The sequence below is a fragment of the Battus philenor genome, unplaced genomic scaffold (genome assembly GCF_028537555.1).
Source record: "Battus philenor isolate CCGP_79_NKW_IND1 unplaced genomic scaffold, ilBatPhil1.0.hap1 SCAF_19, whole genome shotgun sequence".
Classification (NCBI taxonomy): domain Eukaryota; kingdom Metazoa; phylum Arthropoda; class Insecta; order Lepidoptera; family Papilionidae; genus Battus; species Battus philenor.
Window position 1 is genome coordinate 2,888,999 of NW_027181681.1, and position 144,179 is coordinate 3,033,177.

Sequence of the window (144,179 nt, forward strand, 5' to 3'; positions counted from 1 at the left end):
TTTTGCAAAGCAATGTCGCTTCACAGTATGAAACTTTACATTCCCGCCCATAAGAGATTAATGCATTTTTTCATTTATCAACCCTATGCTATACACCAGGTATAGTCAAGGTCCTTGATAGTTTCATTGTTCGAAATTTGAAATTTTTCGCAAGCCTACGCATTTAAAACACGCAAACGAATATGTTTCAACAAAAAATATTCATTAAGATTATATGACAAAAGTACATAATTTGTATATTGAAGTTACATATAATAGCACATGTATATGACAGCGCTTATAAAAATACTTAAGATGCCGGTTAGTTAATTATGATCGGTGTTTGGATTTAGCTAATTTTATAGTGGAATAATAATTATAATTATTCACAACAGTAATTTATTTGGATTTCCCAGAAGCTGACATATGTTATATAAATTTAAATATTGAAATAATTCGACAATCAATCGGTGCCAAAAATAATCGTTCAAAGAGCCGCATTTGTCTCGCGAGCCAAAGTTTGGCCGCCCCTGGTATATACTTAACAAATGTAATACATAACAACACGGTATACATCATAATAAATCACTTTTAACCTGACAGGAAATGACTGATTATTTTACTTTTAAAACTAGTAAGAGTGACATGCTTAGATATCTTGTGGGAATACATTAAATAATTATATTGCAAATAAATTTAGAAATCGTATCTAAAAGTTTTATATATCTAACTATAAATTTTGAAACATCAGAACCTTGAACATGTGATAATTTTGTGTTTATGTATTAGAATGTTTATAAGTGTAAGACAAATACATATAAACTTGTTATGCCACAAGACATCCTTGCTCAAGTTCAAAAGACAACGTTCTTTAGGTCCTCAGAATACTTTTTCATTCTCCCCCAAATATATCCGAAAGATATCTCTGGGGGATATATCACAATCCTGTCCGTTAGCGAAAGATTTTACCTCGAAAGATGAAGATAGATCCATGTCGCGTATTTTAAAAAATGATTTGCGACGTGCAGTCTATATGAGACGCATTGGTCATTTCTAAACATATTATTTAAAAAAATAATATAGTGATGAAATAAAAAAAAACTACTTTAGCGGTACGCAAAGGGAAGTCACAAAAAATTATTTTACTTAATAATTTTTTTACAAACAAAATGGTCGTATTTATGCTGAAAGCATAAAAGAAGCTTGGTAATTAGTCTTTCCAATAAAGTGAAACTTGGGTATTATCGGAGTTTAGTGATAGTTTGTGGGGGTTTTAGCTATGAAGGAGTGACTGAATCATATTTTATTCTGAAAAAGATATCACAGCACCGGTATAACCACATCAAGATACCATTTTCAGGAAGGTAGTTAAGCCTCTTAACAACACCATGTTCACCAATAGTTCTTTCAGCAAGACTCGGTGCCGGGTCATAAATCTTAATCCACCCAATCTTAGGAAGAAACGTTACCGACTTCATCAGAGCTGTAGACTGGTCACCATGAAGTCCTGATCTTAATCCGCTGGATTATGATTTAGGGTCAGTTTTAGAGAGTAAGGTTCTCTATAAATACGGTGATAATTTGGAGTCCATAAAACAACCCGTGCGATTGACGGTGAAGTATTTTTTTTCATATAAACAGTGCGTGCTGCTATTGATAACTGGACTCAAAGTTTAAATTACTGTATTGCAGTCAATATATACCACTTCGCATAACCTTTATATATGCTTTAATGATTTTATACTAATAAATTAAACTAACATACTGTAATAGTAATATGTGTTACATACAATAAAAATGCTGTTATTATTTTTAACAATATTTACGGCAAGTAACTAATTATTTTTATTAAGTTATTATTTCTGGAACTGTTGATTTTTTGGCAAGCAGTGTAATATGGTAATTAATAGCAATTGAGCTATTTATTCTTCCCTTGAGAGCTTGTATGAATATAAGCAATCATACTGTATATATTTTAAATCGATACTTGTTCACAATATTTCTAATCTATCATTAATTCATATCTAGTTTTCAATGTATTACTACATTCTAAATATACCAATCGACATTGTATTCAGAAACAAGCACTATACTGAATAATCTCATTTAATCTAACAAAAAAAAACCTCGTATTAATATAACAGAGCTACCATTGTTAGCTCTGCGCCAGTAAACGATTGTACAGAGTAAGTTTAAAATAGAGATTGATTGCACCGCTCTACCACAAGTCGGCGGCTCGCTCTCTCCGCAATGCTCCCATCTATTATCGTCATGGTACATATATACGTATATAGAAATAAATTGTTTAGTCTCTACTTTTATATTATACGTTAATACAGCTTTCAACCGGTTCTATTATAAATATGTGGAAGAAGCATATATCCAGCAGTTGACGTTTTGTGACTGAAATAGTGATAGAGATGATGATATCTCTATTTTTATAAGTCATCTTACAAAAGGAACTTGTTTTTTAAATCAAAATTGTCATTTTTTGCCACGGAAATCGTGTAGTACATTTAGTGATTGTAAATTATCATAATAGACAACTTTTTTAGAGTCGTTTCTACCCATAGATACCCACTGTAAGGTAAAAGCGCTTCCCAGGGGGTGAATAACATCTATTGGGATATATCGTAACCACCACGTTTGGCATGAGGCTTGACAATGGAAGTGTGGTATTATGATACACAAAGAACGTAGTTGACCATCCTCTGGAACATGTTTGTAAGCAGTGGCAATCCTATATAATTAATGCACAGTGTGAATTATATAAGATATCCTGAGAAGCGAACCTGCGATCTATGATCAGTCTATAAGTATGCTTTGTTATCGCTTCAAAAATACACACTTTAATGTCATTTTTAAGAAGGTTTTTTTTAAAGAGCCTCTTAAGTATATACAAGATAATTTACATAGAAGTGTATTGTAATATATTAATCTTTATCACTTATTTCTTAAGCCAATTAAAGTTCCTATCGATATAGCAAAACGTGAATAACAAAACACTGTATTTCGGGAATCGAACGAGCGACCTACGATCACGTGTTTTGATATTATTGGCTGGATTTCTTGTAAAACATAGAAAAGAAACATATGAACGTATTTCCATTCATTATCGTAAATCGCAAAAGATTTTTTAGCTATTTGTAGACAACTAAATATCTCCACAGAGAATTGGCAAAGCCATCATCATTCTTTATGAATTCATTTAGTCGTAAATTTTTAATAAATACTTATTTCATATTTCCTATTTATTATTAATGTGTTATGAAAAACAAAAAGGTTCTCCCATATCCGTATAAATTATAATATATTACAAACAATCTTCGTCGTTCAACAATATCAAACCCAATATGGGGTTTGGAGCATGTTTGAAATTCAAATTTATTCGGACCTGTCACGCTGCGTCTTCTAGGGTTGATGAGTCTATCTATAGTATTATGTAACAAGTTTTCTAAGCTTATTATGTTTATCATATTCTATATATTATCAATTTTTTAAACTAATAGATCTTGTAATATAATAACTTTATTAACCATCACTAATAAAACTCAAAATAAGAGTACTATTTTCATTGATTGGTCGAATACTGAATCGGGATCATAGCAGATTAACAAAACGCGCAATGCAATTCAAAATACATTTGTAATCGATCGACTAGTGAGTTTCATAACTGTAATACCTTTACTTAGTACTGAACGATTTAGTTTAGAAACCTATAACTAAAGGTACATATAAAGCATTAGACAGTTTTTCCATCTCTGATTAAAAAACGCTCTTTCCTAGCCTGCTTTTCCTAAATTTTTATCTTTTTTCGTAATTTATAAATGTGTGATTTCCAGTATTTTTATTTTTTTAAATTTACCAAATCCGTATGCATTGATTTGTTTCAAAAAATTTCCATTGGTAGTAAATCGCATCACGAAAATAATGATTTTTATGTCAATAGAATAGATCGTTTTTGACTCAAGGCAGCACAAATGTTTTTCTTTCTATGAAATTATAATATTAACTACTTTTCTTTATATAAATTTCTTTCGTTTAATCATACGACGCCTTCAATGATAACATAGTCCGAAACTAACTCATATCAAAGTTTATATTTGAAAAGGAAACTTACAAAGTGTATTAAATTTTGTCACGATGCCAAGACAAACGCATATATGCATATCTCATGCATAATAATTTGCTCACATAAATTTTTTTCTTGTAAATTTCATCTGCAAAGTGGTTCTTACAAGTACATAAATTTTAAATAGCTTTAACGGCTTCATAGTAGTTGAATCTTGGAATTATGTGCTTTACCCTTGCTGCGCCAATAAAATAATATATTTTCATCTGGTGCGGTGGCGATCCAAATATGCATTTAATAAACTCTTAGGCGGTACGTGGTGGAACTTTTCAGACTATCTCCACTACATGACCTTATATTTTTGCAAATGTGCGTTGTGCTTTATTTTTTACATTGTTAGAATGTTCGAGAATATCTCTACTTGACTCTAGCTTTGCTCCGGGATCTGTCTCTTCAAAAGTGAGTAACCGGCAAATAAAAATGTCTCGTCGATTTGGACTGTTATCGCACTAGATTTTATTTCTAATAGTGATGGGATACAGATGGAAGGTGCTTATATATAGCTGTCATATTTTATGTAATTTAAAATATGTATACTTTGCAAATAACCATCGCTGCAATTGTAAATCATTTGATTTTACACCCTGTCGTCATCACTGTTAGTTCTATATTTAAACATGTTCCATATTTTCAACAGATAAATCTTAAATCACTCTCTGTTCCTTATGGTCACAGTAACTACTGAAATAAGTCATTTTTTTACTTCTCCGCTTAGACTAAATGAATTAGTCTAAGGATTAGAATTTGACATTTTTAGTGTCAATTCATATGCATAATGTTCATTATATTTGTGCTTACAAATACATAAACGATTTCTTTAATTCTCGAATTTAAAATAAGAACTTGTTTTATTATTTATTTATATTTTGCATGCATATGTGTTTGTATATATGAATGTGCATGTGAGTATATATGTATCTTGCAAGACTGTTACATATTCTGTATATGCTATAAAAATAAAATGAAATAAAAATAAAATGAAATACAATAAAAATAACATTTTAACCTCAGGACGTCACGTCTTGGGCATCTCTCATAGATCTCTTAAAAGATCTGTTGGAAGCGACCTACACGCAGCTTCTTCGGACGATGGTAACATAATCCTCTGTCCACCTCGCTGGCGTACGTGCACATACATATGGTTGTGTGAAAACGTTAATGCCAAATTATATTCGTTTGTGGGAAGTATAACTTACTCGTATCTAATTTAAACAAAATGGTAATAAGTTTAAAAATGCCATGATTGAATTCATCGCTTTTATATTATATCCATGTAATGTAATTTAATATGTTGTGATGTGACGGCTAAAATGATGTCATTATTTTAGCCGTCATTTTATTTTTATTTGTTGAGAAAACTTAAAACCTAGTTACACTATTACAGGAGATTTATACAACTAGGGATCATTACAAGTTCCCGCCTTTAGCATTATTTAGATTGTAAAGTGCAAAAGGATCATAATCCTACATAGAAGAAAGTTACTCAATAAACTTTATAGCATATACAGAATATGTAACAGTCTTGCAAGATACATATATACTCACATGCACATTCATATATACAAACACATATGCATGCAAAATATAAATAAATAATAAAACAAGATCTTATTTTAAATTCGAGAATTAAAGAAATCGTTTATGTATTTGTAAGCACAAATATAATGAACATTATGCATATGAATTGACACTAAAAATGTCAAATTCTAATCCTTAGACTAATTCATTTAGTCTAAGCGGAGAAGTAAAAAAATGACTTATTTCAGTAGTTACTGTGACCATAAGGAACAGAGAGTGATTTAAGATTTATCTGTTGAAAATATGGAACATGTTTAAATATAGAACTAACAGTGATGACGACAGGGTGTAAAATCAAATGATTTACAATTGCAGCGATGGTTATTTGCAAAGTATACATATTTTAAATTACATAAAATATGACAGCTATATATAAGCACCTTCCATCTGTATCCCATCACTATTAGAAAATTAAAATCACTTAACCGTCAGAGTGGTTTGTTTACCACAGTTCTAAGCTTTGGATATGAAAATCAAAATCGACCATGACTTACTCCTAGAACCATTTACTAAAAAACAAGGAGAATTTAGTCGTCGTCGTTTCACCCTATAGTCCAAAGACATCTATGGCGGGACATACCATAATCGCCATCGCTTTATGGTATGCAGAGGACGCTGCTGCCCATCCTCTAGAACATGGTTGCACAGACTTATTAAGAATAGGGGCCACTCGGGCAAATCACGAACTGATGGCGGGCCGGCCGTCAGAAGTATAGGTAATTAAAATTTGTTTGGTTTTATTCTGGAATAGAATTCAATATTTTTCGAATGTACGAAGTATTATTTTTGCTGTCAGGGGGCCACCAGCATTCGACCGGCGGGCCGCGGTCTGTACATCCATACTTTAGAAACTTGTTTGGGAGCAGTGGCAATCATTAATTATATAATTAATGGTACAAAGTGTAAATTATATGAGATAGTTTTCCGGGAATCCAACCTATGACCTATGATTGCAAGTTTCAGTTCTTTACCGCTTGGCTACCATTGTTCTGATATTGTATAAGCTTTTGCAATAGAATATCGGACATTCACTAAAATATTTGAATAATATACAAACAAGTATAACTACTGTTATCTTGAAGCACCATTCAGGCGAGTTGGCGATTATAGTGTAGTATTATGGTACGCAGTCCGCTACTTTCTTTCCTCAGGGACCTAGTTTGTAAGCAGTGGCAAACCCATGTTATTAATGCGCCAAATATGAATTGTATAGGAATATATACCGGATATCGAACCCGAACCATAACATAGCGAGCCTCAGGTATTGACCGCCGGGGTATCACTGCTCAGAACTTAATTGTGCACCTAGTAAAAAAAAAGTTATTTACCTCTGATCAGAAAAAGGTAGAGAATAGAGGGATGAACCAACAAACCCATGTACGCAATGAGAGCTATAAAACAAATTAGAAATCGTGTTCGTATCTTGTAAATTATACAGCGTGGCCTCACCTGCGAGGACATATGGGAGTTGAGCCAAGCTATAAAGTTACACACGCGCCAAGAGCCAGGTAAAATCTAATTTTGTCCGCACACTTGCGGGCGTTTGTTACAAAATTCTAAGGCTAATTTGTTTTACGGCACGTACGTGATTTTTATAAATCTTTTATTTTAATTGATCTAACCAAAAACTTTATTTTTTCTAAAACCAAATCGGTTTGTTCATCGCTTTACTTCGTCGATTCAACGCCCACTGTAGGGCAAAGGGTCTTCAAAATATATCTATGGGGGGATATACCATAATCACCATGCTTGGTAGGTGGATTGGCGATCGCAGAGTGGTATTATGGTACGCAAAGGACACTACTACCAATCGTTCGGAAACTTATTTATGAACAGTGGAAATCCTATAACATTAATACACAAAGAATGAAACGGAATCGAATACGCGACGATCGCAATTCTCAGTGTGTCACCGCTGCGCTACCACTGCTCTCTCTCCTTTGCAGTCTCTCACGATTGAATTTAGCTTATAACACCGTGAAACTTAAAATGAATACAAATCGTGATGTAATAATCCAGATAAAATGTGTGCACATTTGGTTAACTAAATTATTGTTAACTTTCATAATTAATAGATAATATCTTATTTACGCAATTCTGACAAAAACCGCTATTAATAAGGAACAAGTTTGATTATGGGAGTTGCATCAACAAACAAAAGAAATTTGTTTAACTTCAAAGAGTCATGAATAGACCTATCCAAAAATCAATGGTTCAGATTTAACAAATATTTAAAATATAGTAAGAAAAACTGTTTTAAAAATTTCTATAAATTTATATTAAATTTAATTGCTAACTATCTGCCCTTGTAGACTTTTACTGCCAGAAATTAACAGCCAGTCTCATTCAAATTAAAAAAAAATAATTTAACGTATTTCAGAGTGATGACATTATACAATTTGAAAATCTTTTTGCTGAACATCAGGAATATATTCACTTCATTAAAGTATTTACACCTATAATGTTATACATTACACCTTAAATATTATTACGAGCGATAGACACAGGTATATATATATAGTCAAAAAGTATAAATTTAAAAAAGGAACGAGGTTATCGATTACTTCACAGAGCAAATTGAAGTGACATTAGGTGAGATATATTGGATATAGAAACGGCAACCGTGAGACGAAATGCGCTTTGGTACAGAGATTGCAGATCGGCAAACGCAGTCAAGTGTAAGTACAAACATGTGTAGAGGAAATTCCGGAAATGACTTGAATTAGACTTTATGTCCATGAAAGGCGATATTATTATCTATTAGTTTACACATATTGCTTAACTGGGTCGGAAAATTTATTCTTACCCTTCAATGTAGTAAAAAAAGGTGTTAAAAACAGGACAAAAAGTCTCTGAACTTAATTTTTTTTTTCTTTTTTATATACCCCTATTTATGGTGGGACAGGGACTTTACTTGCAATTTAATTTTTCACATGATTTTTATTTTCTCTTTCTTCTTTCATATTTTACTTTCTCTTTCGGTCTATTATCTATCTTTCATGCTACATTTCTACTTTCTTACCCTTTTGCTGTGTTCATCTATCATTCTTTCCTCTTTTCTTTTTACATTTTTTGATTTTACATTTTTACTTATTTTCTATAATACATTATATGTCACATTTGAGTTTTATTTTATCACATTTTATCACATTTCTTATTGTATATTTGGATTTTTATTTTTTTGTATAACGTTTTTAACTATTTTCTTGCAACAAGCGAGGAATTCTTTCCTACTTTCTTTTTCGCCTATCAGGGAGGCTATTGTCTCCTGCCTGATTTTAACGCCAAACCGGCACTCGAATTCGAGCCGCCCCGAATGCGGGAACACTGAACTTAAATTTGTTTACAAGAAAAACTAATTACATCTATAAAATGATACTAGATATTTTTGTCTTGTAATAAGTAGTAAAATGGTTGTAAAATATTGGATTTCTAATATGATTGGCAACCAGCACTTTCAACAATTAGAAAAGTCGTCTGTTCATCTTGTGGGTGGACGTACTAAGCCGCACCTGACTGTACTTGGTCAACATTCTAGAACCTTTTTTCCTTAACGATTATGTGGTCTGTCCACTGCCACTTCAAGTTGCCAAACTGCTGGGCTTTCTCAGTTACTTTTGTTCATCTACGGCACTCCTCTCTCTATTAAGATCAACCACATGGGAACAAGAGTGAAAAAAGAAAGAATATAATTTCAAAGGACCAAAAGCTTGTAAGATCTGTCGCTTGATTGGAAAACAGTATTCGTTTTACTTACGCAAAACCAGCTAGCATCTGTCGCGTTAAAAGGTTTTTATTTACATTTATATGTAGGACTTACATATATCGATTATCGTCGACTTCTCAAATACGAATCTTCAAGTTCTTTGATCATACCAGCTGCAATGACACTCTCCAACGAAGTTGAAAGATATCATCAAAACTGTCACTGATAAATCAATGGCGATGTCAAGAGTCTACAAAAAAAAAAACTTACATATGTATATAAATCTAATATATAAAATTATCGTGTCACGGTGTTCGAACTTGAACTCCTCCGAAACGGCTTGACCGATTTTTACCAAATTTTATATGCGTATTCAGTAGGTCTGAGAATCGGCTACTATCTATTTTTCATACCCCTAAGTGATAAGGGTGGTCCACCCCTAATTTTTTTATCCTATTTTTTATACAAAATTTTTTGTTGTTAATTTTTTATGATACAGCATACAAACATACATACAACCCTAAATTTTCACCCCTTTACGATCAAACCCTTATTTTTTATTTGTTAATTAAAAACTTTATTTTTTTTGCAAAGCAACGTTTGCGGGATCAGCTAGTTAATTGATACATATTTTACACCACGTCAGACTATAATTTCAGAACGATTTTACCGATTTATGTATCTGACAGTTCGCTTTGAATTTCTAATGTATGAATTTTCAAACGCTTCATCTATGTTTTATACTTTAAAAGCAACAACATGCGTTAATGTTTTACAATTAAAATATTACACATTTAATGACAGTGTAGTGATCATATTTAAATAAATGACATCTATTTAATATTCCTATTCCAATGCGACTATTACTACGCATCATCGTCATCAATATCATCGTGTCAGTGTATAGACGCACTTTGCAAGGTAAAAGCCCCAAGTTAAGATGGCCGATCTTACGCTGGTCGCATCTAGCAACTATGTTGTCGGTCTACCAAGTGGGGAACTTACCGACACTCCGACTACCGGTTCGTTGTCGATCTTCAAAAGCCTTTCCGCCCTAAAGGTCGGCTACACGAGCGATGTGTGTCACCCACTACTACTTCTATCGAGCTTCAAGTTACGTCGCTGATCCGATCTCGCTGTGAAGCTTCGTAGCTTCGTAGCTTAGTAGCACAGCCCTCTGGATTGCTCTCTTGTTACCCTTGAGCCTTATTATTAGGCCTCGTATGATATACTAACAAGGTTTAAATTCAAAACGCCAACCTATCGTAGAATCTAAAAAAAACATTAGAACACTTCAAAACAATACATAAACATATTTTCCCCCGTGTAGTACGAAAGATACGTGTCATTAACTTTACTCCGCTTCAGATGGGATACAGGAGCCTAATTTACCGGGCAAAAGGCAAATTGATGTAATAAAAATGAAAGCAAATTGGCAATCACGGCATTTAATTTTAAAAACTTCGCCGGGAATCGAACGAGGTCTCTTGTTTATTGAGCCACGTTGATTTATCTAATCACTGGTACTTCAATAGAATTTAACGTAATAAAATAAAAAAGGTTTATGTTTTTCCTTTGATTATTTATTTATTAATTTTTCTTATATCAGAAGAATAATGCGGGTTATTAAAGTGCCATGGTCGGAATCACCCTACAAATCTAGAAATGAGGAGTTTCGAAGATGAAAGATAGTAACCCTGGGCATTGCCAGGTTGAAGTTGCAGTAGGCAGGTAACATTGCGCCCAAACTACTTGGCTTTCTAAAGCTTTAAAGTTCTAAAATGAAGGTCACTGACCGGCAAGCGCGGTAAAGCACATCGACTTACAAGACGAACAGACTATCTTGTTAAGGCTGTGTTGACAGACTATCTTGTTAAGGCTGTGCTCAGGATCGCTGATTAATATGTATTTCTTTTTATCCTGTCCTATTGGAAGTCTCTAGGGGTAGTTCATGTCCAGCAGAGGATGTCTTATGGCTAAAATGATGATGACTGATGTCTCAAGAAAAAGAGAAACTCAGGTTATAATTGTGATGACTTTTACAAATGTTCAGTTAAATAAATTCTACCCCCAGTTGTATTATCACTTGAAAAACATTTATATTATAGTAACATGTTTGAGTTATTGTTTTATCAATTTTTTAAAATTTATTGCATGATAATAATTAAGATAATTTATTTACTACATCACTGAAACCAAGAGAAAGGTATCACAGGCTTGTTTTAATTTCTAGCAATTTGAGCTGTGAATTTCTTCTTTTTTGTTTATATTACGAAAACCGGATTATAGTATACATTTTATTTCTTCACTAAGATCTTTCGGAATACACATAAACATGGTTGTCAAGAATGTATTGACAACTCTTCTTTAAAAGGCTTTAGCTCGCATATTACAGAATGGACATTCTTGGACAAGAACGTTCGGTATTGTCAATTACATAAAAGTAATCCGAATGAATACAAAAAATATAAAGTAATCGTTTTGTGCTTTGTCATACCTTTGAACTAAGTCGTCGGACTTTTAAAGTAACGTCTTCTGAAAACAAATATCGATTTCGTTTTATTATCTATAGCTATTTATTAAAATATCAGTTATGTCAATATCGAGTTAACGTAACTTAATGTTTGTGAAATAAATATGTAGTCAAACGAAATATCACGCGACGTATCATGTGGAACGATTGTCATAAATTATTTATTTATTTACGTTCGCTTGTCGTGTTTAACACGCGTGGTAGCAATATTGTGGTTGGAGATAGTTTCCGAACTATTTGACAATGTTGTGGTTTGTATATTTATAAAAACTTCGCATTTAAAATTTTAGCGCATGTGTACAAGAAATAATTGTACGTAAAGTGAGGTTTAAGCGCAAAGGAAAGAAAACTAGTACTGCCTTTGAAGCGTGTGTGAATTTATGACCCCCATAAATATTTTTCACTTTTTTAAACGGTTTTATTTAGTTCGACCCGTACGGAATTTATTTATTTGGGTCATATTAGAAATAGAAATTTAAGCACCTTCCCGTTGTCAGATTGATCAGAAGTTTGGTACAAACATTTAATTTAGATGACAATACAATATAATAAAATCAATAACATTATAAATCTAAGATGGCCGCCGATACAAAATGGCGGATTACATATTTTTCCTTAACCCCCTCAATATGGGTATCAAATGAAAGGGCTACACTAGTAAAACACGAAGATTATGTCAAAATTTAAAATTCAAGATGGACGCCGTTTCAATATGGCGGTCTAGGTACATATTTTTCCACAACCACCACAATATGGGTATCAAAAAACCGTTTAACTTAAAAGTTTTTTAAATGTAATTATTCCTAATGCTAACAATTTCTGACGTGTTAATATAATGACAACCGACCAAAACAAAACTCGGTTCTTTCAGGTGCACTTTAGGAGGAGTGTAAAATACATAATGACTAACAGCTCAAGCTGTGGCTTCGCCTAATATATTTACTAGTCCGGAGGCTTCTCAAGACCAATGCCGAATCTTCTGAAAGAGCTCCCGGGTTTTATTCCTAAAACTAGGTCTACGCTAAGCTTTACCCTCTTATACCTGCGGAATTTTTAAGCCCCAGTAAGGCTAAAATAACCTTACGACAAAAAAGGAATAAGAGATGATGACAAAATAGTTCAGTAATTTTTACAGCCTATAAGCCTCCTCCAAACATCGCCCTGGTGACGAGTCCTGCGCTGCCGCGATCTTAACCTTGTCGTCGATCCAACTAGAAAGAAGGGCCACCCATGCCATCTATCGGCTTCGTCGCTTTTCGTCTCCAGCGATCATTGGTTGCACTAGCAATGTAGCCTACTGCCACGGCATACGAACAATTCTTTCATCTGCGTCACACATTCGTCGTACAGAATTGTATAATTGGTATATATTTTATACCTTTTCTTTGCCTCATATAAATATTAAAATTTATGTAGGTACTGTACGGTATTACAATACTCCCGTGGAATCTCTAAATCATATTGTAAAAAATGAAGTTTACAAAAAAACTTCAAAACAATTTTTAAGTGATAATTTAGTACGAATCAGTTGTTCTACAACTATTATAAGGGCATTCTCTACAAAAAAACGCCTAGTTTTATTATGAGCTCTTATAAGATCGGGGCGCATTTGAAACCCACGTTTAAATTGAAGGATGTCATTATTAAAAAGTTCGTTCTCATTCTAGTTTATGTGGATAGAAATATAAAAAAATAAACTGTTTGAGTTTGCCAGATCGAAGAATAATAAGTAAAGGTACCCAGCGGTAGAGAACTGAAGCTAGTGATCGTAGGTCACGGGTTCGATTCTCAGGATGTAGTCTTACATATAATTGCCACTGTTTGCCAATAAGTTTTCAGAACGTGAGCAGCATAGACCACTGCGTGCCATAATAAAACACTGAGATCACCAATGCCTGCCAAGTGTAGCGATTATGATATTTCTTCCCATAGATATCATTAGCATATGCCTATTACTGTGATAAAACAGCTAAATTAAACAAAGAGCTAATAAAACTGCCTTTAACGTTCACATCTGAACCACAAATTATTTTGGCATGAAATGGAGACTCAGGTGTATATTAAATTATGTGAAACCATTATGAAATAATTGTTTCGAGTATTATACGTAGCTTGAAAGAAAATCCGCCCGATTTGCTTCAACATCTTGTGTAATTTAGGTAAACTGTACATTAAATATTACACGATGACACATTGGCCTTTCTTTGTTATAACAAAATTGTAATAGCAAGAAATATCACGGGAAGAAATCAATTTTATCATAGAAGATGAAATATAGTATGTCATAGACTTTTCTTCAGAAATGTTTTCGATGGCACTACCGATACAATACTTTCGGGATATTTGACTAATAATGTTACAATGGTAAGCGTAACAAGTCACTGTAATCATAGCAGAATTTTAATTCTAATTATGTATTTTTAAGCACAGTCTTGAAGAAGATTGCGGGCCGGAGTAAACATTTTCAAATTAAGAGCTCTTTTGGTGTCGTAAAGTCGTAAGCCAGATATTTCCTCTTACGTGCGACCACTTTGTCTTAAATTTGTTTTTCGTTTGATTTGATCTGATCTTTCTTTCTTTCTACATTGTTGCAGATAGTAAATTTTGAATATTGTGTCACCTATAATGGAACAAAAGAATTATTACACATATAATTATTTACACAATGTCTATTAATGTATTTTTAACTTGCTGGTGTACCTAAATCAATAAATATATGTATAAGTGTGTGTATAAGTCGCCTGATAAAGTGTAACTAGTTTTCTCAACAAGTTAAAAAATCAAAACAGATAAATATATATTTTAAGTTCTTTAATTCTAGCGAAAACTTTTTGTCATGTCGATGTATATTACACCCCCCCCCCACACACACACATATATATATATATATATATGTGTGTGTGTGTGGCAGTAGCCGTATATATATATATATATATATATATATATATATATATATATATATATATATATACGGCTACTGCCAACAATTCGCATATAACTAGATATTTTTTTTGTTTAATTATAAATTTATTTTACTATAAGTATGTTATATCTGTAATTTTACTCCCCCGCAACGTATTTAAGTTTTAAATGTATATTGATGACTTTAGTTCATTTGGAGTAAGTTAAACGGAACTTATTAAAACTGCCGATCCGACGTTGCGCTCTGTCCGATTAAAGATGGGCGATAAAATCTGCTTTTGATACTCACCTCTGTTTACTTAGAGTCGAAATAAGTAATCATCTTCTTCATCAGAAATGATTTGGTCAGGGGTCTCATACTTTAGTGTTACTGAAGTACATTTCTATGAAAAAAGGGTGAAGACCGGTTTATCAAGGGCTTTATTATTGCTATTGTAAAAGACACTGAATACGGAACATCTTTCAAAGGCGGCCATGGGTATTTCAACTGAACTCTTCACCGGATCATAAGAAAAAGACTACTCAATCTTCATCAGACATGAAGATTACCTTCTTTCCAGTTCACACCTTAATCCTTTAGAACAAAAAATATGTCAAGTTTCTGGGCAGAAGTATGTTAGAACTCATAAAATTCTTAAGGACCCTGAATCATTGTTAAAAAGCATTGACCGGAATAAACATTATGGTTTACACAGGTTAAAGGAAATTTTGCGACTCGTACGTGATTTTACTAAATCTATATATAGCTAGGAATGCCGATCGCTTTTTATTTCTCTGAATTTCGCTAGGAAAATTGACGTGTTGTTTTTATGTTCTCTATTTAAATTTGTATCAAAAAGGTTTTATTGCGAACCGTGTAGTATTTTTTATTACATTAGTCCTCCCGGAGACCGGAAAGTTGTAAATATAGCAAACGAATCAAACTTGTCTACTAGATTGTGTTACGTATTTAGGTTTAGAGGGGAATCCCAGGCATCGCAACTGGTAATGCGATTAGAGCTGGTTTCGTTGTCAGAACGACTTTTTCTGACCATATGGCCGTGCGTCCTGGCCAGTGGTGTACCAAGAACTTTTGCCGCCCGGGGCGATCTCCAGTTTGCCGCCCCTTCTATTATAAGTCAATCAAATAGTGGTTTTTTATAAATTAATACACATAAATAAATTATTAAGTTATTTAATCAATATTAATTAATACACAGAGTAAATTTTTTTAGACATATGTGTATGCACTCGTAAACATATTTATATAATATCTACTCTTCTTTCTAGCTTTCATACTAGAAAAATCGTGTATAATTCTCTCAAAATTAAAATTATTTGTAATTTATTGTTCTATTGGCAATATTGCAAGAGTTTTTGGTCTTAATTGACTCATTGTAGAACGAAGATAATTTTTTATCAACTTCAATTTTGAGAAGCTTCTTTCGCAACTACCGACACTGATTGAAATTGTTAAAAAAAATCTTATCAAAATTACAATGTTGGGAACAGAATTTTAATTTATTATTCAAGAAAGAAAATAAATATGAAATGAATATGTTGCTTTTTACAACTATAAGTAAATTTAAAAAATGCCGCCCCAAGGTAAGTGCCGCCCGGTGCGGACCGCACCCACCGCCCCCTCCTAGGTACGCCACTGGTTCTGGCAATAAGAGTTTTTAACGCTGGAACCACTGAAACGGCATGAGATTCGAACAACGGGTAGGTCGCATACAGACGATCGATCGTTACGGCAGTATCATCACCCATGTCGATCTTGAATGTTTTCTGCGGCCGCTCGAGTACCTTGTATATTACGATGTTTGGTGTATCAGAATATTACGAAAATATAGGCAGACATTATGAATAAATTTAATCTTAAGTAGTTACCTTTTATAGTAAAAAAAACATTTGTGACAGTATTTAAGAATCGACTTTTTACTTCCTTTTATTTATTTATGTTATTTTTAATTATAAACTGGTTTTGATTATAATAGCTTATAATTAATCTTCCGCGATTTAATTTTATCAATATATATATAGACATTAAGTCTCGTGAGTGCGCATTTTTAATCTTTTGTATAACTGATATTTGTGTTTGATTGTGTTTGACCAGCGAAATAAGTCTTTACATAAATAAGTCAGAACTCTTTAATACTTATTCTTTAGTGAAACTTCTAAAATTTTTACACCTCTCTCTAATCATCCTTTATTCATAAATTAATCACTCTGAAATGTATTGCGTTTTTTAATTTCCCTTAGGAATGCGACAGACAAATAACTTCTGTCAGTCTGCAGAAAAAGGTGGTGAAAATTTTTAAAAAATTAATTTATGGTAATCCGAATTTTATAAACGTTTTTCTTTCTACATTAATACTACGAAATGGTTCATGTTTCTAGACAGCGTGTACCATATATTAATTTGCAACAAATATGCTATGCATTAATCACTTAAAAGCCTACATCTCTAACTAATCACTTAGTATATTGTCATTCTGTACATGGTTTTTTACACAGCGTTATATTGAAATAGTATTGATAAAGGAATTTGTTTCAATATCCTTTAAATAAGTAATTTAATATTCTTTATTTTATTATCGGTTCGCTGAGCCCACAAAAGAATTCTATTTTCCTCGGGCTACACAGTACTGGCGTAGATTTGATGTTTAATATTCGCCCACGAAGATCAATAGACAGTAAACGGAAAAGAAGTAATTGGATCTTCGCGAATACTTCGCATAACAACAATTTCATTAAGCAAATTACACCTGAAGTCGATTTTATTGAATATTACAGGTGAACTGCAATTGTTGGTCCATTTAAAATTATAAAAGGTGTAAATATTATGACAGTGTTTAAGAATTAATCAGTATGATTGTAATGACCAATAACGGCCTAACTGCTAGAAAAAAGATTCCTCCATTCGAATTCTCTTCGATAGTACGGCGGTGTAATTAGCCCATAAGTCACTTTTATCACACTTTTATTTTGGGTTAATATGTTATAAGAGTGTCACAAGCGTCTAATGGAGGTATATAGTTACAACCTTGTAACACAGTGGATAAAAGGTCATAACGGCTCCAGAGGCAACGATGCTGCAGATGAGCTGGTCTGGAGGCTCCAGTAAGGTGGTTTACATTTCATGCTCCTCATACCACTTCCAATAAGTAAGGCAAGATATTTTGTATCGGAGAGTACTAGGAGTCAACGCACTGAGCTATGGACGAGCCACGAGGAGGGTCGACGAGGAAAAGTTGCAACGCCTACCTCCAACACCCTGCTCCGGCTGTCGCCATCCTGACTGCGACACGTCTTCAACAAACACCTGTTTACATTAGGCGTTACAGACATTCCTTTGTGCTGAACGTGCCTGGAAGAGAATGAAACTGTTGCCCACATACTACTTCGGTTACGGTGGTAGCACCCTTCAGGACTACCCATCTTGAATCACCAAGGTGCCTTCCCGAGATCGCGAGCGACATCAAAGGGTCTGCAGAATTTCTAGGGGAGATGAGGAAACCAGACCGCAAAGACAAACATGATTGTGATGAACAAAGTAGAAATGTATTTTTATTATATCTATTTATATAAATAAAGATGAACCACAAATTGTTTTAAAGCACAAAACTCGATGACGACTCCATCTTGCCAATTTTTTTAATATTTTTTGTCTTTGCAATTTAAAAAATTAAGGCAATTAACGGACTATAATACGGCTCCTTTCGTATATTTGAATTATTTTTACAGCGTTTCCTCTTACAGCATTTTATAATGGGTCAGTGCCGTCGACGTTTATCTTGTATTTATTTTACAGAAAAGACCCGTACAGGCTATTTATAACTTAAGAGCTAAAGATTCCCTGATGAAAGATGTTTTTAAAGAAAATGGTATTCTAACCGTTGTTTCGCAATATAATTTTAATAACATTTTATTCATGCCTCATTATTTTTATGGAAATTAGTGTGAGAAACATGATAAATAAAAGACATAAAAATAAACTCATAATACTATAATTTCAAATGCAATAAGTTAACAAATCCTTCAAGGGTCTAAGTGCACGCATCTAAATTTCTATCTAAATTAATAAGTTTATTTAATAAAAAACCTTGCTATAGCTTTCAAGAATATTTAGTCAATCTAAAATTGTTTTTATAATATACACAAGAAGAGTTGTTAAATTTCATTTAAAAGTTGAGTTTCTTGCCTGCTTATCTCGATAGATCAGGGCCGGTGGCAGATTACTACTTATAATGTTAAAATAATCGACGATTCCAAAGCGCATGTAAACGCATTCTTGAACAAAGGTACTATGATTTTATATCTGAATGGTTTCTTTATGGAAAGTTTTTTTTTTATTTAACCATACAAATCGTAAATAAAAACTTATTGAATTTGATCGAATGACACAACATTTTATTTACGTCAATTTAATTTATCTAAAATAAAAATTGATTGTCTTTTTTCATAATTTAAAAAATAAAATGAAACTATAGTTAAGACCACTTTTACTACTATTAACGTAGTAGTAAAAGTGGCCAATGAATTAATAATAAGAGAATAATATGTTTTATAGACTCAAATGACTAGAATTACATATTTTATTTCAGTAAAGGTTCGGAATAAATCTAGAATCGAATGCATCCTTTTCCGAGATGGAAAACTCGAATCGGATGAGCTAATGTCACATTACATTATTTGAAACGCGAAGCGTATTTACTCTGAGAAATCGAAATAATATAACAGTAATCTATCCAATAAGCAGTGGTAGCTCAGTGGTAGATGAGTGAGACTTTCGATCATAGGTCACGGGTTCGCTTCTGGGTCTTACATGATCCACATTTTGAACATTCATTATATAGAATTTCCGTTGTTGACAAATAAGGTTTCAGAGGATTTGCAGCAGCGTCTTCTGCGCACCATAAAACCTAGACGAGATTAGATCTCTACTACACTTGGACTCTACAATTGGTTTACCAAAAACTCGACTTATTTAACCTAGCTTTAGGTTATTTGAAAATAATAAATGACATAAATAAATATAATAGCTTTTAGAAACATTACTGATGTTGGAGCCTTTGATTTTTTGATAACACTTACGTGAATAGACCTGTTTTAAATATTTCATTGGCACTTAATAAAAAAACTACCCATGTAATTAAAAAAAAAAAAAACGATTTATTCAATCGAGTTTATATTTGTGTTAGTTCGCAATGTCTTGATATTTGTAAATGACGACCGATTTTAAAATTAATTAAAATATATTACAATCTACGTAAGTAAAAATATTATTTTTGATAACCAAATCTAATAGTTATGAGAGACGGATTATTTAATTATGAAATCTTTAATATTTGAAGATGCGTTTTAAAAAAGGAGCTCGCGTGTCAGTGCTGACGTAATATTACCATCACTGTCGTAAATTTGGTGTACTTAAAGATTCTATTTCCAGAAATAATTTGTAATCAAATGTTATTACGTGTGTATATATGTATATACATGTAGAAGCGAACTCTCTAAGTAATTCATCATAAACTCTGTAATTTCATTATTTTAAAGTTACTACACAGGTGTACAAGAGGGATTTCACTTAAGCAAGCCGACTGAATTAGAGTACCGTGGTGTAATTAGAATTTACGTTAAAAACAGACTACGTGCGAATATCAACATAACCGTTACAGATTATAAATATTTTTTTTTTAAATATTATTCGTTATTCGTATAACTGGCCACAATACATTCTTTTAGAAATTAAATGTTTATTACGCGTTTGAATTAAATTTAGAACGCTGATTAGAATTTGGACGCCAGCAATGAGGTAGTTGATGCCGTTGAGTTCAAGTCAGAGTTATTGTTCGTAAATAGTGTCTGTATATATATTATATACATCTGCATAGAATACCACCTGGCTTTCATTTTCCTCGACATCGAATAAGAAACGAAAACAGAATATGCTCGGATGGTCTCTTAACTGCATTGTATATAGGTTAAATGCCGTAAATTTAATAATAATGTAATATAGACTTATGTATTTTATTATAACAACGAAGATATTTTTGATATAATGAACAACTTTATCATCATGCTACATCTATCTTTATGTTTTCAATCGATAAAGGTTCACTGGAAGGATTAGGTCAATCCCAAAGACCGCCACGATGACAGGACTTACACTGCCTGCAACCTTAACTATGTCGTCGACCCAACTAGTGGTGGACCCTACCACGACGCGGTCTTTCGGCCATCGGTTGCACGAACAATGTGCTCTCCCTATTGTCTCTTTAGTAGAGTGTTCTTCGAGTCAGGTCGGTTACCTTGATTTGTCTGTGAATCTTAACTTTTCTGATGTGACCTTGCAGCGAAACTTCAAGTAAAGCTTTCTCCATTGCTCTCTGCATCACCATTAACATTCTTATGATCGCCGGTAACATACACTGGTAAAAAACCTTCGACTTCATATGTTGCAGTATTTTGGACCCGAAAATTATTCGGAGTTTCCCGGACGCTGTCCTTCCGAGTTTGATTTGGCGAGTGATTTCTATCTCGTGATTCATTCCCAAGATGTATTATTGAACGCGATCTAATATCAAGAGGTGTAGTGTGTAAGAAATATTTTAAAAGCTAAAGAGTGACAGAAATTGTGATAGATGAAAAAAATAAAAGAAACCGTGTGAATAAAATAATATGTAAACTTGTTTTAATTAAGTAAAAAACTATAAAATATTAATGTGTAAAAAATATAAACCATATCTCTGTCCCACAGGAGATAGGGGACCGAGACACCCGATAAAAGGACAAAAAAAAACACGAAATCTTTTACACTGTAATAATATTTTATTACAAGTTTTTATTATAATAAAAGTTTATACATTCTGTATATGAACTTGCTGAACGGTGCACGTATCGATATTCGAGTTTTTTGATATAATTTTACTAGTATAATAGACTTTTTTTAAATTATAAGCTTACGTTACAATATTTCAGTTTGTAGTGAAAATTAAAAACTCAGTTTAATTTTCTTTCTTTACGCGAATGCCCGCTATAATACTTATGGAATCAATCTAAGGCGGTGAGAGTAGAGTTAATGTAATATGATACCAAGTCTAAAATTAAAACAAATGTTGTTTACTAATAAGGTTCTCTCTTTTATTTTGGACAATTTCTCTCCTTTGAATGGTCCAACTTCCTATGTTCATATTTAAGATCAGTGTATTCGATTTAACACTTTTTAAAAAATTTAAGTAAAAAAGGCTCATTAGATATTGTCTATCGATACAATAATGTTACATTTATGGAAAAACGCACATGTGTTAAACAATCTCCGTGTGTACATTTAGTACATATGTTTGCATTTGATTGAAGATCAGATTGCAAGGCATATGTCTTACCCCAAGATATCTATGGCGGGACATACCATAATCGCCATGCTTGTCAGGCGGGTTGGAGACCGCAGTGTGGTATTATGGTATGCAGAGGATACCACTGCTTATCCTCTCGCAATTTGTTCGTCAGCAACGGAAATTCGCGTATTAGAGTGATTTTTTTGCTACACGTCTAAGTGTCCGATACGTAAAAATCGACCAACATTTACTCCTGGAACCATTTACTAACAAACAACGATAATTTAGATCGTCGTCGTTTCAGCCCATAGTGTAAAGATGGTGGCGAAATATACCATAATCGCAAGCGGGAAGATGCCCTACTCTGAAAACTTGTTTGTGATCTGTGATAATCATACATAATTAATGCAAAAAGTTTGAATTATATAAAATTGCATACCGGAAATCCAACCCGCGAACTACAATTGCAAGACCTCTATTGTTGTGCTAACAATGCTCTTCTATATACGAGTATATATATATATATATATATATATATATATACGTTGGATGCGGGCGGTGAACGGTCGGTCATCAGGGCGAACTTTGGGAGAGGCCTTTGCGATGCAGAGGTCGTGTATCAGCTGTTATTATTATTAAGTTGTTTATTATTTCTGAAATAATTAATTTTTGGATAAGGTCTACTAATATATATATAAGATACAAGTGATTATAAGAATATGAAAACGCGTCTCTGGTTAATGGATTTTTAAAAAATGCCGCTTGATGTGAAATCGTTCAACCTTCACCGAAATGTGCTTCGATCGGTAACATTAAAATTATAACCGTGTGCGATGAAAAATGTTACAGATCGATCACGAATTTTCATCAGATTCGGTGACACGGGGAATATCAAATAAACGGCAGATAACGGGTCGCGTTATGTTACCTTATTTCAAGCATCGAACACGCATAGGGGTTAAGGGGTTGAAGTAATTTATCAGTCACCCGATAACGTTGCTTAGTTGCGATCGTGTGCGTGTATCAAGTACAGTGCTGTCAGATATTGATTTATCGTATCCTACACCGTGTTGTAATGCTCACGAATTTATATTTACCATGACGATTTGTAATTTATCATGACGTAAACGTAACACCTGGTGTAAATATTGAATGCAATGACACCGCGTTTTTTTTTTAAATATTATGGGTACCGGAAAGTGATGTCGTTTCTATTGAAATATTTTACAGAAAAACCGACAGATTTGTTGCTCCGGCATTTAAAATTTGTATACTAGATAGCAAAAAGTTGTTGATAACGATGGTGAATATATTGTTGATTAGAAATAATAACTTGTTAAAAATGTAGTCTTGTGAACTTAACTTAAGAAAGCGACATTACTTGTCGACCCCCTGCATTCCATGTTATTATCTTAATTAAAAAAATATTTACGTTTGCTGTCGTTTTTTTAATGGAGCAAATTTTTGGAGAGCTTTCGTTCACCTTTGCATATGGGATAGGCTACGTAAACAAAGTTTGTTTACAAAAAAAATATTCTTTTTGTTTCGATGTTTATTCCATTTTCTTTTTTTCTGATTCATCTTCTGTTCATCATCTTCGTTCTTCACAATATCTATTACTTTTTACATTAGTTTTTCCTAACCTTTTTGAGCCATGTGCCTATACCTTTCTAAAATTCCTTCACCCCTTATGTAATTTACATAACTTTTATTTTGACGCCAAAAGGGTTAACTAATATCGAGTTCATTTTCGAATTGTCTTTAAGAACCAAATTGCCCCTGTAGAGCGTGGGCACACACTACTTTACATCCTTTGCGAAACGTAAATAGTATAAACGTTTGTTATTAATTATTCATATTAGTAATTTTCTTTTTACTTAATTTTCTCATACACTTCCTTCTTATATTAAAATTACATTATATAATACAAAAACATATAATTTACAATAATATGTATATAATTGATGCTCTCTCAAGTCCCTTTTTGCTGTTTTAAGATGAAAGCTTCTATTACAGCGGTATACAAATTTGGGTTTTAACGCCGATTTAAAGATATCATCAGACACTCCTTTTAGCTAAAAGTAGGCAGTAAGAGTTTGTAAGAGACGATGTTTCATTATGACACGAAAATTTCGTTATAATTTTTGCGATATAATATCGGGGACAGTTCGATGAATTTTATTTAACTGTTTATTATACACTAGAATAGAAAAGAATTCATATAATAAAGGGAGAAAAGTAAAAGAATTCTTATCACAAACGGTGATTTCTTGTATGCTTTTTTATTATATAATCAATACGTCATTTGATATTTCAAAGACCATAGATTTTTGGATTCTACCATAGATAAAGTATTTACAGCTTTTAGATCAATCACCCTGTATATAATGTTTATGTTACTACAAGACTAAAGAATACTTATTTGATGTCTTTTTATAGGTTTCGTGAACCGCGGTAATAGACGTTTGCACCTACAAATGTGCCACTAAAATGAGCAAAGTGCAGTCAAAATCCATCTCACGTAGCTTCGAGTTTATTGCACTATATTCCGTACCGCATATGTCGGAGTCAACTGTTGGAATGGAAATTCTGCGCAGCAAATAGTATGCGTTATTTATTTAGATTTACGGAACGAGCACTTCGTAAAGCTCGCCCGCCTGTATTTTTTTGGCTAACATATCGCGTGGGAAATAAAAATATTCCTAACATGGTCAACTTGCAGTGCCTATTTTTAGAATATATTGCACCGGATTGTTGTGGCATGATATATGATAAATACGAAATTTGAATAAAAAAACAATATTTGATTTATCAAAAAAAAGGAAGTAGATTTTAATTATTGACTTGGCTTAGTTAATACTAACAAGATAATTTAAAATAACTGACCCCTTAGACTGGTTGTATACACGTTTTTCCGCCGTGAAAATCGACGTTTATTCGTCGTATGTAGGTAAATTTATCATTATGTATGGACAGGGGGAGCTTTTTGACGTAAATAACGGAGAAATTTCAAGGCGCCTTCTTCGCTTACGCCGTGCATATCCTTGAGTTTTTAATACTGATAAATTTTAATGGTATTTTTATATTGATATGATATTATCTTTTCCGCGTAAGAATTTATTATAAGCAGATCTGTAGCTTGGCTGTCTCGGTCGGTAGCTTTGCTATGAGTTAAGTTAATACATTTTCTTAGCCGTACGGCATGTACGTTCCGTACGATAAGAACAGTGATTTTAAAACGTAGCGTAGACATCAAGCCTTACTGCTACGTACTGCAGTACAGCTTAATCCGTAAACGTCGCTGATTTTCAGTAAAACATGCAATTTTTCGTAAATGAAATTTAGATTTATGGAAATAATATTTTAGATTTTATCAAGGGCAAACAATTCACATTATTCAAAAATTGGATCGAATACTAGATGTTTAAGTAAAGCCATATACTGTCTATGTATTAAATAATTGAACGCGTCACATTTATTTAGAGTTAATTGAAAAAATCCACTTATCGAGGACTTGTTACCTAAATATGAGCTGATGAATATTTGATGATAAATACAACATAGAAAGGTTTGACCAAAATGACTTAAGCTTTTTAATTTTATTTAATTTCACTTGCAAGATGGCACCAAGACCACCCATAAAGAATTCGATTCTTACGTTAACATTGTCAATCATATTTTGTCAAAATGATTGTAATCTTTCGTTATCAGATTTTGAATTATAAAGCTGCAATTGATATGATCGTCTCTGTCTAAATTACCTTTGATATAGTTTCACATACAATTTTCAATGATATTAAATCGTGTGGTAAACGCGCACGAGGTGAACTGATGACCTTGTTTTTTTATTAATTCTAATTTGTATCACTAGGGTATTTTGTATACAGTATTAATATTTTTTCCATTTATTGAGCGCAGACAGTTGGGAGAGAGAACTCCGCTATTTGATACGGATCTTTATTCTCCCAGCAGACGACCCTGTGAAAGTCGTCGGAAAACGCTAAATGTAGTCCGCTTCCTAATTCTTGTAGAAAATTCTTCGAGGTCAATTTCAAGTAGTGTACGACTATCGGCTAAAATCATGATGATGGAAACAATGCGTGTTTGGTGTAGTCTATTGACATATGAAGTTCCTGAAATCGCATAGATCATGAAATTGGCCTTCATTTTTAAGGTTGTTGGAGGGAGGTTTTTGTTAGATTACCATATAATAACAGAATGAAATTATGAAATTAATATTTATCTTTGCGAAAAAGTCTTGTATGCATTTTCAGTAAAGGCTTTCATTTTAACCCTTGAAACCCTAAGACTGATCTTTCTGTATGAGAGTCTAGGTCTTTAGAGACCTAAAATTAAGTCTCAAAGAAATGTTGAAACTAAACGTTAATTTAAAAAAAATAGTTTTTTTTTTCATTTAAGAATTTCCTAAAATACAAGTAGCCTAAGTTATTCTTTATAACATCAGCTACCTGCCAATATAAGTTACCTCAAAACCAATCCAGCCATTTTAGAGATAAACTGGAACAAATAGACAAATAGACAAACAAAATTTAAAAAAAAAATCGTATATGTATCTTATGTATGCTCATATGCATGTAGTAAAAAGTGATTATTTTAGTATGACAAACAGACATTCTAATTTTATTTATTCGTATAGATGTTAGATGTACATTGTCTGATGTAAACAAAAAATAATAAGAATTCACTGCATTGCAGAGTATGTCTATTTTCCGTGCATTAAGGCAGAGAAACATTACACAGCGCATTCATACTTCTGTTAAAGAAAAAAAAATGTCAGCCCGGACGAAAAGGTCGCATGGTTTAATGAACCCGTAGAGTTACGTGAAGTTAAAAATATTCGTTTAAAAAATTTCAACAGGCAACGGAGAGTGTTATACCCAGTATTCCCCGGTGAAAAGAACAGGATGTAGAGATCCGTAGATGAGTCCAGAGACTTGGCAAGTCCTGACAGTGGGTTGGTCACAGCGAACAGAACAGAAGGAAATAGAAAAGGAAATATGTAATAAAGAATTAAGAAAGTAAAATAAATGTGTAAATAAAGATAGATTAAATGTAAGATAAAATTAAAGAATAAAAATTAATAAATTGTACCTAGCCACCTTAGAGTAAGAAGATAATGAAAGAAAGGCGAGGAAAGAAAGAAGGTATTATATAAAAGAGCAAAACGAAAGATATTGTGAAGGACAAAAGTAAAGAATGAAAGATATTGTGACGCGTGAAAGAGAGTGATAAATAAAGAAAAGACTGAAAAAAAAAATTGAACAATAAAGTCCATAATCCCAAAAAGTTAGGGGTACGAGAGGCCCCCAATAGTGAAGGCCATTAAAAAAAAACAGAACAGAAGACCACACGAGTCTTAAAATAGAGTAGAGATAGAGAACTGAAGAGAGCAACATAGAACTTTCACCCACAAGGTGGACAAATGATATTGTTAAAATCGTCGAAAAACACTAAATCTAGGCTATTTACAATCCGTCTTATAGTAAATCTATGAAGTAAGTCTAAAGTGTTAGAAGCTCTAGAGCTGAAATAATAATGATAATGAAGTAAAATTATATTTCGAGCGTCCCGACCAAGCTGTATTGTTCGTCATTAGTCGTTACGTTCTTAAACTTAAGCCTTCAAGTGATTACTGTCAGCTTATGCTGTCTTTTTATGATTATGATTTTTTTTAAACGGAAGCGTTCTACAGTCAGCAATTACGTTTTATTTATTTATTTTATTTAAACACATTTACGACTTACTTTACATTTAATGGCAAAATTAATATCAAACGCTTTCTCTACTAGTTCTCCGTTTAGGCGGTGAAGAAATAAATTGATAAAGGTAGGTGATACAAATAAATATCATAAAAGCAAAGCGAAATCATAAATGGGAAGAAAAATAATCACTAAGATAAAAGAAACCTTATATAGATATAATAATAGCTACTACTTACTATAATATACTAATATCAATTATTGCGTTGATTCCGTCAGCTTGTCAAGAAACAGCAGTATCTAATTAATGTTGTAGTCAATTTTATTTTTTATTTTTTGCTCAGCGGATAGGATAGAAGATGGAACACCAGGATATCCACTGGATATTTAACCTCATCTATACGAAATATTTGTCGTGAGTTGCTTTGACGTGGAGCGAAGTAAAGCACGAGGCTCAAGACCGCTCGGGATGGCGACGTACTGTGGATGCCCTCTGCCCCATTTTGGGGACATAGCAATAAATGATGATGCGAGATCTTTGTGGATGGTTTATGTTAACAGCTGAAGTGTTGATGATAATGATTACATGTTTTAATTAATATTTTTTTGTCTGTATTTAAACCATTCTAATCACTTTTTTTAATTTGGAAACATTAATTTTCGTTTTATTATATTCTGCTACTTAAATTAGCAGGATTGTTTTCAGGTAATTTTATGACGAAAAATAAAATAAATATATTTCTATAATGTATATTTAATTAAAGGGATCGAATTATTTTTAGGTCGAACTAAAAACCGGCATTACTAATTAAAATGGGTAAGCAATTAATTATTGTTTCGAAAGCGAGGTAAATTCGACGAAAGCACTCCGTGAATTTATAAAGAGATGAAACAAAAATAAATAACACAAATCCGGCCGCTCTTTCAACAAAAATAAATGTAGTAAAGTATAATAAACAAAAAAGGTAAATAAATTACATAATGGTCATTACACAGCAATTTTTGTTTTTATAAATAATGTTAATTGATTTGTTGGAAGAAAAACAAATCAATCGCAAAATTATTGTAAAATAAAATTCCATAATATTTTATGCAAGAATTTTTTTTTTTGAAGTTATAAATTTTAAATTAAAAAGTATATTGTTAAATAAATTTTATACTAACAATCAAGAGTTTTTAATTGACTGAAACGTTTAGAACTTGATAGGTTGCTTCATTTCCTCGGTTTAGCCCATAGACGCTCACTATAGGCCAGCATAGGCCTCCCCCAAAGATATCTATGGGGGACATACCATAATCGCCATGCTTGGCAGGTGAGTTGACGATCGCAGTTTGGTATTATGGTACGCAGAAGACACTGCTGACCATCCTTGAAACTTGTTTGTTTGTTAGCAGCCTATATAATGAATGCACAAAGTGTGATTTATATATAAGAGTAATACGTGACCCTGGAACTGAATCCTACGACCACAAATCTCAGTTCTCTACCACTAGGCTATCACAGCCCTCTACATTTGAATACTCATTTAATACGTTGATATTATTTTGCGTACATAAACAAACGGCGTTAAATTTCATTTAAAAAAGCAACAGAGCTTCTGTCCGGATTTTCTCAACTGAATAGCACTTCAATTTGTTTGTAGCTTTTACTTATATTAAAATAATTGACATTAAAAAGCCCGAGTAAATACACGAATTAAAACTTTTTGGAATTTTAATGGTTTTAGTTTGAATTTGAAATTAAAAAAATCTCGTAGAACACAAATTTAACATGAAGTATATAGGTAAAGTATGTTCCATTTAATTAAATCAAAAATTGATAGCGCAACACAAATGTCAATAATGTTTTATAAATTTCCTAATCTTGAACTTTTCAGGGTAGAGTAAAATAGAAGATGTTTTTTTTTTAATGGACAGTCATCATAATGTATTTTATGATAAATACAATTTAGATCTTTACATACTTAATAAGTTGTATGATAAAATAATTTAGTCGTTTTATAGGGCGAAAATATTTTTGGCGTTATCTGTTATTTTTTAGCTTGTACCATTCGGGTATTGTGTTCCAGCGTTATAGAAGTTTAAGTAATTCTAAAACACGATCAATTATTCTTAAATAAATTCTAGCCAAATTTTGCAATTTTTAATTCCCTTTTACCGCAGTTTGTTTATAGCCGTACTACTCGAAAGTCTTAAGAGATACGAATTCAACCCACTACAAACTTCCCGGGGAATATTACGGCCTAATTTGAAATTCAAATTCTTACTAAGAGAAGTTCTCGTCGAGAATTGCACGGTTATTCTTCATTTTCGATTCACAGTGCGCCGAATTGAAATACAAGCAGCGCAGGTTGAAGATGTATGCAAAGATTGCAATGAAATGAATAAGCGCTAAATTTTTAAGAAGGAACAAAATCTATGCCAAAACGACGTCGAAAATATCTAGAAGTTTCTGTGGATTTTTGATTGAGTACTCTACATTTATGTACCTTATATTTATACAATAATTCCAGTTACCAGTTTTCTTGTTTTGAAAGATAAATCTTATCTACTATTCACACCTTTCTTTTTCTTACCGCCAAATATAAAATGGCCACCATTTTGTTTTTTTTTTATATGGAAATAAAGGATTCTCATTCTTCTGCGTACGTAGAGTTCCTAGAAACAAAACATATGATGACGTTTTGTAGTTTAACATAATCAGAGTGATCATTTTATTTATAATTTTGAAGAGTATTTTTTTTGTTATCCACTTTTCATTTAACTCTATAATAAAAAATGTATGTAACAAATGTACTTTTTATGATCTACGAACAATAAATTTTTATGAAAAAAATTAAAGTAATTAATTTACTTGTTTTGTTTCACATTACTTGTATAGAAGCTAGCTAATAAGACCTACGTATTATTAGATATCTAAAGGGGAGAGTATTATATTGCGCAGACGCCATACGGTTTATAAATGATGATAATGATGAAAATTCATTTTTTTCTTAACTCATCGCAGTTTCAAAAATAAAGGTTGGTAAATCCCTTCCATATTGCACTTATATAACCCTTAATGTTTCTCTAATGAAATTATACAGATAATAAAATTTAAAAGATTTTAGGCGATCACAAAATTTTTTTATTTAATCAATAAATAATGAGATGACTCTAAAATATGTTTCATACAATAACTTTTGGTATTGGAGTGTTTAATAAATTCTTTCAGTATAAATTCTACCGGGATAGTCTGTACATAATAAATGTGTATATCCTTCTATAAAAACTTTGAAAACTTTAAAACTAATAATTAGTTAGTATTAACTTACCACTCCTCATTGTTTTGGTAATGCGGAATGTAAAGAGTTTCCCAGGATGGACAATCCCGTGCCTTTATATAAACTTTATCAACTTTAATACGGAGCATAAAAGGAGTCCAAATAACTATTCGGCGTCAGCAAGATATTTACAGCTTTTACACTTAGTTTCTTGGTTCGCATAGTTTTAATCGTTTCCGTTTGTTGCAGTCGAGCAACGTTTACCGAAACTCCCGGCAAATACGTATTGCTCTAACGGCTAAAGTCTCCCGGAATATTACAGACCAATTTGAAATTCAAATTTGAACTAAGACAAGTTTCCATCGCAAAATTCCACCGTTATTCTTCATTTTCAATTCCAGCGGTGCCGGTGGGAGCGCACCCCAGGTGTTTAAAAGCTGGATAGAAGGAAATGGAGACGTAATTTCTACATTTTTCAATGTACTTTATTGTAGATGTTGAAAACTTCAATGGCAAGTTAGTAACTTTTCTACTCATCAGCTGATTGAATTTTCTGTCACACTTCTTCATCAACTAGATGATTAGTATAATTAGTCGATCATAACGATCATCATCATTTAAATTAGAAGCTTCACTTGCAAACCTAGACGTGTATTACGTCTTACGTGTAGTCGGTCTTTTTACGTATATCGCTATATTATCCTTTGAATAGTTTTTTTTTAAACGCCGAGTTATCGTCTTTTAGCAGATATTTATTTATTCATGTTGATTTATTCTTTGCTTTATTTATTGTTGACACTTGTGTATATCATGAGAGGTTTATCAAAGTAGCCCATCATAATAGAATTAGTTTTATTTTTTGCATCTTACATACTTAATTAACTATTGTGTTGGACTTAACCACAACGATGTCTTGAGGTTTTTTAGGTCTTTGTTTGGTTTAAGATTAGTATAATTATGGCTCCCCAGGTTTACACATTTCGTACTCATCACTCGGATCCGAGTGAGGCGGAACCAAAGTAACAGTGCCTGTATCGTATCCGAGCGTGCGTCCCATTCATTTTGAGTTAGAGAGTATAGCGCCGGCGTTTTTCGATACTTCATCGAAATTTACCTTAAAAAATGCTGATCCCTGAAAATTATTTTTAATGATTTCGAAAGCATGAAATGTTTTCCCAGTTCGATTATACTTGATAGAAATCGGTGTTCTTTGAAAAACTATTGTTCCTGAAGATGTTTCTGTTACTAGCCCCGAGGGCTTTTACAGCTTCATCGAATCGAAATTTTAAGTTCACGAAACGGCAAGGACCGTCAAGTTCTTTGACAAGGGTTCATCAAATTTAATGTAGTGGCGAGTGTGGTTTAATAAACTGAACACTTATATTAGCGGCAGTTTTTCCTCTGCCTTACGTCTGATAACGACGTTTAACAGCACCCGAAAAGTGTTGGGCATAAAAATAAAAATAAACGGTTGATTACCTTGAAACAAGAGTGAATACGTAACTTTCTAAATTGACTGGTTTCGATCCATGTATTATACACTCTCCTGATTAACAATAGAAGTTATCATGATCATCTTTTTAGTTGCAAGACGTATAATGCTGGATATACGCCTTCCTTATATATAGATACAGGTAAAAATAAAATTTATTAATTCAACTTTGGAACTTTTAACTTGACTCTTGAAATGATAATTACAAAGAAAAAACGTGTTAAATATTTGAACAATAAATAATGTTGCAAAGTAAAGAAACCTAGAATGTAGTGGTTGAGGATGGATGTATGGCTAATGGAATGAAAGAGAAAGACTGGGAAAATTGTAGAATGAAAGAAACAGTACGACAGATAAGATGATATATCAAAGAGAAGAATGATAATAATAAAAAATATGAATAAATTACTAGAATTAAAAAGTCCCTGTCCCACACGAGATAGGGGAACGAGAGATCCCCAACAGCGGGGACCATTAGAAAAAAAAATAACTTGACTCTTATTGATTATCGATTTTTTTTTACTCTACTCTTCTTCTTATCTAACAGATTTATTTTTTATTTATAATCTTATAGATTTTAAATAGGTCCCGATGTAAATGACTTTCTCCCAGCGTCCACCTTGTGGACGTCTTACGCCGTGCTTCGGTTCGAGCCTCTATTCAATACTCTTAAGGCCCTAACGACCATCTGTTGTGTGCGCTGTGTTACCTGCCCACTTCGGCCTACATATTCGCAGGGTTTTGTCGGGAACTTATGCCGGGATGAACTCAGGCATGAGAGAATTAAAATCTTTGTGTACATTTTTCTCAATAAAAAGTATTATTCTTCCTAAAAATATATTTTCCGTATAAAACATTTAAAGGAAACATTTATGAACTCGCTTCCACTTTTGCTATTGTTTCAAAAATTATTTTCCAGCGACGTTGCTTACGCTGTTGTAAGTTGAAAACTTCACAACATGCGCAAAGTCGGCGGGAGTGGGGGATTCAGAACAAACGATGCCACTGGATGCGATATTTATTCAGATTTACGGAAGAGCCACTTCGCTCTTGTGCAGACAGACTCCGTATATCAAAGAGAATGTTCAGATTTACTCGAGCTTACTTTTGTTCGTTTATATTTTTTATCATATAATTATACATGTTTAATTACCCAAAATAGTTGAAAAAATAATAAAAACATGATAATAATTACCGGTGTTTGAAAGAAATTCTAAAATACAAAGAGCTACTCTTGCCTAGCATGAAATTCAAACGGACAGTATTCAATACTTCCAGTGATCACCTTAACATCTGATACCTTGGCAATCAATAAACATCATAGAAATAAGAAAAGGACCAATATTTAGCCACTTCCGCACATGCAGTGGTAGTCGTGCAACAAAGTGCACCGCCCGCCAGCCCGCTGATAAATGCGTATGCGGCAAACAATGCGAATTACACAACATATGTTAACATAACTCCTGAAGATGCCCCATGGAGGGGCGAAAAACGTGTTGAATGATTTGACGGTGGCGGTTGTGTCACTTTGTTGCACGACTACCACTGCATGTGCGGAAGTGGCTAAATATTGGTCCTTTTCTTACTTGGGATGGACTTCCGCAAGGTAAAGCCTGATTCCAATAAATATCATAGAAATAAACTGAAATACTGCCAAAGAGCCTTGAAGAGAAGTTTAGCAGGTATTGAACAACAAGATAAAATAAGAAGTCAAATAAGACAACAAAACTAAAGCTGCCCATATCAATATCCTAGTCGATAAACTAAAGAGGAGATGATCAAATGACATGATCCAAACAAATGGCGCCAAATAGTCACCCACTGATTTATTTCTCTTTTATAGACGAAACATTTGACAACTGTTTCGCCTGATGTTAAGCAATGAAGAGGTTTACGATGATATATGTTTGCCTAAAAGAAACTTATTCACTCTTGATTTGAAGTCTGCTAAGTTATAGTAGGCTAGAAACAACGAGGCCAGTAGGTTGTTCCTTGGCTATTCGCAATACAAAATTAGGAGTGAAACGCTTAGTGCCAATGAAAGTTTTTACAACCATGTAAAGAAGTCGTGAATCCGTGCGTTTTTTTGTCCCATGAAAGAAAGGATATGGGGGAATTAACTTTTTGCCGATGTTCCAAGCGTTGATGCTTAGCATTTACCAAAGCATCGTTACCGTTACCCATCAACCTTTTGACTAGTCTGTATAGATTTTAAAGCTTCGAGTTGGTACATCGATATTTTTACTTCCTTTGAACGTGACATTTCGCAGTTGTATTTTTTTGTTTTTATAAATATTATAATAATCATTTATTATTAAGAAACTTAAAGTAAATACTCTTGAATACGGTTAATATTTGTTAAAGTCGTTGAAAGAACCTGATTATAGGCCATTTCCAACGAGTCCTATTGTAAATTTTCGAAGAAGGTTTATGACCAGCTGTGGACGTTTTGCGGCAGAGATGATGATGAAGAAATACAGTTATTTCATTTATTTTCTTTATTGAAATGTTTGTATATATACACGTCTATAACTACAGAAAAATAAGACTTTTCTGGGTAGCTATTTAAATATTAAATACAGTTTTATAACAATTATATAATAATATTGAACAGTTAACACATAGCAAGGTTGAGAGACGAGAGATCGATAAAAAGGCTGACACTATGGAAAGACTAAACGACAAAGAGAAAGACCGCTTACGAGATGGGCAGACGATATTAGCAAAACGGCAGGTCCGAGCTGGTGACAAACAGCACAGATAAATCTGGGTTTCTTTAGAGGAGGACTTCGACCGCAGGGTTTTGGTAAATTAAAGAAACAAGCTAGTATAATAATAAATTCATTCTTTCTACATGAAATAAAAGGCTTTATTATAAGTATTGAACAATTAAGAGAACCTACATATTTTCATATTGAAATTCATCGTCTTAGTTACACTCTAAACCACACCCGGCGTGTAACAAGGTGTAGCGTGTTATATAAATAGTAGCCATTTGCAAATTATTAATTCTAATTTTATACTGTAAGACTAAATCGAAATACATTACAATTGATTGTGTAATTGGATCATTTATGTATAAGTAATACGAAGACATGAATAATATAAATTAATTTACGTGAAATATGCCTTAATTTTCTACATGCAAAGTGTATTGTTATAAATTATTATTATATATATTGTGCCCCGTTTTCTCATACTTAACTAAAAACAATATCACGTCAGATTGATATGTGAAGGTGTTGTATTGGAATAAAAAACTAAAATACTCGTCTAAAAGGGTGAATCATTAAAATCATCGGCTGAGCCAAAAAAGACATCCAGCGATCATTCGTGACTTCTTAATTGAAACAAGTTATTACTTGTTATTTCAATATTTTGAAACGTTTTTTTATTAACCAATGTCATTTGCGGTGACGGTTCTAGATGTTTGTATTGGTACGTAATCTTGTGTCAAACAGTCCAACCAGATAAATTAGATCTACCAACAATATGTTCTATTTTTTAAATTAAATATTCTTTATTGTACACGCTCGGATACATGTAAATAGTTATATAGTAATAAATAAAAGAGTACAATGGGCTGTTTTACCACACAAGACAATCTCTTACAGACAACTATAGTATAGAAAAGGTAGGAGTATTAATGACGGGTTGTTAACATGTCCAAAACACATATATACACAAACAGAAATAGACACACTCTCATGTGTATATAACATATATATTTATAATAAATATGTCATAATACATTTTACGATGTAATACGTATTACGATGAACATAATACGATAGTAAATAAAAACATCAAACTGATTTGGATCGCACTTGCCTCAGAAAGAATAAAGTAATAGGGAAAGAAAAAAAATTAATTAACGGATAAATAATCACAGGTCTAGTAAATAGTTCTTAAGTAAGAAAAGGACCAATATTTAGCCACCTCCGAACATGCAGTGGTAGTCGTGCAATAAAGTATACCGTCCGTTTAGTGCCAAACACAGAGTGAGCACACTCTGTCTTTTGCCCTAAACGGTGTAACATAACTCCTGAAGATGCCCTATGGAGGGTCGAAACACGTGTAGAGTGATTTAACGGTGGCAATTGTGTAATTCGCATTGTTTGCCGCATACTCATTTATCAGCGGGCTGGCGGGCGGTGCACTTTGTTGCACGACTACCACTGCATGTGCGGAAGTGGCTAAATATTAGTCCTTTTCTTACTAAGGATGGATTTCCGCAAGGTAAAGCCTGATTCCATTAAATAAATTGTTCTTAACCATTTTCTTAAAAATAGCTAGTGAATAAATGTGTGCTGCCAGTGATGCCTTATGACAATAAAACGTAAATTTTACTTAATTTCTCTTTGGCAAACTCACAGTCACTCAACTAGTCATGGATAAGTATTTTTATGACATCTTTTTGTGGCTCTCACGAGAATAGGGTCTTTATTTACATAAACATTTTTTTCACATTTTTTTTTAATTTCCTTAATCATCTTTCTGCCTTCTCGTTGTCTTTCATACTTCCTTCTAATTTCATTCAAAATGTCTTTTATTCCTTTCCATACTTTCCTTCCATTTATTAATTGATGACCGCTGGTACCTTCAGTTTCTGGAGTAGACCAGGAACTGGCAAGCGCAGTATAGGATGCTCACCCACAATGTGAACAGACACCGTTGTTAAGGTGTCGGCAGATGCTGGATGGAAGCCACTTTCAAACAGACCTGTTGAAAATATATGGAGAAGACTTATGTCGAAGAGTCCCATGGTTGAAATTATGGTGATAATAAAAAAATTGTTGCCACGAATAAGTTTTATTAATTTAAAATAGTATAATTATTCTACATAGTAACTATTATAAATGTCGATAGTCTTAAGGAAGCTGGCATATAGTCATAACACACATTGCATAACTAGGCGAGCCGGGACGAGTGCCCTGATGAGATCGTTAGTATGCGTAGTGAGAATAGTGGCAGTATGCTCGCTTATACCGACGTTATTCTAAAACAAACTCACACGGGAACACGTTCAACAATTTCGCAGTTAATCGTATGACACAAAATTACACGAATTTTTTCTTTAATTGAATTTACAGATTAATAATGGTATTTATTTATGGACTCCGTTGCATGGCAACATTGGAGACGGGAGAAACATTTTCATAGATACGAAATCTTTGTTCAAAATAAATATTTTTATTCTTTAATGTGCACATATAAAGATGTTATGTAAATGCCCATGATAATACGTAGAGTTACAAAAAATATTACATTGTGCATTTAAATCTAATTATATCTTATTAAAACAATTATTAACAAAACGAACTAATAATTTTAATGTTAATAATATCTCTATTGGGACGTACGTTGAATACGTCATGCAATTTATCGTTTTATGTTATGTTTGAGTGATTCATGGAGAAAAAGTAAAATCTTTTTTGTTTTTAAATAAAGAGATGAAGTCGCGGGCACAACTAGTAAACTCAATAAAACATAAAAATATTAATTTTATATATACGCACTTAAATTATCAACGTACTCTATCTTAAGACGTCATTCGTTTAAATGTCTTCTTTTTAACAAGCTTTATGTTGAACGATTTTACTTTGCTCGCAAACAAGCCTCGGTTTTTCAATGCTTCTTCATTTTAGTGATTTTTTTCTGGAGCATTTATACTTTCATTAATCCAACAGCTGCTGAGAATCGAACCTACAGAGAACAGCGGAGAGGGAAGTAACTCAATCATGATTTACACAATTTCATTATTGTTTTTATTAATTTATCCTTTCTATTATCCTGATACAAACACAGAAATTTTGTCTTTTGCGCGGTGTAATATTTACTTCTTTAAGATAATAGGTCAGGAGTATTTCCACCCATTAGAAATACCAGAGGCCGTCATTTTGACAGCCTTTAACCTTTTGCTCAAAATTTGATTCAGTTTTTTTTATTTTCTACTTTTCATTATCAGTATGCAAAATAAGTTACAATACTGATTGAATGGATTTTCTTTATTACTCTCTTTTATTGACTTACAAAGTGTTAATATTCCATTAGCGGTAGAAAAAACAATATCTATAACTTAAGGTACAACTCAAACGGTAATATTTTTCTTTTACGCTTGCCAAACAACTTCATAAATAAGTAGCGAAACTAAAAGGAACGATGTGAAATCGTGAGAAACGACCTGAAGCTCTTGGACTGCGTGGTTTCCTTTTTGAAAATTTAATTTGCTTGTTATATAAGGCTGTGAATTTCACAGTTTTATAGTGTAGTAGTCTACAGAGAAATGATTTTTGGAACTTTCTTGATGAATAATAATAATTAAAGGTTAGTGACAGTTTCTACATAAAGGCTTTGTTTGTAGAATAATATTTTATACAATTTTAATAGGTCGAGGATGATCAAAAGTCGTGGCGTCGTACCACCTCAAAAACCGACGAAAACGTTCAAAGAGTAGCAAAAATGGTTTCGTCAAATAGTTAATAAGGCTTACGAAGGCTTAACTAAATTACTCGTAAAGGTCCATGTGAAACATTTTCATCATTGATTTGTAAATAAGACTAATCCACCGTACACATCACAACTGATTTAAAAGTAAAAAATGTGACTTTCCACCCGCCTTACTCTCCAGATTTAGCACGACGTAATTGCAGACTCTTCTCAAAAATAAAAACTGTGCTGTAAGGAAACCTTTTTTACCCAATTCCCGATATTGATAGAGCTACGACAGAGCAGCTAAAGGGTCTTCCGAAAGAAGCATCTCAGAAGTTCTTCTAATCATAGAATCAACGCTGATTTTAGTGCATCGCTAGCTAAGGAGAGTACTTTGAAGGAGATTCGTTTAAATCATTTATTTATATCAACACTTAATAAGCTCGCAAATAAAATTATTCACCACATTTTTTGATTTTTAAATAATTATACAATTCTTTTTGTGTCAAAAGTACGTACAAAAATCAAAGCATACTTTTATTAAAATTATATTGCGATAGTTTGTAAAAACGATGTAAAATCTTTTTACCAATATTCTTAATTTCATCGGGATTCTTTTAGTTATTATATTAAAAATAATATAGTTTACAATACATAAAGTTAATGAGTGTATTTAGCATGATTCTAAGAATTTTTTTTGTCTAATTTCTTGATGTCTACCTATAATTTATGGTTCATTTTTCAACCTATATTTCATAGCTAAACTAATATGTATACAAATCATAATTATCATTATAGTAACTGTCTGTTATAAGGGGATACAAATAGGTTTATCTTCCTCAAAAATTCCAGTAGAATGAAAGTGGCCAGTGTTTTTCGTCGCTTTTAGCAATACTATATAGTAAATAAAACATGAGCTTAAGTAAATCTTAGCTATTACAGAAGTTTAGTTATATATTATTGAAATAATTTTCTAATTCTGTAAATGAGTAATGAAGTTTCCTTATTAATAATTCTCCACGTTGAAGGTACGGCAAAGGACGGACTTACGCTTTTATGAAGAACAAGTTAAGTAACCAGTGAACCGAATTACTTAGTCGCTTTGATCCATTGGAGTCCTAGCTTGAAGATCTTAATGAAACATTGATTATATTGAAATTGAAACGTTTGTTAAATGAATAGATATTTACATTTTATGTTCCAACATTTTATTGTTGCTAAGCTGTATTTGAATTATAACACTGTGTTTCGAAGGTTTTTTTTATTTACACGCCTTCTTCGTTGGAATTTACAACTTCATCGAATTTGAGGTTATAAAAGGTGACAGGTCAAAACCAGAACTTAAGAATCTTGGCCCGGGTCAGTGTATTAAAAATGTCTTCGGAGAAAAAGCTCACACCTTTCTCCAAAAACCAAGTAGATATCAATTAGTCAATACAATACATGAGACAACGCATCTGATGTAGATTTTTTTTAATTAGCTCGCGGATTTCGAATTCGCATGCCTTGAGTCCAAAGAAGCTATAAAAGCCTTCTGGCTAACAGCGTCCAGCAACAAACGAATATAGCCTAGATTTATTTTGTCGAATTCAGTGATCGTCAAGTACTGGCTTTGTCAAGGACCTTTCAAAGGGACATTGACCCTTAAGAATTGCAGCAACCTCTGCTTGGACTTTCATTAGGAATCCATTTTTAGCAACTATTTCGTATTTGCCGGAGAAAAGTTAACCGAAGTTGGACTTTTTACTATTATTACACTATGCATATGATAGTATGACATTACTTATCATGCATGTGTCTTTTCAACCTTGTGTCTTCGTTTTAAAGCATCAATGTCCAATGCAAATCATAGACCTCACCAATAGACAATTTTAAATACCATAATCGCTCCGATGGATTGACGATCGCAATATGATATTATAGTACGCAGAGGACGCTGGTACCCGTGCTCTGTAAGCTTATTTATGAGCAAGTGGAAAGATATATTATTAATACATAAATTGTGAATTATATAAGATTAGATTGTAATCCGAGATTTGAACCTTCTACCTCAAGTCGCAGACTTCTATCGCTGGGCTACCATTGTATACCGTGCATATTTATAATGTTAATTGTTAATTTATTTTAGTTTAATTTATATACGGCCATATATATGTATGTTCTATGTAGATAATAGAGTGGAAACTATTTTATATTAAAAAGTAATTAAAATGTCGAATTGAAATGTTCTAAAAGATTAAGTGCGTTTTAGCTGTTTGTACTGTAAGTACATTGTTCGTTTTTTTTATTTTTAATGTATTAATAATGTCCATTCTTTATTTGCTCGCCCATATCGAAAGATCTACCTTATGTATGTTAAAATATTTTTCTCAGGAAGTGACTATTTTAGTAATGTAATAAACCTAAATGATTCTAAACCACAAGCTTTCCCGAGGACAAGCCGATTCCTACACTCCATTTTAGTTATGCTGCGACCAATCAAGTTAACCTAACCTAACCTTTGATCTAAATACATTGTCATTAACCATTTGATTGCTAAGCAATTATTCCAAAAACGCACGAAAGCTTCGCGGCATATTTTGACTTGATGTTGACAAAGAAGACACTGATTTAGATAGATATCAATCAATTTTAACAATCCTTTCGTACGATTTTTCCTTATGGTGGTTTTAAGCAGTGAAAAAAATTGAATTTAAAATATTTTACGGTTGTAACATCGGGAGGAGGTACACATGTAAGTCAACGAAGACACTAAAACTCACAGCTCAAAAGCGCTGCATCGCAATTTTCGAGATAAAATAACCCAACGCAAAAGGACAAGTCAGTGCAGTGAAACGCCTGAAAATAAATAACTTTAACTGTGAACAAAATATTATATATAAAAAAGTGAATATTAGAAAAGTAACGCATGAATAAAATTCATGTATATTTATATCAGTTGGCAACATCCATTGCTAGTCATTTTTCTTTAGTTCCGGTAACAAGAGGAGACATCGCAGCCGCTCTGACATTTACCGTTACATCGCCTCATTTATAGCGAAGGTTACGAACACTGCTTAACCTTTATCAGACGATCACGTAAGGTTTGAATACACGTGAAGCCTATCGAGGAGTTGAAATGTTTCGTTATATTTAATCATGGCGGAGAGTAAAAGAACAAAAATGGCAGGGACTGTTTTTAATATTATTTATTGAATGGCATCAAAACCATCTGTGTACAAAATAAAAACATTTTAAATAGGTAAAGTAAAATAAATAAGAAACAAAGTAAGAAAAGGACTAATATTTAGCCAATTCCGCGCATGCAGTGGTAGTCGTGCAATAAAGTGCACCGCCCGCTAGCCCGCAAATAAATGCGTATGCGGCAAACAATGCGAATTACACAACCGCCACCGTCAAATCAATCAACACATATTTCACCCCTCCACGGGGCATCTTAAGGAGTAATGTTACACCGATTAGTGTTGCACGACTACCACTGCATGTGCGGAAGTGGCTAAATATTGGTCCTTTTCTTACTTAGGATGGACTTCCGCAAGGCAACGCCCGATTCCATTAAATAAATAAATAAGTGATAAAAATTTTTTTGCCTATCTGTGTGTGCATGTGTATTTGTGCGACTGCCCCGTGACTTCTTCAGCATGGGACAATCATACAGAAGTGGTCAATAATTTTCGAAAGAAAGTATTAAAATTATTTACACATTGATAAAATAAACATAATTGCATAAAACTATTCTCACTTTCTTTTTTTATTTTAAATGTCAAACAATAGCCACGTACAAAAAATTATTCAATTCTCGTTAAGATATTTATAAAAACACCTTAGTCTGGCGAAATTACGCTTCCAAAGGGCGTAATGAAATTATTTACCCGTCAATAAAATAAATGATTGTAATAGAGGGAAACCGTTCTTCATTTTTTGCTACTTTCATTTTAAATTGTCATCAATTTAATGTTCAAACCAGTTACGTATAAAGTTTTTTTTTTTTTAATTTCACAAAATAAAAATTCCTTTAACCTTTGAAATATAACTGTTCGGGCAATGGTAGCCAAGCGGCAGGTGACTGAAACCTGTGATTTAAAGTTGCGAGTTTATAATTATACGATTTCCGTGATGATATGGTGATGTGTAAGCGACTAAAAAAGTGATTAAGTCATATTTTTGTGAAAAATAGCAGCACAAGTATATCTAGATAACATTCTAGAAAAGGTTGTTAGGCCCCTTAATTACACCACCTTCAATAATTAAGAAAGATTCTTTCAGCAAGACTCGGCGCCGAGGAATAAAATTCGATCTTGATTAGAAACGAACGTTCTGGACTTCATCAGAACATGAGACTGACAGACGTCTTGATCTGATCTTAATCCACATGATACGATTTATGGTCAGTTTTAGAGAGTTAGCCTTGCTCTAAAATCCATGATAATTTGTAGTCCCAAAAACAATCCATATGATTGGCAGTGAAGTATGTTTCTATAGAAAGAGTGAAGGCTGCTATTAATAAAGGGTCGTATATATTGGGGTTGTATATATTACATATATATTTATACACACACACACATGTTTATGTATATATATATATATATATATATATATATATATACATAATCTCTATTAATGTGTTGTTAAACTAACACACTGTAATAGTAATAAATATTCAGTGGAATAAAAAAACGTCTTTTTTGTAACAATATTTATGGCAGTCTAAGTATAATTTAGTATACGAAAGATAAGCTTGTTATACTCTACCTTTCTATATTAAATTAGTCAGTTTCGCTAACTTCTTTGGTAAGTGTTTACAATTCTGTGTCAATTTTTTCTTTATTTTGTTTCACAATAAATATACAATATTTCAAATTTTTAAAAAAGTAGTTTTATTTTTCAGAAATGGCAACACTACTCTACCCCGTCATTCCTTTGTGACAACCTTAGGTAAAAGGTTTGAGAGTGGTGGGTTTAAAGCAGCGTTTTGATTATTGAGTCGTAAGCTCGGTCACTCGTTCGATAACCATCGAAGTGATAAGTTGTCTAGAAAAAACTATGCTAGTTGGCCTATAGTACTAAAAGTGGAATAAATGTATTTACTGTGCTGTGAATTGTAGTTTTTATGATAAAACTATTTTTTTGTTTAAATGCTCATATTTATTTATCTTTACTTACATTGAAAAATAAATAAATTAGATATTATTAATACAGTTTCATAATAAGCTAGATTACATTTATAGTTTATATTTTACATATCAGTAAAAAGTTTTCTGTATTTGACTTTGTAATCTCTTTTATTTATTTTGAGTTTAAACTCTTCAGGTATACCTTTTAGTAGGGCGAGTATAATACAAGCTGATGTTCACCTTTCGTAATAGTTATTAACTTTTTTTGCAATTTTCCGTAGGTGACAATCTTTTGTTATGTATAATGACACTTGAACTCTATTTCCGATAGATAAACTGTTGCAGAATTTAAAAATTTCTGAGATATTTTTGCTGTGATATAACTATTAGCCATATAGCAATAAGCTATATAGCTGTTACGTTATTAATATACGTATACGTACAAATAATGCTATATAGATATAGCGTAAATTTTGTTTTAAACAGTGTTACATTATTTTTAAAGGTCCCTTTACGTATTGTACATAACCCTTTATGTTTCACATTTTAGAGCACAACGTGACTTTATTTTTAGATTATTTTCATACCTGTTATTAATATATAAAAATACTTTAAAATATGTATAATACTTAGTTACTTCTTTTGTTAATTTGTAAATAGCATTCTGTGGAAATATCGATCCTATGATTGACATAGTTAAGAAAATATTTCGTAAACTGCACTAAAAATAATGACGGCTAATGCAGCTGCTAACAGTTTGTTTTTAGTAAATATCAGAATTAACTGTGATTGAGAAAGTTGTTAATATGATTAAAAGAGATAATACAATTAAATAATTTCAAATGTTTATTTTCTGTTTTCAGGTGGGTTGTCGTTTGCATATAAGATGTAAGTACTGAAATAAATGCAATAAATAATGACGCAAATGTTTGTTTTTCGGTATGTTTTCTACAATCTCCAACACAGTGGCAGGTTAAGATGATTAGTTATATATGTAAAAATTTTAAAGGAGTGAATCTAAAGCATGTCAACATCATCATCATTATATCGGGCGGAAGACGTCCGCTGCAAGTCTTCGCTCCCCCTCCTTTCTAAGATCGCTTCGATGACCAGTTTTGCGCAACCACGTGACGCTCATTTGAACACCCTCACAAAAAAATCTACGGTTACCAAAATCAAAAAATACGTAATCATAATATAGTAAAAAATAACAATTTTCAAATTTCAGACTATCACATGTTACAATTAATTATTCTATACCATCTGTCCGTGTATACTGCCAGAAACTATCAGGGGGACCGGAAAGTAATGTCGTTTCATGTCTATATTTGATTGTCATTTGGTAGCTCATTACAAACTTGGAAAACTTTGTATACTAGACGGCAAAAGGTTGTTGATAACGAAAGTGAATCGAAATAAAAACTTGTTATAAACGTAGTCTTGTGATTTTAACTTAAGAAAGCGGCATTATTTTCTGGTACCCCTAATATATAGCCTATACAATTTCTATAGAACAAAAAAATAATGTAAATTTTTTCATAGTTATTAATTTTTTTAAGGTCATTGGAAATTGCTTGCTTGTTCCTTAGAAATACCTTACTTTTATTTAATGTTTACTACATCTATAACCAATCATCCTATATTTATTTATAAAGATTTGAACTCTTGAATGTTAAAACTCGTTATGTCATATGACGACCAAATATCCTTCCCATCTTATTCCGTATTCCTATCGTAAAGGTAATCTAAATAAACAAAAGATGCCACGAGAGCATATTGTAATGTAAATGTGTTCCAAACAATCCCTTTAACTGGCAGCCTGTCAGATCGTTCTTGATTGATAACTATCCACAGAGGAACCTGTCCTTTATAACATAGAACCGGGCAGTATATACAGATATGACGTGTAATCTACATAACATAATAACTGCTTTTGTACTGTACCGCAACTGTCTTATGTTCATACGTATTTCTGGTAAATTAAATTTTAAATGATTTTTACTATTTATCACACGTTCAATTTATTTTTTTAAATAATCATACCGTGTGAACAAATCTTTATAATTGGTTTGATTTGTATATAACAATAGCATTACTATAAATTCTAGCCTTTTTGAAAATCTCACGGTCTATCAACTAGCAATATAGAGAAATAGAGATATTCCGGATTTGTCCACGGAATTAAATTAGGGGAATGAGCTAATCTTCGCTCCTGATAAGCCTGACGCAGGTGATAAGCAGAAATTTGCTGTTATACCTCTCGCTTCTTTAACAAACGTTCCATATACAGGATATCAAGAACCTTGGCGATGATGACAAAGTACTTAGGAGGGAGATACCATTTGAGTAATTCAGAGGAATTAGTAAATATGATAAAGTAGTAGGTCGTACAAAAAATAAAACCGGATATCGTTATACAAAATGCACTGTGTATAGTAAACTGCTATATATTATGTATATTTTTATTTATTTAAGCATATATATTTATACAAAGTATTATAAAAAAATTATTAGTATATGAGATATTGTCTTCAGCTTTGGGGTAATGAGACCTAGACAATTGTTGATTTGTATAATGTTATAGGTAAGCTCGAAATTTTATTAAAAATACGAGACGTGTTGTCTAGTAACGTTCGTGTATGAGTGACGTCAGTGAGGTTTAGTTTCGCGTTTGGGAACATTCAATGTTGAGTAGGCAAAAGTCGCCACAAGTTGTACAGGGTGGCGGTAGAACTAATAAAAAACAAGCGTTATATCAAATTTAACAGCTAAAACTGTGAATTTAATATTATTTCGTAGCGTTTGATTAGTTATTAATATATGATATTAAAGATAGTTACAATTATTTTGATGATGTCAAGCATTTCTATTCCTTCGCTTTAAAAGCGTAACGATTCTTGATCATTCCAATATGGAGGAAGTGTGCGAGCGAGAGAAGAATACATTGTATTACAGTCCTGTGAGTAAGGCATTTAAGCGTGTGGTTGCTAAACGAGCAAAGTCTTTCGTTAATTTACTATATATATAAAAGTGATGTTTATATAAAATATAATTCATTTTATTTCAAAAATAAGTTTCCGTTTCCCTCTGTTATAATAAAATATTATCTGAGATCACTTTGTACAAGTCTAGAATTGGAATTTGTTTTGTTTTAAATTTATCGGCGTGTATTGCGCTTCGCAAAGGCAGCTTTAGATGGAAGTTCAGAACAAACGATGCCATCGGCTTCGATGTTTGTTGAGATTTGCGGATAGAAAGCACTTCGTCGAAGTTACACGTCTAAAGCGGACCCTTTGCGAAACTTTAGCTTACTGGATTTGCATTGCATACAATCAATATAATAGATTTATAGAAATTGTTTCTACATGCGTGACTTAGGAATTATGCAGTCATTACAAGACGCTTTTATGAATTTTTGAATAATTCGTTCCAATTGATATAGTTTTTATGCATTCCGAGAGAAAAAAAATTAGCGGTATAAACAAAATAAAGCTATAAACACTTTTGAGCTTTTTGATGATGTAAGCTATACTTTCACCCCTTTGAAGCCCCTTTACACTGGCAAACAGACATCTTGTTTACAGGTTCCTGAAGACAGTTGCAGTAGCGGTGTAAGCCATATCATAAAGTTGATTTTCAGAGATCTAAAGTGTACCATACTTTAATTGACAGTAACCGAGCTATTAATTCTTCCCTTCAAAACGTTTACCTATAAAAAAAATAGTATGTTTATATGACGACTGTTATGAATAAACCGTTTTTATTTCGCCTTTCTTATGTATCGCTCCATACGCTTTGTTTTATTCGATTCTTCACAAAGTCTTTACTAACTAAACATAATATCATAAGCTATTTTCCTTGTTCTTTTAAGCAGATAGACGCCTTCTATAAGGCAAAAGCCTCCCGTATAGATCGCCACGATGACCGATCCTGCGCTGCCCAAACCCAGCGTCTTCTAGCGATGTTAATATTATCATCGTTCCACTTGATGAGGGGCCTACGCGAATCTATCGACTTGTAGTTGCCACTCGAGAATATTTCGACTCAACCGGCAATAGGTTGCACGAGCGATGTGATAATACAGGCTATTATTACACATGAAATGAAATAACACGTTTTATGAATTAAATATTTTTATCGCTTTCAAAATGTTTCTAGATTGCAAACTGACGTTACGAGAGGTACTTTTTTTTAATTGTTAACCAGTCCAGTAGTTTTAACAGTTTAACCCAGAGTTCCCCAAACTTTTTTGTGTCGTAGACCCCTTGCCATTGCAATTGCAATTGCCAATGCAATTTAAATTAAAACTACCCAAAATAAAATTTTGTAATTGTAATTTTGTTTGTTGTGTTTGTGTTGTTTTGTCCTGCATAAACCTTTGCTAACGACGGACATAAATATCTGATAGAATTGGTTAAACCAGTGATTCCCAGAGTGGTCTATATCGACCCCTAGGGGTCTATGACAACCTGCAAGGGATCTGCGTCAGCGAAAAAAATTTGGGGGCCCATGAAATGAAAATGGGGGTTCACGATAGTGGATCTCAACACATACACTGATAGTACCTATTTACTTACATCATACTATCTTACAATATCAAAACATTTACATTATTTATAAAAGTACCTATGAAGTAAAAAAATTGTTTATTTAATGTTACATAACAGTTTTAATTTAAATTGCATTGGCAATTGCAATTGCAATGGCAAGGGGTTTACGACACAAAAAAGTTTGGGGAACTCTGGGTTAAACTGTTAAAACTACTGGACCAATGTCGTACAGTAAGTACATTATAGCGCCGTATTATCATAAGAGCTATTAACAATTAAAAAAAGTACCTCTCGTAACGTCACTTTGCAATCAAGAAACATTTTGAAAGCGATAAAAAATATTTAATTCATAAAACGTGTTAACTAATGGGACGTTATGTATTAATAAACGAGGTAATAATACTGGAGTTAAATACGTTTTGCAAAGATTTATTCAACGTTCAGCGACCAATTATGCTCACACAGTGGAGGCAGTGGAAATACGAGAGTTGAAAAGTCACGCAATACGGCTACGGTCGGATACTCGCTGAACCTATTTAAAGCCTTTTCAACTGTAACTAAATCTCTACCGTTTATTTAATTGCATAAGGCCTAACCGGGCGAAGTAAATAAGGTATAAAAGTAAATAAAACCTTTATAATTAATAAATGATGTAACGACTTACTCTAACACTCACGAGGTGATATTGCAGGTTTTAGAATTTGAGAAGCTAACGAGTTTCAAATCTTTTTAACAGATTCACATTCCGAGACGGTGGTAGCTTAATAACAGACTAAATACGCCATTAAAAAATGTAATGATTCAAAAGTGCGTTTGAAAATCTATATAAATTAATTTATTCATCATTTTTTTAGAATTTGAGTCTCTTTGATGATCTATGCATCGTTGCCTTTTGGAAACTATATAACTGCCAAGACAAATATATATATATATATATATATATATATATATATATTTGTCTACATATAGAAGTGGCAGTGAGCAGGCCACATAGCGCGTAGAACAGAAGACCAATTAAAGTTCTGAAGTAGAGATCCTTGATCACTTTCAAAATGGACAGACGCCTTTTTTTAGGTAGTCAGACACCGCTGGCCGCTTTTAAGTGATCTTACTAGAAATTTATGCGGAAGGTGTCAAACAGTGAACCTCCTGTGGCTAAAATAATGATGACTAACATAGCCCTCAAGTAATAATCTTTAATATTTATTGGAATCAGGCGTTACCTTGCGGAAGTCCATCCTAAGTAAGAAAAGGAACAATATTTAGCCACTTCCGCACATGCAGTGGTAGTCGTGCAACAAAACAAAAACAAAGTGCACCACCACAGAGTCTGTGTTTGCCGCTAATCGGTGTAACATAACTCCTGAAGATGTCCCGTGGAGGGGCGAAACACGTGTTGAATGATTTGACGGTGGCGGTTGTGTAATTCGCATTGCTTGCCGCATACGCATTTATCAGCAGGCTGGGCACAACAAAGTGCACCACTTTGTTGCACGACTACCACTGCATGTGCGGAAGTAGCTAAATATTAATCTTTAATAGTTTTTGATTTTCTGTGATTACAACCATTGGCACAGAGTCGATTCCTTAGAGGCCTCGATTTGGGCCACTATGTATTACTATTTAATCGAATTGGGAGACCGCTAAGCTCTTAAATCCTTGCTGTCACTTGTAAATATCCGACACAAGGGAGCTCGAGAGGGCCGAACTTGTTTACCGAACCAGTAAACCGGCTTAGCCAGTTGATATTGTCTGGCAAATACTACTATCTCTTCGGAAAGCATTAGCGCTAGGAGAAGAAGGAAGGAAGAAACTCTAGCAATGCTTCTATATAGTATGATCGGGAGTTTTCGTCACCTGAGATATACGATCTGGCATCGTTCTCTACAAGATAGGCTGATTATCGAATGTACATCTTTACTAACGAACTAACATTCTATGGACTTACTGAGTTGGATGTTATATTTATTATTACAATTATTATTTAATTTTGGTTCAATACAACACTATATCTTTCTTAGAAAACAGAGCAAATATAAAATATCATAAGCTCTAAGAACTAGAAATAACAAGACTGAAAATAGCATTAAATTTAAATTAATGTACCAATCTGTTGAGAATAATTTTATCTTGGCATTCATATGTTAGGATTACTTTCTCTGTAGGCATAGCAAATTTATAATTACGTTCTGTGTGTATTTTATAATTGAGTTCATTGTACTAAGAGAATTTTGTATTTTAGTTTGTTCAGTATATTGAACGAACATTTTCTTTGTTGAAATAGAATTGGAGCTATGTTTCAATTGTTAAGTTTATATTTGTTTGTAACCTAACAAGTTTCACTGGTCTTTGACAAAAAAGAATTGAGTGTGTGTTGTACAGAGCAGTCGCGTACTTTTTAGTTCTGTAATTATTTTAAATTTAAATCAGTAAAAATTAAAACTGTGTACTTCTTATTCGTGTAAACATCGATTAAAATGTCTACCTGTCGGGTTAATTGATTATCTCCTATTAAATCATCTCCTTAAATTGACCTGTGTTAAACTCACCTTTGCTTCCTTTTTTCTACCAAAATGGAGTCTGGTCCCGAACTGTACTCCTTCTCTCATATATCTCATCTTTAATTCCTCCATAGACCATGTATGTAAGCATGGCTAGCTTTTTGCCGATTCTTTTTCATATCACTACCTAATTTTGCTTATTCATGTCTCTCACCTTCATCCAAAGGTTGTCTGGTAGAGATCGCCTCGTGCAGTAAGACCGCCTCATGTACCATATGAATCGTTTTTTTTTCCACTATATATTGCCTAAGAAAGAAGAAAGAGAAACAATAGCGAAGGTGAAGAAAAATCTGTTGTTCGTGTTTCATATTTTCACTCTATTAAAACGTAATTAATATTGAAATTTGAGTATATCGTAATTATGAAGAATTTAAACCTGGTTATTTACACCGTATCCAAGGGCAAAGTAGAACAGTTGGCGAGCTCGCGTGCCAGAGAATAATTTACCATAAATAATTTGTGTACTTTGCGAAAAAGAGAGCGAAAAATATAGTTTTCTTCGAGTAAAGAATGCCGGATTTCTTTACTGAGGCATTGAAGGAAATTACTGCTTAATTATAATACACTGTTTATTATTAACTGTGAATTTTATAATATAACGACTGATTAGTCGTAGGTTTAAGAGCTTTAAAGGGGAGAATGTACAGCTTATTTGTCAGAAAAAGCTTTGTACATTTTACACCTATTTCCTGTAAAGTTCCCTGTATATATAGGCCTATAAGTTCTGGCAGCATAAAACCTGCAAGGACAGGTAATAAACAGTGATTTATTCTATTTTGTTAACCATATTTTGAATATTCTATATATTATTTATTATTTATATTATATATTCTCCATTACATTATTATTATATCGACAACCACTGATTTTTAGCCAGGCATATCAAAAGTGAATAGATATCTTTTAAACAAGCAAGTACCATCATAGACCTCGTCATTGCTTAACATCAGGTGAGACAGAGGTCAAATACTTTGTATATAAGTAAAAAGGTGTATATACATTAATTGGTCTTAAACATGCTATAAATTTACCTTTTAAATTTTTTTCAATAAAGAAGAAACTTTTCCTTCTATCCTTTTTTAAATCACCTGTGTTTTTTAAATCACTTTGTGATAGAAGAAATGTGTCACGTAATTTTGATGAATGTCACGTTTTAGCCTATAGATTCTAATACAAGGTATAGTCTTTCACTGAAGGTATATAGGAGATATACCAAAATCAAAACGATTTGCCTGCCTAGATTGTAGATCGTAGTGTGGTATAATGAATGACTTTTGAAACTTGTTTGTAAATAGTGGCAATCTATATTTCTATAATATATGTATAATAAATACGCAAAGTGGTATTTAATTAAGATTGTATTCCGGAAATCAAGCCCGCTACGAACGCAAGTTTCAGTCCTCTTCCTCTCTGCTACCGCTGCTCAGGTGGGGTATATACAGATATGCAATTCATATTGAAATTACATTTGCAAAATGTTACTGTTCCATCCTTCTAGCATATGGAACGGAAGGCAATTTGTTTAACTTTATGGAATTCCCGGGAATGCCCGACAGCTGAAAGTAAAATTGTATTGTAATAGTAGACAGACGTAATACGAAATCATGTCACACATGCCCGTGCGTTCTGCTTTCCTTTGTGTTGATTTTTTATTTGAATTTATCTAATGAGTAAATACACGAGTGCTCGCTTTTGTTGATGAACATAATATAATATAGATATGTGACTCAATTAAATTATAATAATGTCTAAATGATTATTTGTTCTTTAATTTTTTTATTTCTCTGTTTATTTTCTCTGAGGCACAGCAATCCAAGTCAGTTTGATATTTTTATTTATAATTGTAATTGTAATTATTATGTATTATATCGTATTTATTATACTATATATATGCTTTATGTATATCTATATATGTTTGTATATATGACTTTTGTCTTTATGCATTCGTTGACTACTCGCACATTTATACTTCTACTGGTTCCATACTATGGTTGTCTAGAATAAATTTCCTCGTGTGCTACAACCGCCCGTTGTCATTTTTTCTTTGCTATTATACACCTATGTATATATTTTAGTATGTACAAAAATGAATATAACTAAATAACTGCCTCGACATGCAGAAATTAGGAAATAAATTATTTACGAGTAATTACTATTTTAATTAATTTAATGTCTAAATCAATAATGACTATTTACAAAATCAGTTTTCTATTTCGTATTCTATAAAACCGACATAAACCAGAAACCAGCTATGCCTTAAAATCCGGGAAAACACCCATAAGGTGGACATCCTGCGCTGAGTTTGCTGACCATCGTTGTCAATATTGCCGGATGGTAGGTACAGACCACTTCCTGTCAATCCTTAATGATGTCTATAGGAAAAAATTTGAGAAGAAATGTAACAGCTGCTTTGGTTTACTCTTTTATTTAGTTTGATAAAAGAAGGATGTTGATCGAAAATGCTTTAGTGGCAAGTGTATAAATTATCATTATATAATAACTCTGAATATATAACGTTATTTTTTTTATAATGCGACACTCTATATGCGTGCTCATAGATATAAAAAATGATTTGAGGTTTGCTTCTTCTTACTATATTATCATTTCGTTATTTATTATTTCTGAAACCATTGATTTTCAAGTGTACCATACACTAATTGAGAGCAAATGAGGTATACATTTATCCTTTTTAAAATATTTAAGTGTTAAATTTTCCACGAGAGCAACGAAAAAATAATCGCTTTCTGGCTAAAATTCCGCGGTTTACTATGCTTTCTAATGAACTTCGGGAACGCTTTCTTACCATATTTTTATGTACGTGTCACCGCATGGAAGATGATTGTACCCAATATGTCTTCACCTTTTACTGCAGAACAGAGGCTTCACCTTTTACTACCACAGCCTTCCTGCTCTACTTTGAAATAAATCGGGTCCAACCAGAGCAGAATGTTAGCATGGGGACAAGATCGAAAAACTATTTTGAAATGTGTATTATGAAACTACTTCAAAAAAACGATATTTTATGTACAACAGACTATTTACAGTTCATTGCGTTTTTCCGACAGAAATCGAGGATAATGATAAAGATAACGAAGTAATGCATTTTTAAGTACAATAAACATCGAATATAAGTTGAATACCTGGTAAAATATAAATAGATTTATATGCCGCAAAATGCTTACACTGAAAAAAGGAGTTTTTAGAATATGTACTATGAAACGATTAGAATTAAGCGATAGTTTATGTATAACAGTCAATGTACAATCCATTGCATTTATTACAACAGAGATCGTGGACAATTATAAAGGTAACGGAGTAATGTATTTTTACATATCGCGAGCATCAGACGCGCAATAAATACCGGTTCAACATTAATCGATTCGATTACGTCGCAAAATATTAGCATCTCTATGCTCTGTAGCCACACTATGAGCACATTGTATGCCGGTTCATACATTTGTTACGTTTGTTAAATAGCATATTATGAAACGATCACTATAAAGCGATGGTTTACGTACAACAATCAGTGTACATTACATTGCATTTTTATAACTAAAATCACGGACAATTGCGAATGCGACGCAGTAATGTATTTTTTCATATCATCGAACACTAAAAGGGCCCACGTTCAATATTATTCGATTCATTTAATACGTAAAATACAAGCATTAAGAGAAAAGTTTAAAAGGTTTTTTTTAGTATTTGTATTATGAAACTATTACACTAAAGTGATATCTTTTATACAACTGTCAATGTATAATCGAATGCCTTTTTTACAACAAAGATTGTGAACAGTATTAATATTGAGGAAGTAATGTAAGCATACACAATAGTTATTACATTCATTTTTAGTTAACACCGCAAAATTTATATCCACGTATACGTCAATAGTACGTTAGTGCCTTTAGATGAGAAAATTCGGTGCTTTTCACTAGAAGCTTTTACTGGTTATTAGTAAGATGGATCGTTGACTGTTCATATTACTGGACCCTTTTATACACGGCGCCGTGTCGGTATTGATGGTTTCACGTCGCGTTTCATATATATTTTCTTATATTCGCATAAGAAATTTCTTTTTCTAATAATAGTAATACAAATTCTGACATTAAAAAAAATATTTACATGTTATGTATATTCAATGAATAACGTATTATATAGAAACCTATTGCTTCGGTAGAATTCTTATATTTGTAAAATATTTTACTGCATTTTACATCCAAAATTTTCTTCCTGGTTTGGAGTTATGGTATAGTAATATAAATAGTAGCTGTCCCCTAGACTTCGTACTAAAGTGCTACCGAAACCGCAGTACCGCGCCTTAGGCGTGTACGCGTCGAGACGGGGGAATATTGGCTTCTCCGTTCCGTCACCCCGCCATCGACGCTTGCGGTGACGGTGCTCGTACTATTTTAACCTCAGTTTATCCCTTTCCACACTTCTTTTAGGCACGATACAGCAAATTCGGCAGCTCTATCTTAAAGACTATTCAAAGTATGAAGGTATGTATATATTATGTTAATAATGAATAATGGTCATTTACAGAAAAAAATATTTAATGAAATCAGGCGTTACCTTGCGGAAGTCCATCCTAAGTAAGAAAAGGACCAATATTTAGCCACTTCCGCACATGCAGTAGTAGTCGTGCAACAAGGGCGGTGCACTGTGACGACTTCTCATTAATTATTTAGGGTTGCCACTGTTAAAAAACAATTTTCCAGAAGGGAGATAGTAACGAACTTTGCGTGCCATAATACCATACCGCGATCGCCAATTCGCGAACCAAGCATGGTGATTATGGTATATTCCTTTATAATTTCTTTGGAAAAGGTGTATGCCTTACAGTGAGTGACTATTAGTTGAAATGACGACGACGATGATTTATTAAAAAAATAAAGTTGTTACTATTATTATTATTTTTCTTTGTTATAAGTAACATACTTATACGTACATAACCAAAGAACTATATGCTTGATAAAGTTACCTTGCATGGTCTGTTTCTTTCTTGAAAACTTATCTCGTCGTTTTAAACGTGGCCTTCACTCCAACATTTTTGGCCATACAGATGTAGCCAATATAAATTTTTTAATACTTATGGTATAGGAAAGCATTTATGAATGCTTATACACATAACTTTTTTGACATTTTTTTATTCAATTCACTAAGCTGATGGTCATAAAAAAATTAATTAGCAAAGATAAGTAACTTAATTTATTTTCACAACTAATGTTATTTTCTAAATGTAAACATTATTTTGCAAGAATTGCGATAAATTCAAACCATTTAAGTATATAAAAGATATCTACTTTTTTTGTCTTATATCAAGCCGCACGACTAAAGATTCATGACATCCATACATGGTTGGAATCCCTTCAACTCGTACTAAGCGTATTGCTACAAATTTTATAGCGCAAACAGCAATGGAATGGTACAACCTACCGGTATCGTTGTTTTTACCTAACTATAACTAGTAATCCTTCAAGTGGAGGGTGAATAGGTATTTTCTAGGCAAAAATACTTTGCCTATAAGCTATTAAAAAACCAAATCACCGCTTCCAATTTGATTCAAGTTTTTGTCGACGAGACCATATAACCGTAAAAAAAGTTGTGATCTCTTTGAGTTTGCTAAGTGGAGCATTCTGTATATGGGCGAGTTTCGATCTAAATTTGCACAAAACTTTGGCGATTCAAATATTTTACAACCAAACATGCAACTACAATTACCTGATGTATCAGGGGGACCGGAAAGTAATGTCGTTTCTGTCGCCATATTTTACAAAAAAAAACGAGTGTTTTTTACCGCTCCGGAACTTAATTTTTTTATAATAGATGGCAAAAGTTTGTTGATAACGAAGGTGAATGTATTGTTGATTATAAATAAAAACTCGTTAAAAATGTAGTCATGTGAATTTAACTAAAGAAAGCGGCATTACTTTTCACTCCCCCTAAGACTTATATTTATTGATCGCTGTAATCAGGGATAAATAAAAATTAAATACATTAGATCATAAATTTTTCTACGGATTTTGATTTTAAAGTTATTCAGATACCTATTTTTATACGAAATAAAAAAAATACGTTCGCGCAAAACAAAATTTTATTACACGAGGGACCGATCTTTAATCCGACCTAAAAGTTAATCTCGTAGAATGGAAGACATTAAAGCATATTTTCATGTAAATCGTCGCTCCAGCCTTTGAATCAACTGACAAGTTGTCAAGTTACTTATGATTGATCACCTCGGATGTAAGTGGGCCTCCGGCGCGGGGGCGCGTCTTTGATTTCGTTTAGAATTTTTCTCACGCCAACGACTTATTCCTAATGCGCGGTGTTCGTGGCTATACTTATGATATCGAAAAACTTCTAAGAAAATATTTTATTTCATTTAAAATGCAAACAAAATATTAATTACAAATAAAATTATCGTATATACAAATTGTTGTACAATACAACAACGAAACATTTTGTCTTTAGATAAGAATCCACCAATGTTTGTTAATAATGTTGAGTTATGACATTAAATTGTGTTCCCTCACTCTGACCTTCAGTAAGCTGACAGTCACTCCATTAGCCACAGAGAACTCTATTCTTGGGATTTCTCTACGAAATGTCATCTGAAATGTGAAAATTCGTAGATGAGTGAATGGATGATATAGCCTAGCGGATTGGAAAGTTGAAGGGTTGGGCCGCTTAGTGGACAAAAAGTAGGCATGAGAATCTACTAAAGTGTTTACTTCTGACCTTCAGTGATAAGCTGACAGTCACTTTATTAGCCATAGAGAAATTCTCGGCATTTCTCAACGCAATGTAATCCGCAACGTGATAGAGCATATAATGTGCAAAAAAATTGGCCGCTGGCTCGTAAGGTACTGTAGTGAAGACTACAGATCAACAAGGGTAGCGTAGGATGTGCATCTCCAAGTTTGACATATGACCTTGTTAAAGTCGTCGAAAGACGCTGGATTCATACCACTTCCATAAAATCCTATTGGAAATCTTTTCGGGAGGCCTATGTCTAGTTGTGTAAGTCCTGCAGCTAAAACTATGATTTATTATAATTGTTTATTTGGTTTTATGTCTAAACTAAAAAGCCAACTACAGCTTTGAAATCGGAATGAAAAATTAATTATTAAATCCATAACTCAGATAATCCACAAAATAACTTAAATTTCTTACCAAGCTTTATTGTAATAAGCCAAGTTTTTTCCGTTATAAAAAAAGTTTAAACTTCTTTTACAAAATTAAAGGGATAAGAATTGAATTTGATAATTACTAAATTTCAATAAAAAAATTAGCATTAAAATAGATCAGTGGTTGAACAGCGGTTGAGGATTGACTCCTAGTATACATTCTTATCTATAATTTCCTTTGTGTATTATTTACACGAAACAAATTATTGTCAAATTAAAGTCCCTGTTATAGTAACACAGGAGCGAACGAGGGTTTCCCGAAAATGAGGTCAAAAAAAGAATGACTAAGATATAGTATTTGCTATACCTTTCATGCTGAAATACATAAATAAATAAACGTTAATTTAGTCAAAACGACTAACTAAAAGAGTCTAAGTATACAGTGTATTTATTAAGATAAATATTGAAGTGATACTTTGATTAATATCCAAAATAAGTGATTATTTATAAAATTATTTAATAAAAATTGTAAATATGAAGACATAAATTCAATTTACTCGTCTAAACATTTCCGCTATCAATATCAAGCTCGGTGTTTGTGTACAGATAACTACGTAAGCGGTTTTAAATTACATCATTAACGCAATCGCACGGATTTAGGATTTCGATATCTCAGGTTGCATTCCACTGTTATAGATAGAAGACTCGTTTTGACTTCGGGCGATTATTTCTTCGACTTTCTTTGTAACATTAAAATTTAAATATAGAATTTAAAGTCCACTGTTTGATCTGACACAGATTTCTAATAGTACGGGTTGGAAGCTACCTACCTCCAGCAACTGTGACGATCTTACCAACGTATCTGGACGTGCTGCGCTTACCAGTCGAGGGTCTCCACTCTAGAACCTTAAGGCTCTGTTCGGTGCCTTTGACTTAATAGAGGAATAAAAGTTACTTTCGTTCGTCACCATCGTTCCTGATTCGATCTCGTATAGAAACCCTGAGCATAGCTCCATTCTAGAACAATCACAGTGAACAATATATATGTATTTTATTATATATATTTTCTATTTAAGATTTGCGATAGTGTGCGTATTGTAACCTTTTATTTGAAGAGAGTACAATAATTCAGATAAATATATTTTAAAACTGTTGAACCCTGTTTAAATTCCACTTGCTCTGAATCCATTTAAAGTCCGCATTTCCACGGCGCCTTCATTATTTCCTTCATTTTATCCCTCTTTCCGCCACTTTGATCGTAGACCTCCCAGTGTCAGTTTCAACTTTATATCGGGACGAGAATTGTTCTTAAAGGATTTTCATCTTTAAACCTCCTATAAGACTATTAAATGATTAGAAATTGATTATACAGAAATGTTCATATAAACCTAAGAAAACTAAAATGTATTGTCCCTTAAGGCTCATCTAGAATTCAATACACTAAACATATAAATAAATGAAAGATACAGAAAAATGTACGAATCTCAACTGTTATATATTTATTAATGTTCATTTGTTCATCTCGCGTCAGTCTACAAACAGTTTTATGATAGTGATAAAATGTAAAAAAGAAAATTGAGTTTTCTGAAATGATTTTGCCGTAAAAATGTTTTAGATTAACATTTAAATTAGTGACGCAAGACATTTGCATGTAATTGATTATTAAATCATTTTTAATAGAATTCAAAATAACATGTATGTATGTATGCTATGTATGTACATATATGAAATGAAAACTAAAAAACAAAGATTTATATTGCGGGGAAGTGTTAATTCATCTCTCATAAACACTTGTAACCCTTAAATTTTGGTATAGTTTGGTCTTTTCTAATTATTTGACGCATCGTTGAAATCAAGGCCTTCTTGAAATGCAATAACCGAAACCTTCTATATACATTATTGATTATCAAATTTTAAATAATCCTACTAATCCTGGTTATGAAGCCGTTTCCTGAAATGAGGAGCTTTTGCTGTTAGAACTTTCGCTATAAGTAAGTTTCATGTAATTCATTGTTGTTCATCTTCACCAAGTAGAGCCCTCTCTCTACTTAACCAAATTTTTAATGATCATCATCTTATGTTTGCTTTTTTAAGTTTAATCATTTAAGGTTACAGAGAGATTTCGCTGTAATGTCTTCCATTACTACCTTTACCGCATATAAAACGAAAAAAAATTGTTGAATTTGCATATAAAATACCCAAAAACTTTTTTCTCGGCCCGTTATAACATGTAGTGTTAAGAGATTTACGCACTCAATGGAAACAAGTTAGCAATGCCCTAAGCGGTCATGTAAGACGGTCCGGAGAGCCTTTTTGTTATTAGTATCCGTCTTAGGAAAATGAAAATATGAAAGGTGGAAAAATGTGAAATCGATTGTTACACATTAGATAGTAATCTGAAGTATGTTAAATTATATTGCTGTTAAAATGAACACGTTACTAATACGAGGGCCAAACTGAAAGTTTTTAGAACTGGCAACTTAAAAGCATCATATTAAAAAAATAAGTTTAAATTTTGAAAATAGAACTATTTACCAATAATATTGAGTATACATTTCATTCATTTGTCATTTGTTTTACGATTTGGCGGCAAATTGAAAATTGTCTGTGCACGTCAGAATGAATTTAAGCCGAGAAAATTTTCGTGCAATGATTTTTTATGACTTTCGATGACATATAAGTCAACAAGAAAGTTATGATATACTTCGATTGGCTTTTCACGATGAAGCCCCATCTCGTACCACAGTTTACAACTGGTTTAATGAATTCAAACGTGGTCGAACTAATCTCACCGATTATTTGCGTGAGGGACGGCCTTCTACAGCGACGACTGAAGACAATATCAGTGTTGTGCGGCGTATGATAGAGACTGACAAAAGAGTGACCTATCAGCAGATTCGGGCAAGTCTAGGCATAGGTATGAGTCAAGTGCACAAAATCCTCCATGAACATTTGGCGGTCAGGAAGCTTTGTGCCCGCTGGATACCGCATAATTTGACCGAGGCTCAAAAACTCCGCCGTGTTGATTGGTGCCGAGAAATGATCCAAAAATTTAACGGAGGTGACTCAAATGCTGTGTTCGACATACTAACGGGTGACGAAAGCTGGATTTACTGTTATGATCCGGAAACCAAAAGACAGTCTGCTCAGTGGGTGTTTCCTTCCGAAGAGTTGCCAACTAAAGTGAAGAGAGGTCGAAGTGTTGGAAAAAAGATGGTGGCCTCGTTCTTCGGAAAGACAGGTCATTACGCGACAGTTGTCTTAGAGGATCAGTAAACGGTTAATGCAGAGTGGTACACTAACAACTGTTTGCCACTTGTCTTGGAAAAAGTTCGAGAGAAACGACCTCGCAGCAGGATCCTCCTTCATCACGACAATGCCTCGTCGCACACCGCCAGGCAAACGATCTACTATTTGGCGACCTCAGACGTGGAATTACTGGGTCACCCGCCGTATAGCCTCGACCTCGCACCCTGCGATGTTTATTTATTCCCGAAAATAAAAGAAAAACTTCGAGGAAAACATTTTATGGACGCCGAAGAAGCAGTGGCTGCGTTTCAAAACGCCGTCGAAGAGACCCCTAAGGCCGAGTGGGCAAGGTGCTTTTCTCAATGGTTCCATCGAATGCAGCGATGTATTGATGTAAATGGACGCTATTTTGAAAAGTTATAATAAAACTAATAACTTGCTAGAATGCTTAGTTTTTGATTTTCTAAGAACTTTCAGTTTGACCCTCGTATAATAGTAAATAGTGTATAGTATATTCAGTGGCTGTCACTCTTAGCCTAGCAGATTTACAGTCAAACAACTGGCTATGAAGAAGATTCTATTTTTCGAGATCTCTACAATGTCTCTAGTGGCGACTACAAGGCGGTAGATGCGGTAAAAGCCGTTTACTACATGGACTGACGGCGTAGTCAAGCTGGCGAAGAAGTCGCAGGATACGGGCGGCGCAAGACTGGTCACCGTTGCGATCTTTAAAAAACATCTGAAAATCTATCACAATATCTGAAAATTTATTTTAAATATTAAGAAAAAACGGCGTTTATGTGGCGTTCAGAACCAACAATACTAATTGGCGTCTAATTTGTGCGATTTTTCTTGATATCACGATCACAAGAAAACATTGTCAGCATGTTTTTGAGGTTTATAGAAAACCGACTAATACGGATCTGGTGATTCCATCCTCTTCCTGTCACCTTTGGCAACATAAACTTTCGGCCTTTAATTCATACATAAGTAGATTAATGACATACCCATTAAATGTAAAAGCTTGTAACAGAGAACTTAATACCATTTATTCAATTGCGGTTGCAAATGGCTACGAGCGGCGAATGGTGGATGGTATAGTTAAGAAGAAGGTAACCCAACAGGTGAGAGGTCTTTTATACCCAGCGACACCTGAACGCGGTATCCATAACTATCGATCTAGTTTATTATATTTAGGACCAATATCGGAAAAATTATCTAAAATATTAAGAAAAAAACGGCGTTTATGTGGCGTTCAGAACCAACAACACTATTCGGCGTGCGATTTGCAACGGTAAAGGAAAAACCGAGGTTGACAGGAAGTCGGGTATCTATAGGTTAAAGTGTGGTGGCTGTGATGGGGTATACGTGGGTCAAACTGGTCGAAGTTTTAACATTCGTTATAAAGAACACATTTCCGCGCATAGGAATGATCGCGCTGAAAGATCTCATTTCTCTAAACATTTATTGGAGTCGGGACATAGTTTACCGCACAGTCATTCCTATGACGTGCTGCATACCTGTAGCAAAGGATTGCGGATGGACGTGTTGGAACGGTTAGAAATAATAAGACACGCGGGTATAGGAACTATATTTAACGAACAGGTCAAAAATGTGCGAAAGTGGCTAAATATTAATCCTTTTCTTATCGTTAGGGAAGTCTATGCCTTCCAGTGAGCTTCTATTAGCCGAGATGATAATGATGGATATGTATATATATATATATATATATATATATATATATATATATTTTTTTTTTTTTTTTTTTGATCGACGTCAACTGTTTGACAAGTTTTTTTTATTTAATAATCATATATTTTTTAAATTGTAAAGAGATAATTCATTTTCATTTTTTTTAATTAATACATTATACCCAGATATAAAGTTGATTTAATTAGCTATTTTGTAAATAAGGTGCAGTGTTTTTTTTCTTTTCAAGAAAAATAATGTCCGTAAAGGGTCCTAAAGTTATATAATTTTTCACGTTTTTTATTTTTTAATTTGTGTAATATGAAGGTTATTAAACGCTTTAATAAAAAAAATGAATGCCAACGTTTAGTGTAATCAAAATCATAAAGTTTAAGGCGTACCCTCTAAATGTTCACTAGTGTACAGAATTTTTTATTCTTTAATTACGTTTTGTAATGAAAAGTGTTTATTGGGCTCGCAATTCATATAAAGTATGTAATAAACGTTATAATATCTTGATAAAGCCTATTTATTTCCCCGGACCGATATTACGAGTGCGACTTGATTAAGAAAATTCAAAGGCTGTCGAATAACAACATTTAACCTAATTAGAAGTCGTTGTGACTTTATTGTTATGAGTAAAATTGTTATCTGATCAAAATACATTTTTCACATAAACTCGGTGAAATGACGGAATGTTAAAGGCGTTCATTTGCTAGTATCAATATAATTTGTCTCGAAAATAGACATAATATCAACAGCCATTCATTCTTGTCTCTAGACAAAAGATACTAAAACAGGTACAAATCCATTTTATAGAAGATTGATCGTCATTATTTCAGCTGTAGGAAATCCACGAGTGAACATAAGCCTTCCCTGTGCAGAGCATTCGCTGCACTTCAAGGTCCAAGAAGACAAAGACACAAGTTTTGTGACTTTAAATTATTTATGTTTATAAGCATGTATTACAAGCATACAAGGAGGTTTTAAACAGAATAAAACGCCGGTAAGACAGTACTTTGTCTGACTAGCGCCATCTAGGAGGTTTTTAGAGAATATATGATAAAACAGTTCAATGTATTTACCACCTAGATATCCAACGGAAGCAACCCGAATTCAGTTTTTTCTGTCTACAATGTAGGTGAATTTTCATGGCTTTTCCTATAAATGAATCAAATTAATATTTTTGTATTGAAATCCAACATGCCAAGCAGGAAAGATAGTGATAAATAACTTATTTTGGTATAAATTTTGAAATCGCTTTTTCTTACTTTATTATTATTGTTATTTATTATTTGTGAAACAATAAAGTTTTGAGTAGGAAAAGGACCAATATTTAGCCACTTCCGCACATGTTCTGCAGTCGTAGTCATGCAAAGTGCACCGCCCGCCAGCCCGCTGATAAATGCGTATGCGGCAAACAATGCGAATTACACAACATATGTTAACATAATTCCTGAAGATGCCCCGTGGAGGGGTGAAACACGTGTTGAGTGATTTAACGGTTAGTTTGTTGCACGACTACCACTGCATGTGCGGAAGTGGCTAAATATTGGTCCTTTTCTTACTTAGGATGGACTTCCGCAAAATAACGCCTGATTTCATTAAATAAAGTTTTGGTTACACATTAATTACACATTAATAGGTTACACATTAATAAAAGGCCACATATTAATTGACGGCAAAAGATTTTGCATTTGCCCTGTTAAAGCTATTTATTATTGTACATTATACATTATTATACACTCTTACTATTTACAACTGTACTCTGTACTATTTACAAGTTCAACCATCCGTGGTTTACTTTTTAGAACCTTAAGGCACTAGACTGTGAGATAGAGTTAGAGAGAAAGGTGGAGAATGATACCATCACCTCCTTAATGGGAGACAGAGTGTCGTCACATTTTGAGGTACTGCCAAAAAATTTTAAAAGAGGTGATAAGTAAAAATAAAACTGAAGTTACGTAAGAATGAGTACAAGATAACATATTGTTAATTAGACTAAAGAAAATATAGAAATAATAAAACAAAGCTGAAAGAGCTCTGAAATGATAATCAAAATTGGAACTGTACTGTGATACCAATAGGGTGTCGCGAAGGAAGAGAGGCGAGGTGTGAGAATGAAAGAAAATATGAAGAATAATAGAACTTGTGACGAACGGAAGAGGAGAGTGATAAAAATACAAACTCGGTATGACAGGGGGTGCGAGAGGCCTTAAATACAGGCCATAAAAAACCTCAAAGCCTCAAAAGCCGTGCTATGTGTCAGCTTTAAAAAAGCATGTTTAACAGACGAACGCGCAACTACCACTTAATATTAGGTAATATCAATTAAGTTATAATAAGTTATTAGCAAGAAAGTTTTTGATTTTTTTATTTGCCAAAGAATATTTGATAAAAATATTTATCTCGTACTTCTATGGCTGCTTCTGTGATCATATATGACGCCGTATGATAAAAATAATAGAAATAGAAAACCACCAAATCGATGGAGGTAGATGTTAGTCGGGAGGCGCTTAGCAATGAAGGAAATGACCAGAGGAAGGGAGATGTTAATCTTACTACTATTATCACAGTAATAATGTTTTGTTTAGAAGCTCTTCTAGCTATTTCAAGTGTTAATACATTACTTAGAAGGTTTTTGTATTTTTTAACAACTATCACTTCAATAATCAGATAAACGCTTTACGTAAAATTTTGTTCTCTGAAATTTTAATAAAGGAAATTTTAAGACATATTGGTTCATTTTTAATGCACGAACAAGATACATGTGAACTTAGATCTTATAACCTATAAAAAAGTAGGTCGACGAGGTCAATATCGAATAAGGTTAGTGAGTTTTTGTTTCAAACAAATGACCCGGGATCTACGAGAACAAACTCGACAAGTACAATTCAATGTTAAAGATAATAAATAATTAAAGCCTATATATTTATTTAGACTTCATTTTATTATCACGTCGTCACTTCAGGTCATAGCCGGCATTCAAGGCATAGGTGTTCCTAAAGATATCTGGCAGGATATACCATAATTGCCATGCTTGGTAGACGAGTTGGACGCTGGCCGCCGCTGCTCATCCTCTGAAACCTTATTTGTAAGAAGTGTAAATTCTTTATCATTCTTCTTCTTCTTGAAGTGCCTCTCCAACTAGTGGACGTTGGCTATCAGCTTCCTGCTCTCTTCCTTATTTTTGGATCTGCGTACTAGCTCAGCAGCACTGGCGATTCCGGTCCACTCTCTAATGTTACGAAGCCACGACTTCTTTCTCCTACCAACCTTCCTTTTACCACCGACCTTTCCCATCATGATAAGTTGAAGGAGATTGTATCGTTGGTGTCGAAGAACGTGTCCCAAGTAAGCGTCTTTATCATTAATTGACGAAATATGAATTATGTAACATTGTATACCGGCAATCGTGCAACCAAAAGGTTCTTAAGTAGCAACCACGAGGCCATAGACGCAGTGCGGATAGGCCTCCCACTAGTGGGAACGACAACATAGTTATGGTCCCGGGAAGACACTAGATGCGGGCAGCGCGAGGCCGTTAATCATGGTGATGATCTTTGAGGGAAGACTATGCCTTACAGTACGTTCATCGGCTGAAAATAAGTAAACTGGGAATTGGACTCACGACCTACAAACGCAAATCAGTCTTTTGCTGCTAGGATAACATTGCTCTAGAATATTTCATTAAAATTTAGTCTTTAAATATAGAACTCTATCAAACATAAATTAATAATCATAAAATAGCCCAGAGTAACAAATAACTTGTTTGAGCACTCACCGAATTAGATTCCAAGGTATTGATAGAGTACCCTATATAAATGATAGCAAATAAAATTTCATTGCAGCATTTTATTGGCGAAAAGACAAATTATGTCAACAGGGTCTTAATAAAATGAGGGTAAAGCGATTGCAACAGACTACGAACTACGTTATGTAATAATTTTATTTTAGTGAAATGAAATTTATGAAATAATAATACGTATTATTAATAATATCAAAGTGTTTTATACATAAATTGGAAATATCACTTATCGTGTAACCTTTATTCTATTTATTTATAAAAATCACAATTGCTGTTCTTGGGCATCTATCAGAGTTTGGAGCAGTTGGAAAAAGCTTGCATCTATACGTTACAGCCAATTTGTACTGGCAGTAGATGGTGTTGGAATCTTAAAGTTCTGGAATGGAAACCACTGTCTGGCAAGCGATCACCCACACGGTAGACAAACGTATAGGTCCTCGGACATGTATGATGGACTATCCTATGTCCAACAGTGGACGTCTTACGGAATAAATGGTGAAGATTGTGATGATAATACCGATAATCTTACAATATAAGTAGAGAATAAATGATATGATGACTATGGTTAAAAAACTGAACTAATGAAGCAAATTTGCTGACGTTTCTTTTCGAAATCTGTACAGCGATGCAATCTAAATTTCATACAGTTTTGGCGGAACTAATCACTGGCCACGAGAACGTCGAGAATAAAGTCACGTTCAAGTATAAAAAGTAAATATCATACATTGTTAATTATAAAAAATAAATCACGGCACCTAGTTTAAATTCTATTCAAAAATGATTCGTTTAAAACGAACGCTTCGAGGTACCTTCATAATTTTCTTTACTTTATCTCCTTTCCTGCGTCTTGGATCGTTGAAACCTGACAGTTCCAGCATTAATTTGCCAAATCTAGACAACGATTTTTATTTCAGAACAGATTTATGTCGGTAATTTTCCAATCTAAATGTTTCACGGACCCTTTTTACGATTTACACGAATCGTGAACTGTAGACTTCTCATTTTAATACATAAATTAATGTTTTATTTCTTATTAAATATTATAGTAGAACGCAGTGGCAATCCTTTATAATTAATTAATAAAGTGTGATTTAATTAAAATTGATTATAACGGGAATCGAAAGAATGCCGAAATCGAGACTTTAGTAGCATAGCCAAATATCATTGGCGAATATAAAGCTCAACGAATCCGCTGGCTTGGTCACTTGGAGCGAATGGGATCGGATCGGAGCGTGAAGGTAGCGTACCTGGAAAAACCGAGGGGTCAAAGACCAGTGGGTAGACCCAGGTATCGCTGGATCGATCGCGTTGAGGCAGACTTGCGCGAATTGAATGTCAACCAATGGCAGACGATGGCGCAAGATAGAGGAAAGTGGAAGTCTCTTGCTTCGGAGGCCAAGACCCACTTTGGGTCACTGAGCTACACGAGGGACCGATCTTTAATCCGACCTAAAAGTTAATCTCGTAGAATGGAAGACATTAAAGCATATTTTCATGTAAATCGTCGCTCCAGCCTTTGAATCAACTGACAAGTTGTCAAGTTACTTATGATTGATCACCTCGGATGTAAGTGGGCCTCCGGCGCGGGGGCGCGTCTTTGATTTCGTTTAGAATTTTTCTCACGCCAACGACTTATTCCTAATGCGCGGTGTTCGTGGCTATACTTATGATATCGAAAAACTTCTAAGAAAATATTTTATTTCAATTAAAATGCAAACAAAATATTAATTACAGATTATCGTAGATACAAATTGTTGTACAATACAACAACGAAAAATTTTGTCTTTAGATAAGAATCCACCAATGTTTGTTAATAGTGTTGAGTTATGACATTAAATTGTGTTCCCTCACTCTGACCTTCAGTAAGCTGACAGTCACTCCATTAGCCACAGAGAACTCTATTCTTGGGATTTCTCTACGAAATGTCACCTGAAATGTGAAGATTCGTAGATGAGTGAATGGATGATATAGCCTAGCGGATTGGAAAGTTCAAGGGTTGGGCCGCTTAGTAAACTAAAAAGTAGGTATGAAAATCTACTAATGTGTGTTAACCTCCGACTCTCAGTGATAAGGTGACAGTCACTCTATTAGCCATAGAGAAATTCTCGGTATTTCTCTACGCAGTGGAATCCGTAATGTGATAGAACACATAATGGGCAAAAAAATTGGCGGCTGGGTCGTAAGGTACTGTAGTGAAGACTTCATCACACATCAACAAGGGTAGCGTAGGATGTGCATCTCCAAGTTTGACATATGACCTTGTTAAAGTCGTCGAAAGACGCTGGAAGCATACCACTTCCAAACAATCCTGTTGGAAATCTTTTCGGGAGGCCTATGTCTAGTTGTGTAAGTCCTGCAGCTAAAACTATGATTTATTATAATTGTTCATTTGGTTTTATGTCTGAACTAAAAAGCCAACTACAGCTTTGAAATCGGAATGAAAAATTAATTATTAAATCCATAACTCAGATAATCCACAAAATATCTTAAATTTCTTAATAAGCTTTATTGTAATAAGCCAAGTATTTCCGCTTTAAAAAAGTTTAAAATTCTTTAACAATATCAAAAGGGAAAAGTAATGAATTTGATAATTACTAAAGTTCAATAAAAAATTTAGCATTAAAATAGATCAGTGGTAGAACAGCGGTTGAGGATTGAGACTTACGATCGTATATCGCGGGTGCAACTCCCGGTATACATTCTTATCTATAATTTACTTTGTGTATTATTTACACGAAACAAATTATTGTGAAATTAAAGTCTCTGTTATTGTAACACAGGAGTGATAGTAATTGTTATATCTTTCATGCTGAAATACATAAATAAATAAACGTTAATTCAATCAAAACGACTAAAGAAAAAAGTCTAAGTATATCTATACTTAGACTTTCTTTAATTAATATCCAAAATAAGTGATTATTTATAAAATTATTTAATAAAAATTGTTAATATAAAAACATAAATTCAATTTACTCGTCTAAACATTTCCGCTATCAATATTAAGCTCGGTGTTTGTGTACAGATAACTACGTAAGCGGTTTTAAATTACATCATTAACGCAATCGCACGGATTTAGGATTTCGATATCTCAGGTTGCATTCCACTGTTATAGATAGAAGACTCGTTTTGACTTCGGGCGATTATTTCTTCAACTTACTTTGTAATATTTGAATTTAAATATAGAATTTATATTGTACAGCTTGTGCTAATCTAGCTGAAAGAAGTTCATTGTTTGATCTGACACAGATTTCTAATAGTACGGGTTGGAAGCTACCTATCTCCAGCAACTGTGACGATCTTACCAACGAATCTGGACGTCCTGCGCTTACCAGTCCAGGGTCTCCACTTCAGAACCTTAAGGCTCTGTTCTGTGCCCTCAGTCATTTTGACTTGCCAAACCCAATAGAGGAACAAAAGTTACTTTTGTTCGTCACCATCGTTCCTGATTTGATCTCGTATAGAAACCCCGAGCATAGCTCCAATCTAGAACATTCACAGTGAACAATATATATGTATATATTTTCTATTTGTGATGGTGTTCGTATTGTAACCTTTTATTTGAAGAGAGTACAATAATTCAGATAAATATATTTTAAAACTGTTGAACCCTGTTTAAATTCCACTTGCTCTGAATCCATTTAAAGTCCGCATTTCCACGGCGCCTTCATTATTTCCTTCATTTTATCCCTCTTTCCGCCACTTTGATCGTAGACCTTCCAGTGTCAGTTTCAACTTTATATCGGGACGAGAATTGTTCTTAAAGGATTTTCATCTTTAAGCCTCCTGTTAGACTATTTAATGATTAGAAATTGATTATATATAATGTTGATATAAACCTAAGAAAACTAAAATGTATTGTCCTTTAAGGCTCATCTATAATACCTCTTCTGTCGTACATAATTTTTTACTGTAAATGATTCAAAATACAAAACAACTTCAATACACTAAACATATAAATAAATAAAAAAATACAGAAAAATGTAGGAGTCTCAACTATTATATATTTATTAATGTTCATTTGTTCATCTCGCATCGGTCTACAAACAGTTTTATAGTATTGATAAAATGTAAAAAAGGAATATTGAGTTTTCCGAAATGATTTTGCCATAAAAATGTTTTAGATTAACATTAAAATAATGTTGTAAATGATGATAAATTTAAATTAGTGACGCAAGACATTTGCATACAATTGATTATTAAATCATTGTTAATAGAATTTAAAATAACATTTATGTATGCTATGTATATACATATATATAATGAAAACTAAAAAACAAAGCTTCATATTGTGGGGAAGTGCTAATTCATCTCTCATAAACACTTTGAATCCTTAAATTTTGATATAGTTTGGTCTTTTCTAATTATTTGACGCATCGTTGAAATCAAGGCCTCCTTGAAATACATTCACCAAGCAGAACCTTCTATATACATTATTAATTATCAAATTTTTAATACTCCTACTAATACTGGTTATGAAGCCGTTTCCTGAAATGAGTTGATGTTCAATTTTGATAGATATAATCCTTCAGCGTATTATAGAGAGTTTTTGCTGTTAGAACTCTCGCTATAAGTAAGTTTCATGTAATTAATTGTTGTTCATCTTCACCAACTAGAGCCTTCTCTTTACTTAACCAAATTTTTAATGATCATCACCTTATATTAGCTTTTTTAAGTTTAATCATTTAAGGTTACAGAGAGATTTCGCTGTAATGTCTTCCATTACCACCTCTATCGCATATAAAACGATAAAAAATTGTTGAATTTGCATATAAAATACCCAAAAACTTTTTTCTCGGCCCGTTATAACATGTAGTGTTAAGAAATTTACGCACTCAATGGAAACAAGTTAGCAATGCCCTAAGCGGTCATGTAAGACGGCCCGGAGAACCTTTTTGTTATTACTATCCAAGGAAAATGAAAATATGAAAGGTGGAAAAATGCGAAATCGATTGTTACACATTAGATAGTAATCTGAAGTATGTTAAATTATATTGCTGTTAAAATGAACACGTTACTAATATAATAGTAAATAGTGTATAGTATATTTAGTGGCTGTCACTCTTAGCCTAGCAGATTTACAGTCAAACAACTGGCTATGAAGAAGATTCTATTTTTCGAGATCTCTACAATGTCTCTAGTGGCGACTACAAGGCGGTAGATGCGGTAGAAGCCGTTTACTACACGGACTGACGGCGTAGTCAAGCTGGCGAAGAAGTCGCAGGATACGGGCAGCGCAAGACTAGTCACCGTTGCGATCTTTAAGAAACATCTGAAAATCTATCACAATATCTGAAAAATTACTTTAAATATTAAGAAAAAACGGCGTTTATGTGGCGTTCAGAACCAACAATACTAATTGGCGTCTAATTTGTGCGATTTTTCTTGATATCACGATCACTAGAAAACAATGTCAGCATGTTTTTGAGGTATATAGAAAACCGACTAATACGGATCTGGTGATTCCATCTTCTTCCTGTCACCCTTGGCAACTTAAACTTTCGGCCTTTAATTCATACATAAGTAGATTAATGACATACCCATTAAATGTAAAAGCTTATAACAGAGAACTTAATACCATTTATTCAATTGCGGTTGCAAATGGCTACGAGCGGCGAATGGTGGATGGTATAATTAAGAAGAAGGTAACCCAACAGGTGAGGGGTCTTTTATACCCAGCGACACCTGAACGCGGTATCCATAACTATAGATCTAGTTTATTATATTTAGGACCAATATCGGAAAAATTATCTAAAATATTAAGAAAAAACGGCGTTTATGTGGCGTTTAGAACCAACAACACTATTCGGAGTGCGATTTGCAACGGCAAAGAAAAAACCGAGGTTGGCAGGAAGTCAGGTATCTATAGGTTGAAGTGTGGTGGCTGTGATGGGGTATACGTGTGTCAAACTGGTCGAAGTTTTAAAATTCGTTATAAAGGAACATATTTCCGCGTATAGGAATGATAGCCCTGAAAGATCTCATTTCTCTAAACATTTATTAGAGTCGGGACATAGTTTACCGCACGGTCATTCCTATGACGTGCTGCATACCTGTAGCAAAGGATTGCGGATGGACGTGTTGGAACGGTTAGAAATAATAAGACACGCGGGTATAGGAACTATATTTAACGAACAGGTCAAAAATGTGCGGAAGTGGCTAAATATTGATCCTTTTCTTATCGTTAGGGAAGTCTCAGGGAAGTCAGTGAGCTTCTATTTGCCGATATGATAATGTATGTAAAATGTTTATTATTTCATACACTGCAAAATATTGTTAATGACGTGATTGTATGTCGTAAAGATTTATGGTACGCGATATTCTTATTTGATTGACATCAACTGTTCGATAGGATTTTTAATCATTTAATAATCATATTTTTAAATAGTTAACATGATTCTCTGATATAGCTATTAAAAGCATAAGTAAAATGAGAGAAATAGATAATTGATTTTCATTTTTTTTAATTAATACATTATACACAGATATAAAGTTGGTGTAATTAGCTATTTTGTAAAAAGGTGCAATGTATTTTTTCTTTTCAAGGAAAAGTATGTCCGTAAAGGGTTCTAAAGTTATATAATTTTTCTCGTTTTTTTTTAATTTGAGTAATATAAAGGTCATTAAACGCTTTAATAAAAGAAATGAATGCCAACATTTAGCATAATCAAAATCATAAAGTTTAAGGCGTACCCTCTAAATGTTCACTAGTGTACAGAATTTTTTATTCTTTAATTACGTTTTGTAATGAAAAGTGTTTATTGGGCTCGCAATTCATATAAAGTATGTAATAAACGTTATAATATCTTGATAAAGCCGATTTATTTCCCCCGACCGATATTACGAGTGCGACTTGATTAAGAAAATTCAAAGGCTGTCGAATAACAACATTTAACCTAATTAGAAGTCGTTGTGACTTTATTGTTATGAGTAAAATTGTTATCTGATCAAAATACATTTTTCACATAAACTCGGTGAAATGACGGAATGTTAAAGGTATATATTTGCTAGTATCAATATGATTTGTCTCGAAAATAGACATAATATCAACAGCCATTCATTCTTGTTTCTAGACAAAAGATACTAACACAGATACAAATACATTTTATACAACATTGATCGTCATTATTTAAGCCGTAAGAAATCCACGAGTGATAAGCCTTCCCAATGCAGAGCGTTCGCTACTCTTCAAGGTCCAAGAAGATATTCAATTATTTATGTTTTTAGCACGTATCACAAGCATACAGGGTGGTTTTAAACATTATAAAACGCCGGTAAGACAGTACTACGTCTGACTAGCGCCATCTAGGAGGTTTTTAGAGAAAATATGATAAAACAGTTTAACGTATTTACCACCTAGATATCCAATAGCAACGGAGCAAACGGAGCCTGTGTTTTTTTGTCCACGTTGTAAGTGAATTTTCTCGACTTATCCTATAAATTAATCAAATTATTATTTTTCTACTGAAATTCAACATGCCAGGCAGGAAAGATAGTGAGAAATAACTTATTTTTATTTAAATGTTGAAATCGCTTTTTCTTACTTTATTATTATTATTATGTTGTTTATTATTTGTGAAACAATAAAGTTTTGAGTAAGAAAAGGACCAATATTTAGCCACTTCCACACATGTTCCGCAGTCATAGTTATGCAACAAAGTGCACCGCCCGCCAGCCCCCTGATAAATGCGCATGTGGCATATAATGCGAATTACACAACTAACCGTTATATCACTCAACACGTGTTTCACCCTTCCATGGGGCATCTTCAGGAGTTATGTTACACCAATTAGTGCTAAACACAGGGGCACGACTACGACTGCATGTGCGGAAGTGGCTAAATATTAGTCCTTTTCTTACTTAGGATGGACTTCCGCAAAATAACGCCTGATTTCATTGAATAAAGTTTTGGTTACACATTAATTAAATAAAGTTTTGCTTAGGTTACACAATAGTAAAAGGCATTATTATACACTCTTACTATTTACAACTGTACTCTGTACTATTTACAGTGAGCTAGAGTTAGGGAGAAGGGTGGAGAATGGTACCATCAACTCCATAATGGGAGACAGAGTGTCGTCACATTTTGAGGTACTACCAAAAAATTATAAAAGAGGTGATAAGTAAAAATGAAAGGGAAGTTACATAACAATGAGTACAATAAATATAAATAAATATAACAATATATAAATATAACAAATTGTTAATTAGACTAAAAAAATATAGAAATAACATAACAAAGCTGAAAGAGCTCTGAAATAAAAATCAAAAATGGAACTGTACTGTGATACAAATAGGGTGTCGCGAAGGAAGAGAGGCGAGGTGTGAATGAAAAAAAATATGAAGAATAATAGAGATTGTGACGAACGGAAGAGGAGAGTGATAAAAATACAAACTCGATATGATAGGGAGTGCGAGAGGCCTTAAAACGGGCCGTAAAAAAACCTCAAAATCCCAAAAGCCATGCTATGTGGTCAGCTTTTAAAAAGCATGTTTAACAGACGAACGCTCAACTACCACTTAATATTAGGTGTGTAGCGATTAAGTTATAAAAAGTTAAGTAAGAAAGTTTTTCATTTTTTATTATTTCAAAGTATTTGCCAAAGAATATTTGATAATAATTTTCATCTCGTACTTCTATGGCTGCTTTTGTGATCATATATGACGCCGTATGATACAAATAATAGAAATAGAAAACAACCAAATCGATGGAGGTAGAATGTTAGTCGGGAGGCGCTTAGCAATGAAGGAAATGACCAGAGGGAGGGAGACGTTAATATTACTACTATGATCACAGTAATAATGTTTTGTTTAGAAGCTCTTCTAGCTATTTCAAGTGTTAATACGTTACTTAGAAGGTTTTTGTGTTTTTTAACAACTATCACTTCAATAATCAGATAAACGCTTTACGTAAAATTTTGTTCTCTGAAATTTTAATAAAGGAAATTTTAAGACATATTGGTTCATTTTTAATGCACGAACAAGATACATGTGAACATAGATCTTATAACCTATAAAAAAGTAGGTCGACGAGGTCAATATCGAATAAGGTTAGTGAGTTTTTGTTTCAAACAAATGACCCGGGATCTACGAGAACTAACTTGACACATAGAATTTGATGTTAAAGATAATAAATAATTAAAGTCTACATATTTATTCAGACTTCATTTCATTATCACGTCGTCGCTTCAGGTCATAGCCGGCTACTGCAAGGCATAGTTGTTCCCAAAGATATCTGGTGGGATATACCATAATTGCCATGCTTGGTAGACGAGTTGGATGCTGGCCGCCGCTGCTCATCCTCTGAAACCTTATTTGAAAGAAGTGTAAATTCTTTATCATTCTTCTTCTTCTTGAAGTGCCTCTCCAGCTAGTGGAGGTTGGCTATCAGCTTCCTGCTCTCTTCCTTATTTTTGGTTCTGCGTAATATCTCAGCAGCGCTGGCGATTCCGGTCCACTCTCTAATGTTTCGAAGCCACGACTTCTTTCTTGTACCAACCTTCCTTTTACCAGCGACCTTTCCCACCATGATAAGTTGAAGGAGATTGTATCGTTGGTGTCGAAGAACTATCCCAAGTAAGCGTCTTTATCATTAATTGACGAAATGTGAATTATGTAACATTATATACCGGCAATCGTGCAACCAAAAGGTTCTTGAGTCGCAACCACGAAGCGATGCACGTGGCGCGGATAGGCCTCCCACTAGTGGGAACGATGACATAGTTATGGTCCCGGGAAGTCAGTGAATGCGGGCATCGTGAGGCCGTTAATCATGGTGATGATCTTTGAGGGAAGACTATGCCTTGCAGTACGTTCATCGGCTGAAAATAAGTAAACTTGGAATTGAACTCACGACCTACGAACGCAAATCAGTCTGAACATTTCATTAATATTTAGTCTTTAAATATAGAACTCTATCAAACGTAAATTAATAATAATAAAATAGCTCAGAGTAACAAATAACTTGTTTGAGCACTCACCGAATTAGATTCTAAGGTATTGATAGAGTACCCTGTATAAATGATAGCGAATAAAATTTCATTGCAGCATTTTATTGGCGAAAAGACAAATTATGTCAACAGGGTCTTAATAAAATGAGGGTAAAGCGATTGCAACAGACTTTGAACTACGTTATGTAATAATTTTATTCTAGTGAAATGAAATTTATGAAATAATAATACGTATTATTAATAATATCAAAGTGTTTTATACATAAATTGGAAATATAATTTATCGTGTAACGTGTTTTATTCTATTTATTTATAAAAAGCACACAATTTCTGAATACGAGCCTTTATCAGAATTTAGACTGGTTGGAAAAAGCTTGCATCTATATGCTACAGCCAAGTTGTACTGGCCAGATGGAGTTGGAATCTAAAGTTCCGGAATGGAAAACCACTGTACGGCAAACGTTCCTTGGACATGTATGATGGACTATCCTATATCCAACAGTGGACGTCTTACGGAATAAATAGTGAAGATTGTGATGATAATACCGATAATATTACAATATAAGTAGAGAATAAATGATATGATGACTAAGGTATAAAAGTGGTGATAAAGAAATTAAAAAAAAATACAGATCGACTTAATCAAGCAAATACGCTTATGTTTCTTTTCGAAATCTGTATAGCGGTGCAATCTATATTTCATACAGTTTTGGCGGAACTAATCACTGGCCACGAGAACGTCGAGAATAAAGTCACGTTCAAGTATAAAAAAGTATATGTACATTATTAATTATAAAAAATAAATCACGGCACCTAGTTTAAATTCTATTCAAAAATGATTCGTTTAAAACGAACGCTTCGAGGTACCTTCATAATTTTCTTTACTTTATCTCCTTTCCTGCGTCTTGAATCGTTGAAACCTGACAGTTCCAGCATTAATTTGCCAAATCTAGACAACGATTTTTATTTCAGAACAGATTTATGTCGGTAATTTTCCAATCTAAATGTTTCACGGACCCTTTTTACGATTTACACGAATCGTGAACTGTAGACTTCCCATTTTAATACATAAATTAATGTTTTATTTCTTATTAAACATTATAGTAGAACGCAGTGGTAATCCTTTATAATTAATTAATAAAGTGTGATTTAATTAAAATTGAGTATAACGGGAATCGACAACCTACGATCGCATGTCTCAGCCCTTACTGTTGGACTACCGCTAGTTATGTATATTTAATCTTACCATTTCTGCTCCTACCGAGTGTGCAACATACATCCATATCATCATTTAAGCAAAAAAACATCTACTATTGGACATAGGCCTTCCCCGTAGATTTCCAATAAGACCAGCACAATATTTATTTTTAATGGAATCAGGCGTTACCTTGCGGAAGTCCATCCTTAGTAAGAAAAGGACCAATATTTAGCCACTTCCGCACATGCAGGGGTAGTCGTGCAACAAAGTGCACCGCCCGCCAGCCCGCTGATAAATGCGTATACGGCAAACAATGCGAATCACACAACCGCCACCGTCAAATCACTCAACACGTGTTGCACCCCTCCACGATGCATCTTTAGGAGTTATGTGACACCAATTATTATTTATATGACTCTCTGTGTGGCACTAATTGGATTGAATATTTATTTATTTAAACATTGATAATTACATCATATAACTATAACATAATAATATAAAAATTATACTATTGTTACATTACATAAATTACATACTTCTTCTTTTCAGCCTTCAGCCTTCTACCGGCTAGTGGTCGCCCCTCGAGAACCTTTCGGCCCCAAAGACCACCGGTTGTATGATTCCCAGTTTACAATCATATATAACTCACACTTTGTGTATTAACTGTATAGTATGAAAAGGACCAATATTTAGCCACTTCTGCACATGCAGTGGTAGTTGTGCAACAAAGTGCACCGCCCGCCAGCCCGCTGATAAATGTACATGCGGCAAAGAATGCGAATTACACAACAGCCACCGTTAAATCACTCAACACAGAGTCGGGTACTTTCGTTCGTCTTCGTGTTCCTAATTCAAACACAGAGTGTGGAGTGTGGCACTAATCGATGTAAAATAACTCCTGAAGATGCCCCTTGGACGGGTGAAACACGTGTTGCACGACTACCACTGCATATGCGGAAGTGGCTAAATATTTGTTCTTTTCTTACTTAGGATCGACTTCCGCAAAATAACGCCTGATTCCATTAAATATTCAACTATATAGAATTGCGACTGATCACAAATAAAGTTCCAGGTGATGGACAGCAGCGTCTTCTGCGTACTATCATATAACACTACAATCGCAAACCCGCCTCCTGCTAATCGTGTCGATTTTGTTATAACACTCCCACTAACACTCCTCGTGTTGGCTTAAGCTTTGAAGTGGGCATCTATGGGCTAAAACGATGACGAAGGCATATACAAAATAATGTAACCATTCCGAAAATAATTATCCAGTTAATTTGTTTTAATATTTTTAAAATTACACAAAAAGCAGTCGGCACTTTAAATTGAAAATCTCTCTTCATTCATCACAGCTAAATTTCACATTATAATTAACGAAGAAGGTAAAAGAAACATTACATAGCAATAAAAAGAAGCGAGCGGCTCTCATTATTATCCTGAAAGGATCGTCCGTTTTAAAAAGTATCCCTCTCCTTTGGCGCCGGATTTTTTAGGAGAACGAGCGGGGCAGTCAAAACACATTGTAAGGTTATAATAGCGTAACTACTATTGTTAACATTGAATAAAATTTTCACAAACTTCACCATCGTACACAGAAACAACTGTTGCAAATTTTCCGTAATATATTTTCAAAGTAAATTAATTAATTACATTTCTTATTTACATTCATAGAAACCGAGGAGAATGGTAAACGTGTGATAAAATATTGCGCGTAAATAGTTAATAGAATATCATAAGTTACTATTACTGTGAGTTCTTTAAAAAAATAATTGAAAAAGAAAAAGTATAAACAAACAGTCGAACATTTTTTTGATAAAAATATATGATTACCTGGTTATTCAATTTGTGTATTTATACCACTTAATTGACTTAATATATATATAATGATAAACAACAGAAATCAATAGAAAGCATTCTCCGATCACTATCGCTATATCACTATAAGTCTGAACAAGAAAAATTGCAACCTACCTAAAGTTACCGTCATTCTTAAGGCTTTATAAAATTCATGTTTTTATGGACCACTGTGTACACTTTTAAAACTACATGACCATGTTATGACTCTAGATCCGCCGTCGTTTTAGCTGATAGGCGCCCACTGCATGGCATAGGCCTCCCTTAAAAATATCTGAGAGGATATACCATATTTGCCACGCTCGGCGGGTGGGTTGTCGATCGCAGTGTAGTAATAAGGTACACAGAAGACGCTGCTGCCCATCCCTTGGATACCTGTGAGCAGTGGCAATCATATATAATTAATTTACAAAGTGTTTTATATAAGACTGTATCCCAGGAATCGAAACCGCGACTTACGTGCTCAACTGTTTATAAATTAACATACAATTAATTTGAAAAGTTTATCAATTAATTTTTTTAATAATTGTTATATATAAAGATAAAATTATCACACATATCTATTATATGCCGTCATAGTTTTTTCTTTCAAAAAACTTATACTTAGAAACGTTTCTATAATAGTGTTGTATTCTGTTTATATAGCACCTAAATATCGATATTATTATTACCTTTAAAAGTAACCCGTAGATCTTATTGTTAAAATAACTAAAACACTGTTAAGTACTTTGATTTTTATATATTATATAAAAAAATCTTCCAGAAGTTATGAATTAAAGTAAGTTTTATATACATCGCAAACAAAAAATTGTCACGTGATTATTAGAAATATAATATGGTACTGTGATACAACAATAATGACTTAAGTTAAATATTTTTCACAATCACTGAATATTCGACGACATAAAAACGTCTCTTTTAGATTTATAGGGAGTGCGAGGGAAAGTGTGTCGTTTGTTACCGTCATAAATCATAACGAACGGGACCGCATTAATATGGCCTCTCTCTCTCTCACTCTTTCGGTCCCTGATTTGATATAAAATCTATAAGTATCAATGGCGCATGAAAAACAGAATAACATTATCTATAAGCGAATTCATTGACGTAAAAATCATGGTTAAAATACAGGGTGATTTGTTATACACTTAATAGCTTTAAAGTCGTGCCTGTACCGCTCGTTGTCATCATTTCAGCCCAAAAACACATAGCAAGGCATAGACAGGCTTCACTAAAAATACCTTTGGGGTATCGCAGTACGGTATTATAATACGCAAAAGGACAGTGTTGCCCATTCTCAGAAAACTTAATTGTGAGCAGAGGCAAAACTATATAATTAATTCAAAAGCTCATACAACTAGTAGAATCAAGGTGTATTTTTGAAACTGGGTTCCGAGAATACCTTACGCACTGGAGGTAAATATAAAATAGATTCAAGTCACTTGTTATGTCTGTAGACTTCCTGATGTTTCTCGCTCGATTTTCTTTTGACTCGACTGCCAATTCTTTTCTACTTTACATGTCTATTTTAAATACAAAAGTCAAATTTTTATGGCTGTCCATTGCAATCCTCGTTGACATTTTATATGATATTATAAAAGAAAGTCTAACATACAAATATAACATGAAATACACTGTACGTATCCCATAAGAAGGTACAAGCTCACCCAAGAGAGCAATGGATAGGGAAATTTTTGGAATTTTGCTGGGAGACAGAATCATAAATGAGGAGACCTACAGAAGAACTAAGATCACCAACGTAGCTCGAAGAATTATTCGTCTGAAGTGGCAGTGGCAGCTCGTGTAACCGATGGTTGTCCAGTCCGAAAGATTCTCGAGTGGTGACCAGGAGCGAGTAAACGCGACGTGGGTATCGAAGATATAGTTAGGGTCGCGAGAAGTCGCTAAATGTGGGTAGAACTGGCCATCGTGACGATGCCAGGGGAAGATTCTATACCTAGCAGAGGGCATCCATCGGCTGAAAAAAGAATAAGAAATATATTTTCACTAGGATCAGTTGGAAACCACCTTCATCCAGCGTCTTCCGTTGACCTTCACAGGACCGTCTATCCAATTTGATGGGGTATGTCCTATGCTACACATGCCGGTCCGTGGTCTCTCAGAAGCTAGTGGCCCTAGCAGCTTCCCACCAGCGTTTGAGCGTCCTATGCTACGAAGATATGTACCTCAAATCTTGCCATTACTTAAGCAGTAAAAAAAATGTCAAAACATTTTAATACAAACCAAAAATTTTAACACAAACAATCGAAGCATAATATTTCAAAAGAGGAATGTGTTCACAGGGAATTATTAACGGCCTCAGTTATCCGTCGCGTGATGGATGACGGCTCTGAACGGAAAAATATGTCTCCGTGTTCATACTAATCACTCCGTCGATGTTTACGTCGGCGAATTTTTTTTTTAAATTGACAAGTCTTTTGCTGAGAATTTTTTTTTAAACATTGCCTTATGTTGTGTCGTTCATATTGACTGGCTGATATGGCTTTCTACTGAAACAATTCATTAAAGTTCATCCATTCAGTCAAGGATGTTGATACGGGCTGCGCAAGACTTGATTAAAGCGCTCTTTGGAAGAAGCTAGCAAGTTACATCTTGCTAGACGTCAATCGGCTTATATATTTTGTTTTTAGAATTATTTATTTATTAAAAAAAATATACGTTTCTGTATAACTGCGAACTCAATGTCGAAGGCATTGTCTGCCAGTCAACCGTGCGATGAAGAGATAAATTGAAAATATAGTTGAAACTAGTTAATATCATAAAATAATAGAAATATAATTAAAAAGTAAAATTAAATTGAGAAGAAAGAGATTCATATAAATATATATATAAATATGCTACATAATAACATATTAATATACCATGTTATATATATGTATACATATTTTAAATATCTATATATACTTATATATCGAGCCTTCGCTTTAAATGCGCATTTCAGAGAATAATAACTTGTATTGAAAAGGAGGATTGAGAAAAGTCGGTACTATGGGAGATATATCTATAAGTAGGCGATGGTTAGAGTAGCAAAGTGTTTTTTTCGTGTGTATTGGCTACGAACTGGAATTGAGGTGTTAAGGAGACAGGGGAAGTGGGAGAAAAAAGTAAAGAGAGAAGTGTAGTTAGTGCCCGCAAAGAACTGCGTTGTTGGATAGGCAGCCATTTTATCTGAGAACGGTAGGAAGATGTATAATATATGCCCAACTATTTTTTCTTTTTTTTTTTTAAATAACTTGAACTTTTCACACTGTACTTTTATTTTATATTGTAATAGATTTTACATAATATTTTTTTAAAACATATCATATTATAATTAAGATATATAAAACAGTACATACTTGTCAATAAAACAAGAAATTCCAGCATCGGGTAAATTAAAATACTAGTAAAGTAAGATACGGTATAAATTGCAAGATGGATTTATCTTACTTGCTGAGTTATCTGAAAACAAACAAAAAGTAAACTAAATTTATACTAAGGGAACATAAAATACTCAGCTAGAATTATCTCTCCACAATCTGATATAAGAAGGATCGCCCGAACAGTTTGTAGAACTTTCAATTATCAAATACCAACCGTAGCGTTCGCCGCACTGGCTAGATATTAAAGGTCTGAACTTTGTACTTTTGACAGAACCAATTATTTTTGTATTACTCGGTGTAATTTTAAAGCTCACGCTTGTATTTGTTCATAATTATCCGTATTTATACAGTTAAAAAAATATTTAACCAGCGATAAAGTGTTTAAATTCAGGATTTTAAAATATAAAATCGTTTGCCAGATTAACGTAAACCGTTTTCAAATAAAAAGTATCTGATATACTTTCACTGTGTATCAATAATTTCATTCGACACACCACAATTCCAGTAAATTGAAAATGAATTTCAACTAATTTATGATAATGTTTTTGCTGCAGTAACATCACCGTCGTGGTATTTTTGGATTTTATCTAGGAAAACTGAAAAAATTTCTTTTGTCATTTCGAAGTAATTTATATATGAGAAATATGCGGAAGAGAGTTGTTGATTACTTAGTAAGAAAAGGACCAATACTCATCCACTTCCGCACACGCAGTGGTAGTCGTGCAATGAAATGCACCGCCCGCCAGCCCGCTGATAAATGCGTATGCGGCAAACAATGCGAATCACACAACCGCCACCACCAAACTACTCAACACGTGTTTCACTCCTCCACGGGGTATCTTCAGGAGTTATGTTACACCGATTAGTGCCAAACACAGAGTATTGATCTTTTTCTTACTTAGGATGGACTTCCGCGAGGTAACGCCTGATTCCATTAAATATTGTTGATGAGTGCTAGTAAACCTAACGGATTAGTAAATTGAATTGTATAAACGACATAGAGCGCAGAAGCGCTGATGGGAGGTTTCTGGGGGCCACTAATTTCTTTAGTGGAAACGACGAATCAGCAAGTACAGCGTAGGGCATCATGTACTTTCAAGTTCGATAGTCGATCCTGTAAAGGTTATCGAAAGAAGCAGTCTGCTTTTAACAGATCCTTACGGAAATGTTTTTTCTTCTTTTTTACAACCGATGGATGCCCACTGCAAGGCGTAAGCTTCCTGCGATCTTCACTGTGTCGTTTTTCCACCGAAATACATTTAGTAGACCTATATATAGCAGTGGATATCTTACACCAGAAATGTTGATGACGTCATTTACAGTCTTCTTTATATCGTGAATTGGTAATATTAAATACGATATATAAGCTCCTCTTAGTCATTTGAAGAGGCTGACGTCATATTTTGAAACATAGACACCGGCAAACGATACTAGCGCTTTGTGTATTACAAAAGCTAAAGTGAACGCCTGGTCTGAACACGATACGAGATATGGTTTTTCAAATAGGATCGACGTATAGTTCGTACATAAAGTTTTAATTAAAATCTTCACTATCATTTTTTTAATAGTAATCTATTATATCTGTTTATCATAGTCATTTTTATTTCAATTGTAGACATCCCTATAGATTTCCAGACCCTATAGATGTGGACCTTCCGACGACTTTATCAAAGTCCTAGACTTACAAATGTCCTTATTAGACGATGCGCCGTAGTCCGTGGTCCATTAAAAGCCTTATACCATTAATACTAAATATTTTATTGATAATTTATATGTCTACACATTTTATTGAATACATCCTTTGTTTATAACTTTTCCGAATAGAATTTTATAATATATATGAATAGCTGTCACCGTGATAATCTATGAGCTGCAAACATCATTATAATTATGTTCTTCTTTTCAGCCGATAGACTCCCACTGCAGGGCAAAGGCCTTATCAAATTCGCCACGATGTCTTGCGCTACCCACATTCAAAGATTAATAAATGAATATATATATACACATTTAGGACAGCTCGGAACATACTATTTTCTAAAATTTAATTGTATCAGAAAATATATATAAATATAATAAGCGAGTTTATATTCTAATGTTATCCACATTACAATGTTTAATCACTGTTCCATGGCTTAATTTAGCGTCGACTCTATGAAATTTCATGTCCGCTTTGACCTCAATATTTTGAATATTTCATGAAACTCGTAAAGAGGGGTACTAGGGTAATTGTTAGCTGATTCACATTATGTAAATTATCGTTAGTTCATTGCCAAAAATTAGCACAAGGAAAATGAACATAGCATGCGACTCAAATTTTTCGTTACAAACATTATTATTAAAAATTTTATCAGTTTTGAATGTTTACTTTTTCAAGGAGTTACTTAGTGTTTCTGGTTTTAATAGCGGCAAGTTTTTGTCTTGCTTTTTAAAATATATAATGTATATACATATAATAAAATATTTATTTGCTCTTTACTTTACCAGGAAATAATGCTTACAGTGTATTATGACTCAGAAATGTGGACGGTAAAAAGTGTGGTTTAAGAAAATTCAGTTGAACATTCTTTTACTTAATAATTTGTATCAAAATATATATTAACTTGAGGTATAAAATAGAATAGATTCAAAAATGAAGTCACAGTGTAATTTACCATGAAGGTACTTCCTTTTTTTTCGTCGCTTGATCGATGGTATTGAGTAACGATGTTGGGGTGCAGGCAATTTTTTACCGATTCCGTTTGTTTTTCTCCGCAGTTTTACGGCTGCCCGTGGAGGAAGAAATGAAATATAAATCTCTGAAGCGTGATGCTCCGTTGAATAATATCCTAACTTTATATCAACGAAAAACAGTAGTGTGTAAACATTACAATAATCATTAAATATTTATTTAAGTCACTATTTTATACATTAACTACACTTATTACATTTTAATTCAATATGTAACATATGTGATATATTAGCTACTCCAGGGTTTACTCGGCATTCAACATAGACAAAATAATTAATTAACTTAATAAAATGTCATAAAAATAGATGACAATGTGAAATGCGACTATTTAAACTAAAATAATATAAGGATGCCGACACGGTTAAATAATAATTCATAGTATTGACTATCGATGCATAATTATTTGCATTTAAAAGTTAGAAAACCAGCGGTAAAGGAGTGAAACTTGCAATGTAGGTTAAGGGTTCGATTCCAGGGATGCAACCTTATATAATTCACATTTTTCTATTAATTATATAGGATTACCACATTTCATAAACAAATTTCCAGAGCAAAGGCAGCAGTGTCCTCTGTCTACCATAATACCACACTGCGATTGCCACAGGAGGATTGGCTAAAAGTGGAGATTGTAGAATATATTAACATCTTTGGTCCTGCCATATCAAACTCACGGAATCTGCAAATGCCATTCGGGTAACTGTGAGAGTCCGATAAAAAAATTGCATGACATGTAATCAAGGACTACACTATTTAATGGAATCAGGTGTTGCCTTGCGGAAGTGCATCCTAAGTAAGAAAAGGACCAATGTTTAGCCACTTCCGCACATGCAGTGGTAGTCGTGCAACAAAGTGCACCGCGCGCCAGCCCACTGGTAAATGCGTATGCGGCAAACAATGCGAATTACACAACTGCCACCGTCAAATCACTAACTCCTTAAGATGCCCCGTGGAGGGGTGAAACACATGTTGACCTTTTCTTACCAAGGACTACACTGTACTCAGGAAGTAAGTTGAGTCTTATTTTATTTATAGAATATCCCTTTTGCTTGATATATTCTAACTACATGTTTAAGACAGCGGTGGTAGCACAATAAGTACTTGCGATCATAGGTCGCGGATTCAATTCTCGTGACACAGTGTCATATATAATTCACACTTTGTGCATTAGTCATATATTATTGTCCCTGCTTAAAATCATATTTTTAGAAGATGGGCATCTGCGTACACTGCGTAACATAATACCACATTGGGTTCGCCAACCCGCCTGTCAAGCGTGACGATTATGATATATCCTCTCATAGAAATCTTTGGGGGAATTATATGCCTTGCAGAGGGTGTCTATATGGGGTGGCCGATTATAGTAATAATAACATGTTTAAGAGGACATAATAGCTTAGTCCTGACCGAGCCTAAGCTTTTCATCATCATATCAGCCGAAAACATCCACTCCTGGACCGCCACAATGATCGGTCTTGGGCTACCAGTATCCGGCGACTTACCTCAATCTCATCACCAGTTACTTCAGATAATTTAAAATCATTTTTGTTTATCTAAATAAGGCTCAATTCTGCCACTGCTGTTGTTAGACCCATTTAAACAAATAGACTTCAATTAATGAAAGAACAAACTATGCAAAGAAAATTAAAATATTTGCAGGAATACAGCAGTAAAATAACCGACTCAATGATTTAAGGAAATGTAAAGATATTGTTACGTTTGAAAACAAAGTTAAAAAATTTGTGCATCGTTTTGTTCATGTGGTATCCATCTGTCCTGATTTAAAAATCGTTAATATAGTGTCTTATTTTAAATAACTTTGTATCAGTTAAATAAGAATAAATTCTTAAAACCCAAAATAAAAATACACATAGCTGTAAAAAGATATAAAAAGATTCATTTGATAAATTCAGAAGTCTTGTATTTCCCTTATTAAATTAGAGCCTGTTTAAAACAATTTTCTTAAACTTCGCAATCTGTAAGAGTGGAATCTTTCGAATCTTAATTGAATCTTGACTATTTTCTATAAGATCTCCCAACGCCTCTAACGAAATTGGTTTAAACATTCTTTCGAACAATTTATAACCCAATTCTAAATTGAACTTAACTCTAAAGGCACGCGTATCGAAAGTTTAACGCCCTTTTTTAAACTCGCTATCTTTCAACAATATGACATTAGATCAGTCCTTTTACTTTGGTACCAAAATTTATATTATTGTTATTAATAATACAGGAGAAAACTTTTATTATTTTTTTATTAAAAAACTACTCGTCAGTTTTAGCATTGTGTATTATATAATATACAAAAAAATAGAATAAGGCAATCCGGTAATTATTTCCAAGGGTTGGTGTGACAGCGGGCAGGTGGCTAGGCATAGTGCACGGAACAGTTGGCTACTGGTGTTAGACCACTGACTTAGAAATACGCAAAATGCAAACCGCTTCCATCTATTCCAGTGATTCCCAGTGATCTATATCGACCCCTAGGGGTCTATGACAACCTGCTAGGGGTCTAAGTCAACGAAAAAAAATTTGGGTGTCCATGAAATGAAAATGGGGGTCACGATAGTGGATCTCAACACATACACTGATAGTACCTATTTACTTACATCATACTATCTTATAATATCAAAACATTTACATTTGCAACAGGTTCATCCTTCTCACTAAAAATATTGACTTATTGTTTATGGTATTTTATTTATAGTTTATTTTATGTTTATTTAATGTAACGTATATTTTACATAACGGATACGAAATTTTATTTTGAGTAGTTTTAATTTAATTTCAATTAATAAATGTATAAATTAACATGTGTTTTTACTTTATGTTTTTAGCACTAAACTTCACTATTACACATTACTAATTGTGTAAGTTGTAGAATGTTAGTATTCGCTTTGTGGTGGCAATACATTTTGAACTTGTAAAAACCTAATAAATGTGTAAATTAACATGTGTTTTTACTTTAACTTTTTAGCACTAAACTTCACTACAGTTAGAAATTTACAGGAAATCAATATCAGGTAAGTAGGGGGTCTACCCAACACGGAAAAATATGGCAAGGGGTCTACGACACAAAAAAGTTTGGGGAACTCTGATCTAGTCTAATTTCAAATCTATATGAAGTCCACTGTGTAGCAGTGGATGTCTTACGAATGAAGCGACGACGATGATACACAAAAAAAGTTTTTTGTTCATTCTATTAATAAATGTAATCGAACAGCTACGTTTTTTAAGTATTGCATCTTTTTATAGGCTTTTTCAAAATAAACTGTTTTAAAAAAATATACAGCCTAACGTTTTGATGATATAAAGAAAAAATAAACATTGATAGATAATTTATCTAATTATTAAAGTTTATTTATTATGTTTTTCTTAGATATGTAATCAAATAAATTACTGATTACATTTTTGTTTATAATTATATAAATAACTATTTTAAACAAGACGCATGTTGCAATTGTGTGTCTACAAATTGAAAATAGTTTAGCGTTTGTTTTTACCTTAACTTGGCTCATAATAAAATAGGACAGATAATATATACTTATTAATTATTATTAAAACGGTTATTTTAAATATATATTAGGTCTTTGTTTCTAAAGAATTTGTTGATAGTTTTATAAGCGAACTCTCCAGTAAACATTGAAGAAGAAATAGTTTCATACGAAGTTCACAAAGCAACAACAATTCCTTTGTGTAAGTCAGACGTGTGTATCTGCGGTACCTTGTTGATGGAAAGTTACAGGCGTTGTAAACGAATCAACACAAGTCCGCCGGTTGGAAATCCGCGGCCGACATTCAAAGTCTGAAAGTAAGTAGAGGAACTAAGACCATCAAAGTGCGAAACTGTATCCGTCGAGTCCGTTGAATAAGAAATCAACTTTTGTATTTAATAAAGAAATTTATTGCAATCGCATTATTTATATCAACTTAGTTTCTTAACCCTTTCTTTATCACTACTAAATGTTTATCAAAAAAATATTTGTGAAGCACTATTAAATAAGAAAAGGACCAATACTTAGTCTCAGCAGGAGAGCTCTGTGTTTGGCACTAATCGGTGTGGCGTAACTCCTGAAGATGCTTCGTGGAGGGGTGAAGCACGTGTTGAGTGATTTGGTGGTGGCGGTTGTGTGATTTGCATTGTTTGCCGCATACGCATTTATCAGCGGGCTGGCGGGTGGTGCATTTCATTGCACGACTACCACTGCATGTGTGGAAGTGGCTAAGTATTGGTCCTTTTCTTACTTATGATGGACTTCCGCGAGGTAACGCCTGATTCCATTAAAGCACTATTAAATATTTCATATGTGCTTGAGTATTTGTGCATGCCTAACAATTGTACGTACACATATTAGGAACAGAGGAATTTCTGATAAGGCGTGTATAGATAAATTAGATCAGGGATGAGTAACACGCGGCCCGCAGGTCGCTTGCGGCCCTTTAAACATGTTTATGCGATCCGCCAAGCATTTGTAAAATTGAATTTATATTATCGAGTTTATTTATAAATATATTTTAATGAAATGGTAGTGCTTGCCAAACGGAAAAAAAATACTAAAAATAAATGATTTACGATTAGAAAGCTGCGTATGTATTATATATATACGCTTGTTTGAAAAAACTATGCCAAATTTCGATTTAAAATTTTCAAGTACATTCTTTTTTCCATTCTTATATTGCCTATTTTTAGTTTGCATCAAAATTTGTATATTTTCTTAATCGAATATTCCGCTTATTCTTTTCGCATGCCACAGAAAAATCAAAATTTCAATTGGCCCGTTGATTAAAAAAGTTGTTCATCCCTGATTTAGATAAAAGTTTTTACTATAACTGTTTTTACAATAATCTGAAGAATACTTATTGCGTTGAATTGAAATTACTTGCAGATAGTAAGAAATTTAACTACATAGTAATTTTATTTAATTTTGTTCTTTATGGACAATGACGCATGTAAGTAGTAAGAGGAGAGAGTGCGTGATTGACAAGATGCACACGAGATATTTAAGAACATATGAGATGACGGTTGTCTACCTCCTCCCTTCTTCCTCTCATATACCTCAGTAGGTGTTTAACATTTGACCCTATGTTTACGTAATGAATTCAACAATGCTATCTGTTCATCGTTAACGGTTCATGGTTATGGTTCATTGTAACACAAAAACTTTTAACTATTTTTTTCTATGAATTTTCAATCATAGAGTTTGGCATATTATCTAGTCTTCAAGATGTCTCTTTAAGTTCTTTTTCGCCCGCTTTTAATGGCAATAAAATTCTTAAAATAAATGTTAACTCACCAGCGTGCCGTACATAAAAAAACTTTTTTACATAAGCCTGTTTTAGTGGCCTGGTATTTTTTTTAACGGTGATGATATTATTAAATATAATTCAATCCATTGATAAATTTTAATTTTAGAAGGTTGTTAAGTTTTTAGTCGGCTCTTCACAGTAAATCAGCGTTCATGAACTTTTTATAATGTTAAAAATAAATAACGGTTCAAAAGCTCGCAATTCCGTACTTTCTTGTGATAGATATAATAAAAAAGTTTTGAATTTAGAATTTGATTTAATTGATGTATGCAGTTAAAACCTTAGTTAGTGTTTTTATTTTAAAGTGTAACTTTTAAAAAAACACTGATTTAATAATATAAGGTAAAAAAATCATTTCGTTTTTATAAAAGATTTAAAGTAAATTTAGTCATAGATTCTAAATCAAAATCAAATAACCAAAAGGTAAGCCTCAACATTTTGTGATCATTATATCTCTTAAATAACGTTTGGTGTATCGCTCTTGTTTGGGATAGTCAAGCAGTGTGTTATTCCGGACAGGTAGACATTTTACCCGAATAATACAATTACCAGACGTGTCTTTGAAATTACCCCCCGGGTAAGTATTCGCGTGACTGGAATTCTCAATATGTAAATAGTATCCCAACAACATGTTTCTAAGCAAACACGTGAAGGGAATTTTGAAGTTGAGCAAAGACAACGATACTAACCTATAGTTAAGAAAATATTTAAACACAGTAGTTTCGTCCCTTTAAAAACTTTTTGTATTGAATAATTTACACTTTTTTTTGTAAACTAAAGACAATATATAGAGGAATAAAAAGATGAAAAAAAAAAACAATTCATATGGTACAAGAGACGGTCATATCGCTCGAGGCGATCTCTACCATACAACCTTTGGATGGAGATGAGAGGCACGAAAGAGAGAGCAGTTTAGAGTGTGTGAGAATACTTATATACACACACACACACACACACATATGTATTTATATATATGTATATATATATATATATATATATATATATATTTATATATATATACTGAGAAAAGGTATTACATAAATACTAATAAATAGCAAAAGCTACACAATACAATTTCCTATTTTAGAGGCCAAGAAAGTGTTCTTTTTTTTAGCTCAGCTTTTAGCTTATTCCATAACCTGACAGCGACAACAGTTGAAGATTTCTCCATAAACGTATTTAGTTTCCTCCTTATTTTTTTATAAAAATTGTGTGGAAATGTGGTATGTTATAGAACTGTGCTATCAGTTAAGGTAAGTTACAAAAGCATATAACAAAAGTAAGTTTATGTAAGGTATTATATAAACATTTACCAATGTGTCAACGTAGTCGACCGCAACGCGATGGAGTTGTTTCTAGAACAGTCTGCTAGATGGCGCTACAGTAGCGTGTAATAAAATCATGTCCCTCGGTGTCGAGGTTCTCCCCGCACATTATAATACCTACTAGGAATTAAATTAGTTTATATAGTTCACGGACCCATCCGCTCCGTGAACTCATGTTAGATGAAGGTGTAAAAGCCTTAGGGCTGAAAGCAGAAACATCATCGAAACAATTGACAATAGAAATTAGTTAATACAACGTCTAGATATATTTTTTTAAATTTATGAGCTGTCAGATTTCGAGCGAGCCTTGAGACCGAAGAAGCAGTAAAGAAAAGAAAGGCTAACAGCGTCTCCAGCGCCAGATGAATAGAGTCCAGAAATAATATCAGTTCCTATGATTGCATTGTATTTTATTTAACACTCTTATCGGCTATAAGACCACGCCTACCAATCAAATGCTAAGCGCGGAGAGTTCATGTATGAAAGTAAGTTCAGCTATGAAGGTATGAAAGGATGCACTCTATCTAAAATTCCAAGTTACAGAAATAACAACAAACAACGTAATGATGCTGTAGTATAATAAGAAAAAAGCGTTTTATAAATTCAGAATTTACTGCATATTACAATTAATTATTAACTTATTATTTGTCCCTGTATATTTAGTACTGCCAGAAGTTATTGGCCCGTCGGGTTAAAATAGAACTAAATAATGTAAAATTTTTTAGCATTCATACTTAACATAGCCTGTTTGGAAATAGATGTAAAAATTTTAAATTTTTGCTGACAAATGAGCTATTAGACCTCAAAATAATTCACACCAGTAACCAATGGATTAATCTGAATCAATTTGTGAAAACCTCAGAATATTTTTTTCTTTATGGTACCGTCTATATGTCTATGTGCATATATCACGGGTTCAATGAACTTTAAAGAAGATACTCATCCTGTCTACGATGGCAGCGTTAAGTGGAGTTTACACTCCACGCACGACACGGACGATATAACCTGTCTTTGTAAGGTGTCTCCTAACTAAGACTCCGTAACATGCTGATGTTTATGTTAATAAACAACGATTCTATGACAACAGTAATATTATGGATGAAGTAGATTTGTTTGTTTATTAATTTTTAAATATTAACACGTATAAACACAATAGTACGTTACATAAATTCAAGTATTTTTTTCAAAGTGATTTTTATGTGTGTGTGTGTGTGTGTTTTTGAAAACAATAGAAGGTTACAAACATTTTACTCTTTTCAATATTTATTACCAATTTTTAGTGTCATTGACACTACATACTGATTTTGCCAATTGACTCAAAAAAATATTTGTTTTAGTTAGAGTTAGTAGGTTATGACAATCAATGGCATATCAATAGTTTTACTTACATTTGACTTAATTTTTAGTAAATATGTACACCCATATCAACGCTAATTTGTGTTCCCTGCTAATACACGAGGGGAACCGGAAAGTAATGTCGCTTTGTTTGAACAACCATTTGCCAACTAGTATACAAATTTTCAATGCCGGAGCGGTAAAAACCTATCAGTTTTTTTACATTACATATACCCAATATATCGCCAGAAACGGCTTTACTTTCCGGTCCCCCTAATATGTTTTATTAACATACAAACCGCAAGAGAATCTTTATACTCGTATAACTAAATAGATATTACGCGATGCGACATTCAATGTATACTTATGTAAATACGTGCATGTGTGTCTGTATATTCACGTAATTTCTTTGTTTCCCACCTCTGCTCTAATTAAAATATATATATCCCATATTCTTAAATATTATACGGCATAAAAATGTCTCTAAAGATTTGTTGGTCTCCAGCCGGAAGTTAATTTATCATTCGCGTACAATAATTCCCTCGGTATATACTCTCTGTTTGAATTATATTTGGCGAATTTTTGGAACATTACGAGTCTTTTAATCTATTTAGTACGGATGCTACTGTTTAGGATTGGGACCCCTCATTTATCACCTTCGTCGAAGATAAATAGGTTATTAAAACTTTTGTACTAATTGATCTTCAGCATGTCGCCTGGAGTTGAAGCCGAAAGATTCTCGACTGATGACCACAAACCGGTAAACGCGGCTTGGTTGGGCCACCGACAAGATAGACCGATGACATTATTAAGTTCACCGGAAGTCCTTGGATACGAGCCGTAAGACCGATTATCGTGACGATCTTTTGAGACAGGCCTATGCCAGTGGGAATCCATCAGCTAAAAAGATAAAGAAGTAGGTGATAATTGGTAATACGGTAAACACTAAAAGGGTAAAGATTATAGCTAATTTGTCAGTTAAAACCTTAAAATCTTTAACGCATATTTTATATCACACTAAAATATTTACACCAAAATATATAACCCAACTTTAATATTGGATTGTGAGATGCCATTCAATAACTTTCTACAGAACAAAGTCTAGCGCAATTATTAAACGATACTCAATTTAAATATGTAGAAATCAGATGTTTCTGCACGATACTTGCTATTCTACGAATCTTCTGGTACTTTCGTTCGTCTTCGTGTTCTTAATTCGATCCCTTAGGGATACCCAAAACATAGCCCTCTTCATGACATTGAGTGACTGCGTGCTTGCTAATAAAGTTTGAAGTAAGAGAGCACGTTTTCACACATTTCATTTCGTAGTTCGTTCTCAAACACTGCCGAATTGGATTTTAATGACAGGCCTCGTTTTCAAGTTACACTTACCTTTACTATTATCAAGGTACAGATGTAGTCCACCTGTGGTTACCCATCCTCTACTGTCTTCTACTCGATATTTTTTTAAATAGCTCCGGGACCCTCCCGTACCCCTAACTGATTTATGGGTCATGGACTTGTAAGTTTTATTAATTCTTTCACATCTGTTTTCATTTTTATTCTCTTCTTCCATGCGTCTTATTATCTCTCTCCCCGTTCTTTCACTCTACAGTTCCATCTATCTTTCCTTTCCATTCCGTTTCATTCATCTTTCCTCAATCACTGCGGTTTGCAGTCTATTACTATTTACAATTATATCACAGATTTTGTATATTTACTTTCTTATAGTTATATTTATCACAGCTTTAACATCAAAATTCGTTTATTTACATTTAATTTATTCCTACTATAGTTTTTATTTATTTTCATTTCTAGGTAGAGAATATTGGTATGGGTCGCGGGTCTGTCTGTCAATCTTATATTATAAACTCTTCGCGGTTTAATTATAAAGGTTTGTAACTGCGCAAAAACAAGTTTCCAAGGACATGGACAGCATCACCATCTGCGTACCAGAATATCACACTGCAATCGCCAATCCGCCTGCCAAGCGTGGCGATTCTGATATATCCCTCCACTGATATCTCTAAGGGAGGCCTATACGTAGCAGCGGGCGCCTACCGGCTGAAAGAAAGTAGAAGAAGGAGAATTATTAAACGGTTTTATTTAGTTCGACCCGTACGGAATTTGTTTATTTGGGTCAAAATTAGAAATTTGGTACACCCATTTCATTTAGATGACATACAATATAATAAAATCAATAACATTATAAATCTAAGATGGCCGCCGATACAAAATGGCGGATTACATATTTTTCCTAAACCCCCTCAATATGGGTATCAAATGAAAGGGCTACACTAGTAAAACACGATGATTATGTCAAAATTTAAAATTCAAGATGGACGCCGTTCCAATATGGCGGACTAGGTACATATTTTTCCACAACCACCACAATATGGGTATCAAAAAACCGTTTAAATTAAAAGTTTTTAAATGTATTTATTCTCACACAACACATGCACTACTTGGATAATATAAATATGAAGTTTAAAGTTATAATTTATGAAGTTTAAAGTTATAATTTAAATGTTAACTCAAGACATTATTCCGTCATAATTGAAGACGAATCGAATAAAATTATATAAGATTTTTAATTTAAAAGTTACTCGCTCGGGGACGCGGAATAATACCGCGGACTGATTTTCGAGTCGAAACAAATTAAGTTTCCATCGGAAAATATGTAATCGGACAATGAATTAATGAAATTTAAATATTTCTTAATAAATTTATATCAAGTTTCCGGTATGATATTTTTTCTTATATTCTCGGATGTTCATTTTCTTTTCTCTTTTATAATATTCTGTGAGCAAGAGAGGGCTACGCTTGGAACTTCGCTGCGAAATCGAATTAGGAAATGAAGAAGTCCGCAAAAGGACCACGAATTGCTCCTCTGAATTGGCAGTGCTACCGATGGTCGATGGAACCAAAAGGTTCTCGAGTGGCGACCACGAGCGTGGGTAGATCCCCGGTGAGTCGCTGGATGCAGAAGAGGACCGGTCATTGCAACAATCTTTTGTGGAAGCCTATATCTTGCAGTGGATGTGTATTGGCTGAAAAGAAGACGAGGACGAGGATGAAAATCGCAAGGGTCATTACCCTAGATTTATTGTATACCGTGGGGTTTTAGCCAATGGGAGTAAGATATTCCCTACTGGACATAAGTCTTCCTTATAGTTCACCAATATGACCTGTCTGAATCGACCTGCATCCAGCGTTTCGACTTTAACAAACTCATGTAAACCTTGTAGAATGTGCTTCGCTGCATTTGTTACGTTCGTTATAAAATATTTTGTATTTGTAAAATTGAACTGAACTTAATATAATTTTACTAAGTAATATTTGAATTTCATTTGATTTACGAATACGTATTTATATTTAAATTACATTTAATTTTAGTAAACGCTCTATCAATTATAAGTCCGTACAATAAATATTTTATAAGGTTCTAGTATGTTGTTATTACTTGATTTTTATTACTGCTGTGTAACAAGCAACACATACCTTTCCGATCTTTTGATTCTAAAACATACCAGTTTCCTCAAGTCGTTGTTGGCTGCATTTTGTAAGCCGTAATTTGGTACACACAATACACTCACTGTCCGGTAATTAAACTAGCCACTTGAGATTTCAGTTCAGAAATATGTCCTTCATTATAATTATAGGCAGTGTTTCTGTGGCTGAAAAGATACCTCACACCTCCCCATAGATTTTCATTGGTACTGGTTATAAAGATAAAGATTATTCAGCGTTTTTCAACAACCTTCACACTGTCATTTGTCTACTCTATCTCCGTGGTCACCGCTTTAAGGTTTTTTCTTGAGGTCCCAGCGGTGAACAGATTTCCATGCTGTGGCTTGCTACTGCCACTTAAACCTTACAATCCGCTGGGCTATGTAGATTAGATTCCTTTATTTCATTTAAATTTACTTAACTACGTCAGACATATACATTTATTCAATAAGCCACAAAAATCATTGTTTTACAAGTTAATTTATTAAACATTTAAGATTATAGCTTACACCTAAATGTAAAAATAACCATGCTATTTAAATTATTAATTTTCGAAGTTATATTGTCTAAAATCGCTTTAACTTCTGTCTGTACTCGTAGTATCAGGAAAATGCCGCAAAAATAATGATTTCGAACATTGTACGAGGTTGCCTGTAATAACTAACTTTGTTATGTTCAAGTTTAACAATATTATGCAGTTGTTTAGCAGCGCACAATTTCTAACGAAACTATTGCATATGCTTACGATAGAGCAACTTCGATTCATGTTTGTCTATTTTTACTCAGCGGCAGCTGTTAAAAGACCTAAATATGAGTTTTATTTTCTTCATATCGGTTAAACTATTATTAATAATTAAACCTTTATATATCTTTATGCCATACTACGCTCTGTAGCGAGATCGAAATTTTTTTTTTATGGTCCCCGCTGTTGGTGACCTCTCGTTCCCCTATCTCGTGTGGGACAGGGACTTTTTATTTCTAGTAATTTATTCATATTTTTTATTATTATCATTCTTCTCTTTCATGTATCATCTTATCTGTCGTACTGTTTCTTTCATTCTAAAATTTTCCCAGTCTTTCTCTTTCATTCCATTAGTCATACATCCATCCTCAACCACTACATTCTAGGTTTCCTTACTATTTTATTTTGCAACATTACATTTTTTGTTCAAATATTTAACACGTATTTTCTTTATAATTATCATGTTATATTATTCTGTTTATTGTACTATATTTGGTAGCGAGATCGATTCATAAATTATGAGATCGGCAGAAGAACCAAAGTCACGGACCTAGCTCGAATAATTGTAAGTCTAAAGTGGGAGTAGGCGGGTCACATCTGGTGCAACCTATGACCGTTGGGAGATAGAGGTTTTCAAGTGGCGTCCACGAGCTTTTGACGCGGTGTGGGTAGGTCCCCCATTAGATGGACCGACGACATATTTCAAGATTCACACCACTTCTACCCGGAACGCAAGACCAGTCAGTGGGCGTCTATAGCTTATGTGATAGTGATCATCATCATTTTATAGAACCAGAGAACTTTTCGGCACCAACGGCTATTGGTATCCTTTTTTTAGGCTCCATAAAAATTATTAATCTTTTGTGGACAACTTTACGATATTTAATTACACTCTCGTTCTATCATGATAAATTTAGCCAAAAGACGTCAATTCCTATACATGTTTTCCTAAAGATTTATTTTAGAACTGATCGGAATCCGGATGCATCTAACTTCTTCCAACGACCTTAATTCAGTCACAGCCTTGGTTTGCCGTCTTTTGCCTAGATTACCACGCAGATAAAACATTTTTCAGATGACAAGAAAGTTTGTTGTATTACACATTGCTCTATTACTATGTTAATTATATTATGAAAGTTACCACTTAAAAAAACCATAACTCCACGTGAGTGAATTATATTGTTTATGTAGTTCATAAACAAATAAAATGATAGTAATACCGAGAAACGTTTCTCAGTTTTTAATTTATTTTCTTTTTAAATTGTCACCAACTTAATCCTATCAAAACCAGTTACGTACAAAGTTTTGTTTTTTTTTAATTTCACAAAGTTAAAATCAGCCAAATTTTTGACGTAGTAGTGTTCGAGCAGCGGTAGCCCAGCGCTAGGGGATTGAAAGTTACGTTCGTAGATCGCGGATCCGATTCCCGCGATTCAGTCTTAAAATCCACATTTTTTGTATATATTATATAGGATTGCCACTGCTCACAAAAAAGTTTCCAGAGAATGAACTGCAGCATCTCTTACGTACCATAATACCACACGGCTATCATCAACTCACCTGCCAAGTGTGGCGATTATGGCAGTAGCTGTCGATTCAGCCCGTAGACCTTGGGTGTCTACGGGCTGAAACGACAGCTTCTTTTTTAACCTAAGGTAAAATTTCTGGTTTCAACAAAAAAACAACTTTATAAATTATTATATATATATTAACATTTAACATTATAAAATATTGAATTGATCGTTCGCTATTCTTTAATAAAGACCACCACGAAAAAATGTTTTATGTAAAAGGCGAGTTTATTCGTTCTACTGCTAAAAATTTCTTTGTTATCACTTTAACGCTCTTTAAATGCCAACATTGCTTTTACCTGTCTCCTTTTGTGTACATTATTTCTCGTTTCATTTTCATTTGTCACGAAATGTTAAAGAATAAGTGATACGCAAAAATAAATTTTCTATCCGTTCGTCTTCGATAAAAACGTTGAAATGAAAGCAGTAAATTTATAAGACGAAAGATTTGTTTCAGATAAGTCCACAAAATTTTTCTTAGTTGACTTTTATTCGTACAAATACATATTTTATGCCAATCCAATCACGAATCGAATCTGTAACAATTTCGTCTTAATCAGATCATATCAATAAAACATATCCTGTATTACTCGGCATTGAATTTGCTTCTAAGACAAACGTTCCAAATTATACTTAGTTTGTTCAATTGTGAAGTTCATTATCCCTTATCAATTCAGCCAATACGTGAAGCAAAACAAACAGGATACGTCTGGAGAAACGTAGATTAGATTGCCTGTGTAATTTATTATTACCAATATCAAAGGTAAATAAAGCACATTCTGAAATTTATTAATTAATAGAAACTCAATTACGTACGATTTCATTTTCTTTACAATATTTAATAAGAGAAAGTTTTTTACAGCATATAACACAACTAATGAAACATAATTTATAGCAAATGATTGTTTTAGTAATACTGAGTCTTTTTCTGATCTCGTAGATGTTTATGTTGGTGGCAATGCTCGGGATAAAATAACGGACATAGCACAGCAGCTTTACGGATTTTATTAAAGTAGCAGTAGACAGGCAACAAGGCGCGCTAAACAGATGTCTGCAGGGGTCGCAAATTTCCGGAGTAGAGATCACGAACCGGCAAGCGTACCATAGGACGTAAGAAAAGGACCAATATTTAGCCACTTCCGCACATGCAGTGGTAGTCGTGCAATGAAATGCACCGCCCGCCAGCCCGCTGATAAATGTGCATGCGGCAAACAATGCGAATCACAACAATGTTACACCGATTAGTGCCAAACACAGAGGCACTAATCAGTGTAACATAGCTCCTGAAGATGCCCCGTGGAGGGGTGAAACACGTGTTGAGTGATTTGGTGGTGGCGGTTGTGTGATTGCGGAAGTGGCTAAATATTGGTCCTTTTCTTACTTAGGATGGACTTCCGCGCAGTAACACCTGATTCCATTAAATGCCATAGGACGATCATACAACAGGTGGAGAAACTACTTTAAGGTTATCAGGAACCGCTGGAAGCAGGTCGCTTACAACCGGTACTGTTGGAAATCTATAAGAGAGATCTATGTCCAGCTGTGGACGGGTTCCGGTTGAAACGACTAATCATTAACTAAGGTCGTTACATTTTGTTGATATTTGTTAATCATACATATGTGTATTTTGGATAGATTCATACTACATTTTAAAAGTAGAAAGTTCAGAACAGAAAATTTAATAACATTTCATGAGTTCCTTTAGTCGTCATGGAGTAACAGAGACCATGACATCAGAAAGCCACCAATGATGATGTTTGACATTATGTAGACTAGCAATTAAATATTCAATGTCTAACTTAGACAAAAGTGAAGAGAAATGAAGGCCTGCACTATTAGAATCGAAAGTTGTGAAAAATATAAATAATGTGATTTTCATATCGATATTTTTCTACTTTATTCATGAAGAGTTTAATACGACTCTAGACGAATTAAAGTTGCAAGTGATGACAGATGGGCTTTTAGATACTAGAGTAGAGACCACAGGCAAGGGCAGCGTAGAATAGAAACACAAGGTAGGAACCAGTTTGCTTCCTACTGATGCTATTAGAAAACTGTATTGTGTTGGCGCTGTAATATAGGACGCATTATATTGGGGACCACAGGTTGGTAAATGTGACATATTATGAATTTTTAATATTTATTATGCCAACATTAATAAGAGAAGAAATAATTAGGAGAAGTATTATAAAGATTTCTTTGTTTATTTTTTATTAGTATTTTAAATGTTATAAGTAACGCTAGTGGCCAGAAAGGCCTTCCCCAAATGAATTTAAATTTTCTATCTTTACTTCATTAATAAAAAGTTTGAGAAAAATTTCCGGAATCGAACCTGTCTATGACCATAAAACATTTCATTTACTCACTTTGCGTACTTAACATACTTATTAATATTAATAAATTGGTAGGCAACATTTCAGGGTATCAAATTTATGCATATTTTGCATAAATATTTTAAGCTTTTATTTTAAAACCTTTCGCACTTCTGCGCAAATATTTAAATTTGTAATGCGATGTATATGAGATGATATTAATTTACACACATTACATATTAATAAAATAATACTGGTTTTTGGTTCAAAAAACTTTCGTCCTTATCAACATAAATTCATGTTTTTTATTGCGTCGTTGTTGTCGTTTCATCCCACTGCATGGCTTAAGTCTCCTTCAAAGATATCTATGGGGATATACTATAATTGCCACGCTCGGTAGGCTGGTTAGCATCGCAGTGTGGTATGTGGTGGTGGTACCAAGAGGATACTGCTACCCTTCCATTGGAAACCTATTTGGGAGCAGTGGCAATTATATTCAATTGTACAGATTTGAAATATACAAGTTTGTATCTTGAGAGTCGAACTTGCGACCGCTGGGCCACTACGGCTCGATTTTTTATTACCTAGAGTAACATTATATATTGTATGTTTCTCTAAAAAAAATAAGACATTGAACTATTAAATAAGTTTAGATTTAATAAAAATTTATGTAATGGTTTTATCTATTTTCATAATGTATCTTTGATTGATTTTAACAATAATCACAATCAAAATATGTGAGGAAAATTTTTAAATCGAACAAAATAAATGAAAGTTGTATTAATATATTTATTGTAATAAAACTTAAACGAAAACTCATGTAAATTTTACAATTTTATCAATATTTATAGCATAAATTTAACTCAACAAATCTGTAGGGCATTCTGAACTGTTCAATTCAAGGGAATGTCTCAAATTTAACCTACCTTCATAATCCTTCTTTCTTTTGTAAACAATAACTAACACGGTCATTACAATAATTAAAACTGTTAAAACTAAACACCAAATAATAACAATCTTAGATAGAGATGAATCTTGTGTGAGTTTTTGATCTTCAATCTGAGAACTAACAGTCGTTGTAGTTATGTTTACATCACCACATTTAATACCAAATACGTTGTCCTCGTGGTAAATTTTATCAATTGATGTTACATCTAGTAACCTCATCTCACTTACTTTTATAGTTCTAACTACCTCTTTACATAAAAGTGGGTTACCTCCTAAACTTAAAGTTCTTAAATTTGTTAACGTATGCATTACAGTTTCTATATCAACAGATTTAATTTTATTATAATCAATAATAAGATTAATCAATTCTTTACATTCGTGGAACACGTTCACATCAAAATCGGAGATTCCGTTTCTAGATAAATCTAAAACTTCTGTCTTATGTAAACCTTGCAGACTACCATAACGAAGTTTATCCAAATTATTCGAAGATAAATTAAGTGATTTTAATATTTTAATGTTATTAAAGGTACCCGGTGGTAAGCTCGATATATTATTATTACTCAAATCGACAGATATTAAGTTTTCAACACCTTGGAAGAACGAATTATTTATTGTTGAAATTTGATTATAGCTTAAATCTAAGCTAAGTAAGTTTCTAAAATATGACAATTTAATATTAGAGATTCGATTATGTGCAAGATTTAGCATGGTAATGTTTGATAGAGCATCAATTTGGGGATTGTTAAATATTTTAATATTATTATTAGCCAAATGTAATGCTTTTAAATTGGGAAAACTTTTAAAATCTGTCTCATTCAAATCCGAAACGTAATTATACGATAGATCAAGATATATAATATTCTTTGAATACGAAAATGAATTTGAAAGTTTTGTTATGTTATTTCTTTGTAAATACACTGCTTTCAGATTACTTAGCGTGCTATTTGTTAAGTCAAGTTTAGTAAGTCTATTATAGGAAATGTCTAAGCTATAAAGATTATCTAGGCCATTAAAATTATTAGGTTCAATCGTTTCAATTTTATTCAATGAAAGATTCAACCGAGCTAACACAGGCATATCAACAAAAGCCATTTCATCTACTTTGCTTATTAATAAACTGCTTAAATCTAGGTAACGTAAGAATTTTGCGGGGCTGAATACATTCTTTTTTATATTTCCAATTTGTTTATTTCCAGTGATATTCAAGTATTGTATTTTTAGTAATGGCAGGGAATTTTGTTCGAACTCAATTATTTCATTCATAGATAGGTCTAATTTAATAATTTCTTTCTGATTGTCAAATAAACCTTTTTGCAATGAAACAATTTTATTGTTATTTAAATTTAAATGTGTTAAGTTGTTCAAAGTGTTATTTAAGAAGTACAAGTTTGTAATTTTATTATATGATAAATCCAAAACTCTCAAGCTAGTAATATGCTGGAAAGAATCTTTATCGATAGAAGTAATACTATTATGACTTATATTTAAATATACCAACATGTCCATACAAGAAAACGCGTTTGCTTTTAAACTCGTAATATTTTGATGATAAAGGTTTAATTCAGTTATGAAATTTAATCCCAAAAATGTAGCATTTGTTATATCTCCTGATATGGAATTGTTTTCAAAGTTAACGTGCTTGAGATCACATTTTTTAAAACATCCATCTTCAATCTTCGTAACTTGATTGTTACTTATATTAAAATATTGCAAATGTATATTATTTCTAAACATATTTTCGTCAATAATCGAAATAATTTTATTATAACTAAGGTCTAGAACTTTTAAATTTGTTGCTTGATTAAAACAATTTGATTCTAGAACTTCGATAGAATTATATGACAAATTTAGATTTTCCAGCGCTACCAGACGGTTCAGTTCGAAGCCTGATATTTTGTTTAAGTTATTGTACGACAAATCTAAGTGTTTCAAATATTTAAGGCTTATTAGCATCATATTTAAACGTTCTATTTTGTTGTGGTGTAAAATCAATGTTGTTAAGTTTTTGATTTCGTACATAGTTTCTTCCGATATTGTTCGTATTTGATTATTCTGTAAATACAGCGTGTTTAAACGTGGTAAATGATTAAAAACACCAGAATTAATTTCCACTAATAAATTATTTGACAAATCCAAAACAGATAATGCGGAATCTGGAGTCGTATATAAAGATTTAGGGTATAGATTTTGTATTTTATTATTTGATATGTTTAAATAGAGAAGGCTGGCGAAATTTCTAAAAGCGTCATTGTTAATAGTTGTTATTTCATTACCTGATATATCTATCGAGATACTTTTTGCGTAATATTTGAACGAATTCGATTCTATGGTATTCCATGTATTGTTTATGCCTTTAATTTCACGAACTCTTGAGTCAAAATTAGTTGAACCGAAGAAACCTGCTGTTAGAGTTGGAACATTTGATAAACTTATGATGAATGTGATATGTGGTTCCATACTACAGGAGTACACTTGCGAACTTCCGGCGTAAACTTCACAGAGAACTGTATATCTGCAACCGTCGACATAATCTTTGACAGAACATGTGTTCGTCGAATATACGGGTGATGGAATAGAAATTATTATAATAACATCTGAAACAAGAATTATTTAACTTATTCATACTTAACCTAAATAGTTATTAATTATAAAAAGTGACTGCTCCATTTTATATTTAATTAAAGCCTACGTCCAGCGAATGACGTCTTACGACTGAAATCACGACGATGATTATATTTTTGGTAAAATATAAGGATTTAGTATACATAACGTTTATTGAATTACGACCACAGTATTTTTGGTAAATCATCTTAAACCTTGTTTTTTTAATTATTATTTTTCTGATACTTTTATTTAAGTAAAACTTAATATTTAATCATCACTATTATTTTAACTGTATGAGGTCCACTGCTAGAACCTATAAATCTCCAAAAGGACCTTAACAATGTCGCATATGTACTTTCACTCCAGAACATTAAAGTTCCAGCGGCTATCTGTTCTTCGTGTTATATAGGCAAAATTTAATATCAAGCGTTTTTTAATCAATTTTTCATATACACGTTTGTCTAGCGATATATACAGGTTCGTAATAAATTAAAAAAATATAAAGTGTTTTGATAAAACGCTGGATTTTAACGCAGTCTTGTGTTTTATTAAACATTAACTTTGATATTTAACCGTATACAGTCTGAAGTTACTGATCTTTCGCAGTGGAATTAAAAGAAAATAATGTAACATGTTTCGAAGTGACCTAATTTAAAAAAAAAAAAACTGCTGTGAAATTTGCGCATATGATGACAATAGTTTTTTAATTACTCATAAAACTCAAAGAAATCGAAGAGAAATTAAACCACTTTCAACACATTACACTTACATATAAACACCGTGATAGTCATCCTGATATTTTGTGTTAAACTGTAAAACTCACAATAACTTAAATTAAGGTTTGTTATCGTTTCAGTGATTTTAGTTTTAATTGCAATTTATTGCTTCCACTGCAGCTTCAATAAGTTACTTCAATGGATGTGGATTCTGCCGATAAGGAACAGTCATACTCTGTTTTTGTTATAATCGAGGATAATTAAATGAATGGAGTAGCTATCCAACTAGATAATAAGATTATTAAGTTTATAAGCATCTTCCGATTTTTTTCTCAAATAATATTTTGATTTTCAATACACTCAATTGTATGAAGACATTTATAATCAGAAATCATGCAGATAAAAATCAAAGAACGTTTATAAATTTCCTATAAAAAGTTACAAACAATTGCGTGAACATCGAAGAAATTATTAAATAATAGATTTACAGGAATCTGATAACGTGTGAGAAATTGTAAGCTTTGTAGGAGTGGTTTATTTTTGCGGGGTTGTATTTTTACATACTTTAATTTTGATATTTCTAATTAAAGGATGTACCAGAAAAGTGTATTTTATACTGAGAGACAGTATAAAAATATTATACGGATCTATAAGTGGAAATGATAATTTCTGTACTAATTTCAAAAATACATGGCTCGGTGAACGGACATGCTAAAAGTAGACGATTTCTTTAGCAAAATAGATTTAAGTGGAAGAGAAAATATAGATGAGTGGCGCAGAAGAACATCATAGAAGAATAAGAGAATATTAATAGAGTTTAAAAGAAGAAGGAATGATGTTACGTCATCTGGAGAAAAATCGTGACGAATTCTGAGATCTATAAATAAGAAAAGGACCAATATTTTGCCAATTCCGCACATGCAGTGGTAGTCGTGCAATGAAATGCACCGCCCGTCAGCCTGCTGATAAATGCGTATGCGGCAAACAATGCTAATCACACAACCGCCACCACCAAATTACTCAACACGTGTTTCACCCCTCCACGGCGCATCTTCAGGAGTTATGTTACACCGATTAGTGCCAAACACAGAGTGACAAACTATTATATTGCGGTGCATTTCATTGCACGACTACCACTGCATGTGCGGAAGTGGCTAAATATTGGTCCTTTTCTTACTTAGGATGGACTTCCGCGAGGTAACGCCTGATTCCATTAAATATTTGAGATCTATAAAGGTTGTAACTAGGCAAAATCAAAGACTTGACAGGTAATCATATTTATTTAATAAATATATTAAATTTAATTACAACACGTAAGCTGTGGAGTGAATATACCTTCCCAAGACGAAAATTAAGGAAATTCCGTGTATATTTTGACGTAGTTAATACAATATACTAAATCGGATTGGTGACATTTGCAGGGTGTGGGCCGAGCCCGATTGACCAACTGTCAAGTGCGACGAGACTCATTCTGTACGACTGTTATACCGTGGCATCCCACATACATACTATACTTTTTTCGGCTAGACAAGAAGGCAACATTATTAGAGCATCTGGTATTCTTATTATAGAATCTTCCTATTTCTTACATTGAGATACTTCAATGTAAGAAATAACTAGATTCTAGTTTTTTATACATACAAGTAGAAACTCTGTATCTCAGAAAACTTTTCAAAAAGCAATAACGACAAAATTCGGAACAGATAACTCGATTCAAACTTTGGTACCCTGTTAGATTGTACTCGATATCTAAGATACTGTTTTATTTTAAACCATAAATACACGTGCGCTTGTTATATTGTGGTTACAAGGTTATTATTATAACATATTTTTGTTGGTACTTCTTAATACAATCAATTTTTAATTGTAATTTAAAAAACATCGACGACAATATGGTTGATTATGTATTGATTTAATTTTTTTTTAATTGTTTAAAATTAATATCGGTGCAACATAAAGATGATAATTTTTGTTAATAATTGTAGGAAGAATAAGTTGTAATTACTAAAACTTTTGTTTAATTTCTCACTAACAAATATTAACTTAATAAGAGTTTATAAAACAAATCCGTACAAATATCTATTTGCCTTCAGCACCTTTCACCCGATGGAGAGACTAAGTAAATAAATAAATTACTTTATTTTTACATGGCAATTTCTAATAGAATTCCATAGTTTAGACTCGAGTAATGGATACTTGACGTGTACATTATACGAGAATGATAAGAATATATACATAAGGAAGAAAAAAAGTTCAACGAAAAAAAAAATAATTAATAATATCTCCATAACATTTTGTTCTGTACCGGAAACTGTTATCGTGAACGTTATACCAACTTTACAATAAACACAGTGATCGCCCACGCATCTATATTTACAGATTTTTACCGAAATATCTGTAGTATTCAATTTAACCGGGCTATTTTTCAACTTGGACCGGCTCATATTGAAAAAATATATAGTTTGATCTGTTCGCAACAACGAAGATTTCTGTAATTTTATGGGGAACTAAGATTTGGTTTAGAAACTAATCAATGGCACATGTATTTTCATATTGATACAATAAGTTGGGCATTATTTTTCATATGGAAATTATGTAAGTATTTATTGCATTTTTGTAACTTATTCAAATCAAAATATCTATATTCAAGAAGGCATTTATTTACGTGCACTTATTAATCGTCGTCTATTTTAACATTACAAGTAGTAAGCTACCACCGGCTCGAAGCACTTATCTGTAAAGAATAGCTGGTCAGAAACTTTACAGTTACTCCATTTAAATGAGTTCTAACAATTTTTGACATCTACATTATAATATCAATCATGCAAATGAGTTTACGAACTAAGCCACACACTTCGAACAACCCAAAATTACTGAATAGTATAAAAAATTAATTAAATATCACAATTTTATTTTCGATTTATAGCGAAGAAAAGGAATGTCTAAGATATCTTGTTGAAATTTATTATATATGCTTACACTCAAACCTATTAAGAATATGTTAACTTTTTAAAGACTTAATTTAGGCGGTACGAGTTTATTTTTATTTCTTTTATTATATACACACACACACACACACACACACACATATATATATATATATATATATATATATATATATATATGTATATATATATAGTACATATATATATATAGTATATATATATATATATATTATTTATATAAAATGAAAGAAATTAAAATAACGTATTCATCTAATCGTGGAGAAAACAAGAATAATATTGTAAACTTTATTAATTTATATTAAAATCGTCGTCCTTACAAATAAAATAAAAAAAAAAACAGAGAAAGCATTCTCCCAGACTAAAACTGAGCCATTAAAATAGAATTTGGCAAAAAAATAGTTATAAGCTGATAACTGGATCCGAGTCCCAAATAAAATACACTGATAACACCAAAATAGGTTTCGCGAAATCATCCATAAAATAGATATCTATTTTAAAACTGATTAATTATTAAAATCTCGTATTGGTATCTAGTCTTGTATGATATACAAGTGATTGTTTCATAGATGTAAAAGCTTTAAAGTGGTGAATGTATAGCATTTGTCATTCCTTATGTTAATATAGTAAATGTGTTAAAATAATTACTACATATTAAAAATTAATTCTTGTCAACTGCCGCTGCAGGCTTTGTATTGCCAGAATTTATTCGCTTGTCGCATTCCAATAAAACAATTCAATTAATGTAACATATTTCAGAGAGTTCACTTTATACAGGATGATTGTAAATGTGTGAAAAAGCTTTTTAGTTACGACCTATTCCCCGCTTTACAATTTACACCTATAACTAATCATCTGTATATTTAACAATATAGTGAGGTCCTTTATACATGTTTAAGCGGCCCCCTGAGCATTTCTAAAATCCATTTATTTTTCCGACTTTCCTCATCCATATATTGCTATAAAATAATTATAATAAAATGTTAGTTCATGTTAAGCCGAAATAATATTTCATTAATATTAACCAACGATCGAAACAGAGTGATGCACGATTAAAAAGCTGCGTACATATTATATATACACTAGTATCGAAAAAACGTTTCAAACTTCTCGTTACTAAATTTCTCGTTAAAATTTTCAAGTGTATTCGTATTTTCCTTCTAATATTGTTTACTTTTATTCTGCATTAAAAAAAAATATACATTAGTATTCTAATGTTTATTAAAAATAAAGTTTTGCGTTAAAAGTATAATATTGTGTGTGATTTGCCAAAAAAAAAAATTTAAATCGGCCTGCTGATCAAAAGTATTGCACAAAATTGGTTTAAACTAATAGCATACATTAATGTTTAATTTCTCGAATATTGTCGGGAAAAATTAGTATTTTAATGTAAAAGATAAATAACACACTTTAAAAGAAATCAAATTGATAACAATTCATTTTCTCTGTCGTCCATTTTAAAACACCATCTGCCGGAGACCGCGTAAGATAATTTTAATTAATCCTCCAGTAGAACAATTTATGAAATTCGCAAAGATCTTTCCGTTCCAACGAATGAAGCGACTAAATATTGCTTAAATCCATTTCGTGGAGTCAAGTGAAGCGAATTGTTAATTAAATTCTTTGTTAATCTACGCCGTCGCGTTTATTGTACGGTGACATCTGTTACTAAACTAAGTTAGCACAAAAGGTAGCACCAAACCCGGCTCCATCCTAATGGATACAACGTTGTGATCCCAGCACCTAAATTATTCTAAGGAATTCTAGAAACTAAGACTCATTAGTATCTAAGTATAGGCTTCCTTTAATACTTTACATCTTATGAAGTCGTCTAGTTACGGCTGCCTTAGCTGGAAAAATTATTGAAATAATAAATTTTTCTATGTCCTATAATTTCTTACCTACTTTTAACACACATTTATAGTAACTACATCTTTGACATCTTCAGGAATCTGTTCGAGACATACCATTAATTACTTCGTAGAATCGCAAAACCGCAAACCTCTCAGGTTGTTTAGGTGGACTCTCCATGGAATTATTAGTCGCGAAGGGCTATCCAGATATCGACTTGGGGTGTCACACAAATCGTGTTTAACATTAAGATTCTAGGATGACAGTAACATCCGAACTTTGGAGTTCAAATCTGAGTGTTAAGTGAGAAATAGTCACAGTTTGCTTATTTGAGGATGGCTGACGGTTTTTTTTTATTATTGGACGCCATTTATAACTTAAACGACAAAGACCTTGTACTACCTTATTTATCAAATTATCTTAACTTTAGCGCTAAGGACAAACAATTCTTAATTGTAATGTTATAATTATTCATTAGCTCCGTCTATTAGTCCAATAGATGGCATTTAACATGATGGTATACCGTCCTTTCTCACTCTCATATAGCACATAATGAAGAATGTACTGAGCAGGAACGGAAAATTTATCATTAGATGTGAATAGTATTTCTACTATTCACATCTAATAATAAATTTTTAATCCCCATTTTCTATAAAATTCTTGTCTTTTACTTTGTTTACTACTTGTCTACTACTTTCTTATCTATTTGTGTTATATTTCTTCTTACTTTCCCATTAATATTATACAAAGTTAATCAACGGCACATGATGATGTTCCCACTTGAAACCTCGTGCTACCGTTCCGGTCCAGTACATCCTTCATTATCTGCTATACGAAAGCGAGAAGAGACAGTCTGAGAATTTAACTGGAGATGATCTCCGGCAATGACCCAAGGTATAATCTTCCCTTAATTTCTGACTCCAAGTCATCCCTGCACCACCTGTACTTCGGACAGTCAGCGACAAGTATAGCGGCTTTTCCACCACCTCGGGATAGTACACGCAGACAGCAGGCCAATCAGCTGAAGTCTGTGCAGGTGCGAAGCCTCCGTGCGCGGTTAGCATCTGAGTTCGAATTGGCATGAGTGGAGCACCCGAGCGTAAGCCAGGAATGCCTTCGTTACTTTGTCGGTTTCGCCGTCCAAGTGACGTTTCTGCCAGGCTTCTAGTGTCCCTTGGTGAAGTAGGCGCATACGAAATGGATACGCTGTCATAGACGGACCTAATGTTCACCTTCAAGGCTTCATAATTATATTTAACTAATTAAATGATTATTAACAAAATATACTAAACCTATCTTTAAGATCCGAGGTAAACTTTCGAATTCCTGCAGCAAGAACGCGTTCTAGATCTCTCTTTTTTTATTAACGGCTAGGACAAATATCGGTAAACGTGCACCCTTATACAGAATGTTTGACCTCCACAATTCATATGTTAGTGATATTGATATATTAACGTGCTCTCTCGTATCTTTTAAAAAACAATTTCGTTCGAAATTATTGAGTACATACAATACAATTTTATCCATAATATAAATATGTAAACAAATATAATATAAATATATAAACCATAGTCTTTGATCCCTGTTTAGTAATGTTTTAATTTGTTTTTTTTTTTCATTGTTTGACTATAAATCATTATATGTTCTCAGTGAGATAGCTATAAGGTAACAACTGTAACTAATTTTATATTTCTTAGCTTCTAAGTTTGTACTTTCTTACTACCTTTTGTTACTGTTTATCTTCAATAAAGTAAATAAATAAATTAATTAATAAGTGTAGGGTAAAACTTTTATCTAAATTGTGGATACAGACGATCTTATTTAAGACGTCAAAAGAAGCTGGACACAGGGCGCATTCATTTGGTTCTATTGATAATATATGAAGGAAATCCACGTCCATCAGTAGATGTCCAATAGCTGAATGATGGTCATAATTATGAAATAGGTTGAACTTGTTTACTTTTATCAGGTTTTAATTTCAAAGGTCTGATCAGATTTTTGGTCTTTATTATATAAAAAATGATTCAAGCTAAGTATTATTGGTAAAAAGTATTACTCAACCATCTCTTTGAAGTAATTCGATTTGACGTATAAGTAAATTGAAACTCGATCAGATCCCGGGATCAATATGTTTTAATTTAAAAGTTGAAACCTCAACTGACTAGTTCATATTATATTTATTTATTTTGGGTCGATTTTTGTGTTTTATAGTCTTTCTTATTTCAAATATAAATATAAGCCGTATAACGTCTAGCATAAGACACTTTTTACATGTATTTCATCAGCAACAATGGATCTTGTGCTACATGCTGCAAAAAATACGGTAAGACCGTATCAATACGCCGCAAAAAGAGCATAAATTTGTGCACATCCTCGGTAGTGACGCATATCATGCAAGAAGAAGTAGACAAAATAATCACACGTCCATTAAGCGATACATTTGATACTGTCATACCGAAGATTCATACGATGGACTCGAGTTAAATCAAAGGCATCATTGCTGAAATACGCAATTCCTCTTCCGTAATCCACGGACATGGACAAAACCAAGTAAGACATGGATAGAACTAAAGAAGGTAGTGTTCCGCAAAGCGCTATGAGAATTCATTACCTCACCGTTTGTCAGAGACAAATTAACCGAAATGCGCAAAGTAGAACTTCACAAGCGATTGCTTAATTACACAACGCTGTAGTAACTAACAAATGACTAGTGCATAGTTACACGAAAGTGTTGTTCAAATGAAAATTTAAATAAAAGAAAAACTAACAAAGTGAATAATCTAACTTAGCACGAGTTTACAATAGTTAATGCGCTTGCTTTGTTCTGTTGATTTATATCACTTTCTTGCATGCTTTTCTTTATCATACCATTTGTTTTTTCCCTCTTTTGGGACATTCTAAAGGATTAAGACATTGCCAAGTAGATTGTCTGTGAATATTGCCAGTTCAAAAATTTGGAATAGAAACCATGGGCCAATAAGCGCATCATAGAGCATCAATCCTGGTGGACACACTGTCTTGTTAAGCTTGACAGAAAACTGAACCTAAGCTATTTTAACAACTCTTATTGTAAATCGACAGGAAATTAAAAATGATGATTGTAACTCGGTTCTTTATATGTAATAATTTAACTTCATTTTTCAATTTACTGTTTTACATGTAGATTTCAAATTTGTTTATTTGTTTAATTGATTTTATTATTTTACAAATAATTATGGGTACGAGTTCAGAGAACTCAAAAGAACTAATATCTCCGGTGTAGCTTGAAGAATCCCTCGTTTGAAGAGACAGTGGGCAGGTTGGACACATCGCTCGTGATACTGATGGCAGTTGGGGTCGAAATGTTCTCGATCCGAAACGGTCGAACCGGCCATTGTGACGATCTTTGGGGAAGTCCCATGCCTTGCAGTAGGCGTCCATCAACTGAAAAGAAGAAGATAGGACTTACTTCACGTTATCACAACTTTTGTCATTAATAAACTATTATATGCCACTACACAACTATGTTATACATATATATAAGCGCATCTATATGTATTTGATAGGTGTTCTTAAGGTAAGTTCTATTTTGGATTGCTAATAGTTGTATTGTGTATAGATTTTTTTTTAAAAGGTTACATTAAAAAAAGGTTTTATAGCAATTGCTCACGTATACCGCTAGACAAACGTCGTAATGAGTATCTGACATCACACGCTAACGAAATAAACTTTCTTGGTTTGGGCAAACTGACGCTACGAACTTCACGAATTTGCCCCGGGATTGCGTATAAAACTTGGTAAATATCTCCGGGGCGCGCACATCTTTTGGCCCGGCGCCGAATGTTTGATGAATAAAAAACTTTTTCATGTATCACTGATTTCACATTATTCATGATCCAACACCTATATGAAGCTCGAGGTGGATAATAGATAAATTTCTTTATAACCTTTTGAAATAAAATGTCTATTAAAAGCAAGAATTATCTGATCTTTGAATCGTCATTCCTGGGAAACAATATACCTATTAATACCCATGTAATGTTAAATAAATACTTCTTGTAGTAACACAACTTTTATTACGTTATTAATTATAAGTTTTACAATTGTCTCAACCTCGTTGAGTCGCCATCTTGTAAGCACCGTCTGCTATAGAGCATCCAAATATATCCCCCTCTATTTGTCTATGCTGCGTTCATACACATACACTACAAAACACTACACTAAAAGACAAAAACAGGATGATATTGCCAACAAACAACTAAGACTAAATTCACAGTGATTTTGAATACGGTAAAGGTAGGAGCGAGAGGTATTTCACGAAGTTCCTTGATACACCGCCGAAGAACTTAATCCTGTTAAGCGCGAACATCAACTCAGATCTGGGAAAGACTTCTAAAGTAGTATTGGTAGGATCATTTAAAAATAAGTTATGGAGAGGACTCTGGTCTTTGAAGATTAACACCAATGCATTACAAAGGACTCTGGTTTTTTGAAGAGTAGCACATGTTACAAGTAGGTCTCGACCCTGATACGTAAATCTTCAGTACTGCGACCTATACCCGACTACTCTATATTAAGAGAACGACACGATATCCTTTTAAACCCAAGAAATGCTGATAAGTTTAACGTTCGATTTCACCGACCGGACTCCATAACTATCCTAATTTTAATAACCCTACCAATAGTGTTTCGAATAATCGTTCCAGGAGTGAGTTGATGTTCGCTCTGAACAGGTTTAAGTTCTTTACCAAGGTTTCGCTGTTATACCTCTCAAATTTATTCTTAGTCATTTAGATAACTCCTTCTTTTCAGCCTATGGACGCCCATTGCAAGGCATAAGCCTCTCTGAAAGATCGCCACAATGACCGGTCTTGCGCAGTCTGCCACTAACAGCTTCTAACATAACTATATCGACACTCCACCTAGTGGTATGCTCACCCAAGAAGTATCTACCAGTTCATGATCGCTTCTCGAGAGTCTTCCGATAATTAGGTCATAATACTTGTTCACCTTGTTTGTGTCGTCGTAAAGTCATCTAAATTTCAGCTACTGGTCTCCACTGCTGGAAACAGGCCTTCCACATAGAATGGTAACCGGTAGGATGTGGCCCGCATCTAGTGTCTTCCGTGGACCTGAACAATGTTGTCTCCACCTTGTGGAGGTACGTGCTGCGTTATATTTGCTGATGGTCTCTACTCCAGAACCTTAGGCATGATCCATCGGTTCTGCGCGTTATTCGATCTACCTTCTGCTACTTGAACTTGCCAAAACGTTAGCCTATAGCTACTTTTGCAGAGTATATGCTGACTGAGGTTACTCATCATTCATCAAAAAGAATGTTACGAGGATAGTGAAAAATAACAATATTTGTTCGCGTGAATGTTGTCGCGTATGAACTTCGCTGAATCGGAAAGAAAATGAGTGGATCAAGATCTTCAAGGCGGATTGAAAACGCGCCATCGAAGCTAATGCGACAACGCTGCGACCTATTTATATAAGCCGTAGGCATTCGAAAATGTTACCGGTTTTATGAGAGCGAGCAGATTCCGGCCAACTCTTGCAAAGCTCCGTTTTACGATCTAACGTGTATTCCGCGACTTTACCTGACGTTTATTTACCTTCACAAAATACATATACTATCTATCACTTTCTATCATGGACATCTGAACTTATAACGTGAAATTTGTTTATGTTTTTGGAAAACTTCAATTTCATTATTTCAGTCTTAGGACTTGCATGGCTGGACATAAGCTTCACCCATAGTTTTCTAAAAAATCCGGGAGGAAGTTGCTTGGATCCTGCGCCTTTTAACTGTGTTTGGCATTAATCGGTGTAACATTAGTCCTGAAGATGCCCTGTGCAGGGGTGAAACACGTGTTGAGTGATCAAGCGGTGGTATTTGTGTAATTCACATTGTTTGCCGCATGCGCATTTATCAGCGGGCTGGCGGGCGGTGCACTTTATTGCACGACTACAACTGCATGTGCGGAAGTAGCTATATATTGATCCTTTTCTTACTTAGGATGGACTTTCGCAAAATAACGCCTGACTCCATTAAATATTTAAGATTATCAGTCCACATAGTAGAGGACCTGTATGTGTTTGCCAGTCTGAGGTTTCATCTTCGTTCCTTGAATCATCACATGGCAATGTGGTCTGCCCGCTATCGCTAATTCGCTAGACAAAGTCGATTGCTTTAGTTAGTATTGATAACGATGGTGACGGGTTGAAGGTTGGTTTTATACAAATTACTCGCTTCATGATTAACTGAACTAAATTTTTTTATGAGGAGGTGTAAACTTTGAAAAAACTTAACGGATCTTAAACCTTATAAGGAGATATTTGCGTTCCTTTACTATTTACTATATTTAACTTCTGTCTAATACTTCGCTACCTATCACCATAGTTGTAGTAAATCTTTGACTTAAACCATGAATTTTTTTTGTAATTCAATTTTCTTATCTTTTCTATAGTGTTAAAGGTCAGCAAAAAGAATGATGATTTGAGATCTATAGGTGAACAATGTACCTTGCTTTTGTTTGTACCTTACTTTCACCGACTAGATTCTTCTCCCTACCTAATAAAATTTTAAATAACCCTACTGATGCTGCTTTTGAAGACAGCTTCAAAAATAATGAGGGTAAACCTAAATACTTCAATAGGTTACAGAGAGAGTTCCGCGATAAAGTCTCTCCTACTTTTGTCACATAAATTCACTATGTTTGTGTTTCTAGTCATATTGTAGACTATGTTATACTTGTTCACAATTATGCGACCTTTAGTTATTATCACTACAACATATAATATGTTACGGTAACTTGTAATATAAATAACTCCAGTTTAAAGCGTTTGAAACTTTGATGTAAATTAGAAATATCGTATATGATTTATTGAATATAACAGTCATGAGTGAAACTGGTCGTGTCCGCCACTTCGACCGCGTGGAATTAAATATAAAACATTATTTAGATTTTTTTTACGTTTACCTGTTTTTTCTAAAATAAAAACTGTCCTAGTTACTCCTTATTATATTACCTACCTATCGGTAAATCGGTTCAGCCTTATCAGAGATTACCTGGAACAAACAGACAGACTGAGAAAAATTGTAATTTTTTGTAAATATACAGTATGCATATAGTAAAAAGTGGTTATTTTAATATTATAAATAGACAAAACAATGGTATTTTATTGTATAGATAGTAACACCGTAACATGAATTTATTACAACGCTATCGCTTATAAAAATAACCGACACGCTACGTAATGGCGTCGAGAACACTTTTCTATTACTACCGAGCCTCGCTCGGTCACGTCGTGGACATTCACTCGAAAATATTTGATGCTTGATTTTTCTTATCGGTCTCCTACGTGCAGCACTTCAAGCTATCAGACGTTAGGTTGGACATACACTGGAGTAAAAACACTTTTGTGTGTGGACATAAATTTTTATGTGTACAAAAGATCGTGTTAATTTTTAACGAAATGGTCTTTAAATCCTCACTGTGAAACATTCGAAATGATCTAAACGAAAAACTGCATGTTAAAATAAATACAAAGAAAGCTGTCATGTACCAAAACGATATATTTATGTCATTATTAGCTTGCAGAGCAAAAAATAAAAAACTTATTTTATAATTATTCGTTTATTGATGAGACATTAAATTTATATACATTTATATATATATATATATATGTGTGTGTGTGTGTGTGTGTTCAAAGAGGTTTAAACGTTTACGTTTACGTATCATAGGGCCTGATGGTGGTGCCCCGTATGTCGGACTCAATCTAGGCGTCAATATCGGTATACACAATATTTGTACTGCCAGAAATGATTGGCCTGTGGCACACCAATAGAAAAATACATATTTAAAAGTGTTTGCTTTATATTGCGTAATTGAAAAATCTTTTAAACTCTATGTTGAAAAATAATGTATAGATTCACCTTTTAAAGATTTTACAACTATAATAAATCATCCAATACCTTGGTTTATTGTCTAAAAAATTATTTGGATATAATTAATAACATAATAATAATATAGAAAAAAAAAGGATTCAAAATTCTGATTATCACGCAGTAGAATTAAATAATGTTTATTATCTATCTCTCAGACTTTGTACCAATGTTATTTGAAAAATCATTTAAGTTATCTTCTGAGAAATAATATATACATTCACTCCTTCAAAGCTTCTACACCTATAATGAATCATGCTGTATAATTCGGCTAAAGATTTTCAAAAGATTTATCACAAAATTTTAAGTAGACAGTTGCTTTTACGTATATAATGTTAAACGAATAATTGGGTCATGTCTTAACACATCCTTACTTATTTGCCCTCGAGTGGAATGCGGGTACAACTAATAGCAGTGTATTCAGCGAGCCCTGGAAGGGAATTATGTGATCATTTAGCAAGCGACTTGTTAAGTAACATGTCATAACCAGAGACGGTGAGTAATCAAGTCGATAATTACGCCGAAACGTATTTTATCCTCTATTATATGTAAGCAACTGTGTACGCTTTTACAATAAATATCTAAACCTCTGAGTTAAATGCTATAGCTTTAATATGTTCATCATACAAAAACAATTATTAAAAATATTCTACATTATGAAGAATATATTAATTAGTGATGATACATCTTGAGAAATAACTGACAAGACCTCATAGAGCGATGGGCACAGGAATGAAACATCGTATTTCAAAAATATGTAAAATATTTTAATTTTGTTACATTCATTAGTCTTCTTATATTTACAATGTTGCATTATAATATATTATAAATGTAAACTAAATCCGATATAGATAGCAAGAAAATGAGAATTAAGAATAAATAAATAGTTAAACAAATGATAAAAATAATAGGCTTAAAATGTTGAGTTCTGTAGGGAAGAGAAAAAAGTGAACTTAAAGGAAAGAATGAAAAAAAAAATAGGAAAATGAAAGATAAGATCCTATCCACTTATCATAGGGGCTGAACGAGGGAACCCAAAAATGGACCCATTAAAAATATTGCCCTTTATTCTCTCAGGAAGAGCACTGTTCGTGTCAACATTTATATAATAACTAGCAGTAGCCGCGACTTCGTCTTAGTGAAATTTTAGAAAAAAAAATAGTTTATTTAATTTTTTTTTTCATTTATGAATTTTTCTAAAATAAAAGTAATCAAACTTAATCCTTACTACACCAGCTATCTGCCAGTATAAGTTCTATCAGAATCAGTCAAGTGATTCCAGAGATTAGCCGGAACAAACAGACTGACAGACAAAAATTTAAATATTGTACATAAGTATAAATATTATAAATGTAATTTTGGTATATGTACCTCATATAGCAATAAGCGGTTATTTTAATATTAAAAATAGAAACTCCAATTTTATTTATTTGTATATCCATTATCTACTTTGTACCGCAAGATAAGAAATGCCTTGAAAGCCCTTTTTTTGCCCTGAAGAGCCTTCTTTGATAGAAACTAATATCAAATTCAGCTTCCTATATGATTACAACTTTGTATTTAAAATAAATCAATTACGTCAAACTTGTTCAGGTCTAAAGAGAGCTTATGAGAAACTCATTATGGTTTTTATCATGATCACTTACATCTTGTAATATTATTAAAAAAAATCACTATAATACTATAGAATTAAACATAGGCAAGGCATAACAGCTTCTAAAAATATCTATAGGGATATACCATATCTGCCACGCTTGACAGGTGTGTTGGCGGTCACAGAGTGATATTATGATACGCAGAGGACGAGGAAACTTGTTTTTGAGAAGTGGCAATCCTATATGTTTAATGTACAAAATGTGAATTATATGGTACTGTGTCCCAGTAATTGAACGCATAACGTTCGATCACAAGTCTCATGCCTTTATCTCTTTACAAAATATTATAAAGCTAATAATAACATTCGGTCGGAAGTCGTGGTCGGAAGACAACCGGTAGTTTTTTGAAATTTTTTGGGAAAAGTTTAAAAATCAGTGAACAGCTGAAATGACGAATAAAAAAGGAGGCAATATACGAACGTTTCCGAATGCACGCCAGAGATGAATGTCAAAATGACTTAGGGCGTTATGGCGATTCAATAAAACTAGATTATCTAAGTTTCATAACTAAAAGTTCATTATATCTGTGTCATGATAGCAGTGTCTTATTTATCACCAATACAATACCGAAGCAAGACACTACAAACATTTTTATGGCTAACCTAGCCCATGTTTTTGTGTCATTGTCAAAATGGTAAATACTTGTTAATATTGTAATTGATTTATATTTGTACGTAACGTTATTAATTTTCTTGGCAATGTATAATATGTAAAATGTAAAAAAATAAAGTTTAAATAAAACTAACGCCATCTAGTACATAATATAGGAACTTCAAAATTTAGTTTTGATATTCTTTATTAGAAGGATATATTAAAGTTATTTATTTAATAAAAAGATTTTGGGTCTTACACTGTTTATTTTTCGTCTATAACTTATGTCGAGTCAATAAAATTTATGATAGTCAACGTATATGTATGTCTGTAATAATATATTTTCTATGAAGATATCAAGATCATTTACTCGCCATTACATTGGCAAAGAAAAGGAAAAAATGTGTAATAGAAGCATTGGTCAAGGGCACGTAATTAATGAAGTTGTATAATAAATCATATCGCACGATTGTTTTCGATTTCAGGACAAATGTTTTCGATTTTGGCAAATAGTAGCTTTATTTGAAGTATATTTACTTCACTACAAAGATAAATTCTTTCTCCTTTTATTTTTAATTTCTCATTTGGTTGCAAAAATCTAAAATTATTTGCACCTATTTCCAATCATTCTGCATAAATGACCACTCTGAATTAAAATTCAAAATATCTTTAATTCCATCGGCTCGGAAGGCTAATCTATTGAAAAAAGCCGACCAGTAAAACAATAGTTAATATTTTAAATGAAATTTAACAATTTTTCATGTGTACATTATAATATCAACCATGCAAATGAATCAATAAAACAAGTTCCGCACATTCCGAACAACTAAATACTCTTGAATGGTATTAACATATTTATTTACTAAGATAAATTTTAATTTTAGATTTATAGCTGTAATAATTTTATAAAAAGTAGTTTTATTTTTATTAAATGGCAATCCTACTGGAATCTTTCAATCTTTTGTGACAACTTCCAGTTAAAGGATTGAGAGTGGTGGGGTTGAAACAGCGTTTTGATTATTGAGTCGAGAGCTCGGTCACTCGTTCGATAACCATCGAAGTGATAAGTTGTCTAGTGGAAACTATGCTAGTTGGCCTATAAGAGTATAAAAAGTAGTATAAAATTATTTACCGTTCTGCGAATTGGAGATTTTATGATATAACTAAAAAAATAAGGTCTAAAATATCGTTTGGAACTTTATTATATATTCTTACACCCATACCCATGAAATATATGTGTTACATTAATTGATTTTTGCATGGGAATGAATACTCAAATAACTTCTGGCAGTAAAAAGTCTGCTAGACAGATAGTAAACAATAATTAATTTTAATATATAGTAATTGGAAAAGTTTTTATTCATTTTTGAAACCATTTATTTTAGGATAGCATATGCCATGTAATAATTACTTGCAAATGAGCGATACTTTCAACACTTTAAAGCTTTCATACCAATCAACCTTTATAAGTCAGGGAGATTGTGTAGCAAGATTGTTATAATAGAAAATTGATTATTTAAATATAAACTTATGTAAAGTAAACACATGTTAAAAAGTAATAGGAGGTGGACACATATTCCACTATAGCAATTCAACTACTGGACATAGGTCTTACCCATATATTTCCAGTTGGAGAATGCCTGCGTCCAGTTTTTTAGTTAAAGACTTTAAGAAGGTCCCTGGTGGGTGGATAGAAGGCCCTCCATCCTTCCATTTTTCCATCCTCTGCTTTGCTACTAATCCGCGATCCACCCAAAATTTTAAGGTCCAATCGGCTATGTATTCTGTCCACCATCACCTTAGCCTGCCATCCCTCTGTGCTAAGTCATTTACATTCGTTCGCTTACGGATATCCTCATACTTGGTAATCGATCTCGTAAAAATCCCGAGTATAGCCTACTAGCTTAGTCCTACGGCTGAAGTGGTTGTATATGATGTTATATATATATATATATATATATATATATATATATATATATATATATATATATATCATCATATACAACCTGTGTTTTGTTGCTTGCGTTTCCGATAACCTGAGAACGTGACTTTTGGAATCAATGTTTTTGTATTAGAAAGATAAAATCCCTTAATATTTGGCAGCATAAAGGCTGTGAAAAGAAAAGTCTGAAGTGCTAGTTACCTACTAAAACCTACCTAGAATACATTTGTATAATTATAATAATATAATAATGAGTGGACAATCGACTCGACTTCCATCTGCCCACAAGATATAATACATCTAACAGAAATAGAATTTAATATACTGGCTTTTTTAAATAAGCAAGTGTGGAGTTTCTTGACGCTTTTGCCTTTCAAACGCTTTGATAGCATATATATACATACATATATATATATATATATATATATATATATATATATATATATATATATATATATATATATGACGCAAAATAATATTATTAACAATATATTTCTATTCCTTGATCTAAATATTCATGACTATACATAAATATAGTAAGTAATTGAACATGTACAGAGACTTGTATGTGTATGTAAATCGTGTTGATATTTTCTGAGTTCGATCAACTTTTTTATTGATTTATGAAATGTTTACCTAATAACTATAAGAAGGGTTCACTTGTCATCCATAAAATAAAACGATACTAAATATTTCTTAGTAAATGTTTAGAACGTGACCAGAGGCAGTCCACTCGTATGATATTTTTATGGAAATTACTCTCTATTCTTTAAGTATAAAGTATTGAATATTTCTTTAGAAGTTTTAGAATAATATGAGTTACCAGTAACAATTTACAATTTGCTAAAGGAATCCACAAATACGTAAATTTACAGTAATAATCTAAACAAATAAATAAAGTTTTGGTGTCTGTTTTTGCTATTAAAATAACCGCTTTTTTTTGGCCCCCGCTATTGGGAGCCTCTCGTACCCCCTATCTGGTGTTAAAAATATATGAATATATACGGTATGTACACTAAAATTACATTTTTTTTAATTCTTGTCTGTCTGTCTGTTTGTTCCGGTTAATCTATGAAATGACTGAAGGAGTAACTTTTATTTCAGAATAATTTAAAAAAAAAACGTAATATTTTTTTTGGTAAATTTCTCCCGAACAAAATCGCAGCCACAGCTAGTAGCTAGTAGCCACAGCTAGTATATAATTACATTTTGAATTCTATTTATAAGTCATTTCAAATGATTTTTGTACTGTTTTTCCATCTTGTTATTTATTATTGATTTTTTATTTACCATCGATTTTTGGACAGGCTGTACCGGTGAACATATTGTACCGTAAATTAGTTGAAAGCAATACGTTAACACTTTTTAAGTTGATTCCTAGAATATACTACCATATATTTAAAATATTCCTTTCTTTACTACATGCACTTAACAATACGATGAAAAGCAATCTAGTGATATATGTAATATTTACGTACATTAATCATTAACATAAAACATAATGCTTTATCAATTTTTATTCATTGGCACACAATTCGGTTTGCCGTAATAAAATAAAGGAAAGCTTAATTTTTCATGGATAATGCCTGGAGCGTGTCCGGGCATAGCTGTGTCGTAATTGAAGCATTACTTTGTTGTCCGGTTTTAGTAAACGAAAATATTCATATTTATGAAATATATTATTGAGGACTCGAACAATGATAATATAGCGTTCTATATTTTATGAATACTGTAAATTATGTTAGTTACAAAAGACAAATAAACAATAAACCATGATGTCAGAGTTTAACTTCATTTTTTTTAAATATCTAAGATAAAGAAAAACGTAACTATAAGAAAGAAAGTGTTTTTAAAAATCGAATTGCAATAGAGTTAATTAGTGTTTACTATCTGATCCTATAGACTTTATACTTCTAGAAGCAGTACCTTGCAGTGGACATCTATCAGCTGTCGTTATAATGATGACGATGACGACGAAGATACTGACCCGTTGCATCCGATTAGAAAAAAAAACATATCATATATCTGAGTCATCGTTTATACATGATGATTGAATATAAGTGTGATTTCATTTAAATGAAGAAAAGGACCAATATTTAGCCACTTCCGCACATGCAGTGGTAGTCGTGCAACAAAGTGCACCGCCCGCCAGCCTGCTGATAAATGCGCATGCGGCAAAGAATTCGAATTACACAACTACCACCGTTAAATCACTCAACATGTGTTTAACCCCTCCACGGGGCATCTTCAGGAGTTATGTTACACCGATTAGTGCCAAACACAAATCTTTTAAGTTTCTTGCTGCTGAATGAAATCTAATAAAGAAAATAACATAGAAACTATCTCTGTAAAGGTTAACAAGTGGCGATTACGAACCGGTAAACGCAGTGTGGACAAGCCCCTCTCTACGATACTTTATGTCTACAACCAATCACCCTGTATTATACTGTGATAAGCGAACTTGCCGCTGAAAAATCGTCTGGCACTGCTAATTAAATTTGAATAATATAAATAGAAAAGTAGAAATAGTATAACATTAAAAGATAAGATATTAGTGTATAAAATATAAAGCTAAGATACATAGGATTAAATCAATTATAAGTAAATTAATTAGATATTAACAGGTGATACAAAAAAACGAAAAAACAAACTATACGATCAAGTTAAACACCATCTATTAAATTATTAGATAGCACGCATGCATAATTATTACATTAATATTAAGATCTACATAAAACAATCATAATAGATAGGGTTAAGTAATTTATTAAAAAAAAAAACTCTAAATTAGGTTGTACTAAGTCTCTGTATTTTTAGTAATATTGCGACTATAGGTAAGAAAAATTGTGAATTTGTTTTTTAAACCACTCTATTGATTTTACGTTTTGTTTATTTTTCTTGTAATCATTATTTATTATTTTATATCTAAAAAGCTATATAAGCGTATATAAAAATAGTAAATCAATCGTGCTCACGAGAGACAAATTATTTAATTCTTTACCCTTGTCTCAAACAGGACACGTAAAGTATTCCGGCGAGCTCTGTGTAACCCAATCTAAGAGCTTCTCGAGTGCTATCTGCGAAATGTCAACTTTAATGGAGCTGTCCTAGCCTCTATTTGCCCCTTTTTTTCTTTTTAATTACTCAGTACTTAATAAATAGGTTAGGAAAATTTACGGGTACAATGAAATTATTTTTGTACATTTTATTATATTACTTATAAAACTCTAATAAATATACATTAGTATATTTTCTTAGTGCTAAAGAAAAAAAATGTCTTCGACTGATTGACTACAGATACATAAATTTCAAAAAAATTTATATATTGCTAATAACTAAAATTGTTACTTACAGAATGATCGGTTATAGATAGAAAAGTTGTATATGCGTGTATTTATAGTAAATTTGCTGTGTGTGTGTGTGTGATATCATAATTATAACACAAACAAGAATAAAAAACGTTTTAAAAATTCGGATACATATTTAATGGAATCAGGCGTTACCTTGAGGTAGTCCATCCTAAGTAAGAAAAGGACCAATATTTAGCCACTTCCGCGCATGCAGTAGTAGTCGTGCAACAAAGAGCACCGCCCGCCAGCCCGCTGATAAATGCGTATGCGGCAAACAATGCGAATCACACAACTGCCACCGCCAAATCCATACACTCTGTATTTGGCACTAATCGGTGTAACATAACTCCTGAAGATGCCGAAGTTGCTAAATATTGGTCCTTTTCTTACTAAGGTATACATAGGTGTACCTCAAAGATCGTGACAAAGACCGATCTTAGGCTGCCTACATCCAGCTTCTACATATTAAAATTAATTATTGTTTACTATCCATCTATGAAGACTTTGTACTCTCAGAAGTAATTGGCTTATCGCAATTCCATAGAAAAAAAAAACAAATTAATGTAACATATTTGCAGAGCGCATATGCAAACAAAAATGAATCCGTCTTTCATCAGGCCACGCTATAACTGGGAAACGAGTTTTCCGGTTTCGTTATTCTTTTTTATAAATTTTCCTAAATTTCCTCGGTTGAAATGTATTTTTCTTTAATTCAATAAGTATTGAAAATGCTTGTTTGAAGGTTCACTTTGAACTTCACACATTTTACAGTTTCTGCAAATTTATATTGTTATTTAACCCCGAAACACAGACAGTATTTATCGATCAACAAAATTAACTCAATTATATTTGTCATTTTAATAAATAAAGTGATCATATATATCAATGTCAACCTTTGACAGTACAAACACTGTAAGGACAGACAGCAAACAGATAAAAATACGGACAGATTTTCAATATTTCGTCTGATGTAATTGTTATGGATTGAAAAATGTGCTTTGATCATTAAAAGCTACAAAAGAACGTTTTTATTCAAGACATAAAATATGGTTTTTGTACACAACATATATTGAACTCATATTAATGAAAAATACTTCTGCGTTTAATCCAATATTAAAATAAAATTCAAAGTCGTGTACGCTACCTAACACAATAAAAGTTGTATTGAGAAGTTATTAGAAAAAAGTAAAATTTTAAAAAATTAAATCGAATTACGAATCTAGAATACGATTTTCTTCATCACAGGGTCTGAATGGCGAAGTCGTCTTGGACGTCAACTCGAGGCGAAAGAGGTCAGGTTAATTTATTTTGCGCTCCTTGACTTGTGTATTCGTGAAAATTCAATCACTATTTCCGTAAATTATGAATCGTGTATTTGCAAAGTTGTAAATACATGTTGTAAATCAACTGATATAGCCCAGCGGATTGTCGATTTGATTTGGTAGTGGGCAGACTCTATTGCGCGCATAATAGAACCTTAAGGTTCTGGAGTGAAGACCAGGGATCAGCAAGCGCAAGACCTCTACCTACAAGATGAACAGCCCATCTTGATTCGACATCCTACGGCTTATAGACTTTTTTGATGACTTTGATCTTAAAGTTTTTCACCAAGGCAAATCACACGCAAAAACATGTGACTCATTAAGAGCATTTATTCAGTCCATTGTAAAGCAAGGCTTTTCTGTGTCTTAGCTATTCACTGGATAATGTATTTAAGTATCGTAGTCTTTGTTTCGCACAACGTGGCTGAAATTCGCAAGTAAATGATTGCCGAGACGCGTCTTTGAATATTAAGTTCGTTGAGAATGAAAGTATTAATGCGATAAAGGGTAAATGATATTAATAACATTTATTTATTTTATTCATTCAATAATTTATGGTGTCGTCAGACACGGTTTTTCAAATTTAAAAAGGTATCACATAATTCAGCTACCGAGAAAAATTATTGTTATTTCTATATAATTGTACTGATAAACTGTCATATAAACTTTACTAATATTACTACGGTGTATAATTAGAGCTATCCTGAATATGCTGCAATATTATTATCCACTAAGGTTATATATGATGATCAATAGTGTAAGTCTTTATAAGAGACGAAAACGATAAAAACTTGAATATTTATTCTAGTTGAGTGCTCTTGTTATGGAATTCTTAAACCTATGATGGTTACATGCATTTTGATCTGAGAATAGCCTATAACAAACTTAGTTTTTACGTGAGTATTTTTATAAACATTTTCAATTTTTTTTTCACGATAATTCCGTGTCATTACGTGCGAATAGTATAGCATAAAGTTAAAGCTAAAAGCGAAAAAAAATTGATAAGTACCTAAAGTTGTGATATTTGAGGAACGAGGTGAAGGAAGAGAGGCGATTCATGAAAGGAAATTAGTATGTAGTGGAATGCCAGAAAATTATAGGGTGAAAGAAGAGGAAAGTTAGATCATGTGACGACTGTAAGAAGAAGAAATAAAAAAGCATGTGAAAAGAATTACAAAAAAATGTAAATGTCATATCCCAAAATCAGATAGGGGAGTACAAGACGTCACAAATAACGGAGGTCATTAAAAAAAACATAACGTGGAATTCTATTGTAATCCCATACAGTACCCTGCAAAGGTGTTACAAAGTCTTTAACATTTAATAGAATCAGGCATTATTTTGCGGAAGTCCATCCTAAGTAAGAAAAGGACCAATATTTAGCCAACACAGAGTCACAGAGTCCCTTTGGGTTTGGCACTAATCGGTGTAACATAACTCCTGATGCCCTATGGAGGGGTGAAACACTTGTTGCGTGATTTGATGGTGGCAGTTGTGTAATTCGCATTGTTTGCCGCATACGCATTTATCAGCGGGCTGGCGGGCGGTGCACTTTGTTGCACGACTACCATTGCATGTGCAGAATTGGCTAAATATTGGTCCTTTTCTTACAAAGTCTTTATTTCAATTATTTATATCACTATCCATTTACGATCTAAAAGTACAGGGTGGCCCATAAGTCCTTTGATATGAAAAAAAATTATTAAAATAAAACTAATTACATTATGAATTAAATTATTATTTACAAAAAAGCTTAAAAAACGGGAATTATTTTTTGAAAATAACGTCTTCTAAATGTAATCCGTTGCGATCACGGCACTCTTGCAAACGACGTCTAAAATTGTCGATGACTGCGCGGCACGTCACTGCTGTAATGCTTGTCATTTCTCTGCGGATGTTTTCTTTTAGGGCCTTAATTGACCGCGGGTTTGTGTCGTATACTTTAGCCTTAAGGTAGCCCTACAAAAAAAAATCCATCGGGGTCAGATCTGGACTACGTGGAGGCCAGGAAATGTCTCCTCTCTTAGAGATCACTTTGCCAGGAAAAAGTTGACGGATAACGGGCACAGCAGTGTTAGAGGTATGAGAAGTGGCCCCATCCTGTTGAAACCACGTCCTGGCATTAAAGCCTGAAAAGTTTTGCAATTCTAGTATGAAAAACTTTTCGATCATAGCCACATATCGCTCCGACGTAACAGTAACTGCGCGCCCTCTGCCATCCTCAAAGAAGTAAGGCCCAAGGATACCATGGGCTGACATAGCGGCCCAAACAGTCACTTTCGGACTATGTAAGGGCTTCTGATGCTTAAGTTTTGGATTGATGGGGCTCCAATAGCGGCAATTTTGTTTACTAACATGCCCGTTAAGATGGAAATGAGCCTCGTCAGAGAACGTTATGTTATTGAAGGAAGTAAACCGATTCAACATTTCATTCGCATAATTTTGTCTTTGAATACCGTCAGTTTCCTTTAATTCTTGAACCAACTGAATTTTGTAAGGGTGCATATGTAAATCTTTCTTAAAAATCCGTTGTAACGATGTCCTGGATACGTTTAATGCTCTGGCGCGCTTACGAGTTGACTGTGTCGGATTTTCGCAAATAGACTGTGTCACTGTGTCTATGTTTTGTTCCGTACGTGACGTTCTTGGCGACCCAACCGCGGTTTATCTAACGTCGAACCGGTCTCCTCGAACTTAGCAACCCAGTTCTTCATCGTTTGAAGAGTTGGAGTGTCGTCGAAGTTGTGTAAACCTTTGTGTTCTCGAAATTTACGCCGCGCAACGGTTGCCGAATTGTCGTTTTTATAAAACTCGTGCACACAAAACGCACGGTCCGCTCCGGTAAAATGCTTCATCTCGACTAAATTCCCAGAAACCGAAGTTACTCCCCCCCTTCCCCTGCACCGCTCACGCGCGCCCTGTTCGTTTTATTCAAATTTTACTTTTCAAAGGACTAATGGGCCACCCTGTATTAAGGTTCCAAATACTTTCTGATGTAAAAAGTCTTCACACGTCAAACGTAATTTTTTTAATGATCATTATTATCCACGATCACATATCCAAAGCATCGATGCGTTTGTATTTTATGTAGTAAATCAACACTAGTATGTTCAATGAAAAAGACGACCTCGTATATGTCGGAAAAAAAATACAATCAGGTGACGACTCTTCAAATCCCGTCTGAGGGTGTTTGGATCCAGAATACATTTGATGACAAGGGTGTTAGTTAATCATATTATTTTCAAAAAGCATCTCTTTTATAGATATTTCGTACTGTCACGAACACACACCTGTGTACGGTGATAGTATCCAATACGTTACAGTTCAGATCCTCTGCTGGGATTCTACTAGGAATTGGTTATATAAGAGCCAACCTCGACAAAAAATAATAGCTATGATCGTTTTGTTGCTGAAATCAGTTCGCTATGTCAAAGACTTGGCAGATGTCTTATGTTAACATATCCTCGCCATAAAAAAATGAAGCAGAGCACAGCTGAGGAAAGTCGCCGGAGTGTTCGTTACAATAACTACTGGTTACATGAACTTACCCCATTAAAAACTTTTAATTAACTTTCTGGTTTTTTTTAAAAAATAAATACACATACAGACTTCAGTAAGTTGCCTGATTCAAGGCGAAATTAAAAGAGTTAATCCACCAAGCAAGGCATGCAGTTTTCTCTACTTTTAAATAATTTTTTTTATAACAAGTTTGCATATTTGGGATTAAACAAGTGTCATATAAGCGTATCGATTAGCGTGTGATACGTGAACTTTATTAGACAAAAATGGAAAAGGAACTGAAACAAATTTATTATGCATTATCACATTAATCTCTTTCTTCCTCTGGTCGATTTCCTCATTGCTGAGGGTGGCTTACTCTGTCTCCGGTGGGTGCTTTTCGTTGCTCAAGGTATTGCAGCACTATTTGGAACGGCTTATATAAATTAAAAAATATATGAAAGCATTTTTGTGTGCCTGGGTTACACTTTAAATGAGTTCACAGAATATAGCACACCTAGAAAATAATGTAATGCTGTGTAATGTGTGTAATTTAAGCTATTTCAATGTTAACATAATCTGTACATTTATGTGTTTAATATCATGTGGTGGTCGAACATTGATGTCGATGTAATCGATCCCATTTCGAAAATAGAATATTTTAATTTTAACTGTTCACGTAGCTGAATGGTTTTTCAAGTAGGATATTTAAGTGAAAAAAACAGGTGCCAGTCTTCATGAATTGAGTATGGTAGTTATTGAATACAATAAATCTACTTACAACGTGTAATTTTAATAAAAGCAAATTTAATATTTCACAGCGATGCCACCTTAAAGCGTTCCATATCCCTGACAGTGCATTTATCTTTTGCGACACAATAAACTTATTGTTTGTTGCTTTCGCGTGAGGAGAGCAATAAACGCCTTTATTACCTTGCCGAAGCGACAAATGGACGTCAAAACTGTAACTAAATTTATGTCTTCATTGGAAACCTCCATGATTGCTGCTTTATTTACAAACTAATTTAAAAACTATGCTTTTGTTTATTAAAATAAACAATATTTTTGTTTTTGGATATAATCATACGTAAAGAAAACTTGCATGCCTCAATGTGATTACGTATATCTTATTAATGTTTAGAAACACTGTTTAATATATTTCATATGACAAATCAAGGAGTGAGTGGCCAGTGACGTCACATTTTTGTGTAAAAAAAATATTTTTACAAGGTAACACTAAGGGTAAAAAAATTGATTAAGGTTCCTTAAGATGTATTGAGGGTACTCTTACATTATACCGAAGACTATTTTGATGTCTTTTTTGTAAAACATTGTTTTTTTTTTTTAATAAATTGCTACATTAATGAAACGTATGACGGCCGTGTAGTGGTAAATCGGAGTTTGAGTACTGAGAATGGTGGTTCTAACTCGCGATTTCGATTCCAATACATAAAATCTTATATAATTCACACTTTATGCGTTAATTATATAAGATTACCTCAGACAAGTTTTCAGAGAATGAGTAACAGAGTCCTATGCGTACCATAATACCACACGGCGATCGCCAACTCGCCTGCCAAGCGTGGTGAATATGGAATATCCCCCATTGTTATCCGTGAGGAAAGCCATATAGGCAAAAACAACGACCAAATCGATTTTAATATAATAATAATATATATTTATATTCATAAGTAAGAAAAGGACCAATATTTAGCCACTTCCGCACATGCAGTGGTAGTCGTGCAATAAAATGCACCGCCCGCCAGCTCGTTGATAAATGCGTATGGGGGCAAACAATGCGAATCACACAACCGCCACCACCAAATTACTCAACACGTATTTCACCCCTTCACGGGTCATCTTTAGGAGTTATGTTACACTGATTAGTGCCAAACACAGAGTGAGCTCAGTCCGTTGCCGCTTACGGCGGCGGCGTGAGTCCTAAATATTGGTCCTTTTCTTACTTAGGATGGATTTCCGCGAGGTAACGCTTGATTCCATTAAATATTTATATTCATGATATTTAAATATACAAGATTTATTAAGTGTAGGAAAAACTAAGTTAATCTATCTTTAGTCAATATGTTCGACTAAAAAACTATTCGACTTAGTGTTCGTCGACAATGTGTCACTTCGGTAATGAGGTTATGTCTTCATGTCCAAATGGTTTCTTTTAAGTTAGCTGCAGTCGTAGCCTTTGGGACAGACATTACATAGTTTTTACGAAGAAAGCACTACTTTTTTTGTACCATGCCCCTACTTAATATTCTTACGCCCCCCTATGAAACATTTATTATAAATCGAAGTAAAAAAATTAAAAAAAAAATCTCTTTGATGCAAAAATATCGCGATCTCAACTATCTGTTTCAAACCCTTAAAGAGCAAAGAGCCAAGCATTTGATTGAACGACATCTCTCAATATGTTTAATTACAGTGAAGTGGTGACGACATCTAGGTATTAAAAAAATGTGTATTCATAGTCCCCAGTGACGAGGAAATGTAGATCTTGTACAAAATGTACATTCACGATTGTACGCTAAGAGATTACGGGATTGATCATTTTAAAATAAACTACTAAACATCGCGATGAATTTATCTCTAAGTATATTGAAAAAATTTGGAAAGCACTAGCCCTACCAAAAAGTATTATACACTATTTTTAGTATAAAGATGTATAACAATGAATTGTTCTAATTTTCAAGTTTTTTTTTTGTTAATACGATCGTCAAAAAAAAAATTACAAACCCAAGTCAGTTTGTCATTAGTTGTTCGAATTAACGTAAACCTAATTTTAATCTGAAGATTATAGATGATTGTAATAATCTTTTATTATAAAGTTATATTGACTTTGACTTTATTAATAACCTTCATTATAAAATCTAACAGATCTAGGAGTTACTTTTTCTCGTTTATTTACACAAAAAACGTAATTTTTAATTAAAAAATTAAATTACATAAATCTTATTTTTTCCAGATTCCGTTTTTCCAGTCAACACAATATCAAAGGTAAGTCTTAAAATAAATTCAAATATAATGCGCTAAGTTTTAAAACTAAAAGAAAACAAAGGAGATGTACATAGTAAAAATTACTCGGAATAATACATTTCGTCACACATATAATTGTATGATGATTAAAAATATTTGTTAATATAATGTCTTTCAAAGTATACAGAAAGGAAAAAAATATATAAACTTGGATCTGTTATTTACATCTAGTATTATCTAATTTGCAGTGATGTCGCCTGATTATTTTTTCTCTGATAAAGTGTTCATGCATAAATCTGTGTTGTTATAGTTTCTTTCTGATTCTTCTCCACAATTGTAACACCTCGCGAAGCATAGTAGAGTCAAAAAGAAAATTGATTAAAAAATAAGTAAGAAGATGATCAATAAAAGTGCTATAAAAGTTCCTGTGTTTAATAAAAACATCTTATCTTTATCTTATCTGTTTTGTCATTCTTTGAATTTTCACAACTAATATTTACTATGGTATTTAAAAAGAATGATTAGTTATATGTATAAAAGATTTAAAATGGTGTTTACAACCATAACCATTCATTCTGTATAAATGAAAATAATTGATAAAGGTATTAGATGGCGTAACAAAATAAACTAAAACACATTAGCTAAATTATAACCTTATCAGGATGTAATCAAATAATATAAAGCTATTATTATAGTGTGTATTACACGAACAAGACTCAAGATGCGATCGCAAGATTTATTGATGTGGCCACTACGACAACAGCCGCACAAATACTGGCGTACAAACTGAGATAGCAATATGGAGTGCGGATGAGGAAGTGGTAACACAAAACGTAATTTTAAAAACCCATCATTGTTAGAGCGTCGTTAAAATAGAAGAGACTTAGTAAACACTGTAACATGAAGAAACGCAATTATTGCATAATTATTAATATTACATTATTATATAGACATGAATTAAAAACAAAAGTCGCCAAAGCTTACGTCTGTAAAATATAGATAGCAATAATAATAAAAAGACCATTACCTAGTCTAGTCATAAGTTCTGTTACGCAGAAAATATCCGATAATATCTAAAAATAAAATAAATTTAAAGTTTTATATGTAATTATGGAGAGTGAAAAAGATATGTTAACGTTTTTCTGTGTTCTTCTTCCGCGTATAAAAGTAATAGCAGCTGTAGTGATCTTTCGGCTCTATTTTTTTATTCCCTGATTTAGGGTATTTCCTGTGTATCTCCAGTAACCCACTAGACCAATTTGATGGTCAGAGAAAGTGTCCTCGGTGGGATTGTTATTTCTATGGAAAGGATTTTCTGTTTCCTCATGGGATTTCGAAGAATTCTGGCCTAGACTGTATTATCTGCCAGATTTATTCAAAAAGACTGCGGTCGGCCCGATCGCTCACGGTCATCAACAGTTTTCAGTGTACCTTTTGATGGTACGATTTACAAATACTCGGCTAATCCCTATTTCAATGTATCAAAAATGGCGGCTGGGTCCTTACCAACTTTATACAGTGCAATTACGCTTTCCATTTTCAAAACAAATAATTTCTTAACAAAAAACATATAATAATAGCGGGGAAAAAAGTCTATTTTGTTATCGTAGAAACTAATGTTCGAAATTCAAATGAATGTTTTTAAATGCATTTAACAGCCAGTAACAGAATTTACGGCTGAATAGTTACAAAGTACGAAGTAAAACGCGTAGTTCTTAATTACCGTAAAATGATGTTAGAAGTAGTGGAAGACGTAGAAGAGTGTTGAAGCATATGGACAAAAAATGAAACGATCCAGCACTTCGTTTTTAACATTTCGTAAAAAAATTCTTCCAATTTTTTTGTAGATAAAAGTTAGCTTTTCATATCAGAAGATTGTTTATATCCTTCAAAACGGATCTTAATCTTTTTGTGATTGCTCCAGAGCTTGGGTAGAATGATTAATGATACAATAAGTTGGATTACGCAGATGTCATGGCGGAACATTAAGGAATGCGATAACATCACTAGTCTAAATGTTTATCGTCTGGATCGTGTCTGTTTGTTTCGAAAACATTTTTTTCATTTCCAGTCAATATAAAGCTTGAAAAATTTTGTGATGAAGTTTTTTAAATAATTCTAGCTATTTTTTTATAACGCTACATTAATTTTCGTTGATAAAAAATTTAATTAATAATCATCGAGGTTGACAACGTAACATGTTTTTAATAAATATATAACACTTCAGCCCTAAATAGATGTAAATAAAAATGAAAACTTGTCTTCTCAAAAAAATTATAATCACAGTAAAACTATTCCGTAAAATGACATAGAACACACAAACATCTTTACGCACGCATACACACACCCACATACTAATTGAATTGTAAATATATATTAAATAATTATTCGTTTAATTGCAGTAACATAACATACTATTAACTTCTAACAAATATATTAACTTCCCGTATATCTTTAAAATTTTATTTTATTTTGCTGCTTTAAAAAGTTTGCCAAAGTCTACCAGACTGTTTACAACTAGTAAAGCCACTAATGACGTGCTAGAAATGTATAAAGGATAATTTTTAATTTTAATTAAAAAAACAATACAGCCTCATATGGATGAAAGTGAATAATACCAGTATGCATCATTTCCAAATTCAAATTTAAAATCAATGTTCAACGTCGCTAAATTTTTGACTTGAAAAGTTGATATCGGTGATTTTATTTACTTGTAATTATTACTTTACGTACCCATTTAATAGATATAGAAAAGATAGTGCATGTTAAAACAATTCCAAAATATTACTGCACTATTCCTTATATTGTTAATTTATTTACACTTTATTGTACGCCAATATTACAATCAAAAAAGTACAACAAGAAGGATGTGTTATACAAAATAAATAATAAAATTTACTTATACTGTATAAAATTCTAATTGAACTTGATTTTGAATCTCTATCTCCTCCGATGACGCCATAACTCGTAAACGATTTCAATCATACTTTTTTTTATCTTTCTTTACAATTTCTAGAAGGTTCTCGTGGAATTAAACACAAAAAAAATACGAAGCAACTTGTGAAATTTCATAATATATTATAACTATTGAAACTACACATTCGACAGTACGCTACGAACGGCGCGCGTTTGATCGTTCACTCTGAACTTTGCACGTGTGACAGTTCACAAAAGCAGGTTTATATTGTCGTTTAAAAACTGCACATCAATATTTATAGATCATTAAAAATATTTTTTCACATTTATTCAATAAATAAAGTAAACACTTATTAAGTATACTTCATTAATTAGTTTCATATTCTTTATTGGTGATTCATTCCGGCAGTTGAACGGGACAACTATTAAAATGAAAAAGCTGTGAGTATTGAATATGAAAAATTGAAACATTTATAGCCCCAGTGAACATATTTTCTTTACATTGATTATTTTACTTACAATATCTGATAAACTACGGTAATCGAATCCTGTGATCAGATCTAATTTTGTCAGCAGCGTCTTTTGTATATAACATAATCAATAACTTATTGTTAACGGCAATATCTCGACAAGTTTATTAAGTTTCAATTATTATTATTGGGCCCTTCACGAAAGGTTTCTCAATCGAGTTTTACTCTTGAACGAGCACTGAACAATGTTAAAGGACCCGCTTCTACAGATATTCTGGTATTTGCGAAATATTCTCTAACGAATTTCTGACTCCCCACTTCATATAAGGGTTTCTTTAAAGTTCCTGAGTATCTAAGATGAAGGCTTATGAAGTAACACTTGAGTGTGTCATAACAAAACATTACAGCATATTCATAACTCTAGACTCCTTCATTAATTAATAATATTTTATTCATCGTATTTATTATGAAGAAAATATTTGAATAGCTCGACTAACATGTTAATATGTCGCGGGTTCCACTGCCTGGATTGCTCCTACTCACAAACAGTTTCCAAAATATGGACAGCGGCTTTCTCTGTGTACCCTAAACTGCCTGCCAAGCGCGGCGATGATGATATATCCCCCCATAGATATCTTTGGGGAGGTCTATGCCTTCCTATGGTAAATACATAGAACTATTTTATCATATTTCCTCTAAATATCTACTAGATGGCGCTTGTTAATAAGCCTTATAGAGGTAGTAATGACTTACCAACGTTTTGTTCTTTTTAAAATCACACTAATATTACGTGCTTTAAAAAATAAAAAAATACATATACAAAATAGTGTTTCTGTTTTACTAGACCTAGAGACTACCACCGTCTGCAACATATGTAAAATCCTATAAATGAAAAAAAGCATTGTATTGCTGTACTTTAGAAACATCGCGGGATATTTTTTAACTTAATAGTAACAGGATTGATTTTAAAGATACGAAGAGGAAGAGAAAATATTAAATATAGAAGTATTGCATAGCTATTTTTTCGACAAGAAGTGTAGGATTGTTATATCTACAGACAAAAAATATGTAGATTTGAGACTAGATGTCTACGTATTAGTTTTTGTCTGTAGATATGTCAGTCTTATATTTACAGACAAAAACATACTAGTTTTTAATAGTTTTAGTAGTCTCAAATCTAGTATATTGGTCTAAATAAACTTATATACGTATTTATTTATTCATACTTAGATATTTTATAGCAAATTTGGTAAAAATTGAAATAAAACTCTCTCTCCTTTAATGAAATCTTAAACTCTTAATAAATCTAAGAGAATTTCAAGTTCGCTTTTATCTGGGATTAGCACAAGGAAGTCTGTCAAGTTTTTTTTGACCACTTTTAAATATATCTATATTACAGTAGTTGGAAAATCTCTTTTTAATACTAAAAAAATCACCAGACTTAATATTTCAATCCAAATGATATGATTAGACATAGTAAGGAAATTCGGGATGATTTATTATAAGGTATAAACAGGCTGTTATTACCTGAGGATATGTGTATATTCTAGGAGCGTTCATAAACAACTTTTTATTACCAGTACTAGTTTTTGTTTGATCAGTGCCGCAAAATTGCATTCGTTAAAAAGTCATTCCATCTAAGTCCTTAAAAGTCTAAACTTTTTGCTAGGATCGAATCTCTTTGAAAGTTTATGTAATTTTTATTAGTTACTAGCTTCCTCGATGGACTTCGGTGCAGTCCATCGGCTAGAAATAAATACATAAAATATATCTCAATAAAACGACTCTACACGAAAAAATGTTTATATTCCAACGGAAGTAATGTTACATGGCTAAAACATATTAAGTTGATGATTGGTTAGATAAAAGAAAACATTTTATCCATAACATGTTTTCACTTCTAGCTTGTCGATTAGGAAAGAAATCTTTAAGTTGTTAAAAGCTATTTGAAAAAGGAAGAAATAATTTAGAGATAAAGGAAACGTCCGATTCGAAAGGAGCTTTTTAATTTCCTTTTAGCCGCTGATTGCAACTTCAAGTTTTACATCGTTCGACTTTTGGTTGTTCATGATTTTAGATTTTATGTATTCTGGATTGTAATTTGTATTTTTAACTATTATGCTTAGATTATATAGAATATGTTCTATATTCTTAGCTATAATTTACACCTCTTGATTCTTGGCGTAGTTAAAGTAATAATTCAATATTTACATGAAAAGAGAAAAGATAAAAAAAGTTAGTAATTCTTTTTATAGGCAGTACACTGGAATTTTCAAAAAACTGTACTACAAATATTATTTTTTTTAATCCTGTGAATGACTTCATAGAAGATTAACGAGGTGAATCCGGTGTCGTCCACGAAATATTTTAATGTTAACATTTTTAATTTTTAATTAATTTTTAATTAAAAATGTCATATTATGTTGAACTTGAAAATGTAAAGTTCTTAGCTGATTTTCTTTTGTTATTCTGAGTTCTAAAGCACAAATTTTTTGTAGACGTGGTTGACTTATTTGGACGTCAACAAGAGATGAATTCATGGTATGTTGAAGAGAGTTTTTGGATTTCAGATGGAGAGTTTTTCATGGAGAGTTTTTAGTTCTTCTCCTTCTTATTCGTGCACTCTTGTAAGAGTGATCGTGACCATGCCTCGGTCGGTTCTGGTACCTTCGCTGTTTTCGCTATGCATCGCATGTAGCTCGGGGTTTGTTTTTTTTTTTAGAGACTTTTTTATTGACATTTGTCAATCTTGTTGGAAAGCATTCACTAGATCGCTTGCCTTCCACTTTGTAGTGAACTATCAAATGTTTCATGGAATCCTAATTACATTTGTCTTGTGTAAAGAACTTGAAGATTCGTATTTGAACGGCCAAATAAAACCTCTTTTAAGTAAGAAAAGGACCAATATTTAGCTACTTCAGCACATGCAGTGGTAGTGCACTACTACACAAAGTGCACCGCCCGCCAGCCCTATTAGTGCCAAATACAGAGTCACTCTGTGTTTGGCACTAATCGGTGTAACATAACTCCTGAAGATACCCCGTGGAGGGGTGAAACACGTGTTGAGTGATTTGACTGTGACAGTTGTGTAGTTCGCATTGTTTGCCGCATGCGCATTTGTCAGCGGGTTTTCATTAACCCTTTCACGACCACGGGGACGCCGGTGTCCCAAGCAAAAATCATGGATTATTTAAATATTTACGTAACCATTGTAAATTATTTTGTTGTTTTAATATTTCGGAAAGTACCTTTTTATTATTTTTTACTGGCAATATAGGATAACTAACACCGTTTATTGTTTATCGTCATCGGAACGTTAGAGTTCTTTTGGCGCGAATGATCTGCTGTTTGGAATAAATAATTGATATTGTAAAAGCGCTTCTCAAGTTTTTACAGTGTCAAATTATCATTACCTGGTAAGTAAATTGTTATTCTAAATATTCAGTAGTAATGTATTTATGTTGTATTCTGTCATAAATCGTTATAAAGATTATGTTATATATATTTTTACGGGATTTCCTAACTTTTGGCCTGGTGATATACCAAAATGCTATCATTTTCTTATTCATATTTTTCTCAGAATATGTTTCGTAAGGGACGTGGAGTTTTTGAACTTCGAAAAAATAAAATTCTTCAAATTTTTGTGGATGATAATAGCGATGAGGAAGATGACTTAGTGCTTGATGACGAAGACCAAAGACTTCTAGTACAGGATGATGACCAAGGGGTATTTGATGTCGAGGTTGAAGAAACAACGACTCTTCAACGGCAAGAATCACCTGGACCTTCAACGTCTCAAAAAAACAATCCATCTAATCATCAACCAATCATCTAACAACAGGAATTGTTTTGCCGAGTATCACAAATAACTTGCCCTATTATATTTATATTATACATAAACAAGTAAAAAAAAGTACACTAAGTAACAAATGTACATTATTTACAACAAAACAGACTTACCAACAAGTAAACCAAAATTTAGATGTTTAAGTAGAAAGTAATCCTTAGCGACCATAGGGACATATTTGTCCAATAAATTTCCAAAAAAAATGTAAAACTTTTTTGAATTTTTAGTATAACTTATGTTTTTAGGATGCCTATTAATTCATTACATTTAGCTAAATTGATTAAATAAGGTACCGTAACCTTATGGTCCTGAAAGGGTTAAATATAACCTCTCTTTTCTTTCTCTTGTTAAATTCTTTAAGGATTGCGATGTTGAATTTGAGTTCAATCATAATTAAAATGAAAATTATTCATTCGTTAAACATAGATTTGATATTTATGATAAATATTCTAGATCTGTTATGTATTTATTAAATCCTCCTACTTAAGAATGTAATCAGTATAGTATTTTACATATATGTAGCGTTATATTAACACTTAATTATGTAATTATTATATAACATTTATACACTTGCACACCAGGTCTTCTCTACAGAAACAAGGAGAGATCTGTAGACAAAAAATAACCATTGGGATTGGCAAGTTAAAGGGTCAGTGGGCATGCCTCACATTTTTAGAGCGGACACTACGGACCGGTCAGCGCAGCACAAGACGTCCACGCAACCTTATTATGGTCGTAGAACTGCGCTTGATACGGGCTGCTTTCAACAGCTTCTATTGAATCTTTTGAAGAATTCCTATTTCCAGCAGTTGCGGTTTTATAGGTATAATGATGGTGATGATGATATTGTCAAATAAACTATTTACATCGTCAAAATAAATCATTTACGTATCAGAGTCTACTCGCCAAAAGTCAAATAACTTTGATTTAAGTTGATCAGGTTTTTCTTTGAAATAAAATTACGATCGGTGATAAATCCACCTTATTTCTCAAATGTGTTTATCTTTTGAAAAAAGGTTTCTAGAAAATCGAGGCGCGTAACCTAAACATTTTCCCGAGGTATCGATTTATCATTTATTAGGACATGGATAGGTCATTACGCTTCCATTGTGCGGGCAGGGTTAAACAAGGCCCCTAGGTATTGCAAAAGTACTATATTATACGATCGGGGTCAAATTTAACTTACACAAACTGTACAGGTCAATGAACCTTTGATAGTAAATATTGTTTGTTTTTTTTTTTTTTGTAAATAATGTTTGTGTTCTGTCTCGTGATTTTGTGGTGGTCTTACTAGAACGCAAGAAGTATTGCAAAAAGTATTGCCATATAAAATTTAAAAACAAATATTTAATTACAAAAAAAGTAAAACACTTTAAATTTGTCATTTTTACGACCGACGTGCAACATTCTGTAACAAAAAATTACGATGATGTTATTCATTTAATTTGGTGTGGAATTACTTCAGCTGAGCAAAGAATGGGAACACAGCGTCAATGACAATAATTTAAACTTTAAAATCTTAATTAATTATTTCGTTATTCTGAATAAATTTACTACAATATAATGAGAAAAAAATAAAAACGACAACATTTATTTTGTAACATACGTTTAAGTTTGAGCGATTTTCTAGTAGCAGTCCCCGCTTTTCAAGGGTCCAATGATTGATGTCAGAATAAGTAGGATTACACAAATGCCCCAGAAGCACATTAGGGTGATGCCATAATATTCGGAGTTATTTGAGCTGTCCTTCGTCTGAACTAAGCATTTTATATGTCCAAAAACATTATATGGTCTAGAAATATAAAAGAGATTTTTAATGGAATCAGGCGTTATTTTGCGGGGGTCCATACTAAGTAAGAAAAGGACCAATATTTAGCCACTTCCGCATATGCAGTGCTATTATTAGGACTCTGTGTTTGACACTAATCGATGTAACATAACTCCTGAAGATGCCCCGTGGAGGTGTGAAACACGTGTTAAGTGATTTAACGGTGGTAGTTACCCAACTAACTATTACCCAATTCGCATTTCAAGCGCAAGGGAGTTGAGAAGGAATTCTGCAAAAAAAATTCTAAATACCTAATTTTTTTTTTTTGGAAATACCTCCTTTTAAACAGTGCCATATACGTAATACTTCTTTAAATCTTATTTATACTTAGCTGTCTATCCCAGCGGTGACGGAATTGCGATCCTCGCGGGCTCAATTCC

At 33.1% G+C, this 144,179-nt stretch overlaps 1 protein-coding gene across 1 annotated transcript; it reads right to left on the reverse strand.

Annotated features, from left to right (window-relative positions):
• Positions 1 to 12,870: 12,870 nt before the first annotated feature.
• LOC137921636 (leucine-rich repeat-containing protein 15-like) lies at positions 12,871 to 105,818 on the reverse strand. The gene is made up of 3 exons (XM_068764434.1): positions 105,407 to 105,818; positions 104,578 to 105,193; positions 12,871 to 12,970 (listed from the first exon to the last, which is right to left on the reverse strand). Exons 1-3 carry the CDS (start codon positions 105,786 to 105,788, stop codon positions 12,871 to 12,873), a joined length of 1,098 nt encoding a protein of 365 aa, XP_068620535.1. The 5' UTR covers positions 105,789 to 105,818.
• Between the last annotated feature and the right edge of the window lie 38,361 nt (positions 105,819 to 144,179).

Excerpts from the sequence above, each read along its gene's own strand:
- LOC137921636 (XM_068764434.1), bottom strand. The coding sequence starts at position 105,788 with ATGGAACCACATATCACATTCATCATAAGTTTATCAAATGTTCCAACT. Across the intron at positions 105,194-105,406 it reads TGTTTTTAATCATTTACCAC|CGCTGGAAAATCTAAATTTG; the intron begins GTTTAAACACGC and ends ACCGTCTGGTAG. Across the intron at positions 12,971-104,577 it reads TCTATGAATGAAATAATTGA|GTATAAGAGGGTAAAGCTTA; the intron begins GTTCGAACAAAA and ends AAAATTCCGCAG.